Source organism: Carcharhinus amblyrhynchos, chromosome 20, assembly GCF_965287045.1.
Source record: "Carcharhinus amblyrhynchos chromosome 20, sCarAmb.v2.hapA, whole genome shotgun sequence".
Classification (NCBI taxonomy): Eukaryota; Metazoa; Chordata; class Chondrichthyes; order Carcharhiniformes; family Carcharhinidae; genus Carcharhinus; species Carcharhinus amblyrhynchos.
Window position 1 is genome coordinate 20958329 of NC_137343.1, and position 144179 is coordinate 21102507.

Consider the following 144179-nt stretch of genomic DNA (forward strand, 5'->3'; position numbering starts at 1 on the left):
AAGATGCTGTTTCAAGGCATAGGTGAGAGGTTTAGGATAACATTTCCAGAACTAAGGCCTAGCAGCTGAAGGCCTTGTCACAATGGAGGTTGTGGGGCTGGGAGGAGTCAGTAGGAATCATAGGTGCACAAGAGACCAGATTTGGAGTAGCACAAAGATCTTGGGGGTTTATACAACTCCCAAAGAGGGGGTTGGGGAGGAGGTTACAGAGATAGGGAGGGGAGGGGGAGGCCATGAGAAACTTAAACACAGGATTACAAATCGAGACATTGCTGAGTTAGTACATCCATCAGCGAGCTTGGATTTTACCCATGTCGCAATTGAGCCAACTTTGTCCAAGCCAACTGAACATAAAGGATGGCCAGGTGAGCTCAGGTGAAAGGACATTTATTTCTGTCCTGGTGTGGATCCTGAAATTCGATAGTCGATCTTTGACCTGGTCGAACCATTGTTGCTGAATCTGATGCAATTCTTGCTGAGGTCATTTTTATTTCAAGAACTCCCCTCCTCTTACCTGAAGAAATGAGCAGGAAGAAATGATAGTTGGGGGGGAAGGAAATTGTGTGGAATAACTGGAAGAGAAGCAAACTGGCAGGAGGCAGGCGGGCAGTAGCACTGCTCTCCGCCTGGCGCCCTGCACTGTGTGGGGGAGGATGTCGGGTTAGTTTCAAGGTCTGCGCTCTGCATGAGTGATCAGCATCATTTCCATACTGTAATTACCTTCCCCTGATCCTCTCTCTAGATTTTACTGCTATCTTGTAGAGGCGCACTGGGTGTGAGTAATTTAAGGCTGCATTAGATGTCAGAACCCGTGAAACAATCAGCCGCTGAAGAAATATGGGTGCAGATAATAATTGATCAGTCCCATTAGCGACAAGAGGCCTGTTATTTCCTGCTCGGGCCTCTCTGCAATGGGCCTTGTTGATTCTCTTAATGTAGATTTTGTCACTTGAGGGAGCAGCTGCCTCATTGAAGGTATAAGCTGCCAGCACTGCGCATGCAGAACGGCAGTGTATTATAACAAGACAATCTCTTGCCTGTCAGCAATGGCAATGAGAATGAGAGAGCAACCTTGCTGATAATCTGAGCTCGCAATGCTGCTCAAATACTATTACCACCCAATTTCATACATAGAGCCCAATTTACGGTTCATTCTGTGCTAAATTAATTTTGTTGTCAGACCCCACTCACCGCAACACCCCGCCTCCCCCCCACCACACACGCACACTTGCCCCCCAGTACCTTTCCGATCCTGTTAGCTGTTTTTTCTTTAAATTTTCATATCACTGCTCAGAAGGCAGAGGGTTAAAATGAAAAGGAATGGGAGATAGATGATAATGGAAATTAAACTGCAGCCCATAAGTGATTCCGATTTCATTGATTTAGATGTAATGACTATTAAAATGTGTCTAATCCCACACTGCGATGAGTTTCAATTTGGTCTCTGGATCGTGTAGAATAATTGAGAATGAATGCATCCCCCCCCCACCCCCAGTCTGTAGCTGAGCTTTACCCCTCCCCACCCGACTACTGCTGTTTCACAGTTGAACCTATGAAGGAATTGCAGAGAAATCTTGATTGATTGATAGCAGGGGGCTAGGAAGGTATTACAAAGCTGGTACCGAATGCTCCACCTCGACATATCGCCCCAGCTGAGATTGAAGCCTCTGCTTTCCTTTTCTCTCTTCCTGCCGGTGAGCACATCTCATGCTGAGCAATGGCCCTGCAGAGAGAGGCGACAGTGGTTAGCATTGCTGGCTCACAGCTCTGGGGATTCGGGTTCAATTCCCGCCTTGAGGTGACTGTGTGGAGTTTGCACATTCTCCCCGTGTCTACCTGGGTTTCCTCCAGGTGGTCCCTCCAGTTTCCTCCCACAGTTCAAAGATGGGCGAGCTAGGTGCATTGGCCATGCTAAATTGCCCCTTAGTGTCTTGGGTGCATAGGTTAGAGGACACAGTAAGTAGTCTCATCGCCTCTCTCTGCAGGACCGTTGCTCAGCACGAGATGTGCTCACCGGCAGGAAGAGAGAAAAGGAAAGCAGAGACTTCAATCTCAGCTGGGGCGATATGTCGAGGTGGAGCATTCAGTATCAGCTTTGTAATACCTTCCTAGCCCCCTGCTATCAATCAATCAAGATTTCTCTGCAATTCCTTCATAGGTTCAACTGTGAAACAGCAGTAGTCGGGTGGGGAGGGGTAAAGCTCAGCTACAGACTGGGGGTGGGGGGTGGGGGGGTGCATTCATTCTCAATTATTCTACACGATCCAGAGACCAAATTGAAACTCATCGCAGTGTGGGATTAGACACATTTTAATAGTCATTACATCTAAATCAATGAAATCGGAATCACTTATGGGCTGCAGTTAGAGGACACAGTGAGTAGTCTCATCAGGTGAGTAATGAAGGAGCAGCGCTCTGAAAGCTCGTGCTACCAAATAAACCTGTTGGATTTTAACCTGGTGTTGTGAGACCACTTGCTGTGCGTACCCCAGTCCAACACCGGTATTTCCACATCTAGTTTAGAGGAATTAGTGGGATAAGTACATGGGGTAAGTATGTGGAATTACAAGGATAGGGCCTGGGTAGGATTGTTGTTGGTGCAAGTTTCATAGGCCAATAGCCTCCTTGTGCATTCGAATGACCTTCTCATCTGAGTAACCATGTCTTAGGGGGGTTGGGGGGCGATTAAGAATGTACTGTCTGAATTTCCTCTGATGTTCAAGCAGAGAGTAAGCTGACCAGGCAAGCAATGGATATTAAGATCCTTCTCCTTTCCCCTGTCGGTTTATAATTCCAGACACTGGCTAGTACTAATGACCCACAAATGGATCAGCACAGGAAGGCACCAAGTCAATGAAGGAATCATGTTTCTTTGACCAAAATACCCCTGTTACTACCCCATAAATGCTGGATGCAAGAATCACTACTATATCTCTGGTTGTTGAAAGTGACCGATATTTAAAAGGCTGTTACAGAACCTGGCCTATTGAAAAAATAATCTTTTGTTGAGGAGACCTTCAGGCAGCCACACAGTTCAGGCAGTCAGACAGCCTCAACAACAATTAATGCAATAAAACCCTGCGAGGTGCTCCACAGGAGCACTGAGTATGACATCATGGTCCATACTGAGTCAGATGATTAAAATGTCAGCCAGAGTGGTAGGTTTTAAACAGTGTCACAAGAAGAAAATGAGGTAAAGAGGCAAAGACATGTAGGGAGGGAATTCCAGAGTTTGGGATCAAGTCAACTGAAGACATAGCCACCAGTGGCGGAACGATTAAAATTGCGATGCTCAGGAATCCAGAGGGAGGTGGGGGAAATCGCTGGCTAAGTTCAACCGACCAGACTGGAAGCAGTGGAGAGGGACTTCCGAGTTTGAGTGCCACCAGGCTATTTATCCATTTTAGGAAATCCCAACTGTGTCTGATTCTGAATTCACCCTGTACCCACACGCCAACATCCTCTGCAGGAGTGGCTGGGTATGAAAAGCAGGAGCATAAATTTCAGAAAGAGCTGACTGGATTTTCCTCTCCATTGCCTGGGCCACTGAGGGTCAAGTGCAGCATCGCTAACTGCTGCTCCAACTGATAAATAATTCATCGCACAGCACCAGTGGTTCAGGAGATTGTATCAGCTCCCTGATATTCCACTTCCAAATCAACTCGATGCCGTTGTTGTGAAGTTCAGTCTTTGGGGAACAATAAATAGGACATTGTGATAAAGCTGTCGCAATCTCTGTGGCCTCTGATTTTGCAACTCTTTGTTCAAGCAAGGATTTGGGGGAAAGAGCAATGGATTTGGTCTGACTGGATTATTCTTCAAAAGAGCTGGCACAGACCTGATGGGCCAAATGGCCTCTTTCTGTGTAATTCTCTGTGACTCCAAGATGCTAACAGGCATCCTGTGGAGTGTTACAAATGCAACTTATAGTTAACACACTGAATTTGCCATCTTGGCTATGCTAAGGGAAGTCCATACCTTGTGAAAAGTTTGAAAAGTAGCAGGTAGAACAATATCAGACATCCACTGTCTCCTTGCCTGACCGCTGCTCTTCACACTGTCTCTGCCAGTGAAGCTAGCATTCCAATATCTTGTGAGAAACTTTGTTTACCAGGCTCCTCCTGTAATAAGTCTTTGGAGTCCCTTCACCAAAATCCCTTTATTTACAATTCTAACAGCAGTACACAGAGTGCTATCAGTCAGCAGTCTATCTTTGGGAGTGCCAGAGGAACTGACAGTCCTAGTTAAATATGAGAAAAGGACCCCCTGATTGGCCCATCAATTGACTCCTAAATCAGAGAGTTCATATTCCAATAGGCCAACCTCAATGGCCCGATCGAGTCTTTAAACCTCCATTTTCAAAATTATATCTGTTTGTGCAGTGTTGAGCATGGTCACCCATAGAGGTGAGAAACTGTGACAGCTTGGCCTTCCCCAATCGAGGTCTTATGTCGCAAAGGGTAGCATCCCTGCCTCTGAACCAGCAGCTTGGGTTCAAGTCCCACCCCAGGACTTGACAGCCAAGAAAGGGGGGTTCATAACACTGCCAAACAGGTTGAGTGCATCAACCTGCAAATCCTTCTAAGTATAACAGTGGCTGGTGGTAAGAGCAGGAGAGACTCCTGGTCAGCCATGCTTGATGCTGAGTGGTGCCCCCATATTATATGCCCATGGTGAAATGTCAATCTAGTGACCTCTTCTGGGAATTATTAGCTATGGAAACTGGTGAACGTTTACCATGGTACACCACTAGATGTTGGGAAGAGAATTGGGAGTGCCGTACCCAATGGCGGAACTGGATGTATGCATTACTTCCGCTCTCTTGCTTTTTCCTCATTTCCTGCACAATTCTGATTAACATTTGAAGAGCTGGACATGTATGTGTAAGACACATGTGACCATGTGGCTTTTGATTGGTGAAACTCACTATCAGCTGACAATACAGCAGACAGAGGCACAAAGCTGGCTGATGTCTTCAAGCTTTCCACACAACGTAAATATGATTTCATGTGTTTTTCCAAATTAAATTTTACTTGTATTTCACATTTCATTCATTTATTCGCGTGGGTATCATGATTTTTTGAGATGAGATTAGTTGTACTTGTACAGCTCGTTGTTGACACTGAATGGACCGCACAGCGCCCTCAGGCCTACCTCCCAATCAGCACCTCGTAGTGCCTGGATGTAGCAACATTGGCGAGTTTCTATTCCCCTGCACCTAGAATACTAAAATGCCTCCCCTACTACCTTCCACAGGAGTTCACCTCTATCATCCTAACAGCAGTTTACATCCCACTCCACGAGGACATGAACACTATGCTGGACACAATATACACCATTACAAATAGCCTTGAGGTAAAACATCACGAGGCCTTGTTCGTCACAGCCGGGGACTTCAACCAGGCCAAGCTCAAGAGCGTCCTACCAAGTTACCACCAACACATCTCCTGTTCCACCAGAGGCCCAAACATCCTAGACCACTGCTACACAAATCTCAAACATGCCTACCACTCTGTCACTCACCCATGCTTTGGTAAATCAGACCACAAGGCTGTACTCCTGCTCCCAGCTTACAGGCAAAAACTGAAATGGGAGAATCCATCAAAGAAAGTTGTTCAATGTTAGTCTGAGGAATTGGATGTTGTAGTATGGGAGTACTTAAGAATCAGTGGACTAATAAGTATTTAAAAACTCTGTGGCCCGCCTGAACGAGTACACCACGACAATAACTGACTTCATTAGTAAGTATGTAAAAGACTGTGCCAAAGAGCAAATCCACGTGTTTCCCAACTAGCAACCATGGATGAATAGAGGTAGACATAGCTTGCTGGAGTCCAGGTCTGAGGCGTCAGGTGACCCTGACCTATACAAGAAAGCCAGATACGATCCAAGGAGATGCTTCAAAGATTCCAAAAGACAGTACTGGACCAAGCTAGAGGACCAAGCTAGCCACAAGGACCCCCATCGACTATGTCAAGGTCTGCAAGATATAAGAGACTAAAAGATGAAGGCAAATAATATCACCGACTCCAAAACACCCCTTCCTGATGAGCTCAATGCTCCTTTTAAGCAAGAGGTCAGCGAGAGCGTGCCCTCCACTCTGGAAGCCGTGGATGAACCCGTATCCAAGGTTACTATTGCGGATGTCAGAGCAGCCGTCTCGAAGGTCAACCCATGCAAAGTGACTAACCCAGATGGGGTACCCGTACGGGCACTCAGATCTTGCGTAGATCTGGCGGAGGTTTTTGCAGACAGCTTCAACCTCTCTTTACAACAATCTGAAGCTCCTATCAGCTTCAAGAAGATGACCATCATCCCAATACCAAAGAAAAGCCAATGCCTTAATGACCATCATCCTGTGGCTCTGATATCCATCATTATGAAATGCTTTGAAAAGTTAGTCATGGCACGAATCAATTCCAGCATGCCAGATTGCCTGGATCCACTATATTTCACCTAACATTGCAACAGATCCACAGCAGACACCATCTCACTGGCCCTACACTCAACACTTAGATAACGAAGACACCTATATCTATCTCCTATTCATAGATTACCGCTCAGCTTCCAACACCATTATTCCGGTGAAACTCATCTCCAAACTCCATGGGCTGGGGCTCAGCTCCTCCCTCTGTGACTGGATCCTGAACTTCCTAATCCACAAACCATAATTGGTAAGGATAGGCAACAACACCTCTTCCACAATAATCCTCAACACCGGTGCTCCACAAGGCTGTGTCCTCAACCCTGACTATACCCTTATGCACCTACGACTGTGTGGCCAAATTCCCCTCTAGCGCAATTTTCAAGTTTGCTGATGACACCACCATAGTGGGTCAGATCTCTGAGATGGAGTATAGGAAAGAGATAGAGAATCTGGTGAACTGGTGCGATGACAATAATCTCTCCATCAATGTCAACAAAATGAAGGAGGTAGTCATTGATTTCAGGAAGGGTAGTGGAGGACATGCCCCTGTCTACATCAATGGAGACAAAGTAGAAATGGTCAAGCGCTTCAAATTTTTAGGTGTCCAGATCACCAACAACCTTTCCTGGTCCTTCCATGCTGACACTACAGTTAAGAAAGCCCACCAATGCCTCTACTTTCTCAGAAAAATTGGCATGTCCACTACAACTCTCACCAATTTTTATAAATGCCCCATAGAAAACATTCTTTCTGGCTGAACCACAGCTTGGTATGGCTCCTGCTTTTTCCAAACTGCAAGAAACTACAAAGAGTTGTGAACGAAGCCCAGTCCATCATTCAAACCAGCCTCCCACCCGTTGACACTATATACACTTCCGCTGTCTCGGAAAAGCAGCCAGCATAATTAAGGGCCTCTGAAGTTCCTGGAGTTCATGAGCAGGCCGTACTCACTGACAAGGAATTGCTAACAGTGACAAGATTTTGAAAGTTAAGCCTTCTTTGAAAGAAACTGTCAGGAACTAGTGGCCATCTATGTTGAGAAGAAGGATGGGAGAAATTTAAGATGGTGTGTATAACACAGATGACAAGTGAGATTCTTTCCTCCTAACTACCAGGCTACATGGATGCAAACAACCACCACTCATCACATTAGGACCAGCTCTTCTGCAAATAAATCCCATCCATCCCTTCTTCATAGGCTGGTAGACAGAATAGGAAAAACACTGATCTTTGCTTTGCCCCTTAGGTCCACTCTTCAATGCTGCTCTTTCTGGATGGGGCTAATGCAGGAAATGGGTTCTGTTGTACTAAACCCTAGCCCATTTCCGCTGTCTGACTAAACTGAATCATAGAATCCCTACAGTGCAGAAGGAGGCCATTCAGCCCATCGAACCTGCACCGAATACAATCCCACCCAGGCCCTATCGATTTACCGCCATATATTTATACTACTAGCTCCACTTACACTAAGGGACAATTTAACAGGGCCAATCAACCTAACCTGCATGCCTTTGTGGGCAGAAACCAGAGCACCCAGAGGAAACACATGCAGAGACAGAGAGAATGTGCAAATTCCACACAGTCACGAAAAGGCAGAATTGAACCCATTCTCTGGCTCTGTGAGGCAGCAGTGCTAGCCATTGTGCCATCATGAACAAACGTGTGGAGACGTGGTCTCAACCTGTACATAATATAAAAGCAAAGCACTGTGGATGCTGCAATCTGAAACAAAAACAGAAAATGCTGGAAAACCTCAGCAGGCCTAACAGCATCCATGGAGAGAGATAGAGCCAATGTTTCGAGTCTGGGTGACCCTTGATCGAATCCTTAACCTATGCAGTCTGGCTCAAAATTCTCCTCTGAAATTTTGCAGTCGGGAATTCCCATCCATAGTTTTCAGAGGAGTTCAGTCCCCTGAAGCAGCAACAGCACCATGTGGCCTTGTTTTGCTGAAACAGCCATGAGCGTCAGCTGTGACTTAGCCAGTAGGGACTCTCGGTGATTCTGAGTTTGTGGTTGGGTTTTACAGAATGCCGTACTCCACATGCCACCCCTGAGCGACAGGTCATGAGGGATCCCACCCACAGGAACCTGTGGCTGCCTCACTGAAACATGACACAGGAAGCAGACATTTCAGGATGTGTGAGAGAAGTGGAATATTGCTCTCACTACTTCTTTTCTGCATTGCCCTAGATCTAATAGCCTAGCTGAACTAACGATTCCCTCAGTGAAATCTGAGGATGAAATCCTGCCTTAGAAAGCCACTGTACAATCTGATTGGCTGGCAAATCAAAGAACACAACTGAAAGAAAAGACACTCTACTTGAATTGGCAAAGCGTCAGTTCCCTTTGCTAGAGTTTAAAATCTCTCAGAAGGCTTTCTTTTGCTGCCAGGAGATTAATGCCAATTCCAAGAGATGCCCAGCCATTTTGAGAGGGTTGGCAACCCTAATGACCACCAATGCTGGCACAATTAAAATCAGAAATGCTCAGGACTGGAAGAGTGCTGACATCTTGTAAGATTTGTTGGGCTGGAGAAAGTTGCAGAAGTAGGGAGGCATAAGGTTTTGAAGGGATTTGGAATCAAGAATGAGAGTTTTTAGGACTGTACTGGACTGGGAACAATGAATGGCCAATCATCACACGGGTGATAGGTGAACTGGACTTGGTTCATGTTCAGATGTGGGCAGCAGCATTTTGGGTGAGTTCAGGTTTCCGGAGGGTGAGCGATAGGGAGCTCACCAAAAAACCACTGTGAGCCTAAAGGAAACAAAGCCATGGGTGAAGGCAGCATGTGACTGAGCGTAGGCTGGAGTTGGGTGGTGTTACAGAGGTAGGAGGAGGTGACACAAATACACGGTCGGAACTGAAAACAGAAAATGCTGGAAATTCTCAGCAGGTCAGGCAGCAAGTGTGGAGGGAGCAAGAGAGCTAATGTATCAAGCCTGAATGGCTCTTCTTCAAGGATCGGTTAGAAATGTTATCTTTCGGTGCAGCGGCAGGGGGTGGGTTAGGGAGTAAATATGTAGGGTTAGCGCCTGGGTAAGATGCTCTGTTGGAAAGTCAATGTAGACTCAATGGGCCAAATGGCCTCCTTCTACACTGCAGGTATTCTGTGAGGGTCAGACATGACAACAAGGTCACAAATGGTCTAGTTCAACCTCTGACAGTTGCCACATTGACCCAGATCAGTGGCAGTGGACGGGGAACAAAGAAACTGGCTTTCCAAATTACATCCAATTTCTGATGAATAATGGAACAAGAAAGTTGGGCACTGAGAGAACATGGAATCCTGAGCACAGGGCCCTGGGACCCATGGAATGCACTGATGGTATTTATAAATGTCCAATATTTCTGAGCTGACTTTCTCCTCTCAGACCTGCTGGTAATATTGTTTTAAAAACTTAAATACTTAAAGATTCTGCAATGCTGCATTTGTTGGAGACATTAGATCACTGGCGCAATAGCAAAGATTTCATACTCCAATTTATAAAGCCTCATTTGCTCTGCACTCCACTGCCTCACCAGCAGCAATTTAGACATTTAAGATCAAAATGATTTGCAAGCGTGGAAAATCTTTTCATCTTGAGCTGCTCAGTGAGAGGCCCTGATCATCACGCCCTTGTGCGATTGGTTAGAAAGGACAAGTGAACTGCTTTATTTAATATGAATTTTCATTCCACATCTCTACCTCCCACCTCTCCTGGAAATGTTGGAAGAATAGGACTGGAGAGCAAACTCCAAAATGCACAGCGGAAATGGATTTTAAAAAAATACCGTGACAGCAAGTTGCAATCTGTTCCCTCCTTGTACTCTCACTGCCTCTTCATAATGGCAGCAGCATTGCTGACTTACTAACTAAAAGAATGAACTGCTCTCTGTTTACCTTCAAAAATGCCAAGTTGAAAGGTCAAAGTTCATTGCATAAGCCAGTGAGGTCACGACAAGGTCTGGGTTTTGAAAGGCTGTGGACTGAACGCTGCAAGAACTTCCAAAGTGGAGTTTGTTCGATGAGGCCAGCACAGCTTCTTCCCTGCTGCCATCAGACTTCTGAATGAACCTACCATACATTAAGTTGATCTTTCTCTCCAACCTAGCTATAACTGTAACATTACATTCTGTAACCTCTCCTTTCCTTCTCCATGCACGGTATGCTTTGTCTGTATCACATGCAGGTAACAATACTTTTCACTGTATACTAATACATAGAATCTATAGTGCACAAGGAGACCATTCAGCCCATGGAGCCTGCACCAACAGCAATCCCACCCAGGTACTACCCTGTAACCCCACACATATTTACCTTCCTAATCCGTCTGACACTAAAGGGGCAATTTATCATGGCCAATCAACCTAGCCCGCACATCTTTGGACTGTGGGAGGAAACCGGAGCACCCAAAGGAAACCTACACAGACAAGGGGAGAATGTGCAAACATCACAGACAGTGACCCAAGGCTGGAATTGAACCCGGGTCCCTGGTGCTGGGAGGCAGCAGTGCTAATCACTGTGCCACCATGTCGACCCATCTGACAGTAATAAATAAAATCAAATCAGAGAAGGGTGCAGGGAAGAGCAAACAGGAATCTTCTTGAAAACCAGAAATGCTAAGAAGAGGCTGTGGAGAACAGGAAGGGATCAGTAGCAAGAGGTCAGAAGAGTGTTTGCCTATTAGGCTACTTTACTGTGACCGTACACTGTCTTCACCATTTTAAGTGTGGGCCCATCACTCTGTAATGCTATTTATCCATCACTGGTATTCATTGATGCTTCATCTGTATCTAATTGTGGCAAGCATATAACTGGAGAGTGACAAACAGAAGCTACCTGAGATTACCCTTCAAGCCAGAGAGAAATGCTGCAGGGGGCCATCTTTCTCTGGCATCCTTCTGCTGCTTTTATTCATTCCTTCTTTTAACTTTCTAGATCCATAGCTTCATTAAGAGAATAAAAATGAACCTTCCATCTTCTGCAGCAGTAGACACTAAATAAAGCAGAACCGTGAACTAATCGGGTTATGTATTAAACATTAAACACGCTGTCTGCTGTGTACTTAACAGTAAAGGTCTATTAGAAATCTATTAGTGATGGTTAGAAGCACTGGCTGCTCATTACCCTCCTACTGACTACAGCAAACACACATTATTTGGGACTAAGGACAGATTTAATGAGATTTAAACCTTCCTAGTTACAAATACCTGGATTTATTAATATCTAATTTATGAAATAGTTATTTGGCTCAGAAGCCTGCTTTCTGCTCTCAGAGCTCAAGGTTTTGTCTTGTCGTTTGGTTTGACCCAGGTGAAAAATGGGATGATCCATCAGTTCTCGACCTGCTCTCCTATGTGCTCAATAATAAGTACCATTGACACAGAGTTCACAGTAACTCCCATCCTCACGGGGGATGATTCCACTGTATTCCACTCCACCAATCATTGTCCTGGTGTAAGCCCATATGGTAACAGCACAGCAGGATGCACCTTGGCTCAGTTGGTGGCACTGTGACTTCTGGAAGTCATAGGTTCAAGACTCACCTCAGAGACCTGACGACAAAATCAAGTCTCCACCCAGCATGGTACTGTGGGATATAAGGCACTGTCCGAATGCTGTTCTACAGTGAAGATTTTTTTAAATTCAATCATGGGACTTGGGCATAGCTAGCTGGCCAGCATTTATTACCCATCCCTAGTTGCTCTTGAAACTGAATGGTTTACTGGGCCATTTTAGAAGGCAGTTGAGAGCCAACCACATTGCTGTGGCTCTGGAGTCACATGTAGGCCAGACCAGGTAAGGACGGCAGATTTCCTTCCCTAAAGGAAGAGATGGGGTTTTTTCTAACAACGATTTCATGTTCATCAGTGGATTCTCAATTCCAGATTTTGTTTTGTTGAATTCTAATTCCACCACCTGCCATGGTAGGATTTGAACCCAGCTCCCAGAACATCATGTGAGTTTCTGGATTAATAAGCTGAGCAATAATACTACTAGGTCACCACCTCCCCTGCTGTTAAACTGCTGCCCCATCTGCCTTAGAAGGCAGATGTAAAGGATCCGTGACATTATTCTGAAGAAATACAGGTAATTTCTCGTTGGGACCCTGACCAACATTCATCCCTCAAGCACTAAAACAGATGATCAAATCATTACCACATTGCTATTTGCAGAAGCTTGCTGTGATGTTTTCTTCATTGCAACAATATGTATATTTCAGGATGCAGGAGTGAAGTTTCTAGCAATGCTAAGTGTGTGAGAGTAGGTGACACCAATAAATGTGATATCCAATAATGGTCTCCTTACTTGGAGAAGAACGTGGTGATACTGGAGGCAGTTCAGAAGGAGTTCACCCAATTGATTCCAGAGATGAAAGGGCTGTCCTACGAGAAGCAGTTGAATAGCTTGGGCTTGTACTCACTGGAGTTCAGAAGAATGAGGGGGATCTGATCAAGGCGTATAAAGGGGATTGATAAGGTGGACACTGAACAAATGTTCCCACTTGTGGGAGGGTCTAGAACAACAGGTCATAGATATAGTCCGAAACTCTACCACTTTGCCCACCTCAGAATCAGTGCGGGCAAGGGTCCAAAAAAGTCTCACCCAAGCAAGGCCATAAGATCCCGTTCGGAGAGTGAGAAGAGGTAGGTTCAAAACTGAGACAAGGAGAAACTGCTTCTCTCAGAGGGTTCTGCATCTTTGGAACTCACTGCCCCAGAGTGCAGTGGAGACAAGAAGCAATCGCCAGATTCAAAAACAAGACAGGTATCTTTTTGACAAAAAGTGAGATAAAGGATATGGGGAACAGGAAGGAAAGTGGAGTTAAGGCCAGGATAAGATCAGACATGATCATGATAAATGGCGGAGGGCTGAATTGCTGACTCCCGCTCCTAATTCCTATGTTCCTGTGATTCCTGATTGATAGGGATAGTTGGTAAGGGTCTGGTTTTTTAAGCAGGGGCTTGGGGTGCAGTGGGTGGGAAATGGTGTTTAAAGGTGCATTCTCTGACCTTGACCACCTGTGCAAGTTTATTAAACATCTTGCGACACTGCATTCAGGTCCTTGGGGTTACGCTCCTGCCCTTGACCTCCCATAGCCAGCTGCTCTTAGTGCCATTTCCCCATCGGTCTGGGGGACCTCTTGGCTTCCCCTGGATGCAGGACATTTCCCCCCGCTCCCCCCTTTCTCTACACCTCTTCCATCAAGGTGTCCAATGTAGCACTGATAAAATCCTCCCCTCCACCCCCCACGTTAAACAATCTTCTCACTTTCCCAGATCAGATCGAACTCACAAAGTACTCACAGCGGCTGCTTCCAGCCACAAGGCATTTTCCCTTCAGGAGGTGCAGGTTAGCTTTTAGTGGTGCTGGGAAGCTATGATTTTGGATCCCCTGCTGATGAGTGCAGTCAATGAACAATATAATTAGTGGCGGCTGCACGCGGAAATCATGATAATGAACAGGCAGCACAAAGGGCCGTGCTGCATACATTACATCAAAAAGGCGATAGGTAATCACACGTTGTGATCCTGTGCTTGTTTTCAGGCATTATCTAATTTGGGCTCCCTCCTTTCTCTTGCCCTTCTTCTTACAGCATGTAATAAGTATCTTTGCATAATGCTGGCATTATTAGCCATGCAGGCACCACAATCAATCCCAAAGAGATCGATTCCCATTTGAATGTAAGGTCTGCCTGCGAGGCACCGTCATAAAAGTCCTAACGGATCAAGGCAATGGATAATGAATCATTAGCCTGCTGCACTGTCTGACATTTCGTCTAGATATTGTTCCAGCATCCTGCAGGGCTGCAGGGTGGGCTCCCCAGTATTGTCAACATTGGAAAAGGTAACTGTAACTAATAATTTATTTTTTATATTAATTCATGGGATGTGGGCGTCACTGCTTGAGCCAACATTTATTGCCCATCCCTGAAGGCATTTAAGAGTCAACCACGTTGCTGTGGGTCTGGAGTCTCATGTGGGCCAAACCAGGTAAGGACGGCAGATTTCCGTCCCTAAAGGACATTAGTGAACCAGATGGGTTTTTCCAACAATCGACAAAGGTTTCATGTCTGGAACAGGTTGCTCGGGGTGGTGGTGCAGGCAGATACAATAGGGGTGTTTAAGGGGCCTTCAGATAAGCACGTGAATATTGCAAGGAATAGAGGGCATGGACCAAGGGCAGACAAAAGGGATTAGTTTAATATAGCTTCATGTTCAGCGCAACACGTGGGCCAAAGAGTCTGTTCCTGTATTGTGCTGTTCTATGTTCTATTAGACTTCCAGATTAAACTGAATTTGAATTTTACCGTCTGCCATGGTGGGCTTCAAACCCAGGTTTCTAGAGTATTAGCCTGGGACTCTGGGTTATTAGTCCAGTGATAATGATAATTAATGATAATACTATTAATTTCTCTACAGCTGCACCATGGAAAACATGTGATAGGTGCTTGGAAAGTCTGGATTTAGCTTATGACCATTTGATGGACTCATGTACCTTGGGCATTCCCACAGCATCCCAAGAGAGATTAGTAACTCAGAGCCTGGAGAATCATAAAGGTATTCTTGAATTTTTACTGTATTCTCTGTAACAACTATTGGTGTAGTTCTAGGATTCCAATTACTCCTGCCTCACTTACTGTTTTAAGTGAGATGCAAAGTCACATAGAACTACAGGCAAAAAGTAGAGACACAAGCAAACAAATAACAAGAGACACTAAGTGACATGAAGGCAGACAGAGAGACACAGTGGTGTATCGAGACAGACAGAAGAATGTAAACAGAACAAGGAAGCATGACAGACTGGATAGAGGCCGACAGAATGGTTAAAAACCTGAGGCATGTACTGAGGTGGCCAAAAAAGGAGAGGGACTGGGAGATATACAGATCAAAATAGGAAGAGACACACATGCCGCAGATAGCCAGATGATCTAATAGGCAGAAACAATACTCAATTTGCATTGGAGACTTCAGATTGATCCAGCTCTCTGAGCAGAATAGTTGCCCTCGAAAACTTAGAAGGATTAAAACCACTTCCAACTCCTGGATAACTGCAGTACTGTTCACCCCCCCTCCCCCTTAACTGGACCCCCCAACAATCTCCCACAGCCAAATCTCCTGATTCGCCATCTGACTATTCTCCCCGCTATCCTCCCACCCCAATTACCCCTCCTAACAATCCAACTATGGTCCTATCATATATTAAGCTGATCTTTCGCTTCACCCTATCTGCAACTTCAACTACTTTCTGAGCCCTATTCTTTTCTTTTTCCCCTCTGTACTTCATGAAGATAATGTTCCATCCATATAGCACGCAAGAAACAACACTTTTCACTGTATCCCAGTACATGTGACAATAATAAATCAAATCAAATCAACTATCCCCTGACTACATTCCCCGCCCCTGCCTATACCCCATCCCTCTGATCAACATTCCACTACTCTCCCTGTGCATGACCACTCTCCCATCGTATTACTAACCCCCACTCCCTGACTTTCCACCTGACCCCCGCAACAACCCATCCCAACTCCTACCCTACCCACATCCTATTCCCCATCTGACATCTCCACAACCTATCCTACCCACTGATTTTCCATACTTCCTTTCTCCTTGTCTTCATAAAGTGACTGACACCATTGAACTGACCCAGTTTACGGCAGCTTGCATGGTAAAGAGTCTTCCTTTTCTTACATTACTAGTGCCCTGCATTGGAAAGGGGTCCAGTGCCAGTACACTGCACAATGCCCACCAGACCCCAGGTCAAAGAGCAGACAAGAAATATGCAGCTCCCAACTAAGGTAAGGAAAACTGAGCAAAGTGACAATCTGACTGTGATTGCCATTCCTTATAAGCTCAAATCCAATGATGGAGAGAGGTATAAGAATAACGGGGAAGTTTAAATGTCAAACAGTAAATGGTTTTCACACATATTCATGAGGAAGGACACACATAGGAACAGTCAACTTCAGCAGGACACCACATGTGCAGAATTCTAATGGATTGCGCAGCCATTAGATCCTGCCTGATTTTGCATTCTATTGACTTAAACAAATAACAGGAGACAAAATCCATGTTGACCATTTTGGGTCATGGCTCAAACAGGAAATTCTGCCCACCTATAGCAACGTCTGCTGGAGGAGAGGACTTCTTTCAGACAACTGATCTTTTTGTGCTTACTTCCACCAGAATTTGGTGTAGCACAGCTTGAAGGAAAGGCACAGGGCTTGTAGCTGCTGCTGTGAAGTCTCCACAGAAGAGTTTCACTTCTGATGAGATTCCATTTCTGCAGAGACCCTGAATCAAAGAACAGTTCATCCACTAAATGGCCGCTCAGGATGTTTCTGATCAGTGAAATGGACTAATCGTGTTAACCAATCAATAGATATCTTATTTTATTATTGGACCTACTAGTTATTAGAACGAGTATGTCAGGCTTAATATAGTGCAGTCAGAATATCAATGGCTTTGTAACATGGAGCTGGGAATTTGGAATGATAATGATTTTTATTATGATTTTTACTTCGGAGTCCTCACTTATCATAGAAACAGATAAGCGCAGAAGGACACCATTCGGTGTATTGAGTCTGCACCAACAACAATCCCACCCACGCCCTTTCTCTGTAACCCCATGTATTCACCCTGCTAATTCCCCTGACATTAAGAGGCAATTGAACATGGTCAATCAACCTAACCTGCACATCTCCGGGAGGAAACTGGAGTATTGTGAAGAAACCCATACAGACACGAGGAGAATGTGCAAAGTCTACACAGACAGTTACCCAAAGCTGGAATTGAACCCGGGTCCCTGGCACTGTGAGGCAGCAGTGCCAACCATTATGCCATTGTGCCGGCAGTATGACTGATGGAGCAATTTAGTGAAGGTGGCCTCCTAAGGGGCTGCCTCAAAGCTGACCATCCAATGAAAGATGGTACGTGGACTCCAAATGTTGCCCAGTAAGAGGGTTAGCATTTCTAGAGCCTGCTGCTGTGGCGATGTGGGAGTCAAGGAGGTGAAGAATGAAAAACATCAGAGGGGCTATGCACACAGACCCCTCTACTTGATCTTTTGTATTGCGGCAAAGGTGGGGGGAGGGGGTAGTTGGGCAACAACCTTCCTCTGCCTATGGCTGCCTTCTTGGGGCATGGAGCATCCAGGTCTAATGCCCCCCTGAATGGCCTCAGGGAGCTGGACATTAGGTGGGGAATGAGAGCACTGCTGGCAAAGAATTGACCCTAACAGGGTCCTTAAATCTTTAAATTGATTAGCCACACCCATTCGACTCTGCATCAGGTCCCACCTCTGGGAAAGAAGGTGGGCAGCAGGGATTGGGACTCTGAGCTGTCTCGACACAGCTCCTCCTTATTTTCCTGCCACCCAGTTTACCATTCCTTGTCCAATGTCACCCGCTCAGACTGAATGGTAAATTATAACACACAGTCCCTTTGGCCGGAATTCTCCAGTCTCACACACTGCACTACTGCTACCAATGAGAACGAAGGATTTGGCACTCAGCCAAATTGCCATTCACAGCAGCAGGACTGGAGAATCCCAGCCACGGGTGAGGCAGGAGAATCCCAGTCATTGGCGGCAATCCTCTGTTCTCACTTGTGGCTGGGGTTCTCCGGTATCGCTGAAGGTGAATAGAGAGTTTTGATGGAACAACCAAATTTTCCGTTCTCATTCACAACAGATCCCACCATGGACAAGACAGGAGAATTCCACCCATTGTATGACATGGACCATGAGAATAGTGTGATACGATACAGTGTGCAAGTATATTAGAGAGTGAGGGTTGTGGTGTAAATTGGAATAAAGCCATAGTCTGGTAGTCTGAAATGTGTTTGTATTCTTTTGAGCTATTGAGTGTTTTAATTTTGATGCCAATTGTGGCAGTTTCGGAAATGGACGACCACAGCCACAACTCCAGGAGACTTAGATCACATAACAAATTTGTCACTTCTGATGGCAAAAGCTTGCTGCAGATTGCAAACACAGTGGTGTGTTTGAAACTCATTACTAAGTTAGAAATAGGAGATTGTCAACTATTCACATCTCAAAAAGGCTCCAGATCCTGTTGCAGTGATTTTGTAAACACAGTAAGAAGTCTCACAATACCACCGAAAGAGACTTCTGACTGTGTTTACCCCAGTCTAACGCTGGCATCTCCACATCATGACTACCATTGACACTGCAGTGATTTTGGACAGAGCTGACTGTTGTAGTCTCCACCTCAACCATTAGAAAGTAGAACAGCTTCAGTCACCAGCATTTTTCCAGTTACAGAAGCTAAAATCCTGTGCCAGTTGTACAATCAAACTGAAGTCAATGTTGGTTTGAATTAAAAGGTAGCCCTAAGGCTGACACACTTGTCAATTAGTTTAAAGTTTATTTACTATTGTCACAAGTAGGCTTACATTAACACTGCAATGAAGTTACTATGAAAATCCCCTAGTTGCCACACTCCAGTACCTGTTTGGGTACACTGAGGGAGATTTTAGCATGGCCAATGCATCTAACCAGCGCGTCTTTTAGTCGGAGCACCCACAGGAAACCCACACAGACAGAGGGGAGAATGTGCAAACGCCACACAAACAGTGACCCAAGCTGGGAATCAAACCCGGGTCCATGGCGCTGTGAAGCAGATGTACTAACCACTGTGCCACCATGCTGTTCTTAGCCACTGTACTGTCCTGTGTGGAGCTGATTCATTTTAAAGACAACACTCAGTTGCAGCTGGCTGAAGGTTTATGGACTGGAACTGGTCTTGACTATGAAATCCTACACTGGTAGCCAGATCGCGTGACAGACACTTTGACAGTTATGACACATGCATGCTTTGTGTGCAAATCTTTAATTCCTTCATGGGATGCAGGCATCTCTGGCTAGGCCAGCATCTGTTGCCCATCCCTGATTGCCCTTCAGAAGTTTGTGCTGAGCCAGCTTCTTCAACCACTGCATTCCATGTGGTCTATGTACACCCAAAGTGCTGTTAGGGAGGGAATTCCAGGACTTTGACCCAGTGACAATAGAGGAATGGTGATATGTTTCAGGATGGTGTGTGAATTGGAAGGAAACCTGCAGGTAGTAGTGTTCCAATACATTTGCTGTCCGCGTCCTACTTGGTGGTTTAGGTTGCGGGTTTGGAAGGTTCTGTCAAAGGAGCCTAGATGAATTGCTGTAGTGCATTTTGTAGATTGCACACACTGCTGCCGTTGTGCATAGATAGTGGCGAGAGTGAATGTTTAAGGTGATGGATAGTGTGCGAATCAAGCAGCCTGCTTTGTCCCGGATGGTGTTGAGATTTTGAGTGCTGGAGCTGCACTCATCCAGGCAAGCTGGGAGCATTCCATCATACTCCTGACCTGTGCCTTGAGGATGATGGACAGGTTTTGAGGGGTCAGAAGGTAAGTTACTCGCCACAGAATTTCTAGACCTTGACCGGCTCTTGTAGCCATAGTTTTTATACAGCAGGTCCAGTTCAGTTTCTGGTCATTGGTAAACCCTTGGAAGTTAATAATGATAGTGTGAACAAAAGAAAGAATATGTAGTCCTGGCATTTAGTTAAGGACTGCAACTTTACTCTCAAAGTGCTAGGATAAAAAATATAAATTTCTTGAAATGTGAGATTAAGTTTTTTTTAAATTAGAACTTTAAATTAAAATAGTGGCAACAGGGAACTCTACAAAAATTATTTACCAACACAAATTAATCTCTCTTGCCATTGCTTAGTCATAATTTAAATGTGAATCAAAATGCTCTTCCTGTATAATTTTATCTCCATTTCTCTCCCGTTCTTTAATTGTTTCTTCTTCTCCGTATAAAACTGTCAAGCCATTCCTTAATTGCTATCTCTTTCTCTCTCTCTCTGTCTGACCTTTACTTTTCTGCCCAATCTTTCCATAAGTTTCCCCCTTTTCCATTTCCCACCTCATTTGTTGCATCTGCCGACCAACTTTGAGTGTGGAATTTGTAGTATGAGGGATTTGGGGCTATAACGGTTAATGTGGGACTAATGAAACAGTACCAGGTATAAAGGCCAGAATTTTACCACCCCACCCACCATGGAATGAGAGCGGTGAGGGGTGGACAACAGAAATAAATGTCCGTTGATCTTAGGTGGGATTTTACAGTTTCGCTATGAGTGAAGCCATAAAGTCCTGCTTGGAGAATTGCATGGGATGATTAGGGTGCTGGGGTGAGCCTGGTTGATGTTGGCAAGAAGATAGAATCTAGTCAGGGCTGCATCCTGTGTGTATGTATGTAGTTCTGAGTTATCAATAAATAGTTATCATTGTTATGTATGATAGGACATAGACCCTCTAAGGAAGCTGGTCAGGTGACCTGGGGTTTGGGGTGATCTGCTTGGGGACTGCTTGAGAGGGTAGTTGTCAGTGGAGTATGGGGCAAGTAAGATTGCAATAAAGATCAGTGATTCCTGATGCATGCCTGTGGAGTGAATTCTTGAAGATGCTCCTCGGTACTAAAGAGTTTAACAATTGTTCAACATACAGCCTCCCATCCATTGACTCCAACTACATATCCCATTGCCTTGGAAAGGACACCATGCACCACAGACATTCTCTCTTCTACCTTCTTTGGTCAGGAAAAAGATACAAAAGTCTGAGGTAATGTACCACCCAACTCAAGAACAGCTTCTTCATTGTTGCCACCAGACTTCTAAATGGGCCTACCTTGCATTAAGTTGATCTTTCTCTACAGGAGTCTGCATGTTCTCCCTGCGTCTGTATGGGTTTCCTCCAGGTGCTCCAGTTTCCTCCCACAGTCTGTAAAACATGCGGGTTAGGTGCATTGGCCATGCTAAATTCTCCTTCAGTGTAGCGGAACAGGCATCAGAGTGTGATGACTCGAGGGTTTTCACAGTAACTTGTGACTAATAAATAAACTTTGAACTTTAGCTATCACTGTAACACTACAATCAGCACCCTCTCCTTTCCTTCTCTATGAACAGTATGCTTTGATTGTATAGCGTGCAACAAATAATACTTTTCACTGTATACCAATATATGTGACAATAATAAATCAAATTAAAGATCTAGATCCCTTCATCAGACAACTTTCAACCTTATGACACAGTTTGGCTGCTTCGTGGTTACATGTGCTATGGCATGGATAGTTGGCTGAGTTCCAAGGCCACATGAGCAGGGCCAACCCCTTGCCCAAGTTGTTAACCTGTTCCCCACAGCCCTGCGATTCACAATAAAGCTGTAACGACTTTAATCAGGCAATTGAGGTGGGCCTATTAGAATATGTACACCCTGATTGGTCCATCAAATTGGCCTTAATCAGGGAGCCTCTTGCTTTGTACTTAACCATGAGTGTCAGTTCCTCTGGCACTCCAAGTGTAGACTGTGAACTGAAGGCACTCTGTATGCTGGTGTCAGACTTGTAAATAAAAGGATTTTGGTGAAGGGGCTTCCGCCCCCGAGGACTTATTACAAAAGCAAAGGATAAATTGGAGTTTAGAAGGATGAGGAGGCATCTTATAGAGACGTATAAGATAATGAAAGGGATGGATAGGGTAGAGGTAGAGAGATTCTTCCCGCTCAGAAAGGACAGCACGACCAGAGGGCAAAGCCTCAAGATAAGGGGGTGGGGGGGGCAGTTTAGAAGAGTTGAGGAGGAACTTCTTCATTCAAAGGGTGGTGAATCTCTGGAATTCTCTGCCCGTTGAAGTGGTGGAGGCTACCTCGCTAAATATATTTAAGTCACGGGTAGATAGGTTTTTGACAGGCAAGGGAATTAAGGATTATGGGGAGAAAGCTGGAAAGTGGAACTGAGCCACTTCAGATCAGCCATGATCTTATTGAATGGCGGGGCAGGCTCGAAGGGCTAGACTTCTATTCCTGCTCCTATTTCTTATATTCTTATGTTCTTAAAAGAAACCACTTAAAAACAAGCAGGAAAATCCCTTGAAAACAGGGCACTTGGCCCTCCTGCTGCATCTGGGGCCAAGCCTCAGGCCAGTCACCACTTGTCCTCTATGGAGCTAAAACATGGGTCAGTTCCCTCTACACCCTCATGAGTTGAGATTGAAAAGTGGGCTGGAAATGCTGATGTCCAAGTGTAAAGCACACAGGGGGCTACTACAAATATCAAGAATTTTCACTTACTCAGTTGTCTAGTGACCTTGGATATTGGTCTGTATTCAGTATTTTTTCAGTTGGAAGCTGTTTTTAAATTGTCAGTTTTTTGGAACTGTATTAGCATTTTACGAAACCATTCTCCAGCTTTTCTGAGTTTCATAGCTTGTGTGAAAATGAAAACATTGGTTTATTATTGCACTGAAGCATACAGATGTGAAGTAATTGTAAAGCTCCCCCTCTCCAAATGGGTACAAAGTCAATGGAAGCAGTTCAAGGCCCCAGCCATATCTGGCCTCATTTAAATGTCACCAACCATGGTGGCACTGTGGTTGGCGCTGCTGCTTCACAACACCTAGGAGCTGGGTTCAATTCTGGCCCTAGATGACCATCAGTGCGGAGACTGCACATTCTCCCTGTGTTTGCATGGGTTTTCTCCAGGTGCTCCAGTCTCCTCCCATAGTCCAAAGATCTGCAGGTGGATTGGCCATGATAAATTGCCCCTTAGCGTCCAGGGATGTGTAGGTTAGATGGATTAGCCATGATAAATGTATGGAGTTACAGGGATAGGGAGGGGCAGAGGGCCTGGGTAAGTTGCTTTATCATAGAGTCAGTGTAGACTCAATGGGCTAAATGGCCTCCTTTTGCACAGTAGGGATTCTATGATTTGTGGTACCAAATGGGTGCCATATGCAGCTTGCCTGTGTAAGGAAAGGAGAGGGAATCATTAACGGCTTCCTCCCTGAGTCAAACTGATCAGGGGAGTGGGGTGGGAGAGATTACAAGGGAAGCCCTTGAATGATAGCAGGCCCAAGTGTGGGACTTGAACACTGAAAGTTTCCTGTGACATTTTGATGAGTTGCCCCCTTTCAAGGATTGTCAGTTTAGCCAAAGTACGAATGCATTTCAGGTTTCTCACATTTTCCCCTAGATTTCCCATTCCAGGTCCCACTGCTGGCACAGGACCCTGAGTTGGAACATTTTGTTACATTAAAGGGGCTATTCAAATGCAAGATGTTACTATTGATTTGCGTATTTAATCACGCGTCTTTCAAGTGGGCACACCGGACGACTAAAGGTCCACATGCCAATGTGGTATCCTGTGCATTTCCGGTAGATTAAGATGAGAAATTTGAGAGTCTAACACCATGCCTAATTGAAAATCGGGCAGGGAAAAACAAGTTGAATTCTTACCACGTTGGATAAGAGTTTAAAACAGAATCAGAATCAACAAACAAGCCAACATTTTTGCATTGAACAAAGCTCCAGCGTTCTGAAGTCCTGTGTTTCCGTGGCTTGCTATAGAAGGTTAACAGGGAGCAGCAAGATGATTTAACGAACATCAGAGGAAAATATCTCGAGGAGAAACACAGACCCCCTGTACACGTGCTTTTCTTTGATGTGTTCAGATGGAAGTTCAGGATCCCTCAGCAGCTGCCCTGGGTAGAGTGCCAACAAGAGCTGGGCGCTTTGTGGGCAGCCAGTGTGGTGCAGCCTGAAAGAACAGACTCCGCAATTATCATATTGGAGCATTAGTGCCAGCATGCCGTCTGGGCAGGGACACCGAGGACCGGTGGGGACAGTGCCCAGAGATGCCAGCAGTCTGGATCATCTCATTGATCTGAATCCACATTGTGCACAGTCTCACATGGCATCAAACGGTGTGACAGTGCCAAGCGAAGCTTTCTTTCAGGGGAGGAGACTATGCTGATCTTCTAGTAGGGGGAGAGCTGGGGGGAGGCGGTGTGTGATAGGGATAGGAGGCAAAGGGTTAGATCTGTCAATCCGCGTGTGTTCATTTAAGACACAGGATTTGAATTCCACTGCCAGCGAAATCTGAAATAGAGCAGACAGAGCTGGCAATCTCCGCTTAACAAAACACATGTGGAGAGGATGGCTGAATTGCACTCTTGTTAATACTGGCATGGATTCTGGCAGCATGGCGGGAAGGCTACTTGGACATGGAGATATTTTTCTTCAGCTCCTCTCTGTTTGTTTAGATGCAGCCTCCAGTAGTGGCGGGGCTGTGAAATTGTCTTGTGTCTGAACCGCACTGTCCTTGGTTCCCAGGTATCTGTGCGTCGCCTCGCTCAGCAAGTCTCTGGAATGAAGCCTTCCCGTGATTGACACATCGTATTGTTTCAGCCTCTGCTCTCTGCCGCGCATAATTTTTCAAACTCCTAGAAACCATGGAAACTCTTCCAGACCCAATAAAGCCCCTGTATCCGATTATGCCTCTGTTTACAGCACAGTCTGAGAAAATGCAAACTCCTGACCTCAGTGTGTTGAAATGTCCTTGGGAAGGCTTTTTTGACAAAGGGAAATAATTGAATTTATTTTGCTTTCTCTCAATGATATCAAATTTCAAAGCCATCTTGTCAGCTGTAATATTGATGCTTTCCCAACATTATACATATACCAGTTAAAGGGTTTTTTTTAAAATCAGAAAGATACAACAAATGTCCAAACGTGGGAAATGTGTTTAAGTCTGTGGTGGTTATAGCAAGGCCCATAAAGCTTGTGAGGCCTACCTCCTGCACCTGAGACACTCAATTGACTACATATACATCTCTGGGCCTTCATTAACAAGCACCTTACTCGTGGGATGTTGGATCTTGTCGCTGTTCCCTCTCCTCTGTTTGGTATCCCATGTGGAAGCAGAAATATGTCTGTTGTAAGTTTTTATGTTGTCTCAGGAAATGGTCTAGAGGCTTGTATGGTTGCACAATAACTGTTTATTAATAACACACAGCTATAAGCATATATACAAGATACAACCCTGCCAAGGTGCTATCATCACACCAGCTGCTACCGGACTCACTACTATATCCTAACACTCGCATCATAATGTGAGCAGTACAGTTTCCTCAGTTCCACATTAACCCCTATAGTCTCAATGATGTGGAGTTAGACTGGGGTAGGCAGGTTGCTGGATCAGGCATTCACCTGATGAAGGAGCAGCTCTCTGAAAGCCTGTGCTACCAAATAAACCTATTGGACTTTAATCTGGTGCTGTGAGACTACTTAATATGCTTACAGTCTCAAACAATGCCTTCTTTCACGTCTTTATCCAAATGTATTTTACATGCTACCCCTTCTTCCCCAAGTCTCTGGAGGGCAGCATGGTGGCACAATAGTTAGCACTGCTGTCTCAAAACCCAGGGACTCATATGAATATGGAGATAGGGTGGGATTGTTGTTGGTGCAAGCTCAATGGGCTGAATGACCTCCTTCTGCACTGTAGCATTCTAGGATTATCTTTGAGCTCAAAGTGCCATTTAGATTCTAATTCCTCACTTTGGTTCTTTATGTGCACTCGTGCCTCCTGATGTTTGTCTTGGTGAGATGGTGGTTGCCTCTCTTGCTTTAGGATTGACCTTGTGTTATGTGTGTGAGTTTGAAGCTCCAGTTTTCATTGCTGTAGTTTTTCCTGATTCTGTGCTAGCAATTGTTTGGTCCTGAAATCAGGCTCAACTCCTCCTCTGTATTTTCTGTTTGAGTTTGTTGTCGCTCATCTGGAGGTTTGGCTTTTCCGACCAGTCAAGCCATCTGCAAAGGAACTGGAATATTGGCTTCTTCAGAGAGTGAGGACATTTCTGAACTGAAGTCCCCGTCAAGATTATCAACGCTGGTGCACATCTTGGGAGTGCTCGGTGCAGTGTGGTTGATTGCATTGGTCGTTTTGACATCTTCCACCATTTTGAGATGGTTAGGGACAACACATGCATCACTGCTCAGAAGTATGGATGACGTACAGAATATCAATTATTTTCTTGTTACCATACTGGAGCAGCTCTTGAATCGTGCTTCTAATTGGCAGCTGGATTCCTCCAGGGCCATGCAGTGGTGTGTCCCTCATCCATAACCAGAGATCTTTTAGCCAAGGTTCCTGAATCGACAGGACCACCACATTGGCTTCTCTACCCAACTTGAAATTCACGTGGTGGCCAGTTACAGATATATTAGTGATCTGGGATCCTTACACTCTCCCAAGGAGCTTTGTTGGACTTTCTTTTGACGTGGTTCATCTATCTCATGGATTCATTTGAGATTCGCCACTCTCAAGATTTGGAACTTACACATCTTTCCAAAGCGTCCCAGGCAGTTGCAGTGGAAGCACTGCACGCAAGTGAGTGCTGGACACAACCTGTAAGGCCTTTTAGTGGACAGTGCTGACATGGTCTGCATCAGCCTATGTTTTGCTTGGATAATGCTTTCCATATCCTAGTGTCTCCTTGTCCATTTGTTGTGAGCTGGATTGTTGGGGTTGCTCTACATCATGATTTAACTTTGCTGAGCAAAATGGATGATTTTTTATCTGATGGATTTCTAATTGACTGATGATTTGGATTTGTTTTTAGTTCTTATGTAAATCCAAGTACATTCAAAAGAGTATCATTGGCCATGCCTACTACCGTTCAGTCTCTTATTTGTTCCAATCTGAGGTCACCATAATCATAGCGTCCAGCCAATCTATATAACTAATTTATGAAAGAGCCCATGGGTTCCCTGTGCTTTTGGACTCTTGTAAATATTGTTCTTTCCAAAATGTAATTGCTTCTTAGATTTAAAGAAGTGTTAAAGGACTTCATAACCTCTTCAAAGTTATCGGAAGAGTCATTTATTTCTTGTCTGCCAATTTTGTCATCATCACTTGGGCCTGCTGAATATAATAGTGTATTCACTTGTTCAGCCTTTGTCTTCTTATTCAAGTCTGATGCTTTCAGATATCTGAACAGTTGTCTTCTCTGTTACGCCAAACCTTGCACCAGATCTGGCCCTTTCATCTGCTTTAATTAGTCCAGCTTAATTGGTCTGGCAGTGTTGATTTACCATCCACGGCTATTTTCAGCACAGGGGAATACAGCTTTATTTTTCCAAAATACCTCCGCAGTAACCTTTTCCTTCTCTTCCTGCACTTGTTGAGATTTTTTAGGCTACCATCATAGTCACAGAGTCATTACACTTGAGCAATATTTCATACAATTTTTTAACCAAATTGTTTTGGCCAGTGTGTTGCTTTCCTAAGCTTGAAGAATCAAATTGAAGCCAATTCTTTTGCTCTTACTTCTTTACATTTTTTTTCCCTGTTTGTGCATGGTCTTGTTATGTTGCAGACACTGGATCAGGCCTTTTGCATTTGTCTAGCTGTGCTCATTAAAACAATTGATCTGCTAGCATTGCCTGATTAATATGTTAATTCTAAAAGCTAATTTCAGCCTTTTACTTTGGAGTTTGCTCACACTCCTGCAATCTGGTTAGGTCTTCTAACTCTGCTTTTGATCAGGTCCCATAACGGCACTTACATACTCTGGTGGAATCCTCTTATACTGTACTGTGGATCTTTCTGCTGCTCTTCCGTCTCCACACCTATAATGAAGCTTCTTAAGAAATCTCCATCTGTATATACAAGGTCTTCAAGTTAAGTGCACTTCCCTTAGCTCAGTTTGCCGTTTCTTTACTTTGTCACTCTTAGGGATTTTGGTGTCTGTCACCTGCTGCCACCATATTGTAAGATTGAATGTAGTTTCATGAAGAGGCCTAGAGGCTCGTATGATTGAACAATAACTGTTTATTAATAACAGGTAATTATATACCTATTTACAGGATACAGTCTTGATTTGGCGTGATCTTCGTGTTGACTTCTATGAGACTCACGAATCCCGGATGACACTTTACACCATAATGTAGATATGGGGCTGTTTTCTCAGTCCCACATTAACACTTACAGTCCCAAACCCTCATACTACAATATCAAGATCCTTAAAGCCAGTAAAATAGATTGATAAGAACAATAGTTCCTATTGTCCTATTAATTCTGGAGATATGTTTTTCCTCTGGGGAAATGACTATCCCCGCTTCACACCTGCCCACAATAGGATGAGTGAAATTAGGAAATACAAGAATTAGCCACAGATTAACACCATGATGGACCACAGATCTTTAAAATCAGTTAATAAAATCACCAGTTTAAAAATTAATAAAAGGAAATTCTATATTGGTGTAATTTCTAAGCTCTGAATAAAATCTTTCTTAAAAGGCTCACTGAGTAGTCCGATAGCTTTTACTCAGCATTAGTGTTGGGCAAGTGGAACATACCTTCTTTGGGGTATCCCCTGTGCTTATCGAAAGCATAATCTCCCAAGTCATAGCCCCCATCCTCTTTTGCATTCCCCTCTGGCCTTTCAAACTGGGCCCAACTCCCTTATCCCTCCTCACTAGGACCTACCGTTCAGATCTTGTTGCGACCCCAGATTTAAATTAAGTCCAGATCCGAGAACCTCTTTTCCTTCAGGAAACTCCTGCAGTACCAGCAGGAGTGGCCACTGTTTGAACCTGGTACTGCTGGGACTATAGTTTGGCGAGCAACTCTCTAAGAAGGCTCTTGCTCTCGAGGTGGGGAAAGACGTATCAACCTTAGGCAATTAACCCCAGGTGTGTCATATGAGGAATGGTTGAGGAGTCTGGGCCTATACTTGATTGAGTTTAGAAGAATGAGGGGGGATCTAATTCAAACTTACCGCATACTGAAAGGCCTAAATAGTGTGGACATGGAGAAGATGTTTCCACTAGTGGGAGAGACAAGAACCAGAGGGCACAACCTTGGAGTAAAGGAATGCTCTTTTTGAAACTGAGAGGAGGAGGAATTTTTTCAGCCAGAGGGTGGCGAATCTGTGGGACTTATTGTCATAGAGGGCTGTGGAGGCCAGGTCATTGAGTATCTTTAAGGCAGAGATAGGTAGGTCCTTGATCAATAAGGGGATCGAGGGTTATGGGGAGAAGGCAGGTGAAGAGGATGAGAATCATATCAGCCATAATTGAATGGTAGAGAAGATTAGATGGGCTGAATGGTCTAATTCTGCTCCTTTACCTTATGGTGATATAGACATGGGTCAGCTGACATTTTGAACAAAGAACAAAGAACAACACAGCACGGGAAACAGGCCCTTCGGCCCAACGAGCCCGCGCCGCCGTCCCATTGTCTCAGTGACCTATTCATGATTTTAGTCTACGCCTAATGTGCGAGGATCAGGGAGGTCCAATATAGGGACAGTTTGTTACCCAATCAATCAGTGGGTGGTGTCCTGATTGCTTATGTATTTGGATTGATTGGGGGGTGAGGGGTGGTGGTGGGGTAAGGAATATGGTGCCCCATCAAATCTAGCTCATGTCTGTCTCCAATCACATGGCCCTGGAGAGTTCCCCTTTGCAATGCTGATGAAGCCATACCAGCACAGGTCCACTTAGAATCAATTAACTGTGAAAGAATTTTCTGACATTTGCTAAAATTGAGCAAATAGTATGAATGGCGGGTCTTCTCAATAAAAATTTCATTTTTGTGTTGGAAGTGGAACATCACAGGTGCAGAGGTGCTGCAGGATGTTGTGATCTCAGACAACTCCCCATTATCACTGTCGGCAGCCACAGCTTGTTGTCATCTTCTGGATCTTTCAGGGATGATAGTGAAATACAGAAACATTAATCAAAGCAGAATACCTAACAGGAGAGTATCTGAGGTCACGAGTGTGAGGGGAGCTAATTTCCCAAGTACCCCAAAGTGCATGTTAGGTAGATTGCCTCTTAGTATCCAAAGGTGTGCAGTTTAGGTAGATTCACCATTGCAAATTGCCCGAGTGCCCAAAGACATGTCGGTCGGGGGATTAGCCATGATAAATGCATGGGGTCATGGGGAGAGGACAGAGGGGAGGGCCTGGATGGGATGCTCTTTCAGATAGTCAGTGCAGACTTGATGAGCTGGTTGGCCTCTTCCTTTACTGTCGGGACTCTATGGTTCTGCAGATAGAGTGGGGAGCCTCCGGATTGCACCCCTACTTCTCATTGTGCCGCAATCATTTACTGGTGGCAGCTTTGAAGCAATGGCAGTTCACACTTGCTCAAGTCACCTTTGCAACTCCAGCATTTAGCCTGCAGAGCTGTCATGAGTAGAACATTAACACATTTGTGCGCAGGATCTCTGTATGAGTGAACAGTCTGGCTGCTGGTACTTCGAAACAACATGAATTCCTAATGCAGCTTATTTGTTGCAAACCCTCAATTAGTTTCCCCTTTAAGTCTATCCTGTGCCGTCTTTTCCATTTTGCACGAAGCCCGATTATATTTGCATACTTTTCCTCTCCGTGTCTATCAACCCAGCTTGTTGCTTGCAGCAGGATCCATTGGATATTAATCATTCCACCTCCAGGAGAGGTGGAGAGGAGTTTATAGCCTGCGACAGTGCAGTTTGGGCAATTAAACAGAAGCACAAATCACTTTTTCAAATTGCTACGTGTGGGAGCTGGTGGCAAACACACAAAGTGTCTGTGGCTGTTGGAAATTAAACATAAACAGATTATAAAAAGGAGTTACCCGTTGGGAAAGATAGAGTATTTACACGAGAAGATCTGCCTAACTGGACCACTAATTGGTGTTCATTATCTCACATTGATTTAATTACGTGCTGCGCATCAATATAAATTGCCTGCCGCCCACAACAGGGATCAGGAGTGAGGCTTGTGTCTGGCGATATGGGAGAAACAAGTGTCTCACACCTTTTATTTTGAACATGAGGGTCATCGATCGATGTGGTGCTTCCTGTGATGACAGGGCGATGCACTCAGTCATGTGCCTGCCGGGCATCCCCTCCTGCTTTCCTCTGTTGAAGCTGTAAACTGCCAATTAACTGGAGTGTAATTAGTGAGAGTAACATCATAATGTGGAATTACTGAGGCTGTGTGAGGGCCAGGCACAGGCACCTCGCACGCACTTTAACATATCTCCATCAGATTCTCACTGTCTTTGTGTCTGTCAGTCTGCTCACTCGCATGTTTATGCATTCATCTGTGTATGTCTGTGAGTATCTTAGTTTCTGTTATAGCCTTGGTGTGTGCCTGTTTTTCCTTCTATGTGTTCTTGCTGTGTTTATGTCTGTTTCCTTGTGTGCCTCTATGTGTATACCAATGTCTGTGCTTATGTATTCAAATTGGATAGGCTGTATTAATCTTAATGAACGCTGGAACATCATTTCAATGTTTGCAATACATGTGCCTCATTTTAATTGTCAAACTCCCTGTAAGAGATCATCTCACAGACCCCAGTGGAGGTTAGTTACTCAGTGGGGATGATTCTTGGCATTTAGTCCCTCACTAATCCTTCTCTTCACCAATACTGCCTAAAGGACTTACAACATCAACTAAAGTTCTATTGATAGCTGTATGTTGGAAAAAGAAAATACTGCCTTTGAAAAAAATATTGTCAGTAATCTGCCTGGTAGCAGGCACCTGACACCCTGTCAAAGTGCTATTGGCTGCTGGTAACAATGTTTGCATTTTCCTCCCAGAGTTAAACAGGGCAGCAATATTTCAACATTGGTGACTCAACAGTGGTGATTAACCAATTACTTGGATCAGAGGGGGTCAATCCAATTAATTTTTACTAGGCAATAATAATCCTAGTACAGCGCACTGCATTTTATTTGGATTCTTTCAGTCACTTTCAGTCCAAGTTCCAACTTAACACTGTCAGTGCAATAAGAATTGATTTTTATTATCGCCTGGAATCATGTTAATGAAAATAGCTAGCCATGCTGCACTGATGCGCGGGGGAAAAAAATCAACATTAATATGGAGGATTAGCAAATGTATATTTAAGCGCTGCTTTATATGCTATAACTCAGCCTGCAATGCATCAGGCAATGGCAAGTAAGTTTGAATGTGCAAATCTGCAAAATACCCATGTATCTGGACAATCTAACTGCAACAAAGGCCCCATTGTTCACACAAGCATTGTGATATTTTTTAGGGTGTTAAAATCCCCCATGGAGAGCTTTTAATAAGGTATGAATTTTCCAGCAACTGACAGAAAGCATTGCATGGAAAGATTTCACGTTTTAAGTTTTTTTTAAACTTTAACAAAGACACAAACACTACATAATAAGAAACCAGGATGCCAAAAATCACTGAAAAAGGTTCTTCCCCTCGAATTACTTACACAAGCAAAATACTTTACAACCCACTGATATCACACACTTAGCCTTAAAGAATAAGCCCCATACTCAAGCAGGCTTCCTACTCCCAGCCACACCAGGGTGTGTCTTCCAGTATCCTTTTAAACATCTCTTCACTCAGTTCTCTGAATTTTCTTCAGTTGACTTTTAGCAAAGGTCCACTCCAGTGCCTCTTTGGCTCTTAAACCTCCAAAAGTCCCATCTATTCCACTTTTATCTTTCTGAACAGAAAATATAATCCTTACAAGTATCCGGCTCTCACATTTATAGCTGTTCCAGCTTCTTAACCCAGCAGTATCTCTCTCTCTTGCTCCAGCGTCTCTAAGTCTGAGAGTTTGTATCCTGAGAGACCAGCTATCTGCTTTTCTCTCAATGCTTCAGAATCTAGTGTGTGATTTTCTATTGGTCCTGGCCTCAGCCTCTTTTCCCATGGTAACCAGATCTCATGGGCCTGTCTCCTGGAAAAGTTCAGGTTGATCACCATCCTCCTCTTCAGGACACTTTATTTTACCTTAACTTAACAAATATTTTAAAACATGACCATCTGATTAAATCTCAAACTGGTAGCAAGAGCCCAGAGAAAGAGGGTAAAATCAATTGGCGGCCAAGGAAACTGGTCAAGCAGGGTGAGGAGTGTTATAGCAAGAGTTCCATTGCATATGCAAACTGAAGTCACTTATGGGGGAGAGGGAAAGAAAATGTTGGCAAAAAGGAGAGAGAAGGTGGAGAAGTGAGAAGAGTGAACAATGCAAATTGGGGAAAATAGAGAACATGAATGGGATTTCGCTGGGGCGAGACTGGAAACTTCTGTCCGATGTCAACGGAGATTTCCATTGTCGGACCCGCGACTGTTCTGATTCCGTGGTGATTGAGGTGGTAGAGTTCTGGCCCATGTCATATGAAAATAAATGATCCTAAAGCATGTGGTATTTCCATGACAGCGATTAACCCCGGCGCTATTTGAGAAAGTTTGCCCCTGGAAAGTTAGTGATTTAGCACCGGAAATTTATCCCCAAATCATGGGAACCCTATGGCTAAAATTAGACCTTTTATGATGTAACGTGTCGAATTAGATGTAAATAACTTTAGAAAATATCTCAACGTCACATCGGCCAATGACTTGTAAATCTCTGAAGGTAAATGGGCAAATTTCTGTCCAAGAGTTGAAACTAGAGTTGGTATTACCCGTTCCAGTTTGTGATGGGTGTTATGCTGGGCAGGAACAGGAAATACCACGAGAAGGTCAAAAATAGTTTTCACGATGTAAAACTATTTGCAATTGCATACTGCAGCCTTCAATGATAGGCCACATTTCCCACCATGGCATGTTGGGAACATCATTTCAATATATATGCATTTGATTCTAAGGGCTCCTCACCGGAATCATCTCCCCATGCTGGATTATCGGGGCATGACATTTTTGACAATGGTTTGTAAGCAACATGCACATGCCAACCTGCACTTGACCTGCCCGTGACTTTGAGTTCTGTTTGTTGATCTTATTGCATTACACAGTACTAATGGTAATCAGTGACAGGCCTTATGTGACAGCACAACATCGCTTTGGGGGGTGGGGGGATGGGCGGGAGGGGGGTCACAGGTAAGTCATATGAACAAGGAGCAGGAGTAGGCCATCTGGCCCCTCGAGCCTGCTCCACCATTCAATAAAATTTTGGCTGATCTTTTTGTGGACTCAGCTCCACTTACCCGCCCGCTCACCATAATCCTTAATTCTTTTACTGTTCAAAAATTTATTTATCCTAGCCTTAAAAGCATTCAATGAGGTAGCCTCAACTGCTTCACTGGGCAGGGAATTCCACAGATTCACAACCCTTTGGGTGAAGAAGTTCCTCCTCAACTCAGTCCTAAATCTGCTCCTCCTTATTTTGAGGCCATGCCCCTTAGTTCTAGTTTCACCTGTCAGTGGAAACAACGTCACTGCTTCTTTCTTATCTATTCCCTTCATAATCTTGTATGTTTTTGTAAGATCTCCCGTCATCCTTCTGAATTCCAATGAGTATAACCCCAGTCTACTCAGTTGCTCCTGATAAGCCAATCCTCTCAACTCTGGAATCAACCTAGCAAATTTTCTCTGCAACACCTCCAGTACCAGTATATCCTTTCTCAAGTAAGGAGACCAAAATTGTACATAGTACTCTAGGTGTGGCCTCACCAGCACTTTATACAGCTGCAACATATGCTTCCTGGTTTTAAACTTCATCCCTCTCGCAATGAAGGACAAAATTCCATTTGTCTTCTTAATTACCTGCTGAACTGGCAAACCAACTTTTTGTGATTCCTGCACAAGGATGCCCAGATTCCTCTGCACAGCAGCATGCTGCAATAAACTTCCACCTCTCAGACTGGCAGTGGCTCTTAATGGATTGCAAGGTTTGGACTGTACTGGAAAGAGTGGGGAACTGGCCTCAGATATGGGAAAGTGCTGCAAGGCGATAGTTGTAGTGGGGGTACGAGTGGTGAAGGTTGCATTCAGACACATGATTGGGACGAGGGCACCAGTATGGGGAGAGACTTATGTTATAGAATGTTATAAGCTACTTGGGGACAGAATGGGAAAAAGAGGACATAGTGATGGGCCTTGACAGCAGCACGCAGGCATTCCAGTAAGGTGTCCTTTAAAAAAGGCCTTATCTTTTAGAAACGTAAGTTGTTGGCGGGGTGGGCCAGGGAGACATTGCCGTATGCTCCCCTTATTATTTTTCACCAAGGGGTTCACAACACAGTGGAGGAAGCTGATTCCGGGGTCAGTGGCTTTCACCCCATTTTACCCAGCTGCTGCCAGATAATGAGATAACTCTATCCATTAACTCTAACCTGACATTTTGTAACTCAAGACAGATCCTTATTACTTTTGCCCCCTTCTTTATCTTAATTTGACTTGGATGCTGGCCAGAGAAGGCAATGAGGAAAACAGTGGTCATGATCATTGAAGTTGACAGGGCTGATTGTGGAAGCAGTTAATAAGGCATACAGGATCCTGGGCTTTACACATAGAGGTACAGGATATAAAAGCAAGGACGTATGGTGAACACCGGCTTGACCTGAACTGGAGTTTGTGTTCGGTTCTGGGCTCCACATTTTAGGAAGTCATCAGAAATGATGCGGAAAACATTCACAAGTATGGTTCCAGAGATGAGAAACTTCAGTTGTGAGGATAGATTAAAGATGGTTGTTCTCCTTGAAGAAGAGAAGGCTGAGGAGAGCTTTGGTAGAGAAGAAACCATTCCCATTGGTTGAAGGCTCAAGAATGGGAAGACGCTGATTTAAGATAAAAAGCCAAAGGAACAAAGGTCTCTAAAGTGCTGCAGATTTTTAAGAACCCATTTTCTGCACCTGATTGTGAGAGCCTGCAGCCCAACATATGATACTGGCCAAGCCCAAATTCTCCCAGGCTCAACTCAACTTCAGCCTTTAGCCTGCAGTGTGTGGTTAAGGTCTGGAAAACACTGCTTGAGGCTGTGATGCATGCAGATTCAGCTGTGGCTTTTAAAAGGGATAATAATAATTGGGATTCTTGACACCATTTTCATAGAATCCCCAGAGTGCAGAAGGAGGCTATTCAGCCCATCAAGTCTGCACCGACTCTTTAAGAGAACTTACCACCCAAGCCCTATCCTGGTAATCTCATGTAATTACCCCACTAATCCCCCTAATTTACACATTCTTTGGCACTAAGGGGCAATTTAGCATGGCCAATTGCATGTAACCTGCGCATTTTTGGACTGTGGGAGGAAACCAGAGCACCTGGGAGGAAACCCAAGCAGACACAAGGAGAAAGTCATCCAAAGCCAGAATTGTCCTTGGGCCCCTGGCACCATGAGGCTGCAGGGCTAACCATTGTGCCTAACATACTGCCTAATATAACTTTCTGGCCAATTCCTTTCTCACATCGAACATAAACTTTCCTGGAATCAACTTCCAGTCATTAAGATAACATTTTGCAACAATACTTCAGACCATTTGCTGGCTCCTTCAGATTGTGTTTAAAATTGCGACGTGAATTTTATATCTACCCATGATTTGTGGCAGATACAGGTTGTGATGTGTGCAGAGAGTGAATCTGCAATGGTGTGCGAAAGGTATCAGTGGGGAAATTACAGATAAAATCATAAAATTGCAGGTACCTGTTTCAGAATCAGTAAAGGTAAAGTCACTATAGTCTCAGATAACCATAGGCTGTGACTGGTGGAGATTTAACCTGAGGATCACCGCATCTCAGGTGAGGGACAATGTTGAGAAGGCATGGATAATGAGTAAACTCCTGCCCACTACAAAAAAATCAAACGGCTCAAAAATGGATGTCTACTCACCTTCCTGACTATTCTTACATGGTTTATGCCCAGATCTGTGATATCATGTCTAAAACTCAGTCCTAATCAGTGCTTTCGAAGTAATAGTGTCATGCACATTCTAAGTACTTGAAGAAACATATACCCATGTTATGATTCATATGTGAGAAGGGCCAGCTAGTGAGTTTTGGGAGGGTCCAGAGTCAAAGGATGCTTCACCCATTGATACAGAATAGAGAGGACCTTAGTCACATCCACAGTGAGTGTTCACTCAATGCCATTTGAATGTAATGCCATCTGCAAATAAAAAATCTGACGTGAAGGCTTTTCCGAAGAGACAAATTCTTACAAGATCTATGGGGAATTACTGAATGATCTCCCTCTGGGGCTTGTTCAGTACGAGTTCCCCTGGTAACAGGCAGTGGCCTGTGCATCTGGAACTCATTACCTCAGCCCTGTATAAGGCAGGCCCAGGACTGGGCCTACTGAACTGCAGGTTTGCTCAGCGGGTAACTATAGAGATGGGTATAAGCGTGTGTTGGGACTCAGATCAGATACTACAAACAGCGTCTAACAACGTATCCAGAAGTGAGTCAAGTTGCACTTCCAACATGATAACCTGCAGAGATTCTCAGATTCATGTGTATATCGTTTCTTATTCAGTTTATGCAATATTTCATTCTGTATTCAGCTTCTAATCGTTCATGCTTTTTTTTTAGTGTGTGTAATGATTAATCATTTATTTGGTAGATAAAATTTAATAGTTTATTCCGTGTGCGTCAACTCAGGATTCTTTACTGCATGAACCTCATCCTGGCCTAATTTAGAACACTCTTTTCTTAACCTTGATAATGAGTGCTGGAGGATTTGCAGCTTGAAGGATCTGATCCTGTCTGCATTTTAATCATTGTGTACAGCTCTGGAATCCACATTACGGGAAGGGTGTGATGGCACTGGAAAAGGTACAAGAGGAGATTTACCAGGAGGTTGCCCAGGCTGGAGATTTTAAGTTATGAAGAGAGATTGGATAGACTAGCATTGGAGCAGAGGAAACTGAAGAAGGACATGAATAAAGTGTGAGGGGCATAGATAGACAGGAAGGAGAGATCAATGAATAGAGTATAGGTTTAACTAAGGGGTAGGAGCTCTAAAGGAAATGTGAAGGAAAACTTTTTCACCCAAAAGGTGTTGGGAGTCTGGAACTTGTTACCTGAAAGGGTGGTAGAGGCAATAACATTGACAAAGTATTTAGATGTTCACTTGTGATGACCAGACATACAGAGCTGTGGGCTGAAAAATGGGATTAGAAAAGTTAGATGATTTGGCCTTGATTGGTGCAAACAAGATGGGCTGAAGGGTCTTTTTCTCTGCAGGATATCTTGAAGACTCTAATCTTTCTCAAAGGGTCACCTGATGAAGGAGCAGCGCTCTGAAATCTCGTGATTCCAAATAAATCTGTTGGACTTTAACCTGGTTTTGTGATACTTCATATCATTCTCATCATAGACACACCATCTTCATTCAGTACCCACTGTCCATTCCTCCATGTTAATGGTCTGATGTCTACATGAGCTGAAGGACTCATGTCGAATTCACCTATTTAGTTATTCAACATAACTGATGAAGGCCTTAAATTAGTCCTGTTTTGGGTGACACGGTGGCACAGTGGTTAGCACTGCGGCCTCACAGCACCAAGAACCCAAATTCAATTCTGGTCTCGGGTGACTGTGTGCGTAGAGTTTGTAAGTTCTCCCCGTGTCTGTGTGGGTGTTCCTCCGGATGTTCTGATTTCTTTCCATATTCCAAAGATGTGCGGATTAGGTGGATTGGCCATGCCAAAATTGTCCCTTGGTTTCAGGGGGACTATTTAGGGTAAATACCTGGGGTTACGGGGATGGGGCTTGGGTGGGATTGTTGTCAATGCAGGCTCAAATGGGCCAAATAGCCTCCTTCTGTACTGTAGGGATTCTCTGATAATATTTGTATAGACAGGGGAAATTAACAGAAATTAGAATGAGAAGTTGAAAACAAAACTTTAAAAATTTGCGCAAAAATTGAAAGGAACCGTCAGCATCTGAAAAGAAATAAGACAGGTACAAATCAGTTTTTTACCCATACCTATCCCCCTCCATAGGCATCCACATTTCAAGATATTTTAAAATGTAGACATCAGCAGTTGAAACACCCAGCATTCATCTGACTATGAATCTGTGATGCTGTGTGTAACATGTTTTGTTGGCTGTTCTGCTCTCACAGTGACATTTGAGGAAATAAAATTCTGTTTCAGAAAATGTCTGGGCAATCTGCAGCCCCAGCAGAAATTCAATACTTCAAAGGTTGAAGTATCATAGAAACTATTTAGCTACAAAGCTAAATTTCCCCTCGGGCTGGTGTCCTACATTGGAGTAGCAGAGGCAATTACAACTTTTTTTGTGCTCGCTGCTCAGTTCAGATCAATAATTTTCTAACAACATCTTGAATCAAGATGTGGCCGAGAGTGAGTAAGTAGGTGCAACGTGCAACACACAGCCTTTCCCCCCTCTAGCCCTCTCTTTCTTTGCTTTTGCCTTCACGAATTAAATGCTCACCTTTTCTGCGGAAATAAAGATTATATTCATGAAATGAAGTGGCTCATTCACGTGTTTGCATTTCACTAACGGTGAAGCAGTGGAATTATTGCTGGGACTGGTTTTCTTTCGTAATGACCCCCCTTTTGATTTTCAGACAATGGCTTCAAGATTGAGAGATGTGCTTTGACCTTTTTCTTTTTGAAAAGCAAAATTGCTGAGTTGTAGAATCCAAGCTTGCGCTCCTGCTTCCCAGGCTGCCATTGAAATTGGGAAAGAATGTTCTGTTGGAGAACAAGTTGGGCAGGAAAGGGCTGTATCCAATTCAAGGACTGATAAAGTAAAGTACATTGAAAGATAAATAAGCAGCCAATGTGAGGATTGAAAGTCCCACAAGCCCCATGTCATGAAACTCAGTCAAATTGGTGGCACAGTGGTTAGCACAGGAGCCTCATAGCACCAGGAACCAGGGTTTGATTCCTGGCTTGGGCCATTGTCTGTGTGAAGTCTGCATGTTCTCCCTGTGTCTACATGGGTTTCCTCCAGGTGTTCTGGTTTCCTCCCCCAGCCCAAAGATGTGCAAGTTAGGTGGATTGACTATGCTAAATTGTCCCTTAGCGTCAGGGTACTAGCTAGGGTAAATTCATGGTGTTATGGAAATAGGGCCTGTGTGGGATTGTGGTCAGTGCAGACTTAATGGGCTGAATGGCCTCTTCTGCACTGTAGGATTCTATGATTCAATTGTCTGGCAGCCAGTTTGACTGTTTGACCCAGAGATGCCACTGAGAAGGAAATGGCAATAATGTCACATTTGGGATGGAATGCTGTATGATAGTGAAATCTGGTTGGGTAGTGGGTGTTTACTGTGTACCTAGCTTGCACTCTATTGAAGGTTCCTTGATGGGAGGGATATATACTCTGCATCTGATCTGCTGTACCTCACTTAGATATGCTTGATGAAGCTTTACATGGTGTATCTGATGTAAATGTGTCATATAGAAAAAGATTTTCCCTTTATTTCAGTGGGCGCACCTAACTGAGAATACTGAGAGAATCATAGAGACCCTACAGTGCAGAGGAGGCCTATTGGCCCATCATCATGCCTGCACTGACAACAATCCCACCCCATGCCCTAACCCCACGCATTTATCCCGCTAACCTACACACCCTGGGACACCAAGGGGCAATTTAGCATGGCCAATCCACCTAACATGCACATCTTTGGACTGTAGGAGGAAACTGAAGCACCTGGAGGAAACCCACGCAGACACAGGGAGAACGTGCAAACTCCACACAAACAGTGACCCAAGCTGGGAATCAAATCCGGATCCCTGGAGCTGTGAGACAGCAATGCTAACCATTGTGTCCTGGAGCTGTGAGACAGCAATGCTAACCATTGTGCCACCGTGCCACCCCAATATTGACATTCAGCCAGTTAGGAGTCAAACATGGACACTTCTAATCCATAGTCAGACGCCTTATCCATTGTACCACTGGCCCATTTTATAAGCAACGTTGAGATATCTAATCCTGGAATTATATTTATTGCTAGGATTGAATAAAGAAAAGTCAAATTGCTGGGATCATCTCACTACAGGAAGGATGGGATAGAGGGCGTCCAGAGGAGGTAGACCAGGATGTTGCCTGGGGTGAAGCATTTGAGCTTTAAGGAAAGACGAGATCAACTTAGATTTTTTTTAGAGCAGAGAAGGCTGAGGGGGGACACGTTTGAGGTACGTAAGGCATATGACCAGGGTGGGTTGGAAGCAGCTGTTCCCCTTGGTTGAGGGATCAATCATGAAGGGGGCAGAGTTTTCAGGTAAAGGGCAGGAGATTCAGGGGGGATTTGAGAAAAAGTATTTTCACTCAGAGCGTTGTGGGAATCTAGAACGTACTGCCTGGGAAGATAGTGGAGGCTGGAAACGTCACAACCTTTAAAAAAAATATTTGGATGAGCACTTGAAATATCTTAATATTCAAGGGTATGGGACAAGTTGCAAGAAATTGGGAGTAGTGCACTTTGGTGGTAGATATTGTCGATGCAGATTTGATGGGCCGAAGACCCTTTTCTGCACAATTTGACTCTATTAATGGAGATGACAGGGATTTCAATGGCCAGTTGGAGAGCTGGGGGGACCCTCACATTGCTTCTTTTAAGGAAGGCTCACCATCCTGAAGTGCTACTCAGGCATCTAAATGGACAGCAGTGGGTTCTCCTCAGGATCAAGGACTCTTGGATGGAAGCCTGATGCCAGCCAATCAGGGGTCTAGAGTGCAGCAGCAACACTGGGATGGTCATGGCTGCTGCTGCTGCCGGTACAAGATCAAATCAAGTCCTAAGATCACCACCGCATCACAGGCCATGGGCGAGTAATGGATAGCTGGGTAGGGAGGGGTTTCATGCCTGTGGGTCCTGGAGAAGAGTGGGGTGGCAGCAGGGGCAGAGGGGTGGCTCTCAACAAGTCCATCCCCTTCCCAATGCCAGGTCCCTCAATTAGGCATCGAGTGCCTTTGCATGAGAGACGCTCACCTGGGAGCTCGCAGGCAACCTTGCATAGCTCTCTGCATGGCAGGCCCCCTTGCCCATCGTTGGGTTAATAGCAGGAATGGGCTGAGGCCCTTACAGGGGCACTCCCATTACAGACTTACTCTGGATGGAAGTGGGAAAGCAGGGTACACCCACCACCTCCAAAATGACTAAATGCTCCCCACTTCCACCACCAAACTTGCCAGTGGGGGAAGGCATTAAATTCCACTCAAAGTGTGATATTAACCAGCATTAATGGACGTCACCTTTTTATTTATTCATTTTATGGAATCACTGGCTGGGCCCAGCATTTATTGTTCATCCCTAATTGCCCTCCATTTAACCACACTGGAGTCAACTAATTTGAAGTCAACTACACTGCTGTGGGTCTAGAGTCACATGTAGGCCAGACTGGGTAAGGATGGCAGATTTCCTTCTCTAAAAGATATTAGTGAACCAGATGGGGGGTTTTTTACAACAATTAACGATGGTTTCATAATCATCATGAGAGTTTTAATTCCAGATTTTTACTGAATTCAAATTTCACCATCTGCCGTGCTGGGATTCGAACACAGAGCGTTACCCTGGGTCTCTGGATTCCAGCCTAATGACAACACCAGTACATCACTGCCTCCCCATAAATGAGTGTGTAAAAGTAGCAAGGAGGAAAAGATATGCGACGTTGTGTTTTATGTCTTACAGATGTGATTCACTCATGTCCTTTGGGGAAGGAAATCTGCTGTCCTTACCTGGTCTGGCCTACATGTGACTCCAGAGCCACAGTGGTCGACTTTTGACCGCATTCTAAAATGGTCTAGCAAGCCACTCAGTTCTAGGGCATCTAGGGATGGACAATAAATGCTGGCTAGCCAGTGATGTCCATGTCCACGAATGAATAAAAAAAACATAATAAGTAGTCTCAGAACACCAGGTTAAAGTCCAACAGGTTTATTTGGTAGCATGAGGTTTCAGAGCGCTGCTCCTTCATTGGGTGCTCCAGAGCAGTGCTCTGAAAGCTCGTGCTACCAAATAAAACTGTTGGACTTTAACCTGGTGTTCTGAGGCTACTGGCTGTGCCCACCTGAGTCCAACACCAGCAATTCCACACCACGGTTTAAAAAAAACACTCCTGTCTAAACAAGAGCTTTATTTACAATGTTTTGCAAATGTCTGCAGCCAGCAGTCTCCCCTCTCAGTTTTGCTTGTCTTTCTGAGCAACCACACCCATAAGTTTGACTGACAGCACACAAAGCAGAGAGGAGTCAATAGACACAAATAATCAAAGAATGAATAATTGAACAATTGACTGCTGTGTGCAAAAAGCAAAAAGACAGAGGTTTACAATTGATATTCAGGCACAAACCTGACTGTCACGGATATTACCAAACACTGACATTTTTTAACATGACGGTATAAGTCAGCTGCGGAAAGGGTCAACTCGAAAACGAAGATTCCCAACGCTGTCTAAATAATCACGTTTCTCAACTTAAAGCAGTTTTTTTTGAGGCGGACGACTGAATCAGAAGTAATTTGGATGTTCCCATCAGCCTCCTCCCTTGCCCCTGGCCTGCTTCGTGCCAGCCAGGTCCAATCTCCCTCCGCCTGCTCGTTGTAGTCAGTTTATGCAGCGCAGGAATTTGTTCCATTTGCCGGCCTGTCACTCTGCATGGTTAACGAGCAGCAGGAGAAGACAAGCCTCTCCATTTGAGGGATGGAGTGGGGGGAGGCTGTTGACATTCAAAACCCTTTTGCTTTGAGAGCCTTGTAAAGCTGTTACTCTCAGAGAAGACTTTCTGCTTTGGAGTCCTCTGATAGCCTACAGACTTTACCATCCCCACACACAGTATGAGGTGGAATCTGGATAATTCTCTGCCATTCAGCAACTTCATGGAAATGTCTACAAGCATCTACTATGTACAGATAGCTCCATTGACGATCATTCCAGGATTTGGGCACAAAAATCAAGGCCGATGTTCTAGCGCAGTACTAAAGAGCTGCCTTCCAGTTGAGACATTAAACCGAGATCCAGTCTGCCCACACAAAGTGGGCGTAAAAGATCCCATGGCACTATTTTAGAAGAGCCAGGAAAATTTATTTCTGGTGTCTTAGCTATTAGTCATCTTTCAACCTAGCCACCAAAACAGATTATCAGGTCACTATTCAATGTGTGGGAGCTTGCTGTGTTCCAATTGGTTCCTGTGTTTCATTCATTGTATAATAACTTCAGGACTCAGCTGTAAAGGAAAAGTTCTTTATTGCATAAGATAAAGTAAAGCAAAACCACAAGCCTGTGGTGAACACAACAGGTCCTAATTGGGACAATCGATAATGGACCCACTCAGGGGCTTGCTTTATCGAGGGCTCAGTGTTTGAGTTCCACCTGGTAAGGTAATTACCAATCACCATGGAGCTCATATTCTACAAGTCCTACAAGCAGGTCAATCAGTGATTCTGTTGATCCTCCAGAAAGAGCTCTTCAGCTGGAGGCAACAAAATAAAACAAAACTTATTCCAACTTATAAATCAAAGAAAAAAGCTTAAGAAAGAAACTTCATTACTCCAACACTCGCGACCTCATCCTGGGCCATTCCAAGCTACCCACAATTCCCAACCAATTCTTATTTATACTGAGTCAGCTGGTCACCTGACCACCACATCATTTTGTCATTGGTTGCATAGTTTATTGGGTCAGCTGACCCTTGCAGCTTGTTACTATTGGTCACACTACAACAGATCCAATGTTATCATTAGTTACATTCTAACAATTCCCCACACAATTCCTGAGGGTCATCACACCTTGCTACTGGCATCTAGTAATCCCTGCTGGAAGGAGCATATAAATAGTTAACAGGCAAGGACAGAATTAGACTGGGATGTGATGCCGACCATAGGCGAATATCCTTGCTACTACATTGGCTGCAAAGTGCTTACATCTGTTGGTTGCAAAATGTATTATAACTTTCTCAAATTCATATAGTTCCACCATTGGTGGCAGTTCTCCAATTCCTTGGGCATTTCAGAATGAATGCAGCAGGATATTCGCCTGTGGTCGGCATCACACCCCAGGCTAATTCTGTCCTTGCCTGATAACTATTTACATGCTCCTTCCAACAGAGATAGCTAGATGGTGATCATGGCTGTATTTATCCACTTGCGCAAATGGAAAGCATTTGCCCGTTTATCTTTGTGTAACATGATAGCATTTCTCATTAAATCTTTGAATTTGGAATGTGATTTTGAAATTACTCAGTGGTTTCAAACCAATTACAATTACTAAAAGAATAAAATGAAGTATAGTCATTGTTGTAATGTAAGAAACACAACAGCCAATTGGCACACAGCAAGCTCCCATAACCAGCAATATGATAACCACCAATTAATTAGCTTTTTATGAATGCATAATGAAGGATAAACTTGGTCCAGATACCTGGGACAACTGCCCTGCTCTTCTACAAGACAACACCATGGGATCTCTTACAGCCATGCAAGCAGGCAGAAAGATGGCACCTCCACCAGTGCAGTATTCCCTCTGTACTGCACTGGAGTGTCAGCATTTGAGCTCAAGACATGGAGTGGAATTTGAACAGGGAACATTATCATTCAACTGCAAGAGTACCACTGCTTGAGCCACGTCTGACATTTGTTTGGAAGATGTAGCTGGTGATGTGAGACAGATAAAGAGAGGGACTAAGTTTTCTACTTGTGCTGACATAGATGGCCATGGCATTAATAAGGAAAAAAGTATGTAGCTGTCGTATCAACTCAGATGAGGGCTGTGCCATCTGCTGGCCATTGATATTACTCCTTGTGTTGTTCTTGCAGGCAGCAAGAAATATCCAATCATTTCATCAATAGTTTGACAGATACTGATACAAGCCCAGTAACAGACATAAAGACAGTCCATTGAGATCTTCAACACAATAGTTTACGATATTTACAGTAAAGAAACGGGTCATTCTGCCAACAGGTCCATGGCAGTATTGATAAGGTAAAATAAAAGCACATCCAATTCCACTGGTCAATGCATGGGGAGCACAGTGGATATCAATTTAAGATCATCGTCAAAAGGATAAAGGGAGATACTAGGAGGTATTATCCTTACGCATAAGGCTATGATTAACTGCTGAAGCCTTGGACTTTTGTACTCAGCATCTTCAGGTCTCTCCATCCTACCCTTCTCCCAGAGAGAGGGCTTTTCATACTGATTCCTCTCTCTTCAGTGCAGTATTGGAGAGCAGACAGGACAACCTCAGTATCGTGATGTGTTCCATAGTGGACTTCAACCACGACAGCCTCTGACTTCAGATCTCATGAGATGGTCCATTTCAGTAACCATCTCCTTTAGTAACAAAAGATGATGAAAATTGTGCTCCGTGGTTACATTTAGATAATCGATCCTGAGGTAGCGCATAGGTTTCCATGGGTGCTTGATGCCAGAAGCAATCAGGCTTCCTTGCAGTCTACCAATTCTTTCTCTCCTTCTGCAACTATGCACTAAATACAAACAAATACTGGCTCTGTTTTGTCTGATTTAAGTAGCATTGGGATGAACCCAGAACTCACCACACCTTACAGTGCAGAAGCAGGCCATTCAGCCCATAGAACCTGCTCAAACAACAATCCAACCCAGGTCCTACCCCATTACCCCACACATTTACTCTGCCAGTCCCCCTGATACTAAGGGGCAATTTAGCATGGCCAATCAACCTAACCCACACATTTTTGGACTGTGGGAGGAAACCTGAAGACCTGAAGGAACAGCACCAACAGAAAGCACCTGGAGGATGGCGCTCAGTTCTGTACCACTGCAGCTCAGAAAGGACTAATTCGCCAGAATGATATCAGGGCGAAAAGGATTGAATTAGGAGAACAAGTTGCTTCAGGCTTGTAATTTTTTGATCATTGAAGATTAAGGGATGATCTAATTGAGGTGTTTAAGATAATTAATGGCTTTGATAGGGTAGCTTGAGAGAAACTATTTCCTCTAGTACCAGATATTGAACAAGAGGGCAGCCCCTTAAATTCGAGCTAATGATGATACCAGAAAGCATTTGTTCACATAACGAGGAGTGGAAATGAGCAACTCTCTCTACCTGACAAGGTTAGGTCAATTAAACTGTCAAAACCAAGATTGATAGACTCCTACAGAAGCAAAAAGAAGACAGTGGATGCTGGAAATCAGAAATAAAAACAGCAAGTGCTAGAAATACTCAGTACATCAAGCAGCATCTATTGGAAACAAGATTTAAGATTTTAGGTCAACGGCCTCATGTCAGAATTGATAGATGTGTGTCGGGAACATTATTAAAGGATATGAAACCAAGCTGGGTATCATACAGATTAGCCATGATCTAATTGAACAGACATGAGGGGCCGAATGGCCTACTCTTGTTCTTAAACGTTATCTTCATTCTCACTGTTTACGAAACACACCATCCTACAGCCCCCAGTGGTTGTAGGAAACATAAACAGTTGCAATACTGCTCGCACCACAGCATTCAATACGTTATTTCAACTCCACTTTGAAACAAGAGGAGCTGGTAGAGATCAGCAGAGGGCAGTGCCGATGGAAGCAATTGGGCTACAAATAGGTTTAACAAGCAGCGGAAGCTACTGCTTCTGACTCAATTTGCCTCGTCCTCTGCTGGATTTAGTTTGAAACACAAATGGCCACTGGACTGACATTTCAGCACTTAACCCCTGACCAACAAGAGAAGTTCATGCCGCCCATCTGAAGCACTCAAACTCTTAGATTGGCAGTACAATGAGTCCTTCCTATTACCCTCCTATGCAGCTATTCCTAAACGCACGACTTTATCTCCTGCACTCGCCTAAACCTAAAGGTTATTTCTGTAACAACAATCACTTTCCATCCTTTGAAAAGGCACACAGAACTAAAGACAGGGGAAAAAAAAAGGCCTGTTTTCTGAATTGTTGCCGAATGCTATTTTATTGAATTAGATGCAAACGATTGGATTTAATACAGATAAGATGGATTTCATCCATTAGAAGTGAACATTGTTGGATTGTATACAGATGAACTCAGTTGGATTGATTAGAATTAGACTTATGCTTTGGGTAAACACAGCAGAATTGAATTGATTATGGATGAATGATTCTAGTGTATTTATTATAGGTTAACCACATACACTTGCTTATAGATAAATCTCATATTAATTAAAGATGAGCATTGCATTGATTGCCAACACAGTTTGATATATTGATTATAGCATTGTTGGATTGATTATGGAAGACATTTGTATGGGTTACAAGGTTATTCACTGAGATATTAATTAAGGATGAAAGTGTTAGCACCGGTTAGGGTTACAGATGAAATCTGATTGTACATGAACGGTGCTGTATGAATGACAGACTCACATTATTATAAATTGATTATAAGTTAACACTTCTGTGCTGCTAAAGTGTTGATTGTAAACGAAAACTGTCGTTTTGATTCTAGATATGAACTTTTGCACTAATTGCAGCAAAATGCAACTGTATTGATCTTAAATGAAGATTGTGGTATCATTTATAAACAGTGTTGGATTGATTATAAATGGACTGTGTGGTATTGATTTAGACTCTTCTGTAATCAATACTGTGACATGATCAGTACAATTGAGTTTCTCTGTTGCTGCTGCAGTTGGAGTATAATATGTGACCACCATATTATTGATTATAGACAAAGTGTGTCATATTGATTGGAGATGGCTTCTCTTGATATGTGTTCTTTTGTATTCTTCATAGATGAGCTTTTCTCTATTGTTTAAAAGTGAACATGGTTCTAAGCAATCTCTTTATTCATCATATATCAACACTGATTATAGATGGCCGCTATTGCACTGTAATTGAAAATGCTTGCAGTGGTTAAATACTAACTATTGCTTTGTTCATTATGAAATGGTGTTAAATTGATTATAGATGAACATACTTTCCATTGCAGTGATCGGAATTGTGTAAGTTGTACAAGAACTTTTATTATGGGACAATACTGTCAATTTATTGCCATTGAGGTCTGTTATGTAGATTATAAATGACCACGGTAGCATTGATTAAAAGTACACATTGTTACATCAAATATAGGTGATGTGATTAGAATGGAACACTATTACATTTGCTACAGATAAATATTTTTTTTCTAATGATAAATGCACTTACAGTGCTGCATTTGTCCTCAATAAACCATTATGTTGAATCTACGGTTTCATTATTGAGTGATTAACACTGTTGTAGTTTTTTTTGTCTTTACTGTTCAGTGTTTTGTTGATTTATAAATGAAGGATTTTATATAGACAAATACCTCTGTTAATTATAGGTCAGCTCTGTTGTATTCATCATGCACTGATTGATTGAAGGTGAGCTCTGCTCTGTGAAACTGGCTTTCTGTATTTTCCCCTACCGCAGAATCAGCTGTTGGTAATTTTGTGAGGAAGTCAGGGTGGCAAAATCTATTCTTTTAGCACTCCAGAACAGAGTCCACACAGAAGATTGTTATCTGCATGATGTATACACTCCAGTAGATTCCAAAAGGCTAGGAAGTGTCTCCAGCTTTAGGTCAGATTGAATCAATTGTATCCAACATAATCCTACTTTGCAGTCTCACCGTTTAACCACTGCTAGCCTGGTTCAGTGATGCTGAGGGAAAAGCATAGAGCAAGGAAATGGAACAAGGTGACAGCTCTTTATAGAATCATACTTCAGAGTAATATCAAATACAGGGTAAGGAATAAAGGCAAAACACTACTGAAATTGGAATCTGAAACAAAAACAGAAAATGCTGAAAAATCTCAGCAGGTCTGACAGCATAAGTAGAGAAAAAAATAGAGCCAATGTTTCGAGCCTGGATGACCCTTCATCAGCCCTGATAGGGTAGAGGATGGTGGTCAATATAGGAAAATGAGAAAATGTCAGCTGTAGGTTAATTCTCAGCAGACAGCAGTAAACATGGGGAACTCGCTACCCGAAAGTGCGGTAGATGCTAAGGCAGTGAGTAAATTTAAGGAGGAGTTAGACAGATTTTTGGGTAATGGGTTGAAAGGTTATGGGGAGAAGACAGGAAAATGGGGATGAAGAGCATATCAGCCATGATTGAGCAGACTTGATGGGGCGAATGGCCTAATTCTGCTCCTGTATCTTATGAATTTAAGCGGTTCGGGTCACTTTCGGGGAAATGGTCTCAGATCAAACAGAGACATTTCCAGGCCCTGAGTCTGAAAGAGATGGGCACCATCCACTCACCCATCCACTGCTGTAAGATGTGTGCCGGTCACAAGATGAAGGATGGGGTCTGATCATGAAGCTCGCCACAGGTTAATATCTTGCTGACAATCTTTATCCAGACTTCCGCATAAAGCATGGCTACTTGGCTGAGATGAATGATGAGTGTGAATAGAAATTTAGCACCTTAAGAAAGGGGAAAATTGGAAAAGAAATGCTGAATTTGGAAGTTCAGTTTTGAAAAGAAACAGCAGCTTAAATTTCTTTACCTTGAAGAGAGCAAATGACACTCAGAAAATTGCTTGCGTGGGTGTTGACAGAAGTGCATTCTGTGAGCACGGAGCTGTGCGTGTAAGTAATTCAGCTCTTGGGCAGAGTGAAGGGGAAGACTAGGCCAGAAGCCTAACCTAAATTATTCTCAACACTTGCAAATAATCTGGTCACTGGAAATGTACAGAAGTATTCGAGCAGAGTCTTCACACTGACAGTGGTATGCGGTTAAAGACCTGACGCCTTTCTAATTGCTCACTAAAATAGTCGCTGTCTCATTTTGGTGATAATGCGTACGTTATCACCAAAAATGACAAGAATAATGAATGAGTAATTCTGGTGTAATGCAACAATTAGACCTCGAAGCGGCTGTGTATTATGTTAATTCAGAGCACTCACTCCTGTTATTAAGTGCTTGATAATTATTTAATTACCTTTCTGCCAGGATAATTTACTCCGTTTATTTTACATTAGACGGAGGGCATGAAGGCTCAGGTTTGGGGTCCACTTGAGCAGCCCCTCCTGCTGAGGATTGTGACCAGCTGCCTCGGGGCTGTGTTGAATTGGCATCCTGTCACTACAACGTGCTCCTACTGACAAGGGATCTGACTAATGGCAGGTTTGTTGTTCTACATTGTATTTTGCCGCCGCTGTTATGTACAGACAGTTCTGTTTTCTAACAGTACAGCAACACGATTAAGGGCAGGGCTGAATACGCTATTTGGAAAAGGACAGTCACACAAAAACAAAGGCTTGGTGCTGCTCTGTCTCTCCAGTTGCTGTGACTTCAAGTCCAGGGGCACACTCACGGAACTGAAACAGCAACAAACTGGTCCACTGATCTGAGGGATGTCTTTCATAAAAGTCCATTTACTTTGGTTTGGGCCGGGAAGTAGGCAAGAAGAGACACCACTTGGCACTGCTTGCTAAACCATCACTGAATCCCATTAGCTGGTGTGATTCAGTTTTTTTTAATGCATGTATATCAATGTATAATTAAGAATGCATGCAGTTCTTCATTGCCAGTGAGAGCATTGCAATGGCCTACCTAATACATAGACTTACAGTGTAAAAGAATGACGAAATTGAGGCCCTTGTCCATAATTCCTGCAACATTTATTTCATGGCCTTGTTACTTTTGATGTGCAGATGCCGGCATTGGACTGGGGTGGGTGCAGGAAGAAGTCTCACAACACCAGCTTAAAGTCCAGCTGGTTTATTTGGAATCACGAGCTTTCGGAGTGCTGCTCCTTCATCATTGCGGCGTCTGCTGTAGAGCTGGTGTACAAGGCGGTTGAGGAGTGTGAGAGAGGTGCGCCAGCAGAGTCTCTCAGCACAGTCTGGATTGTAGGTCAATTTTAGTGGGTTTTTGATCTATATAGTCCTTTTGGGATCTTGTCTGCTTTCTTGAATCTTTGTAGAAACTTGATGTCTGTGACAATATGCATAATCTTCTTGGAGATCCACTCTGAGCCAGCAGTTTATTGTGTTGATGGTAGCCATGATGTGGACATGCTGGCATTGGACCGGGGTGGGCACAGTCAGAAGTTTCACAACACCAGGAGCACTCACCTGATGAAGGAGCAGCACTCCGAAAACTCGTGATTCCAAATAAACCTGCTGGACTTTAACCTGGTGTTCTGAGAATTCTTATTGTTACTTTTGGTGATGGAATATTTAAGACAATTATCATGGCTAAATAGTGATATGTCATTTTGATCAGGAAGCTTATTTCTTGCTGTTGTGCTTTAGACTAGGCAAAGTGACCATGGTCCCAGAAGACCATAGGCTGCTCTTGCCTTTGACTGGTGGTGACTTAACCTGAGGATCACCAAACCTCAGGTGAGGGACAAGCTTGAGAAGGCTGGATCTTCATGGATAACCTCAGCCGGTGCGGGAATTGAACCTGCGCTGTTGGTGTCACTCTGCATCACAAAGCAGCCATCCAGCCAATTAAGTTAAAGCGGCCCTTTTGGTGCTTGGAGTAAGAAAGATTAATTTACCTGAAAACAGTTTCGGCCAGTTGATCACTTGATCCATATTTCTATAGTCACCCAGAATGACTTAAAACAAAAAGCCACAGTTGCAGAATGGAGAACGGATAGCGACCATTCTCACCTACATACTATTTGACTGGTTGCTCAACAGTTCCCATTGTTAGGTTTCACGTTCTGTGACAGGAAGTTTAGGAATCCATATGTTGAGTTTTGGCTAAATCCACAAACAATAGGAGGTATGAATTCCACAAATGGTTTTGTCTTGGTTCATCATTAAAAGGAGGCACCCCACTCATGGTCATTCAATTAGGAACTTTCTTAAATGATATCCTCTTGTGCACATAATGTGTGTATTAACGTATCTGTCATTTCCCAGCCTATGTAGAAGTTGAAAAAAGTCACTTGACCTTTGACAGCAATCATGGTGGATTTTCAAAGTCCATTTTTAAAAAGAAACAGCTGTTCCATTTCTGCATCTGATAGACAAGGGAATTAAGGGTTATGGGGAGAAAGCGGGAAAGTGGAATTGATCCACTTCAGATCAGCCATGATCTTATTGAATGACGGGGCAGGTTCAAAGGGCTAGATGGCCTACTCTGCTCCTATTTCTTATGTTCTTATGTTTCTTATGTTCTTACTTAACATGGGAGAAGTGTCATTTATTTATTCCAACTTTTTTTTAGATATATTAATTTGTTCACACAACAATTTCCTTTTTTTAAAAGATTACATTGTGAGAACCGGATACAGCATACCTCGCAATGCTTGCACAATGGCACAGTGGTTAGCACTCCTGCTTCACAGCGCCAGGTGCCAGATTTGATTCCCAGCTTGGGTCACTGTGTGTGGAGGTTTCCTCTGGGTGCTTCCGTTTCCACTCACAGTCCAAAGATGTGTGGGGTAGGTGGATTGGCCATGCTAAAATGCCCCTTTCGTGTCAGTGGCACTAACTAGGGTAAATGCATGGGGTTGTGGGGATAGGGCTTGGGTGGGATTGTAGTCAGTGCAAACGTGATGGGCCGAATGGCCTCCTTCTGCACCTTCTATGATTTTATAATAAAAAGTTGGAGGCATGAAGAGATTCCCTGGTGTTACGCTGAAATGCTGCAATGCAGACAGGGGACGCAAAGGCTTGTTGACATCGGATGTGATTTTTTGGTTTGCGGGGGGGAATGTGGCTGACAAAATGAATGGTTAAGTGAAAAGATAAATAAGCCAGATCTGTGTAACTGGTACCAGCCATAAGCTGAGAGGAAAAAATACACACTTTGACCTTCTCCACCTACCTAGCTATTTCCTTATGATGGAGCAGAGTCAGCCTTGTCTTTCCCAACCTTCGCCCGCCACCCGAGTGAGAAAGAATTCAAAGTCCGCATTCAATAGTTGAACCTGAACAGATCGCTGTGAAGGTAATCCTAGCTGTTTGACATCGTCAGACCTGTTCAATAGCCAATGCGCACAGCGCTGTGAAAAGGCACAGAAAACAGGTAAGGAACACACTTACAAAAAAACAGCAACTCCCTAATGCAGTCTGCATCCTCATTCTGACCCTGCTCCGTGATTTCACTCGAGGCAAAGTAACAAAGCTGGATGAAACAACCACATATTTTAGTTCTCTCACCTTGTCAAGCTTTCATAGACTACAAAATGTCTTTCTTGCCTGTTAGCAGGTTTGGACTGTAGGTGAAACAATATTCACAGGCTGTCAACTCCATCCATGCAGCTCTTATTGATTTTTCGATACGTTGATTTGTTTGATTCCTGAGTCATCCAAATAAACCTTCAACGTATAATTTCCTTAAGTATAATGATGGAATGCCCTGAACAGCGCACAGTACTTGGATGTGTTCTAAATGATTTGGATATAAATTCAGCATTATTTTCAAATTCCCATATTTAACACCCCAGCACCTAAAACTAATTTCTCCAACTCCATCCCCAATTTTAAACATTTATGTAACTACTCAACTAAATTGCTTTGTTCTTTTGCTCTGTTAAGGATTGCACCATATAGGGTGTGCTTCCCCTCACCTTTTGACACCACTCTTCCCCAAATAGACTCATACACATCTCATACTGAGCACACCTGCCATTCATCCACCTACTTCCCTAGCTTATCTCTGCCCTCTTGAAATCACCAGCATTCTTTCTCAATTTTCCACATCTCTCATTTTGTATCACCAGAAAACTTTGATATTATTGCTCACAGCTTTTGTCCAAATTAGTTCCATAAATGGGAACTAAAATGATTCCCAGTACAGCTGCGCCACTACCTACAGGCTGCCAATCTGAAAAATAGCTTTTAATATAATCTGCTTTTGGTTTTCAGGACGAGTGGCACTTTATTAAACACATTCAGAAAATTCATATGTACCATATGCACTTTATTAATTTTTTTATTTATTAATTTTTTAAAAATTCATTTAATTTGGGCAAGCGCAGGGAGACTTTTACAAACTTATTCTGACTGCCTGTTTCCCAATTCAATCCCATCATTTGTTTAAACATTTCTGGATCATAGTGTCCAGTATGTGACAATGTTCAAACAGTATAGTAGACAGGAAGTGCATGCTTACTCCCAGCTAGTAAAGGATAAAGCCTCAAAAATATTGGTGTGTAGTGCCCATGCTGGAAAGGTGTACCACATATTTTGCTCATAATAGTCTATCCTCTGTCTGAGGTCCTCACTTGAAGGTCAGCTTGCCCTGAAGCAGGAAAACCTGTGCCACTTTTCTTAACAGATCCCCATTAGGCTACACAACCAAGGTAAGGTGCTAAAATGTACTTAAATGCGGAACCAAGAGGAACAGGAGTGTCCCACCTGACGTCACGTTCGAAGAATTCAGGTTGTGTTACTGAAGAGAAATCGACAATATTGTGTGAGAAATGGTTGGAGGGGCTGAGAACCAGAGGACATTTGAAGTGACCGACTAAAGAAGCAACTAAAAACATTTCTATGCAGTGAGTGGTCAGGATCTGGAATGCATCATCTGAGAGTGTGGTGCAGGCAGTTTCTCCAAAGGTGGTGGATTATTATCTGAAGAGAGAACATTTGCAGAGCTCAGGGATAAGTTGAGGGAAATAGGTTAGTTGACCTGTTCTTGCAGAGAACCAGCATGTAAACAATGGCCTCCCTGCTGTGTTATAACCAAACTATGATTCTACATGTTCCATGATGCACTCAGTAAGACAAACACATCTTAGTTGCAAGCAGCTGTTATTGACCAAGTTTGTTTCCATCTCCTGATTTGATTTGATTTGATTTATTATTGGCACACGTATTAACATAGAGTGAAAAGTATTGTTTCTTGTGCTATGCAGACAATACATACCATTCATACAGAAGGAAGTAAGAGAGTGCAGAATGTAATATTACAGTCATAGCTAGGGTGTAGAGAAAGATTAACTTAATGCAAGGTAAGTCCACTCAAAAGTCTGACAGCAGCAGGGAAGAAGCTGTTCTTGAGTCAGTTGGTACATGACCTCAGACTTCTGTATCTTTTTCCCCAACGGAAGAAGGTGGAAGAGAGAACGTCCAGGGTGCGTGGCATCCTTAATTATGCTGGCTGCTTTGCTGAGGCAGCAGGAAATGGAGACAGAGTCAATGGATGGGAGGCTGGTTTGCCTATGGATTGGGCTACATTCACAACCTTTTATAGTTCCTTGCAGTCTCGGGCAGAGCAGGAGCAATACCCAGCTGTGATACAACCAGAAAGAATGCTTTTTATGGTGCATCTGTAAAAGTTGCTGAGAGTTGTAGCGAACATTCTAATTTCCTTAGTCTTCTGAGAAAGTAGAGGTGTTGGTGGGCTTTCTTAACTATACTGTCAGCATAGGGAGACCAGGACAGGTTGTTGGTAATCTGGACATCTAAAAACTTGAAGCTCTCAACCCTTTCTACTTTCTCCCCGTTGATATAGATAGGGGCATGTTATCCTTTACTCTTCCTGAAGTTGATGACAATTTCCTTCATTTTGTTGACATTGAGGGAGAGAGGGGATCTTCTTGATTTGATTTATTATTGTCACATGTATTTGCATATAGTGAAAAGTATCGTTTCTTGTGCATTATACAGACAAAGCACTCTGTCCATAGAAAACGAAACGAGACAGTGCAGAATGTAATCTTACATCATAGCTAGGGTGTAGGCCCATATAAAAGTCTGATAGCAGCAGGGAAGAAGCTACTCTTGAGTTGGTTGGTACGTGACCTCAGAATTTTGTATCTTTTTCCCGACGGAAGAAGGTGGAATAGAGAATGTCCAGGATGCGTGTGGTCCTTGATAATGCTGGGGAAGTGTGGACGGAGTCAATGGATGGGGAGATGGTTTGCATGATGGTTTGGGCTGCATTCATGACCTTTTGTAGTTCCTTGCAGTCTTGGGCAGAGCAGGAGCCATACCAAGCTGCGATACAACCAGAAAGAATGCTTTCTATGGTGCATTTGTAAAAGTTAGTGAGAATGGTAGCTAACATATCAAATTTCCCCAGGTTGGAAGGCCGCAGAGAGGGCTCCACATTCTGTGGCCTGGGCTTTTGCAGAACTATGGAGTCTGTGACATACCCAAAATGTCAGATAGACCCAAATTTGGAAGTGCCACTCTATATCTGGCAGAAACCATTTTTTGCTGGGGTGTGTATGGGGTGGGTGGGGGGAAAAGAATCAGAGGTGGGAAGTGGCTTCCACATGTGGAAAACCCAAACTCGGTTGAAATTAGTGTTGGGTTCAAACAGCCCATTTTGGTGAAATGAGGGCCATATCCTGCAGTGTGAAGTTGATGAACTTTCAGATTAGATGTAAATGCTATTGGAGGGAGAATGGTGTCTGTAAAACTATGGAACTATTGAAATATTTAAATTTCCTACCCTTCAAAAATTAAAGAAAATCTGCTCACCTTTGTCAGTGAGAGTAAAAGAAATCTGTTTCAAAAACAATTTTTTGACGTAACCTTAAGTGCTTTCATTGAGATTGACTGTTTTTAACAGCATATCACTGTCACAGTGGGGACTGTGGACCAGATTTTACCATCAAATTGCACCCATTTTCAGGCAGGAAAACTTGGTAAAGTCGGGTAAAGTGAGGTGAGTAGCGTGATCTGCAACCATCTCCATGCCCGTTTCCCCTTTACCGGGTGCCTAAAATGGCCACAATTGGGACTGTGCCCGAAATGGACACAAACGTAATTTAAATGCATGCCATCATTTTAATGCATGCTGGACACCCAAACATACTGGCATTTTCCCCTTTATCACTATTTTTACCCATCCAGATTCAGCGCGAAACTGATATGGTCCACAAAGGTCCGGTTCAGGTGCTCCAACTTCTGAGATGGTAAGTTCAGGGCTTCCTATGGCACTCTGACTCCGTCAGCTGGCTCTCTGGTACAGGGGGAGGAGGGAGGTGGGCCAGATGGCTCTCTGTTGAGGAGGAAGGGAGGCACATCAGATCGCTCTCTGGTGGGGGAGAGGAAGGAGGCCGGTCAAATAGTTCTATGGTCGAGGAAGGCAGGAGGCGGGTCAGATAGCTCTCTGGTTGGGGGCACGAGGGAGGTGGGTCAGATAGTTCTCTGGTGAGGGGGAGGGAGGCAGGTTAGATGGCTCTCTGGTGGGAAAGGAAGGGGGGTCCATTTCCACTCTGCGTGCAATCAGTGGGTGGGGGAGCGGGGGCAGGGGCTGCAACTAGTCTGGATTGCAGGGGTTAGGGGGAATAAGTGGGACAGTTATATTGTGAGGGTGGGACAATGCCTGTGGGGGCCAGGGAGGAGGCATTATCCAGTCTGGGAGTGATGTGGTAGAAGAGCGTTTTTCTATTTTTTTTACAGTGCCTGCACAGTTGGAAGCTCTGATCAGAGTTGCAATGTTTTGGGCGTGATAAGTCCCTTCCACAGGCTATTGCAGCGCGATTCAAAATCACCTTTTTTTTTTAAAGCAGAGTGTGTATGGGGGTTCTGGAGAACAGGTCTAAAAATTGGATCTGAAACACTCCCAGATTCCGCACTTAGAATCAATATGGTAAAATCAGACCCTGTGAGTTCACAGTTTGATTGACAGCTCGAAGAGGTAATTAAAGAATTTTGATGTGTGGCTATGAACACAACGTTTGTTTTCATTGTGGATTAAGTACTTGATGGGAATTAAAAGTGTTGAGTGTGTTTTCAGAAATGAGTTTTTTTGCATATAGTGAAGTCTGCAACAGGTATTTCAAAGTTCATTTACTTTCATTTCAGCATTGCTCCTGAGGACTGTTGGTGGATATTAGATAAGTTGGCATTGGAGCTATCAGGAATCATGAGGCTGGGTTGAGGGCATGATTTGCATGGAAAAAATGAGAGCTATTGGGTGGTTGCGGGACATACATTGGAATGAATTATCAGTGAGTTAGCATAGAGGCTGAAGAGGTGAAACATCTGAGCGAGGCTGCATGTGTTGGCATGAAGAGTTTGAGAGGTGTGGGTGAGGCATGGGTTGGCATGAGTTGGCATGTAGGTGTATGGTGAGTGGGTAGGAACCAGAGAGAGGTGGTGAGGGCTAAGGAGCCTAGGTTTAATGAAATAACTAGGATGAAGTCCCAGAAGTTGGGGCTTTTAACCTGTTTACATTGAAACTCGGCTGCACCTGTGATCTGCATCTGGGAGCAGCAGGCCTGACTCCATCCCCCTGGAGTTCCCACCATTTGAGGCACTTCTCCCTGAGGTTTGCACAGTGAACCAGGGCATCTTACAACTTGGGTTACCAAGCCCCAGGCCTATGTTTTACCAGATCCTGTGTGTTTCCAGCCAAATGAAATTAGGGGAAAGTTACCTTTGTCTCATCCCGTGAAGCTAGCTCAAAGTGAAACGGGAATGATGAAAAAACTGTAGTTGGCAAATCCATTGGGTGGAAGTTTCCCATCCCACCCATGACTGGAATCCAAGCTGGCAGAACATGGACCATGCAATGGCCCATTGACCGTGGGTGGCACTTTCCGGTCTTGGGACAAGTGATGCTCGGGTGAGACCAAAAATTCCCAAAGTCAGTGGAGATTTCCGTTGTCAGATCCTTGCTCACGCAAATTCCATAGCGGGGGAGGTGGTAGAATACCGGCCATTATCTTCACACTGCACTGTCTACTTGGGGAAATATTTATTGCCACAGCATTTGAATGGCAAATGCCGATGACACCATGTGGAGGTGGTTGGGATGAACGGGTCTGGGGAAGTGTTTCCCAGCTTTAACACACGTAACTGATCTTGTCATCTGTGTCAATGATTCTACTTTACCCATGTGTGAGCTTGCTTCAGGGAATTTCACTGAACATCAATGTACAGCAGAGTATTGTAGTCATGATTTTCAGCATAGCTTGTGGGTATCAGTATGCACTCACAAAGCTATCCCGATTTCATTTGGTAATGCATCACCCTGGCACTATTAGGATCCTTGACTCCACCTGTCAGTATCCTGTATTACTACATAGGCCCTGAATTTACAGCAGAGTCATTCTTGATATTTAACCAGCGTATCTGAAACTGTATTGTCTGCTGTTGTTTAGGTGGAATCATAACCCACATGCATTAAATGAATCAATGCTAGTATCCCACAGTGTAATTTGAACAGCTATGTTTATACTACTATTAATCCAGTTTTCTTTTCGTTGTCATGATCAGTAACTCATTCCATCCAACACAGATTATTGTGGAATCCTTCTCCACTTGTGATAATCCAGCTCCCTCACGCTCTTGGAATCAGTAGCTCTGCCCAGCTGTCAGCATTTGCAGTCACCCCTGGTGTGAATACAATGCCTTACCCTCTATATCTAACCCAGTTTAGACTCATAAGGGCAGCAAAAAAAATGCCAAAATGCATACTTCACCTTAAACAGTTACAACATCTACTCCGAAAAAGGGACATTTTGGGAGACGATGACCCAGTGGTATTATCACTAGACTATTAATCCAGAAACTCAGTTAACGTTCTGGAGGCCAGGATTTGAATCCCACCACAGCAGATGGTGGAATTTGAATTCAATAAAATGACCATGAAGCCATTGTTAATTTTTGGAAAAACTCATCTGGTTCACTAATGTCCTTTAGGGAAGGAAATCTGCTGTCCTTACCCAGTCTGGCCTACATATGACTCCAGATCCACAGCAACGTGATTGTTCCTCAACTGCCATCCAAGGGCAACTAGGGTTGGGCAATAATTGCTGGTCAGCCAGTGACACCCATGCCTCACAAATTAATTTTTTAAAAATCCCACTCTGAGTGCAAGAAATTAAAGCCTCGATACCTGACTTTGACTTGTATTACAATGATGGTGCAATGCTATGGATATCTTCATTTAATAAATATTTAATAATCCCACCGCGCATCTTGTTGCTCCAAAAAGATTAATTTCCTCAAGTATATATCCTTAACCAAACCTCTAAAGGTCAGAAGCGACTCTGAGGAAAATCAGAATAGCAAACTCAGAGTTCGGAGAGATGACACACTTAGGCACAACATTAAAAGAAATCTCCTGCAAAATTCCATAAATCAGGGCAGCTTGCTGTTTCCTAAGTATTAGTCTGAATGATCAGTTATTAAAGAAATAATTTTGAAGAAAGCAATTAAATACAAAATACTGTGTGATATTTGTAGTTAACATAAAATTTCAGTCGATTTGTATGGGACAAAAATCAAATAAATAATTTAGCAGGCAGAAATAAAAGATGCTGTAATTGATATTTATTTAAAAAAAGACTGGAATCTGCCTTATTATATTACCATTTTGACCCTTTCTTAAAACCATGAAAAAGGACCATTTATTGTTCCCACTAATTGTCCCGATATGTCTGTGCTTGGTCGATTGTTCAGAGCGATTGAGGAAGAGGCGTTTGTGCCTTGCCAAGTGAATGAAACGAGCCTAATTAGAAAAAAAACTAAAAGGTATCATATTAAATAACTGGAACGGTGCTATTAATATTTATATAAGAGGGTCAGCACCGAGCTGGTATGAAACTCTCCTTCAGTTAATATTCTGCCTAATGCTGTCTGGGAGTATTCTTTACTAACTGGGTAAAATCGGAAGAATAAAGGCTGGCAATCACTATTTCTCGAATCAAGTGGTTGAACAGTCAGTAATGAGGCAGACAAGTAGACCTTCCCCATCCTTAGCGGATACGGAGGGCAGGGATTGCATGGATTCTTTCATTCCATTATGCATGTTGTCTAAAGGCCTGTCCTGTAGGAAGCTGTAATGTGGGCGGATTCTCATTATTTCTCCAGGTTCTGCATTGCCAAGGCTAGGGCTGAAGCTGTAATGTAAGTTTCTGTTGCCTAATTGACAAATTCTCATTTCCAATTCAGTTTGCACACCCCCCCCCCCCCCAACCCCCACTCCTCCTCTCTTAACATCCTCTGATAAAATTCAAACATCTTTTTTTCTCTTCGGTATAATTTTTTCATTTCCAAAGACTCTGCTCACATCTGAGCAGCCTGAGGAAGACTGATAGGGGATAACAGTGCGTGAAAATCAAATAGGAAGTAGGGGAGTGATCAGCAACAATGTGGGATTCTCACTGCCCAAAACCTCTGCACCCAACAACTTCAAGGGCAAGTGTCAAAAGATAAAGAAATATCAAGGTTCATTTTACCATATGGAGACTTGTTGGTGGTATAATTGTTGCAAAAATTCACATTTTACAGCGCATGATTTTTTAGGAGACTTAATGAGACCATGCTAATACCAGGCACAAAAAAAATTTAAATACAATATTTATTAAGATAATGTCTCTCGTGGTTGCTGTGCTGCCTGGTCTGTATCTCTTTCCCCATCATCCACACACACTGCCTGACTCGCTTTAGTAACAGCAAAATGCCTGACTGGTAGCATTTAAGGGGGGGGGGAGGGAGGGGAATCTACTGATGATCATGAAACCATTGTCGATTGAAGGAAAAACCCATCTCATTCACTAAAGTCCTTTAGGGAAGGAAATGTGCTGTCCTTACCTGGTCTGTGTTACATGTGACTCCAGAGCCACAGCTTTGCGGTTGATTCTCAACTATCCTTGGAAATGGCTGAAGGAGCCATTCAGTTTCAAGGGCAACAAGGGATGGACAACAAATGCTGGCCAGCCAGCGACACCCAGGGCCCATGAATGAATACAAAACAAAAGGCACAGCTGTTAATTCTGTTGGACCGTCAAACATGCCCTTGCAAGTCTACTCCCACCAGGAGATCAGTCTATGTGCTTGCAAGGGGTGACCCACATTATTATGCACACTATTACATTTCCCCCTTGAGGAATAATTAAGAGGAGACGGCACAGTGGCACAATGGGCAGCACCGCTGCCTCACAGCACCAGAGACCCTCGTTCAATTCCAGCCACATTCATGTCTGTGTGAGGTTTGCACATTTTCCCTGTGTCTGCGTGGGTTTCCTCCAAGTGCCCCAGTTTCCTCACACAGGCCAAAGTTGTGCAGGTCAGGTTATTGGCCATGCTAAATTGCTACTTAGTGTCAGGGGGACTAACTAGGGTAAATACGTGGGGCTATAGGGATAGGGGTCAGGAGGTCAGTGCAGATTTGATGGGCCAAATGGCCTCCTTCTGCACCGTAGGGATTCCATGGATGACAGAATTCCCTGTGCAATGGCATCCCATGTGGGCATCATATCAACTGCATGCCCATATCAACAGAACAGCTCAGTGAATGTTCACATGATGTCCAACCACATGGATTTCATTATTTCCATCAAGAATGGTCATTGAGGAAGCAGCCCTCATGTATTCATGACACATATGACGCCTAAATTCTTTGAAGGAGAAGAAACTGAGAAAGGAAACAACTGTTAATTGGGCACAGAGTTGATTTTGGTGCTAGTGCTGATCCTACAAAAAAAACGTTGTAACTGCTGAGAATTACTTCAGCCTAAAATTTACTGTTCCTCAACTGCCACTTTGATCCGATGGAAAAACCTGTCATTCAGCTTTGGCCCATTGAGCGGACAAAGGGATGGGGTGCCAGCTTCACTCCTCAGGGCTACAGAAATTCCCAGCTTTGGTTTCTGACCCAGAAGAAATATTCGCCAAAGTGTAGATCATGTTTATCTTTGCCCTGATCCCAGCGAACATCTTCCAAGGGGGATGGGATTGATAGCATTGACTCAGTCAACAATCTCCAGACTTACAGCTCATACCTGTGCCCTAACTGAAGAGTGACCTCAACCATTCCCCCCAGACAGAGCCAAGCTCCATTCATTAACTGACTGGAGCAATGGCAGCAGCTGAATGATTGCTCTAATAGTATTGACCTGCCTGCCCACATTGCAGACTCTGAAATACCTGTTGTGTTCTTCCAGAATTTTCTGCTTCTCTCTCCAGTTTCAATTTCTGACATTTTCAGCATTTCTCTTTCCAATTTCAGCAAGCAGTGTCAGCTGTCAACATCATAACTACCCTTTTCAGTGCTGACTTGCAACCATTTAAGAGCTATTTCCTGATCAGAATTGGTACTTCTTGGTCAAGCATACTCTCAGGGGTATACATCTCACATGCCAGTAGGCTTTTGGAAACAGCAAGGAGAATGTCGGTCATGGGGTTCACCAGAACTGACCCTCAGCTCTTCATCTGAACCACGGTAAGAAGTCTCACAACACCAGGTTAAAGTCCAACAGGTTTATTTTGTAGCATGAGCTTTCGGAGGACTGCCCCTTTACCAGGTAACTCACCTGATAAGAGAGCAGCACTCTGAAAGCTCGTGCTGCCAAATAAACCTGTTGGACTTTAACCTGATATTGTGAGACTTCTTACTGTGCCTACCCCAATCCCAATGTCCACATCATTTGAACCACAGGCCAGCTTAACTGATCTTTGCCATTCATATCAGGCTGGTCCAATTAAACCTGCTATTAGAAACAATTACCAAGAAACAGAATCCTTTAGGAACACAGGAATAGGAGTAGGCCATTCACCCATCGAGCCTATTCTGTCATTTAATGAGATCATATCTGATCTGTGGCCTAATTCCATATACTTACCTTTGGCCCATATCCCTTATTACAATGCTCAACAAATCTTTCTCTGATTTAAAGGTAGCAACTGATCTAGCCATTTGTGGAAGAGAGTTCCAAGCCTTTACCACCCTTTGAGTGTAGAAGTGCTTCCTAAACATCTCTCCTGATTGGTCTGGTCCTAATTTTTAGACTATGGTCCCTCATCGTAGAATCTCTAGTCAGTGGAAATAGTTTGGCCGGCATTCTCCCGGCAGTGTAGCGGGAGACATCTGCGGGGGTCCTTTTGCGAGGTTCACAACCAGCGTCTGTCTGGTCGTGAGTCTCCTGGGCATTTTTTTTTAGCACAATCAGTTCTGTGCTTATTTCTGCCGCGGAGCCGATTATCATTTGGAAATTACAATTTTCTTATGATTCGTTTCCTCCCACAGTCCAAAGATGTGCTGGTTAGGCGCATTGGCCATGCTAAATTCTCCCTCAGTGTACCCGAACGGGTGCCAGAGAGTGGCAACTAGGAGATTTTCACAGTAACTTTATTGCAGTGTTAATATAAGCATACTTGTGACTAATAAAAATCTTCACTTTTACATTTACTTTCAGTTCCCTGTTCAAAAATTAATCCATGCAATCTTCCCCTAGGCAGGAAGAGCTTTGGGCTGGGATTAGATTTTAAACTCTGCATGCACATCCTCTGAAGTTATGGTCACCGTTGAATAAGCTCGAGGGGAAATCTGTATTTAACGTCTCTTGGTACTTTCATCAAGTCAGTTGGGTTTTAGAAGGCTTCTGGAAACCCGCATTGTTTGAGAGTTTGTGAACTAGAGTAAGCCTATTAAGGAATCGGCAACATCATAAAAGTTAGTGACAAATGCTTTGACAACTGCAAATGTCTTTATATTATATGGAAGACATAATGAAGACATAGTGATTAATCAGAGGGCAAGTCCTACAAAGGTAAATTGACCATTACATTGCTTAAGTGTTGAGAAGCCTCCCCCAATTGGAAAAAGTGATATGATGCATTTAAAACTGTAAAAAAATATTATTGGGAAATCTCCTATCATGATATAGACAGTGGTTTAAATATCCAGAGTTTTTTTTATTTAGAACAAAATTGCCCCACTGCTGAATCATTAGAAAAAAAGTCAAGCTATCTGTTGCACTCTTTTGACTGACAAGGTATTTGCATTTGAAATACGAGAAAACCTATTATTTCAGTTTCATTGAGGCCTATTATCTGGAGTTCCAAGGATTTGTTTTGGCAGCTGAGCACTTTATGAATCCTTGGCTGAGTTCCAAAGGTATTGAACACATTTCAGCCCAGCAGAAGGTTGTGTACAAAGTGTATTGACAGTTTTAAAAGGTTATTAAAAGATTATCTGTCTTTGATGTGGTTAATGAATAAATTGTTTTTGAACTGGCTGACCACTTTATGGGATTCATCTTCTTTTCAATGGGAATGAAATTTTGTTTACTGTGCAATTTAAGTGTTAGTGTGTTCAATTGACACTTCAATCAGATTGTTAGAAGTTTAATACATCAAGTCAATTGCAAATAATTCTCATTGCTACTACATGGCTCCCAATGACTGTACTTAGTGGACCCTGGTGAGTGGCTATGGCAGATACATGGGTGGGTTGAGGGGACAATGGAGAAGGAAGAAGGGATGTGGAGGGGAATGGAGTGGGCATGGGAAATATGGAACTGGAAAAGTTGCTAGAAGGCTGATGTGGAAAGCTGGACAAATATCCTAGCAAATGAGGCTAGCCTTCCACCCAGCACGCTCCAGCACTCACACTGATGCTACAATAGGAGACGGAAGCCTGAACTCTGCCTGCCCATGTTTCCAGGAGACAAATATGTAGCAGGTAGGGGCAAAGGTGACAGTCTCATACTTAGAGTGTTGGGATATGACCTGACTTATGTCTTTTAAATCCAATATGAAAATCCAGCCCATGTCTATGGATGATACTGTCAATGGACAAGATGTAGATGAGGGAGAAGAGGAGGCCAACAGTAGATCTCTTGAGGACTCTGGAGGACAAGTGATTTTGGCTAGGGTAAGAAATTCTACTTCGATGATTCGATGGGAGAAAGTCAAAGTAAGCATGGAGTTGAAAAAATGGCACTAACGAATTCCTCGGGCATTCTGTTAAAACTAAAGATTGTGCAGCCTGGGAATTGGACTGGGGAGATTACACAATGTTTTTCCACTATTTGTTAACTATTCCTCTTAGTGCTGAACAGTGTATTCCTTGCATTCTTTATTCTTCATGGCTGAATAAGATTGTGGACTTACTGACAATTGGTGTTGGAACTTGTGGATTCAGCTGTTAGCCAGGAGAACTGGACTGAAACAATTTATTCTGTTTCCAGAGGAAATGTAGAAGACGACAGAAAGAGGAGGTTTTCATTAAATCGGTTGGGGCTGAATCCAGGTTTAAATGGTGAAAAGGAGGTTATTGAATTCACCATCCCACAAAAGAAATCCCATTTTAACGTTTTTCCCCAAGAATTCAATACTCCTTCACCAATTACACCTCACAATCAAGATTTAATTCGATACCGTTTGAGATGAGTTATTGTTGCTCAGGGTAAGGGATCACAGCGTGCAGAAGGGCAGAACAAATGCCACACTTACGTGTTGAGGTCTGGAGAGATTTCAATTCTGTCTGACATATTCCTGACTTTTACCTCACCAGCAACACTGGAAACCAGGATTGTTTGTTATACCTTCTGGCCTCCAGCTTTGCTGTGGCAAGTGTTGTATGTTTGATATCTTAGGATGGCACATTGGCACTGTGAATTGGCATGGTTCCTTCACAGCACCAGGGACCCGGGTTCAATTCCAGCCTTGGGTGACTGTCTGTGTGGAGTTTGCACATTCTCTCCCCATGTCTGCCTGGTTTTCCTCCAGGTGCTCCGGTTTCCTCCCACAATCCAAAGGTGTGCAGGTTAGATGGATTGAACAAGTAAATTGCCCCTTAGTGTAGATTGGGTGAATTAGTCAGGCAAACGCACAGAGTCATGAAGATAGGGAAGAAGGGGTGGGCCTGAGTAAGTTGTCTTTTGGAAAGTTGGCTCAGCCTCGATGGGCCGAATGGCTTCCTTTTGCACTTTAAGGATTCTATGATTCTATGATCGTGGAGCTATGCAGAGATGACACACCAGTTTATATGTGCGCAACCTAACATCGTTCACAGTGCTTTAAAATGTCTGCTCAGTGCTACAGCTTCAGCTTCCAGGATCCTCTACAGTTTGGTTACTTTCCTCTGTGTGAGTGTGAATGTGTGTTGGTGCCACAGACTTTCTACATCCCAACCACACTTCTATTCCGCTCATTTGAAGATTGTCTGCTCCTCCAGTGTTATTGCAGATACTGCAGCATCCCATTTACAGAGTCTGGACAATCCTGAGGCAACCTTGTGGAAGTGACTGGAGGAAATTCAGTGTTTTCATGAAGATATTTGAACCAAGGAAGGGAGCTAGCAAGGAGGGCAATACAAGAGCACTGGTAACCTAGTGATGGAGGGACATAGGGGTGTGAGATGTAGAGGCCAACAGAGAGATGACACATGGGAAAGGAGAAGATCTTGGAGGATGCTTCTGATCAAATAAAAGGAACCAGGGAGGAAGCATCCCCACCTGTACCATCAGAGGCTCAAGCAGGCTTACCTGTCAGGCTGTCTGTCACAGAGCTCTCCTAACAGCCAGCAAATTGTGACCTAGACCACAGCTAGTTAAATCATGGCAAGATCAGAGTGGGTGGCAGGGGCTGGAAAAGGCCTCCCTGCCTGCAAACCCAAGTGCAGGATACCATAAGATTCTACCCAGGATCTTGGTTTAGTGTTTCATCTGAAAGACACTGGCAGGGCGAAGATCAAAGGAGTGCAGAGGGTTAAAAATCTAGATTTGGATGAATTAGAACAGCCAACTCATAATTGTGTCATAGAATCCCTACAGTGCAGAAGGAAACCATTCAGCCCATTGAGTCTGCACCGACAACGATGCAACCCAGGCCCTATCTCTGAAACACCATATATATACCCTGCTAATCCGCCATACATTTATGGACAATTTATCATGGTCAATCCACCTACTCACGCATCTTTGGACTGTGGGAGGAAGCCAGAGCACTCGCAGGAAACCCACACAGGCATGGAGAGAAAGTGAAAACTCCACATGGACAGTGTGACCCAAGTCAGGAATTGAACCCAGGTCCCCGGCACCGTGAGGCAGCAGTGCTAACCACTGTGCCACCCATTGCAGTATGTCCTGGAATGCTGCAATGTTTTTCTTGCCACACTCAAATCAAAGGATTTATAAAGTTAAGTGAGTAAATTATTTACCATCGGTTTTGTACTTGACATTGTAAATTCATCAAGTTCAAATTGATCATGTGGGTCATCATTCTCAAACACTTCTTCCTGTTTCATGCTCCACCTTTGCTTTTCCACTGGAAAGGTAGAACCTCTGACAGTTCAGCACTCTCTCAGTCATGTAATGAGGGATGAAGGGGGCATCAGGGTGGCACAGTGGCTAACCAGGGACCCAGGTTCGGTTCCCAGCTTGGGTCACTGCCTGTGTGGAGTCAGCACATTTTCCCCATGTCGGCAGGAGCTTCCTCTGTGTGCTCCTGTTTCCTCCCAAAGATGTGCAGGCTAGGCGGATTGGCCATGAGGAATTGCCCCTTAGTGTCAAGGGGACTGGCTAGGGTAAATACATGGAGTTATGGGGAATGGACAATCCCATGGGATTGTGGCCGATGCAGACACAATGGGTCAAGTGGCCTCCCTTCTGCACTGTAGGATTCTATTGACCTCGATCAGTTCTCAGGTCTCTGCAGTGAGGTGATCTTCTAATTCACATTTAAAGTGCTAACTTTGATTCAAGAGAGGTGAGAGAAGCAATATAAAATGGGGATCTGGGATAAATAACTTATAAAATAAGGGATGCCAACGTTACAGGAGTTGCCAATTGCTGTGAGTGTGCACGTGTGCATGTGTAAGTTAATCCACACTGAAGCTAGTGACATTTCTCTTCCTCCTGCTAGTGCTGGGAAAAGCTTGGCCGATCTCACCGCTGTTTCCACAGGTGTTCTCTGTTTACAGCCACTCCATTTATTTTTTTCCCATGTTGTCCCCCCTGTTTTTCAAAGAGTAACAGGTGGCCCTGATAAAGCAGGACAATGGGGCACAACAGGAAACTATTAGCAGCTACAAGGGGGTTTTGACAAGCAAATTGTTGGCCAAGCCCTGAATGACAAGAAGGATTACTGCTGGGAGACACTTTATCTCTGGGATTCAGTGCCACCCACTGGCATCAGGCCAGTCAACTAAAAAAGGACTAAAAAAAGAACTGGCACATCATTTCTGGGAATGTAGAGAGAGAGAGAGAGATTTGTCAGTGTGTGTGTGTGTGAGAGTGTGTGAATTATTTGCCTTTCTGCTTCAGGAATGATGTTTGTTATGGATGGATTGAGGCAAAATACTGGGATGTTCCAGATGAATGTATTTCCTTCCCCCAAACTATCTGGGAGTCCTGGTGCTGCATTGTACTGGAAATGGATCACCCATTTGACAGACTTGGGTGTGAGCCTAGCTCAGACAAGTGGTGAAAGTCTCCTCTCTGTGATGGTAATCGTGAGTCCGGACTGCAGTGAGCTTTGGTAATGTTATCTATTTCACTCAGTAGCACAGTGGTTAGCATTGCTGCCTCACAGCGCCAGGGATCCAAGGTTTGATTCCCAGCTTGGGTCACAATCTGTGTGGAGTTTGTATGTTCTCCCCATGTCTGTGTGAGTCTCTTCTCGGTGCTCCGGTTTTCTCCCATAGTCCAAAAGATGTGTTGGTTTGGTACATTGGCCATGCTAAATTCTCCCTCAGCGAACCCAAATGGGAGCCTGAGTGTGGCAACTTGGGGATTTTCATAGTCACTTCATTGTAGTGTTAATGTAAACCTACTTGTGACACTAATAAATAAACTTTATAAGAAAGCTGTAGATAATGCAATATGGTAATGTTACACTGAGGTTAAAGAGCAATGTGTTTTATGGACACACACACACACACACACCTTCCTGCTGCCAATGAAGAGTCTCACCCATTGACCAAGCACACTGCAGCTCATGGGCAGCACAGTGATACAGTGGTTAGCACTGCTGCCTCACAGCGTGAGGTTCAACTCCTAACTCGGGTCACTGTTTGTGTGAAGTTCGCACATTCTTCCTGTGTCTACTTGGGTTTCCTCTGGGTGCTCTGGTTTCCTCCCACATTCTGAAAGACATGCTGGTTAGGTGCATTGGCCATGATAAATTCTCCCTCAGTGTATCCGAACAGGCACCGGAGTGTGGTGACGAGGGGATTTTCACAGTAACTTCATTGCAGTGTGAATGTAAGCTTACTTGTGACACTAATGAATAAACTTGAAACTTAAAACACTGATCACGACATAGTGGTCACTCATTACAGTGACATCCCGCCTTCAATTGCCAAAAATGTAAAGCTAATGGATAAGCCAATGCTATCATTCAAAATTGACCCAAGGGCATTATATCCCAGTAATAATGTTTCACTATATAATTAAATCTAGCCACTATTCTATACGCTGCACATGAGAAAGCAAGGTCAATTATAATCTTCAAAAGGGAGATGGCGGTATAGCAGCAATGTCATTGAATTTATCCAGAGGCTCATGCTCGAGAGACATGGGTTCAAATCCTACCATGCCAGCTGATGGAATTTAAATTTAATTAATAAATCTGGAAAACGTAGTGGACCGAAACTTGCGAGCACATTTTGTCCACATGAGACTATCACGCACATTTGCACCTACAGAGGAAGTGTGCAACTAGAGAAATAAAATGAAGTCATTGGTTTGTAGTTATACATTCTGGGTGACTCTGTCTGTTTGAACATCACATTGACAATGAGGATGATGGAAAATATGAAACATTCCTTTCAGATACCGATATTTTTGGTTTTGTCTACTTTCTGCAAAGAATACAACCCTTTGAGTTGGGGACTCAGAAAAACACTCAAGCAGTGTTAACTGCACATAAGCCTGGATCCAACAGGAACATGTGTAGAGTGCATGCACGCATACACACACACATCCAAATAACCATCCTGATCAAAAGAAAATTAATCTCTATCATTGCAGAAAAGTTTCAACACTATTGCTAATGGGTATGACATTATGCCCAATATACCAGCTTTTGATGTGCATTTGGTGTCATCATCTATATTCCCATGGCAGAAGTGATAGCAATGTTTGAAAGGTGCAATGGCAGGATTTGCAATCACAGGCACAGTGTGTTTTCTTGTTCTTTCTGCTTGCGAAGAACTGGGCCCTCTGTATTAATATATGTAACATCAAGTACACACATCGAACCCAACTGACATCAAATGTTGAACACTGTTTTGAGTTTTGCAGGCACAGGTTAGGTGGGTACCATCTGTAACTTGCTTGTCATGAACAGTGGAAGGGACATACTGTTTGATATGATCCATCAATTTTTGGGACCTACTGCTACATACCTAGCATCACACTGGTACTAAAATGTATATACCACATTACTCCTTTCTGTCATAGGCAGACCACATTTTGGCTTAACAGCAGCATCCTGTTAGTGGAGACTGTCACTTGTATTGCTACTGCATAATAGCAACGTGAAACAGCTAGCTTTACGTCTCCAAGTTTTGAAATATCTTGCCCTTCCAGGGCAATCTGAGATGGACTAGGCATTTTTCAGGGCCAAAAGTGACGGCCTCAGGCTCAATTTTACGTTTCCACACAATACAGCACTAAGTGATCTGATCAGGGTAGTCATTTTTCCACAGGATGTCTTTGATTCATCCTATTTTAACATCAGTTTATGGTTATTTGTTATAGTATCACTTACATTGACACAGCATTGGAGTTACTGTGAGAACCCCCAGTCGCCACACTTCGGCATCTCAGGTGCACTGAAGGACAATTTATCATTGCCAACGCACCTAACCAGCATGTCTTTTGGACTGTGGGAGGAAACTGGAGCACCCGGAGGAAACCCACACAGGCACAAGAGAATGTGCAGACTCAATTGAGATTCATTGCACACACGCAATGTCCACCCCTTCTGCACTTGCACAATAAGTAAGGGATAAGGAAAGAGGATCCAAGGAATCACCATAATAAAATAGGAGTTTAAGGTATGTCCAGAGTCCAGACTCAGACATGGAATCTTCCATCTAAGGAGAGGTTAATTGAATGTAGGGTGATCCATAATTCCAGGGTGAGGTTTCCATGATGGGGGAAGGAATGAAGGATAAAATCTTACTTAAAAATGGCAGAGCATTGTTTCCGATGAGAAAACCAAGTGTTTCCCTTCAGAGAAACCGATTGGTTTTCTCTCCAGATTTTATGACATTGGGAAAGGTTTAAATGTCAACAAAGATTGACAAAGAAGTTGATAAAGGAGGGTAGGAGAAGCTATGAGGCTGGGCTAGCACTTAATATAAAAAAGGATAGCAAGAGTTTTTATAAATATATAAAAAGGAAGAGGCTGGCTAGGGTGAACGTTGGTCCTTTAGAGGATGAGAAAGGGGACCTAGTGGTAGGGGATGGGGATCTGGCTAAGGTCTTGAATAACTTTTTTGTTTCTGTCTTCACGGAGGAGGACGTGAATAATTTGCCGGGTGTTAGCGATGGAAAGGTGGTAGGAATGGAGGGTCTTAATGACATTACTGTTACTAGAGAGGTGGTGCTCGACAGACTGGAGGGGCTGATTGTGGACAAGTCCCCAGGACTGGATGGAATGCATCCGAGGGTTCTGAAAGAAATGGCGGAGGTGATAGTGGATGCCTTGGTGGTTATTTTCCAGACGTCGCTGGATTCCGGGGAAGTGCCGGAAGATTGGAAAACGGCTAATGTTACGCCGTTGTTTAAGAAGGGTGCCAGGCAAAAGGCGGGGAATTATAGGCCGGTTAGTTTAACGTCTGTGGTAGGTAAAATGTTAGAATCCGTCATTAAGGAGGAAATTGCGAGGCATCTTGAAGGGAATTGCTTGATAGGGCGGACGCAACACGGTTTCATTAAAGGGAAGTCGTGTCTGACAAATTTACTGGAGTTCTATGAGGATGTGTCTAGGGCAGTGGATAGAGGAGAGCCGGTGGATGTGGTCTTTCTTGATTTTCAGAAGGCGTTTGACAAGGTACCTCACAAGAGGTTATTGCAGAAGGTCAGGGGACATGGAGTTGGGGGTAGGGTGTTAGCGTGGATAGAGGATTGGTTGTCAAATAGGAGGCAGAGAGTGGGGGTCAATGGGTGCTATTCGGATTGGCGGTTGGTGACTAGTGGGGTGCCCCAGGGGTCGGTGCTGGGGCCTCAGCTATTTACCATTTATATAGATGATCTGGAGGAGGGAACCGAGTGCAGGGTGTCGAAATTTGCTGATGACACCAAGATTGGGGGAAAGGCAAATTGTGCGGAGGGTGTGGAGAGTCTGCAGAAGGATCTAGATAGGCTGGGCGAATGGGCCAGGAAATGGCAAATGGAATTTAATGTTGGCAAGTGTGAGGTGGTCCACTTTGGTAGGAAGAATGGTAGGAAGCACTATTACTTACGTGGCGAAAAACTGCAGCAGGCGACGGTGCAGAGGGACCTCGGGGTCCTTGTGCGTGAGTCGCAAAAACCCAGCTTGCAGGTGCAGCAGGTGGTCAGGAAGGCGAATGGGATGCTGGCCTTCATAGCAAGGGGGATTGAATATAAAAGTAGGGAGGTCTTGCTGCAGCTGTATAGGGCATTGGTGAGGCCGCAGCTGGAGTACTGTGTGCAGTTTTGGGCGCCGCACCTGCGCAAGGATATTTTGGCCCTGGAGGGAGTGCAGAGGAGGTTTACTAGGCTGATACCGGAGTTGAGGGGATTGAGCTATGAGGAGAGGCTGAATAAACTAGGCTTGTACTCGTTAGAGTTTAGAAGAATGAGGGGAGATCTCATTGAGACGTATAAGATGATGAATGGGATGGATAGGATAGAGGTGGAGAGACTCTTCCCGCTCAAAAAAGACAGTAGGACTAGGGGGCACAGCCTCAAGATAAAGGGGAAGCGGTTTAGAACGGAGTTGAGGAGGAACTTCTTCACTCAAAGGGCGGTGAATCTCTGGAATTCTCTGCCCGTTGAAGTGGTGGAGGCTGCCTCGCTAAATATTTTTAAGAAGCGGGTTGATGGGTTCTTGATAAGAGAGGGGATTAAGGGTTATGGGGAGAGGGCGGGAAAGTGGAACTGAGCCACAACAGATCAGCCATGATCTTATTGAATGGCGGGGCAGGCTCGAAGGGCTAGATGGCCTACTCCTGCTCCTATTTCTTATGTTCTTATGTTCTTATGTCAAAAATAAATCAAGGAGGCATGTTTCAGGACATCACACGATGGGATGAAGCTCAACGCTCTGGCAAAACCCTGCTGCTCAGAGATCGGGTGCCATCTTTAAAATGGTGGCTCAATCAGAAACTGAGTAAAACTCCTGCCCCCGCCAAGTCAACCATGGGGGTCTCAGGGGTTCCCATCCTCACCCCCAATGGGAGTTGGCACTTTTCTAACCGCCCCCCCCAATCATTGGCCCCTTCACCTCCCCGATCATTGGTCCCCTCCTCCCCTCTCCAATGATCCCCCCTTCTAGCTCCAACAGGTGGTTTTGTGGTGCAGTGGGTAGTCTCCCTGCTCCGAGTCAGCAGCTCTGGGTTTGAGACCTGCCCCAGGACAAGATAGCCAAGGAAGGTGCATTCAAAATGCAGCCAAATAGGTTGAGTGTGTTAACCTGTGAATCCTTACAAAGACACCCCAGTGGCCATTGGTAAAAGAGGGTGAGACTCCTGGTCAGCTACGCTTAATGTGAAGTGGTGCCTCTCGAGCTGTAAACCTCTGGCAAAAGACGAATGACCTATTCCAGAAATTACTAGCTATGGAAACAGAAAAAAGCCTTCCTTAGTGCACCCGCTAGCTGTGTGAAGAGAATTGGAATTGGAAGCTCCCACAAACAGCAATGAGACAATGACCAGAATACCTGTCTATGTGATGTTGATTGGGTGAAAACTCCCTTGTGTTTCTTTGAAATCATGCCATAAGATCTTTTGCATCCACCTCAGAGGACAGATGGAAACTTGGTTCAGCTGAAACACAGCACCTCCGACACTGCAGCACTCCCTCCATACTGCACTGGATAGTCAGTCTGGATTTTTGTGTTGACGATGTATGGAATTTCACTCAAGAACCTTTTGGATCAGAGGCAAGAGAGCTAGCTACCAACAGAACCAATGGCTAACACTCTGATCAATTTAGAAGTAGCTAAAGGAAATAAAAATGGTGGAGAAAAATATCTATGGAGAAGGTGGAAAATAGGTTGTGGTAAAATGGTGAAGAAACTGTGATACTGGGTCGCACCACATCATTGCCAATGTTAGAAAGCAGAGAGTCAATGTCCAGATTTTGCTGTTGTAGGATGGGAGGCAATGGCCTGGTGGTATTATCGCTAGACTATTAGTCCAGAAACTCAGCTAATGTTCCAGCTTTGAATCCCGCCAGATGGTGGAATTTGAATTCAATAAAGTATCTGGAATTAAGAATCTACCATCGTCGATTGAAAAACATGTCTGGTTCACTAATGTCCTTTAGGGAAGGGAATCTTATGTTCTTACTTATTCTGGCCAAATACGACTCCAGAGCCACAACAATATGATTGACTCTCAACTGCCCTCAGGCAACTAGGGATGGGCAATAAATGCCAACCAGCCAATGATGCCCATGCCCCACGAATGAATTTTTTTAAACAAGTATTTGCTGTTAGTTAGATACTTTTGTGTACAGGATTTAAAATGTTGGCGTGGAAAGTGTGAGCTGATAACATCACAGCAAGACAGACAGGGGGCTGTTTTCTTCCCCCTCTACAGAAGACAAACAGAAGTCAGGACGGTTTCCTGGTCACCTAATCGGCTACCCACTGCTTAGGATGGGTGGCCCTGCTCGTACCCAAATCTGTCTCTGCAGCAAATGACTGGGGTTGGGAAACTGGCACTTTGAGCAGTGCCTGTGTTTTCTGGCCAATCTGTTTCCATTCCTGCCCCGGCAAAGCCCAGAGGCTCTTTCTGAGCAATGTGGAGCCTGAGTGAACAGGAAGCGCAACCATGCAGCTTCCTAACCAATCAGATTGAAGGGTTGAGAAATAGTTTAAAGACTGAGCTGAAAGTATCAAATTTATCGATTAAATCCAAAGTCAAGTCAGATACAGAAATGACAGAGAGGGAAAAAAGAATTGCATTGAGACAGAGATTTTAAAAAATGGTGGAAAAGGAAAGGCATAAACTTAATTTAGCATGCTTAAAATCTCCAAAAACAATTAATACCTTGAAAAATTAGTCTCGATGTTGTAACAGTTCCTTTTCATTGGGAGTAACACTTATAGTATCATTGAATCCTACAGTGCAGAAGGAGGCCATTTGGCCCATTGAGCCTACACCAACAACAATCTCATCCAGGCTGTATCCCTGTAACCTCATGTATTTAGACTGCTAATCCCCCTGACAGTAAGGTCAATTTAGCATGGCCAATCAACACAATCCGTATCTTTGGACTGTGGGGGGAAACTGAAGCACTTGGAGGAAACCCAGACAGACACTGGGAGAATATGCAGACTCTCCACAGACAGTGACCCAAGCTGGGAATCGAACCTGGGTCCCTGGCACTGTGAGATAGCAGTGCTAAACACTATGCCATCGTGTGCCCATAAGTCAGTTAAACAGATACTTACAACTGAAATGACAGGGTTTAAACTTTTTTGTGGCAAGTTTAGTTCATATCTACAAATACAGAAACCTCACGTCATTCAATTAATTCAATAATGCAGAAGGCAGCAAGAAGTCATGTTTGCAAAGCTAATAGTGGAATAGTGAGCCCAGAGAGCAACATATGGATATTTGCTGTTACCTATTCTTAGCCCCCTCGCCTGAGTTTGCTGGACGTTTTATGCATAAATAACAAGCAGTGCCATTATTTATTTTGACAGCAAATTCTGGCCTATTTAGTAACTGGTAAGTATAATGGCAATTTTAACTCATTATAAGTAATATAATTGGGCTTCGCGTTCCATATTAAAGAAATAACTTACATTCATATTACACCTTTCATCACATCAGGATTTCCCAAAGTGCTTCATAGTCAATTAATTACCTTTGAACTGTAGACACTGTTGCAGGAACAGTGGCACTAATCGTGATAAAGTCATCACAAAGGAAGTAAGTGTAACAACAGGGAAAACCCACAGTCCAAGAATGTACTGCACAGATACAATGGAAAATTATGCACAGTAATCTGTGAATAAGCACTCACTGAGAGGGGTGTTATACTCTGTAACGTACACTGAGCAAAGGCCAATTTGCTCTGTGTATTCACAATTGATTTAAGAAATTTAATTTGGAAAAGAGGTTTGATTTTGCTACTGTTTCAACTAAGTCAGGAAGAATAAACTGTTCCCCTTTATTCAGCTCCCTTGGTTGGCCACAATAATTCTCCCCCCACACCCCCTATCCCCGCCCCTGGTAAATGCCGGGGTCAATTTTGTCTTTAATAAGGAATCTATAAATCAGATTTTCTTGAGCCAAGGCATGAATAGGTTTATTACTTACTAAACCCAAGAATAAATAACAAAGATGCAACACGCACAGATACTGGAAAATTATGGAGCTGCTGGCAGCTCAACCGTTATTACATTGAATGATGATGGAGTAGACTCAAGTGGCCAAATGTCTAAAACCTATTCTGCTCCCAAGAATTCAAGAATAGCCAAGTATTTTTTGTTATATTATCTTTTCCCACTCCTTTTCACTTAAGATGCTGACTCTGGCAGAAGGTTGATTCCATGGTGCTCATGGGACTTTGGCCCACGACCACTGAATATTTCTAAGCATGGATATTGACAGTCGACAGGCTATTTGACCTGGGATGTAATGCAGTTGTAACTCAACTCAACATTGGTCCAGTTAGACTTTCCAGCAGTGGTTGCCCTGTGAAGAAAGGACAGTCAGGATATGGAACCTGTTGTGTGTGGTAAAATGAAATAATTGCACCAATCACTCATAAGAGATTGTGCAACCATGTTGTGGGTTAAGTTATTAAATTGAGGCAGTTATGAACAAATATGCATGGACAGGAAGCTTGAGAACATTGGAGCAGTGGAGCTGTGTGTCTGTGTGCTGCTCTAAGCCAAAGTGAAACTAAGGCTGGATCACATAACACACTTCCCTTAAAGTAGTGTCATGCTGCTATCCCTTAATGGTTCATTACAACTGAACCCATGCCCATCCAATCCAGCAATAAAAGGCATAACAATTTCATGGTGAATTGCCGCAAACATACAACAGATCATGAAAAGCATCCTTTCGCATATTATCACTCCATAGGCTTTCTCTGTACATGTTTATAAAGTTTATTTATTAGTGTCACAAGTAGGTTTACATTAACATTTCAATGAAGTGACTGTGAAAATCCCCTACCCTCCACACTCTGGCGCCTATTTGGGTATACTGAGGGAGAATTTAGCATGGCCATGGCCAATGCATCTGACCAGCACGTCTTTCAGAACTGTGGGACGAAACCAGAGCACATAGAAGAAACTCGCATAGGTATGGGGAGAACGTACAGACTCCACACAGACAGTGATCCCCAGCTGGGAATTGAACCTGGGTCCCTGGCTCTGTGAGGCAGCAGTGCTAACCACTGTGCCCACCATGTATTGCATTTCAGAGAAGATTAAACTTGCAGCACATCAGCTGCATTCTCACCATGAAATGTTACATTTCGAGAACCCCAGTTATCATCACGCTATAAAGCGACCATTTCCCAGCAATCCTTCATGGTTAACTAGTGCTGATGGGAATTTGTTTAAAACTAAATAATTTCAAGGCTTTGTTACTGGAGTAATTGACGTGCCTTAACAATAATTCTGAAGGAGAACAGCGCTTCTCTTTAGTTCACTCCCATGGGTTTTAAATCAGGTGGGAGGGGGAGGGTGGTTTGTTGCTCTTTTTGCTGTGAAATGGGATTTAGACAGGTGACAAGCTCTCTTTCTCTCTGCATGCTCTCTCCTTTGCATGTTTCTCCATTCCATCACAGCATTCTCTCTCCAAATGTCAGATGAAATCCGTTTCAGCTCACACCTCGGTTAATGAGTCACAAACACTCACTCTACCAAACCAACATTATTACCATTTATAATCCTGATTGGTAATTTGCATACGAAAATTAGTCCTGTGACATGCGTGAATTTTTCTTTTCCTCGGCTAATTACGAGCTGGAATGCCACACTATTTACATAGCTAATTACTGTTCCTTCTGTTCTCTTTTTTTTCCTCTCTCCTCCTGTCTTCCAGTTTACTATTCCAGTTTTTGACCAGCTGAACAGTGCAGGCCAAAGCCTCCTGCATCTACAATCATTTTCCCAATTCTGAAGTAAAGTCAAGATTAAAATAGGAAGCCGCTTATCTGTAATTAGCTGCAATATCTGTGCAAAACATGAATGTATGTGCATTGCGATCCCAATTTATGCATCATAGCACAATACAGTCTAAGAGGGCTATCTCAGGTACTAATCTGTAATAGAATGGGCTAGCCTAAGCTCGGCCTGGTCAAAAGCGAATCTGTAATTAGGACTAATCATTTGAGTATTGGCTCAAGCAGGAACATGTCCATCCTAAGGGGTGCTTCGACCAGTTCTGACTGAATCAGGAAGAACCCTCATTCCTGATCTCATGCCAATACTGGTGGTATCATAGAACCATAAGAGTCCCTCCAGTTCATCCCAACAGGCCATTGAAGGTGCGCTGGCAACAATCCCCCACAAGCCCTATCTCCTGACACTAAGGGGCAATTTAGCACAGTCAACCTAATCCGCACATCTTTGGAATGTGAGAGGAAACCGGAGCATCCAAAAGGAAACCCACACAGGCACAAGGAGAACATGAAATCTCCACACAAGCAGTTACCCAAGGCTGGAACTGAAACAGGGTTCAATTGAATCCTGGCACTGTGAGGCAGCAGTGCTAACTACAGTTCCATTTAAAATTTTGCTTGGATACCTGGCTTCATTGCAACACTATTTGGTGGTGTCCTCACACCTTTGCTACATTGGAGTTATCCCCAGTTTCTAGACCAATATTCACCTCCAAAACAATGTCACAAAAACGGATTATCTGGTATCTCATTGCTGTTTGTGGGAGCTTGTTATGAGCAAATTGGCTGCCACGTTTCTTATATTATAACAATGACTATACTTCAAAGACGACAAGTACATCACTGGGTCCGAAGTGTTTTAAAACATCCAGTGTTGTATAAATATGAATTTTTCCCTCTAACTCTAATCCCTTCATTTTCCTTGATCAGATCTCAGTGTGTACTTTATTCTGATGTACCTAAAAGCTTCCGAAACCCTGTAACCTTAATAAGAATTGCTGGTGGACTTCTGCCTCCTCCTGAACATGCTTTTGCTGTGGGGCAAAGTATTACACATAAAGATAGGAAACTCAGATGCACTTCCTTTCAGTGACAATTTGCACTTAGGCTTCTCAAGTATTACTAAAGTTTTAAAAAGTTCAAGTTCACTTATTAGTGTCACAAGTAGGCATACATTAAAACTGCAATGAAGTTACTGTGAAAATCCCTGAGTTGCTATAATCCAGTGCCTGTTTAGGTTCACTGAGTGAGAATTTAGCATGGCCAATGCACTCATCAGCACATCTTTCAGACTGTGGGGGGAAACCCACACAGACATGGGGAGAACAAAGAACAGTACAGCACAGGAACAGGCCCGTTAGCCCACCAAGCCTGCGCCAATCATGTTCTCCTATCTAAACCAATTGCCTGTATCCCTCTATTCCCCGCCTGTTCACATGCCTATCCAGATACATATTAAATGTCACTAATGTGTCTGCCTCAACCATCTCACTTGGCAGTGCACTCCAGGCCCCCACCACCCTCTGTGTAAAAAAATTTCCCCCACACATCTCTACTGAATCCTGCCCCCTTACCTTGAACTTGTGCTCCCTTGTAAAAGCCATTTCTGCCCTGGGAAAAAGCTTCCAATTCTTCACCTTATCTATGCCCCTCATAATTTGATAAACTTCTATCAGGTCACCCCTCAGCCTCCACCTTTCCAGGAAGAACAATCCCAGTTTATTCAATCCCTCCTCATAGCTAATACCCTCCATACCAAGCAACATCCGGGTAAACCTTTTCTGTACTCCCTCCAAAGCCTCCATTTCCTTCTGGTAGTGTGGTGACCAGAACTGGACACAGTATTCTAAATGTGGCCTAACCAACATTTTATATAACTGTAATATAATTTGCCAACTTTTATACTCAATGTGCCGTCTGATGAAGGCAAGCATGCCATATACTTTCTACACCACCTTTTCCACCTATGCTGCCATTTTTAAGATCTGTGGACCCGTACTCCCAGTTCTCTGTGTGTCTATGCTCCTGATGGTTCTGCCTCTTATATTATAGCTCCCACCTGAATTGGATCTACCAAGATGCATCACTTCGCATTTGTCTGGATTAAATTCCATCTGCTATTTCTCCACCCAATTTTCCAGTCTATCTATATCCTGCTGCATTTTCTGATAATCTTCATTATTATCCACAACTCCAGCAATCTTAATATCATCTGCAAACTTGTTAATCAGACCAACTATGTTTTCTTCCAAGTCACTTATATATATTACAAACAACAGAGGTCCCAGCACTGATCCTTGTGGAACACTACTAGATATACAGACCTCCATTCAGAAAACACCCTTCCACTGCTATCCTCTGTATTCTATGTCCAAGTCAGTTCTGAATCCACTTAGCTAGTTTAACCTTGATGCTGTGTGATTTAACCTTTTGCATCAGCCTGCCATGAGGGACCTGGTCAAATGTTTTATTAAAGTTCATGTAGGCAACATTCACAGCCCTTCCTTTGTCAATCATTTCTGTCATTTCCTCAAAAAAGTCAATCAAATTATTGAGACGTGAGTTCCCTCATACAAAACATAAGAGCATAAGAAATAGGAGCAGGAGTAGGCCATCTGGCCCTTCGAGCCTGCCCCGCCATTCAATAAGATCATGGCTGATCTGTCGTGGCTCAGTTCCACTTTCCGGCCCTCTCCCCATAACCCTTAATCCCCTCTCTTATCAAAAACCCATCAACCCGCTTCTTGAAAATATTTAGCGAGGCAGCCTCCACCACTTCAACGGGTAGAGAATTCCAGAGATTCACCACCCTTTGAGTGAAGAAGTTCCTCCTCAACTCCGTTCTAAAACACCCCCCCTTTATCTTGAGGCTGTGCCCCCTAGTCCTACTGTCTTTTTTGAGCGGGAAGAGTCTCTCCACCTCTATCCTATCCATCCCATTCATCATCTTATACGTCTCAATGAGATCTCCCCTCATTCTTCTAAACTCCAACGAGTACAAGCCTAGTTTATTCAGCCTCTCCTCATAGCTCAACCCCCTCAACTCCGGTATCAGCCTAGTAAACCTCCTCTGCACTCCCTCCAAGGCCAAAATATCTTTGCACAGGTGTGGCGCCCATGCTGTTTGCCACTAATAAGACCATTCAATTCCAAATGTGTATAGATCCTATCCCTAAGAATCTTCTCCAACAATTTCACTATCACTGACATCAAGCTCACTGGTCTATAATTACCTGGGTTATCCTCACTACCCTTCTTAAATAACAGGACAGGATTGGCTATGCTCCAATCTTGTGGCAAATGAGGAAACAAAGATTTCTATGAGAGGCCCAGCAATTTTCTCTCGTCTTTTTGATTTGATTTGATTTGATTTATTATTGTCATAAGTATTCGCATACAGTGAAAAGTATTGTTTCTTGTGCGCTATACAGACAAAACATACCATTCATAGAGAAGGGAACAAGAGAGTGCAAAATGTAGTATTACAGTGAAAGCTAGGGTGTAGAGAAAGATCAACTTAATGCAAGGTAAGTCCATTCAAAATTCTGACAGCAGAAGGGAAAAAACTGCTCGAGTATTCTTCTCAGTAATCTGGGATAAATGCCATCTGGCTCTTGGGATTTGTGTACCTTAATGCTTTTTAATACACCTACACTTCCTCCCTCATAATGATGACTTGTCCTAGAGGGCTTATATACCCCTCTGAGACACCATCAATGTGGCACTCTCCTTTGTGAATACAAATGCAAAGTATTCATTAAGGATCTCACCCACTTCCTTTGGTTCTACACATAATTTCCCTGCTTTGTCCTTGAGTGGACCAACTCTTTCTCTAGCTACCTCTTGTTCCTAATATATGTATAAAATGATTTGGGATTCTCCTTAATCCTGCCTGCCAAGACCATTTCATGATCCCTTTTTGCCCTCCTAATTCCCTGTTTGAGTTCTTTTTTACTTGCCTTGTATTCTTCAAGACCTTCATCTGTTTTTAGTTGCCTAGACCTGATGTATGCATCCTTTATCTTTTTGACTAGACTCACAATTTCCCTGGTCATCCACAATTCCCGAATCCTGCCTTTCCTGTCCTTCCTTTCCATTGGCATATGGCTGTCCTGCATTTCGATCAACTGCTCCTTAGAAAGACTCCCACATGCCAGATGTGGATTTACCTTCTAACAGCCTCTCCCAAACAACAGCCTCCAAATTGTGCCTAATCCGGCTGTAGTTTGCCTTCCCCCAATTTAGCAACTTAACCCTAGGACAACACTTTCCTTTTATATGAGTATCCGAAAACGTATGGAACTGTGGTCACTGTTCGTCATATGTTTGTCTGCTGCAATGTGAAGACTCCACACAGACAATTACTCAAGCCGGGAATTGAACCTGGGTCCCTGGTGATGAGGCAGCAGTGCTAACCACTGTGCTGTCTATGGACAGTGTGAAAATGTGCACTTGTGAGAATTATTTTTAAAAGTGAATTAGTATTTACTTCAAAAAAATACATTGGGGCCTTCCTGATTTGAAAGTTGCTGCAAGTTCACTCATCAATAGAATCCCTATAGTGCAGAAAGAGGCCATTCAACCCATCAAATCTACATCGACTCTCCAAAAGAGCATTCCAGCCAGGTACTCCCTCCACTCTATCCCCATAACCCCTTACGTTTCCTACAACCAATCTACCTAACCTGAACTTGAATTAGAGATGGTCACATTCCGTTGTTAAAAATTCAACCTCTAGTCAAAATTCAAAGTTCAAACTATTTCCCTCATTTCCATTAATGAGAATGATTTTGATTCTTGGGGTTCTAAATGATGAGGAAACAATCTCAGAACTGAACTTCTTCTCATTGATGAAAAGAAAGAACTTGCATTTGTGTAATATTTTCCACAACTTCAGATGTCGCAAATGTTCAATTTTTAAATAGCCAAGTGATGAAAGATAGAACTGGAGTCTAATCTTTAAACACTTAACATATTGTTTACAGAGACTCACTGTAAACATGCACCTCCTAACCCAATAACCCAGCATTTCCATCTGCTCCTAAATACTCTTTTGGTTGAAACAAATTAACCAGAAGAAAAACTAATAAACAAGTCAAATTAAAGAGATAGCCATTAAAAGGGTCACTGTAACAAAAGAACTAGTAAATGTATCAAACAAAACAAAATATACATTGTGAGGCTGAAAATGCACTTCCACCTCCGTAAAGCCCATTGGAAAACCTCAAGTATACCAGTGGACAATGTGTGCTCACTTGCCAGGGACTCCTATGCATGAAGTGCAGCAGACTGCTGGGCAGGAGGACCCCCTAACTTATTAATAACCACCTTAGCCAGGTCTACTCCTACATATAGGACAAAGAATACAGCTCCTCTACCCCCCAGTTCCCCCAATGCCTCCCTTCCCCAATAAGTGCATACCCACTCGAACACAATCAAACACATAACTGATATACAATTAGCACCAAAGTACTTTACTCTGTTTTAGTGATGTCAGTCGAGGGATAAGTTTTGTCCAAGACACTGGGAAGAATGTAGGTTTGATGTGTCAGCTGAAAGATGGCACATCTGACAGTAAAACGCTCCCTCGGTACTGCAATTGAGTGTCAGCATAAGAAGTCCCTGGAATGAGACTGGGACACAAAGGCATGACTGCTACCACAGAGCCACACCTAACACCTAAATGTTAAATGGGTGGAGGGTATGGAATGGTGCGGGGCTTGCTTCACACCTTTTTAAGACAGAGCGATAATTTATTTTGTGCAGTGAGTTGTGAACTGGAATGCATCGCCTATTTTCATAGGATATGACATTGCTGGTGGAGCCACCATTCATTGCCCATCCCTAATTGTCCTTGAGAAGGTGATGGTGAGCTACCTTCTTGAGCTGATCAACATCTCAAACTTTGGTCTCAGCTGGGAGAAATGTAAGAGCTAAACACCGAGTTCTGAGCTAGGGAAGCATTGCCTTTGTTGCATACAATAGGCTTCTCCCTACTCACTCTAACCTGCTTTTAAAGTCCCTTTCTTGTTTCTCTTTCTGGCGAGCTCAGTTTTTTCCCTTTCCTCCTTTTGGAATTTTCTTTCCATCTTCTCCTGTCTTTCTCTCTCTTTCCTCTCTCCAATCCTGTATCCCCCATCTTCATTTTTCTCTTGTCTCAATCTTTCTCTCTCTTTGAATTCTACATCTATTCTCCATGTGCTGTTGTTATACCCTGTTAGGGAGCATGTTCCAGGATTGTGACCCAGCCTGAGAAATAAAACAAATTCAACTGAAACTTCAAATTGCATAACTACTTGAATGGAAAACATGTACATGCCTACAGAGAAAGAGCAGGGGTGTGGGGCTAATTGAATTGTTCTAACAAAGAGCTAGCACATTTACCATGGGCAGAATGGTCATCTCGGGTGTATCATTCCATGTTTCTATGATTCTATGCAATTCATATTTGACTTGGATAGTCAGCACAGAATTATATGATATAAGCGTAAAATTCGCAAGTGTGGAACAAAATTTGAGATTAGAGGACACTTCACATGGACCGGTAGAAAAAATTCTAAATATTGATTGAAATTGTTAACAAAAAGAAGTGTCACTGATTTAATCCCACTTCTGATCACTGTCTCAGGCTGAATCAATGTAAAGATGCTCATTTACCACCTTAGGGAAAACATAACTCCTTTAGTTACAGGTTTAAACTGTATTTAAGCTGTAATCAGCTCCTGAGATGACTCTGAGTACAGAAGCCCACACTTACTAGGATGATTTCCCCCCCCCCCCCACCCTACTCTCTGATTGGTTCCCCAGATCATGCCACCCTTACTCTACAAATTGGTGCTTAAAGGGGCAATCATCACAATCAAACTACGCATAACCTCGGCGTCCTGCCCAACCCCATATAGTTTTTATTACAGATTCCCCTTACTTCCACCTCCTGCCTCAGCCAAGTTATTGTTGAAGCCCTCTTCTATATCCCACTATTCCAATACTCACTTGGCTGGTCTCCTATCTTGCACCTGCGAGAAACAATGGACCCATTTCCTCTGCTGTTGATATCCTATGCTGTTCATCAATTACAGTAGAAAGTCTGACAACACCAGGTTTTAGTCCAACTGTTGTCAGACTTTTTACTGCGTTTACCCCAGTCCAACGCCGGCACATCCACATCATGACTACGTTCATCAATTATCCTGTCCTTGATAACCTTCGTTTGGCTTCCAGTCTCTCAATACCCCCAAGTTAAAATAATCATTCTAGTATTTTGATTTCTCCATATTCCTGTAGCTGTTACCTCCTCCAATCTGTATTGCACTCAGAATTCTATGTCCCTCCAATTCTAGTCTCTTGTGCATTGCTGACCATCACTTTAGCTGTCCAGACCCTCATATTGGAATTTCCCCCCTAAATCTTTCAACCTCTCTACCTCCCTTTCCTTCTTTAAAATTTGTTTTTTTGATTTGATTCAATTTATTATTTTTACATGTATTAGTATACAGTGAAACATATTGTTTCTGGTGTGCTATACAGTCACGACATACCATCCATGGAGAAGGAAAGGAGAGGATGCAGAATATAATGTTACAGTCATAGCTCGGATGTAGAGAAAGATCAATTGAATACAAGGTCGGACCGTTAGTTAGAGTTTTAGAAGCATAGAATTAGAGGGTATGCTGGACACAGCTTGCAAGAAGTCGCCATGCTCCAGCTTCTTTTAAAACCCACCTATTTGATCAAGATTTGTTTGCTTCTACTTAGGAGTCTTCCTGTATTTTGGAATGTGTTTCTATGATGAAGATGTTATACTAAATGCAAGTAGTGGTCAACAATAGTTAACACAGGATTTTAAATAGGAAAGGTATTTAACAGCTTTGTTTAATGCTCCTTTGGGGGAATGGAATGAAGACAAAAAAAAAATCTTTACCCTGGAGATTAAATTATTGGGCCAGAGAGCACTACAAGGTAAATTGCACACAACCTATGGCTGGAGAAGGGTCAATAGGTCAAAAGGCCTTTTTATGCTCCACACTTTTGTGTGTTCAGCATTTTGATGAAAGATTCACATAAATTAAGGCTTTCATCTAGAGCTCCGATCTATCATGTAGTGCACCCAACCGCATCAGTAATTGCCCATCCTGGGCTGATATATGAAGTTGAAATGTTGCATTATATTAAAGATATACAGTAACGACTGAAGATATGGGAGGGCTCCAGTAAGCTGAGCGAGACCAGATCAGCAGACCTGACCTCTTTGAGATCATGCATCCAAATGCCCCCTCCCCTGCCTTTGATTATTTCCAACTGATGCGTCACCTGATTCTACTCAAATCCTAATTACACTGAGACAGCGTCCCTTAAGAACTGTCGGATAAAACTCACCGGGTTCTCACACAGCACGGCCTGAATGCCCTTTCCTTATTCGGTGCATAAACCACCTGAAGCCATCCATCACAATTGCAGCTCGTAATTCTCTGCCTGGTAACTGTTATCCTTGTTAATTTTGCAAAATCACATTGGAATAGGAAGTCTTTCCCAAAGGAGTGAGTGTACTTGGGAAATTGTGTCAGATTCCTCGAGATTCTTTGCCCATTAAGTTTAATGGATGAAAAAACTGGAATTTGCTTGTAATTTCCTGATATGCATTGTTTAGTACTTAAGTCCTTAGCAGTTAACACAGGGGTATTTCATTGGCTGGAAAGTGCTATCGGACATCCCCAGGCTGTGTTTGGTGCTATATAAATGAATGTCTTCTTTTCCCTTTTTCTAGTGAATGGGAATTCACCTGAGGTGCTTACGTTGGTCGTTCTATCATCATAGAATTCCCACAGTATAGAAGGAGGCCATTCAGCCCATCAAGTCTGTACGGACCACAATCCCACCCAGGTCCTATTCCCATAGCCACACACTTACCCTGCCAATACCCTTGACACTAAGGGTCAATATAGCACAGCCAATCAACCTAAGCTGCTTATCTTTGGACTATGGGAGGAAACCAGACCACCCAGAGGAGACCCACGCAGACATGGGGAGAATGTGCAAACTCCACACAGACAATGTCCTGAGGCTGGAATTGAACCTGGGTCTCTAGCGTTGCGAGGCAGCAGTGCTAACCACTGTGCCACCGTGCCGCCCATGACAATTCTATTTCAACTGTTGAACCATTTGATTAGATTCCAATCTCTGACTTACTTGCAGGCTGTGTTATTTTTTAGGAACAGAGCTGGGGTGGGGGGGGGGGGGTGGCAGTATTAATTTTAATAGTCCTGATTTATCCTCTCACTACCCATTCATCAACAGAATGGTGTTTTTGATTTCCCCCTTTCTCCTTTGGAGTTCTCCAATCCTCGAGGAATAACTCACACAGCAAACTAGATAAAATCAAATAAAGAGTTGGTTTATTTCACATACACTCAAAATTAGGGAAAGGGGTTTTGCAATGTCTGTCTCTTTTGCACTCGTACAATAAGAGAGAGAAGGGAAAGAGAGAGACAGGGCCTAATCACAATAACAAAATTATTGTTTAACATGATTCCAGAATCAAGAGCCTAATGGAATGTTTCTTCAGAGATACATTCGTTGACTCAAGGAGAGGCGTGGCGTTGTGGTATTGTCACTGGACTAGTAATCTAAAATTCCAGGGTAATGCTCTTGGGAGCCAGGTTCAAATTCCACCATGGCGGATGGCGAAATTTGAATTCAATAAAAATCTGGAGTTAAAGTCTAATGGTGACTGTGAAACCATTGTCAAATGTCATAAAAACCCATTTAGCTCACTAATGTGTTTAGGGAAGGGAATCTGCCACCCTTATCAGATCTTGCCAATATGCAACTACAGATTCACCACAATGTTCTCAGGGATGGGCAATAAATACTGTCCCAGCCTACTGACATCCATATCCCACTGCTGCCTCACAGCGTAAGGGACCCAGGTTCAATTCTGGCCTCAGGTCATTGTCTGTGTCACACTGTTGGAGTTTGCACTTTCTCTCTGTGTCTGCTTGGGTGTCATCTGGGTTCTCTGGTTTCCTCCCACAGTCCAAGTATCTGCAGGTTAAGTTGATCGGTCATGATAAATTGACCCTAGTGTCAGGGAGAATAGCTGGGTAAATGTGTGTGGTTATGGGAATAGGTGCTGGATGGAATTGTGGTCAGTACAGACTTGATGGGCCAAGTGATCTCTTCCTGTACTGTGGGGATTCTATGATTCTATGAATATAAGAAAGCTGTGCAGGGTGATTCATCTTTCCAGGAGTGGGGACTTCTTTGAGGGGAGAAGGCCCATTGAATTGAATTAGTCTCTAAGGTACCAGTTGTTTTCACAGTGTAGATGAGGGCCAAGCAATTGTGCCTGGACAGAGCTGGCACTTGTTCATTGGTAAGATGGTAGATAGCAACATGGAATTACTGTTCTCTTCATAGGTCCAAAAGTGACTGATGATACGATACAATAGCTTACTAATTTAGACAGTTCTAGTCTTGGTTATGTGACAATGTGGCTTTTGGACTCACCAATGAGTCCTCTTGTTGAAACTTATTGTGTTTAGGAGCTGGTAATGTTGGGCCATTGACAGCATCTTGGATATTAGGAGTTACAAACAGCTGCTTTTGTCCTTGGTGATGGCGGCACAGTAGCACAGTGGTTAGCACTGCTGCTTCATAGCTCCAGGGTCCTGGGTTTGATTCTCGGCTCGGGTCACTGTCTGTGTGGAGTTTGCACGTTCTCCCCGTGTCTGCGTGGGTTTCCTCCGGGTGCTCCGGTTTCCTCCCACAGTCCAAAGATGTGCAGGTATGTTGATTGGTCATGCAAAGAAATTGCCCCTTAGTGTCCAGGGTAGCGGAGGTTAGAGGGATTAGTGGGTATAGTATGTAGGGATATGGGCGTAGGGCCTGGGTGGGATTGTGTTCGGTGCAGACTCGATGGGCCTCTTTCTGCACTGTAGGGTTCTATGATTCTGTGATACAATAGGAAGGATTTTATGGCCTCCCAAAGCCATTAAAACCTGTCCAAGTTCAACGGACCGTCCCATGCTCTGCCCCTCGCCCACTCCGATTGCCGTGGTGAACAGGACGGTAAAATTCCAGTAAATGTGTCTGATGGCCAAAGTTCCTCTTCAGAAGTGCAAAGAAGCCTTGTGCACCTTCAAGAAGTGGCAGAGCACTTGTTTTAAAGATAACAAGACTCAACTGGTTTGTCTGAAGGTTAGGAGTTCCAATGGCATGAGGCTTGGATGGTCATGATAAAACCTTGACCATTTTAAAAAATAAAACTAAGAATTTAACAGAGACGGCCATTTGACAAAGAAGTGTATTCATATTTTCCTTCCTGTTTCACATTGAGCCACTTGATTAGATTCCAATCTCTGATTTCTGGTGCTGTGCTGTTCCATGTATGCTGGAGGAGGAGGGGATGGTGGTATTAAGTTGTTATTCGGTCAAAGAGGGATGTGTGAATGGAATTCACTCGCACCTTATCTGCACTGTTTTGAAGGTTACTAGAACAAACAAGGCCCACTGGAGATCAATTAGCAGGGAATTTGAGAGAAAGTCTCTCATCAGCCAGTGCAGCTGCCTAGCCTAGACTCCCAGTTTTAAATATGGTCAGGAATAAGTAGGTCTGTATGTGGCAATCTAGTGTTGCAAAAGCACACTACATTTCAATCACTATGTGGAAATGTTGTTGCTGTTGCAAAAAGTTGGAGTTCACAAAGACTGGTGTCTCTCATTCTGGTTTTTGAATCCTGTGGCTTTTACATCTGTTATACAGAGGCATTTTCGTTCATTAATTTGAGCACAGTGAATAGACACTTACCCAGGCAGAGTAGACAACAAGAAAGAAAGGAAGCTTGCATTTATGTAGCAAAATGTCAAAAAGAGCTTTCCAGACAAAGACGTACTTTGGAAATATGCTCACTATTGCATTATAGGAAACACAGCAGACAATCTGTGCGCAGATTGAAGACTCTGGGTCTGCACTCGTTGGAGTTTAGAAGGATGAGGGAGGATGTTGCGAGGCCTGAATAGGGTGGATGTGGAGAGGATTTTTCCATTAGTGGGAACAACTAGAACCAGCTGACTAAAGGGACGATCCGTTACAACAGAGATGAGGAGGAATTTCCTCAGCTAGAGAGTGGTGAATCTGTGGAACTCTTTTCCTCAGAAGACTGTGGAGGCCAGGTCTTTGAGTGTCTTGAAGACAGAGATAAATAGGTTCTTGATTAATAAGGGGATCAGGGTTATGGGGAAAAGGCAGGAGAATGGGGATGAGAAAAATATCAGCCATGATTGAATGGCAGAGCAGACTCAATGGGCTGGGTGGCCTAATTTTGTTCCTGTGTTTTATGGTCTTATTACAGCAAGCTCCCACAAGCAGCAGGGTAATAACAACCAGACGATCTGTTTGTTCAGCAATGTTGGTTGAGGGAAAAGTGGTGGGCAGGACACAGGGGAGAACTGCCTTGCTCCTCTTCTATGGCATCTTGTGTTTCCACTTGAGAGAGGACAAAGGGCCTCAGTTTAAATGTCTCAATTTAAACATGGCACCCCGAACTGCACAGCACTTTCTTCATACTGAGGCATCAGCCTAGATTACACATCGGCAGAATTTGCTGGTCCCGTTGCAGTAAACAGAGATTTGGTACCAAATTCTTCCTCCTTGCTTGCAGCGGTGGCGGGACATGAACGGCCAAAAAAAGTCTGGCTCTAATCTAGGCTGAAGTGGATCTAGGTGGATATCAGATCCTCTAGGGGCTTGACAGGATAGGTGCTGAGGTCTTGGCTCCCCTCATGTTGAAATCTAGAAACAGGAGGTGAAGTTTCTGAGTAAGGAAGCTTCCATTTAAGATAGCGATGGGGATTCTCTCAGAGGGTCATTGCTGTTTGCAATTATCAGCAACAGTATCACTCAATATATTCAAGATTGAGTTAAACAGATTTTTAATGGACGAGGGAGTCAAATGTTGTGGGGCTGGACAAGCAGACAAATGGAATTAAGGCCACAATCAGATCAGTTAAAGATTTATTGAATAGCAGGACAGGCTTGAGGGGCTGAATGGCCTACTCTTGCTCACTTGTCATAAGTTCTTATGTTTGAAACCACAAGCAACAGTCTCACCAGCACGAGTGCCAACACAGTCAACACTGCATTCATAGAATCCTACAGTACAGAAGGAGGCCATTCGGCCCATTGAGTTTGCACCAGCCACAATCCCACCCAGGCCCTATCCCCATAACCCCATGCCTTTACCTTAGCTAGTCCCCCTGACAATAGGGGACGATTTAGCTTGGGCAATCCATTTAACCCATACATTTCTGGACTGTGGAAGGAAACCTGAACGCTTGGAGGAAAGCCATGCAGGACAGAGGAGAATGTGCAAGCTTCACATAGACAGTGGCCCGCGCTGTGAATCGAGTCCAGGTCCCTTGCGCTGTGAGGCAGCAGTGCTAACCACTGTGCTGCCCTCATGGGTGCAGGAGCACATCACAACCTGAGAGACATTCAAGGAGATTTCCCTTGTTTTGTCACCTCAGGAAAGGTGAGAGACCATAGCTGACAGCTGTAGAAGATTCCCTACTTATGGCTGCCCGATGATTCTGCCATAATCTTTTGCAGATTTGTCAGCTGGACAGCTTCATAAAACCAGATGAAGCATCTATCTGCAGCAACAGCAGGCATTTTTACCTGCAACAAAAACAGAAAACGCTGGATAGACTCAGCAGGGTTGACAGCATCTGCGGAGAGAGAATAGAGTAAATGTTTCGAGTCAGGACTGAAGATAAAGATTTATACCATGAGGTGGGGGGAGGCTGTAATTATAAGAATGACATGGACAAAGAGAATGTAAATGGTGATGATAAAGGCTGAGAATGGTGCTAATAGCACCCATTAAGGGATTGGAATGTGTGAATGGCAGAACAAAGGTGCAGATAGTCAAATTTCAAGATGAGAAAATGTAATAGATGGGGGGAGGGCAGGTTGGAAGAGAAGATGAACAGCGAGATTTCAGAATGGAAAAATAAGAATATAAAGCAATAAAAATGGATAAGTAAGATGACTTCAGCATCTGCAGTATTTACCAGCAATGTGTCTGCATTGCCACCAATATCTGTAATCTACCTCTATCTATTATCCAGCCCAATTGTGTACACACGGGCACTGCAGGGCATGTTTGCAAGCTGGTTGGGCGATACCATCTGGAGCATGGGGTGGCACAGTACCGCAAATGCCAGGGACTTGGGTTCGATCCTGGCCTCAGGTCACTGTGTGTCTGGAGTTTGCACGCTCTCCCTGCGTCTGCGTGAGTTTTCTCCTGAGTGCTCCGGTCTCCTCCCACAGTCCAAAGGTGTGTGGGCTCGGTTGATTGGCCATGTTAAATTGACCCTAGCGTGAGGAGGATTAGCAGGGTAAATATGTGGGGTTATGTGAATAGAGCCTGGATGGGATTGTGGTCGGTGTAGATTCAATGGGCCACACGGCCTCCTTCTGCACTGTAGGGATTCTGTGATTCTTGTCACGGCCAGTCGCCCAGAATCAAAAATGACATTGGAGGAAGCAGAAAATTTGGCTGTGCTACATATAGCCAGATCTCATTTCCTACAGGGGGCTTTTTTTTCAGCCCAGTCTGCAATAGTCTTACTGAAACAGAGCCATAGTTTAATGTAAATCTTGCAATACATAGAATGAATTCAAGTGTGATGTGCCAGCTGTTTAGAGCAGGACTGCATTGATCCCTTTCCAAAAGTAAAGTCCCAAGAGACGGTGGAGCTCGAAAAGGGTCCGGTTGAAAAAAAAATTCCAGTCTTACAGTTTGCTTAATTGGGCGCTGGCTTGGTGTTAATTTTTTGTTGGCATTCTTATGAAAAAAAATCTGAATTTGTTTCTTGTATTAATTTGGAGTGTTTTTATTCTTCCTCCTTACTGGAGTTGACGCTAGAATTTTAAGTAGTCGTGAAGGTTGTTGAGGATTGCTTTTTAATTTTGTGAATCATCAATTAACATTTGAAGCATTTCCACTAGTCAAACTGCCAGAACTGAAGAAACAAGGGTCACAAAGAAGGTAACCATGTTTACAATGTAAACTTTCACATGAACATAATGAGTGACAAGACATCTAAGTAAGAGCCCCTTGGCAATCAGCTAATTAAGTTAAAATGCATGACAGTGTTGATTTTGAAGCACCACCAAGATACTATTTTATGGTTGAAGTGTTGCAAGATGAAAGAAAACATTCTGGAGAGATAACTGGGGGGAGGGGGGGGGGTTGTGGACTGTCCCCCCTCCGAGTATAATATTGTAGCAACATTTCTGCAGCCCCAGAGTTGGCACATTGACCTGACACTGATCGTGGGAGCTGCCCCGCATCCCTCCCCCCCGCATGGGCTTTTTGGTCATCGTTGAGTTAGTTCATGATTGGTACCATCTGGAACATGGCCACTTGAAGGAAATCTGCAGCAGGCAGCTTTCAGATAAAATCTAGAATCAGGCGGGGCTGTCCTTCTACTGCATCCACCCCCCAACCCCTCACTACACCCTATGTGCTGTATCTAACTTTTTGTCAAGTCTCTCAAGAGGGACAAGAGGGGTGATCATTCCAGGCTGTGGAGGCACTGAGGTCATAGTCTCTCTGTATATGGTCAATATCACCATCTTCTGCTTAGATCCACTGTTAGTGCGTATAATGGTGACCATTTCCAACCAGTTTGAATTAGCCATGGGAGTCAAAGTAAATCACAAGTATGAGACCAACCAATCTTTGCCCAATCTGCTGCCAGATCAAACTACCTGAAGATCCTGGGAAATGTTTCAGGGGAGTCCAGGTGCACTCCCGAAACCGGAAGGACCATACTGCCATGGTGAAACAGAAACTGGGTATGTGAGTTTGATGCTCCCTTTCCATTGTCCGAGAGATCTTGATCATAAGATGCTCCCAGTATTGCTCTATTTAGCGCAGGTCTGGCCCGTACCCAGTTCCTGCACTGTGGTAATCGCCTGAGCTATCTGCTTTAATGATGTGGGTATGCCGGCGTTGGACTGGCGTAAACACAGTAAAAAGTCTGACAACACCAGGTTTTAGTCCAACCTATGTCATCGATGCCAACCTATGTGACATGGATACCATCATCACACGTGAGAATACCATCCACCAGGTACATGGTAAATACTCTTGCAACTCGGCCAACACTGTCTACCTGATACGTTGCAAGAAAGGATGTCCCGAAGCATGGTACATTGGGGAGACCATGCAGACGCTACGACAACGGATGAATGAACATCGCTCGACAGTCACCAGGCAAGACTGTTCCCTTCCTGTTGGCGAACACTTCAGTGGTCACGGGCATTCAGCCTCTGACCTTCGGGTAAGCATTCTCCAAGGCGGCCTTCACGACACACGACAGCGCAGAGTCGCTGAGCAGAGACTGATAGCCAAGTTCCGCACACATGAGGACGGTCTCAACAGGGATCTTGGGTTCATGTCGCACTATCTGTAACCCCCATGACTTGCCTGGGTTTGCAAAACCTCACTTACTGTACTGTCTGGAGACAATACACATCTCTTTAAACTGTGATCAGTGCTCCTTCCACTCACATTATCAGCCACTTCAGGTCTTGAACAGCAGGTTAGGTGTAAGGATTCGCATTTTAATCAGTAATCTCTAAACTGTCTGTGCTTTATATGCTCTGTTTGAGGCCAGAACTCTCCATTCACCTGACGAAGGGGGTAACCCCGAAAGCTAGTGAGTATATTATCAAATAAATAGGTTGGACTAAAACCTGGTGTTGTCAGACTTTTTACTCTATCTGCTTTACCCACAGGGACACCACGTACAATTCTTAGAGTCAAAGGGAAGGGAACATATCCAGCATTGCCCTGATCTGCCTTTATGTGTGGCTGCATCAAGCTCTATATCGACCCCTCAACATGTAAACATCAAGGGCGGGATTTTACAGCCTCACTCATCCCGAAAAACCTAAAATCCTGTCCAAGGCCAACGGCCATTTCCATGCTCCAGCCCTCGCCAGCCACGATTCCCAGAGTGGACAGGGCGATAAAATTCCAGCCCAAATGTCACTAGGTGCTGAGGTTCTATTTGTCTCGAGTATTGCAAAGACTAGATCTGCCCAAGTTACTGCAGAACATTCTGACTAGTTAAACTAGCTAACAGGCTGTTTCTCATGAAAAAATCTGAGTGGAATAGTGCCTTTGACCACCAGTCCATCAGCGAATGCTCCTCGAGGCCCTGCAGGAAAAGGAGATGTGGATGTTGTTGCATGTTCCACTGAGCAGACTGCCAAAGTAATTTGGCAAAATGCCTCTTTGCCAGAACCTCAAACAAGCATCAAGATGCAACTAGGCTGGTGGTTCGAAGGGATATCCCATTCAGCTCCATCCTGCACCCCTTCCCCCTGGTGTCCACATACTGCCTTCTAAGTGGCTGCAGTAGGGAAGCGATCATTGTCCACATCCTGCAAAATGTCAATGTGAAGCAGCTCCGGGGAGAAATGGAGAGATTTTTGTCCACATTTATCCTGAGTGGTTCGGTGACACAGGAGTCTGTGCTCTGTGGGCTGTTTCCAGGGACGCACACCAGAATAAACATCAACTGCTGCCAGGGGACCATTAACACAGTGAAAGCAGCCCCATGGTCTGTCCGAAGCTTGCTCATCTTCTGCTGCGAAGAGCTGTGAATGAAGGAGTGTCTCACAATACCAGGTTAAAGTCTAACAGGTTTATTTCGTAGCAAACGCTACCAAATAAACCTGTTGGACTCTGACCTGGTATTGTGAGACTTCTTACTGTGTTTACCTCAGTCCAACGCCAGCATCTCCAGATACTGGAGGAGTGTTACAGACTGACACATTCCAAGATCAAGGAATATTCATAGAATCCTACAGTGCAGAGGAGGCCATTCAGCCCATTGAGTCTGCGCCGACCACAATCCCACCTAGAACCTATCCCCAAAACCTCATTCATTTACCTGAGCTAGTCCCCCTGACACTAAAGGGCAACTTAGCATGGCCAATCCACGTAACCCGCACATCTTGGGCTGTGGGAGGGAACCAAAGCACCCAAAGGATGTCCATGCAGATAATGGGAGAATGTGCAAACTCCACACAATGGCCCAAGCTGGGAATTGAACCTGGGTCCCTGGCGCTGTGAGACAGCAGTGTTAACAACTATGCCACCCAACTACTTGCTGTGTAATGCACTGAAATCTGGGGCAGCGGTCCATAAGGCACCATGGGAGAAGGGCCAGTGTTGAGGCCATTCCACTACAGTATACATGGAGGGGCCAGAATTCAGGATGTATGCACTGGAGAATGTTTGACCTGGTGGGTGTGAGCTTACGTGCCATGCTGCAGCAAGCTCGGAGAATTTGGTGTCTAGCTAAATATCCATTCACTGCAGGGAGGTGGGAAAATCCTGCTGGCTTGAATGGTGGTAACATTCTGACTGAAATGGTAAGCGTAGCTGATCATTGTTGCTCAGTGTATTGCGCTTTATACTTTGTAAAACTTAAACTATTACTTACTTTCAAATTTTATTAATAAAGCACACTTCTGGGGAAAAATAATTCTGCAGCATATGGGATGCATCACAAGAGGCAGTGCAAGTCAACCTGCAGCCTCACCCTTTTGGCTTTGACTCCTCTGCATAAGGATTATCTGCTGTACCAACTGAAGTATCAAATATAGAATTGATGCACACGTTACCCTGCCAGCATCCTCTTTCCTTTCCCACTGAACAGTAAAAGCAGCATGATATATATATGCCCACTATTGCCACATTAGAGAAGTCAGGGTGACAGCTTAGTTGAATAGGTTGGTTGGCCATGCTAAACTTTCCCTTAGTGTCAGGGGCACTAGCAGAGTAAATATGTGGGATTATGAAGATAGGGTAGGGATGTTGTTAGTGTAGGCTTGATGGGCTGAATGGCCTCTTCCTGTACTGTAGGGATTCTATGATTCTACAAGTCTCATCTTGCACTCCATCCAACATGTCAATAAGTGCCTGCGGATCCTATAGGCTTGTTGTGTCACAATAATTTTATCACAGCCACTGTAAACATAATTGTGACAAAGATGCCAGTTGTAACACCGGATGTGTGCCAGCTGGGGGGTAGGTGAGGAACCTGGTGCAAGGTGAGTAGTGAAGAAACCCACAGCCCAATTGATGTGGTGCCGCACTATTGGATGAGATGTTAAACTGCGATCTGCCCTGTCAGGTGGATGGGAAAGTGTCCACCACATCATTTTTGAAGAAGAGTATGGGATTTTCTCCAAATGTCCTGGCCAATGTTTATCCCTCATCTAACATGACTATAACTAATCTACCGGTCGTTATCACATCGCTGTTTGTGGGAGGTTGCTGTGCACAAATTGGCTGCCACACTTCCTACATTACAGCAATGGTTACATTTCAAATGTTGCAAAAAACACTCTATCCATTTAAATCCTTGCTTTTTTGCTTTCTTAATCTCTCTGTCAGTTCCTAAATTTGTTCCAAGTGTTTCAGGTACTGAACTGAGTACTGACTCTGACCAATACCTCCTGTCAAGAATTGATACATTGCTGCCCTCTATGGATGGCACCCCAGAGTGTCAAACAGTTCAACCCCTCTTGCACCAATTCACACAACACCAGCTCTGTTCGAAGCTATTGCTAGGTTGCTGCATTGTTCCATCCCTTGCCCCAGACTCCATCTTCTGCTGTCGTACTTATATCCATGCTGATGGTTTTTCCAGCTCTTATTCACCTCCATGCATATGTCGAAAAGGGCGACATATACTTTAAACATATTTAGTGCCGTTACACTGGCTGTAATTTTGTAAGAAGTCTCACAACAGCAGGTTAAAGTCCAACAGGTTTATTTGGTAGCACAAGCCACTAGCTTTCAAAGTGCTGACCCTTCATCAGGAACAGGTTTATTTGGTAGCACAAGCCACTAGCTTTCGGAGCGCTACCTCTTCATCACCCCTTCCTGATGAAGGGACAGCGCTCCGAAAGCTAGTGGCTTGTGCTACCAAATAAACCTGTTGGACTTTAACTTAGTGTTGTGAGATTTCTTACTGTGTTTACTCTAGTCCAATGCCGGCATCTCCACATCATGTAATTTTGCCCTCACTGCTCTATATTTTGCCATGCACATTTTGAGTGGTTGCACACATTTTAGCTGCCTTCCTTTTAAGAATTCTGATTCATGTAGTCTCTTGCCCCCAGCCATACCTTAGAGAGCTCCCAATGCCAGGTTCAATATGATCTGGGAGTTTATTACAAAAGATGATTAGAACCAACTCCAGAAATTCCCAGGGTTGGCCCAAGGGAAGTTGCTGAGCATTTGAAGGGTATTCATGCAATGGTTATATTACTTGGCCTAAACTAATAATCTGAGAACATAAATTCAAAGCTCACCCAGGTAAGTGGATGTGGAAGGTGCTGTCAAAAGAGCCTTGGTGAATTGCTGCAGTGCACCTTGTAGATGTACACATGGCTGCCACTGTGTGTTGGCAGTGGAGGGGGGTGAATGTTAAAGTGCTGAATGGGGTGCCAGTCAAGTTGACTGCTTTAAGCTGGATGCTGGATGCTGTCAAACCTTTTGAGTGTTATTGGAGCTGCATTCATTCAGGCAAATGGAGAATCTTCCAGCTAAGTCATTTTAGATGGTGGACAGGCTTTAGAGAGTCATGAGGTGAGATATTGCAGAATTCTCAACCTTTGATCTGCTCTTGTAGCCACGGTATTGATACGGTTGGTCCAGTTTAGCTTCTGCTTGATGGTAACCCTCTGATGTTGATATTGGGTCATGCCCTTGGATATCAAGAAGATGTGGGTAGATTCTCTCTTGATGGAAATGGCCATTGCTTGACCCTTGTGCAGTCCAAATGTTATTTGTCACTTGTTAACCAAACCTGGATTTTGTCCCTGTCTTGCTGCATATGGATACAGACTGCTCAGTACTTGCACCTCTGAAAAAATTGCCATTGACAAAGCAGCTGAAGATAGTTGGGCCTGCAATATCACTAAGGTTCTCCTGCAGCAATATTCTGGGACTGAGTTAGTTGACCTCCAACAACCAGAACCATCTTCTTTTCTGCTAGGTATGTCTCTAGTCATTGGAGAGTTTTCCCCCGGTCCAATTGACATCAATTCCGCTAGGGTTCCTTGATGCCACACTCAATCAAATGTCTTGACACTCTCTTTTCAGCACCAGAGAGCAACTGTTTTGCCCATGTTTGGATGAACGCTGTAATAAGGTCTGGAGCTGAGTGGACAGGTGCAGCCTGGAGTTAAGCCAGTCAATCCAGGAAAAAGTACACACGGGGACTGCTAAATGTGGAGGGTGGAAGGTGGAGGGTAGAAGGTGGAGGGTAGAAGGCGGGGGGTGGGGTGAGGGGGGGGTGTGGGGAGGTGGGGGTGTGGGTATGCTGTTTAAAAGGCCCACCTCAGACTTGCACTCCAGTTACAAAATAACAGACAGATCTTCCAGCCCTCGCTCTATCACACACACTCATGGCCCGCACATTCCCCATGCTACCTCATGCCCCACTTATCCTGCCTCATGCCCCACCCAGCCCCAATCACTCCTCATGCCTCCATGTCAATTAAGGTTCCCACCCACCTCCTATGTACTCTCAGACAAAGTATATCCCCATATAAGGATGGTAGATCCTCATGTCCCTAAAGCCAAGCTCACTTCCAAGTCCATTCACTGACTTTAAAAAAAATAATTTATGGAATGTGGGCATTGCTGGTGAGGCCAGCATTTATTTTCCATTCACTATACGCTGAAGAAGTAATACATTCCAGATGACAATAGTGTGTGTAAAAATACTTTTAAAACAATCATTCATCAATAACGTAACATTTTCTTTGAAAAAAAAAACTCCTCTACTACAGCTCAATAAAAATATCAATCATCTTGATTTTTTTAAATGTCAGTAGCAGAAACTGCAAGCACTCAAAACCCCATTATCTTAGGTAAACAAACATTGTGAAAATGACAGCTTGGATCAAAGAGCCGATTAGTTCAAGCAGCTCTATCCTTGATTAGTGTCTTATTATTTTGTGTGTGTGTGTGTGTGTGTGTGTGTGTGTGTGTGTGTGTGTGAGAGAGAGAGAGAGAGTGAGTGAGCGGAGTGAGTGAGCAGGCTGTGCACAAAATGCCTGCCATTTTCATTTTGGCATAACAGCGGCCATTGCACTGAAGCAACTAATTATAAGCAAGTGTTTCTCAGAGGCACAATATAAGGTGCAAAGTCAAAAGATGAACAACATCATACTATCTCCACCCAAATTACTTAACTCCTTCCTCAGGATGGAGTTTCTCTGAGAACATTCTTTGGGATAAGTCGTGCTGATTCCGTTCAGGAAGGAAGGAGTTTGACTGAGTGAACTGTGCATCAGTTGAGTGCTTAGTTATACTTGAGTGGTGGACGTGGTGCTTATATGTAAATGGCAGCAGACTGTATAAGGTGTTTCTGGCTGGAGGTGCATGATATATGGCATGTGTGACTGTACATAAGTGTGTGAAAAGCAGCACCATATCTTTCAGGTAATCTGAGTTGTAACACTGGGGACCTGTCCGAAACAGAGGAGTTTTACTGAAGCCTTTCAAAAGGTTCTCTGAAAGGCAGTGGCTTTTTTTTTGGAGCCACCCTTCAAAGAGGGCAATGTTTTTTTCTCTTTCTGGAGCCTTTCGGGAAGCAGCGTGGGGAAGGTAAATGATTACAAGGTTTCGATTTAGTCTCCGGCTGCTAGTTGGCTGTATTTTTATTTTGCCTCAACACTCCCAACATATAAACTTTTGCCAATCTTGGGCACCGCAGCTATATTCAACACTAGTGAAGGTCCTCTGCCAAAAAATAGTTACAAAAGGGGCTTAATTGCCATTCTACATGTTCCATGACACAATTAATCTCTTTCATTGAATCATAGAATCACACAGCGTAGAAAAGGCCCTTTGGTCCAATGAGTCTATACCGACACAGAGAAACACCTGAACTCCCACCTAATCCCATTTACTAGTACTTGGCACATAGCCCTGATGTGCCAAGTGCTCACCCAAATACTTTTTAAAGGACATGAGGCAATCCACTTCTACCAGCTTCCCAGGCAGTGTATTCCAGATCACCACCACCCTCTGGGTAAAAACGTTTTCTCCTCACATCCTCCCCAAGCCTCCTGTCCCTCAGTTGGAACATATGTCCCTTCGTGACTGACACTTCAACTAAAGGAAACAGCTGCTTCTTACCCGCTCTGATTATGCCCCTCATAATCTTGTACACCTCAATCAGGTTGCCCCTTAGTCTTTACCCCAGTGGGCACTCCTGCATCTAATTTAGTTTTATTCATCTTTCATATCGTTATTTTCATATTGATTCAAATTGTAATAAACACAGGACAAATATTCACCTGCCACACTCTGTATTACAAGTTTATGCGGAAAATACTCATTAGTTTTCAAACATCTGTGCATATAAAATATTGATTGAGATGCTGTTGTCTAAACACTACTTTCAAATACATTTGTGCTTCATATGGTCTGTCGCTACCTTGAACATGGTTGGAAAAGGCAGCAGGGAAATAAGAAATGGATCAGCGATATTGTTTATCACTTGTGTACACTCTGAACTTTGTACAGGCAATGGTGATGCTGTAGTTCTTGTCTGGCTGACTACTGCAACTTTGTGATAATTTCCTCTTCAGCATGCACAGAGCAGATACACTTAGTTTATCCAAAGAGGATTATCGGATTGGTTTCTGTGAGAAAAGTTGACTGAACTGCTTTCTGTTTGACCTGCAGTGACACCCGGGACTGAGCCAGCCCTTGATTTACTGTGACTGTCTGGATATGACTTTCAAAGCAAGTGAGCCTCTACAAGACATTCAGTGATGTATCCTTGCAGTCTCTGAGGGAAAGGAGCCCAACACTCAAACCAAATAAAAAACAATAAAGCACTGACTTTTGTCTTTTGTCTGACATGTGTTGAAGCATGTTTTCCTCACTTGAAAACCACTAATGGTATTTTTTTCCTCTGTAACTTGGAGCATATTCAAGATAAAGGGTTGTTCAAATGAGCTTTTCCTGTTGAACATCCAGTTAAATGGAGCTGAAAGGGAAATATTGTTAGAATTAAGGGCGGTACAGTGGTTAGCACTGCTGCTTCACAGCGCCAGGAATCCTGGTTCGATTCCGGCCTCAGGTAACTGTCTGTGTAGAATTTGCATGTTCTCCCTGCATCTGTGTGAGTTTCCTCCATGTGCGTCTGTTTCCTCCCACAATCCAGAGATGTGTGGGTTAGGTGAATTAGCCATGTTCAATTGCCCCAGGAGGATTAGTAAGGTAAATACACGGGGCTAGGGCCTGGAAATGTTTTTGGTGTAGACTTGATGGGCTGAATGGCCTCCTTTGGCACAGTAGGGACTCTATGAGAATATACCCTGGCATACACAGTTGCTCAGTAAGAAGTCTCACAACACCAGGTTGAAGCCCAACAGGTTTATTTGCTAGCAAATAATGAGCATCTGTACATCTCTTTAACCCATGCTTAATGCTCTCTCCACTCATTGTCTGTACCTTTAAGACTTGATTAGCTGTAAAGACTCGCATTCCAACCATTATTCTGTACATTGAGTTTGTGTCTTTATATGCCCTATTTGTGAGCAGATCTCCCACTTACCTGACAAAGAAGCAGCACTCTGAAAGCTAGTGGCGTTTGCTACCAAATAAACCTGTTGGCCTTTAACCTGGTGTTGTGAGACTTCTTACTGTGTTTACCCCAGTCAAACGCCGGCATCTCCACATCATATACAGTTGCTGACAGATAATGTGAGTGTGTGGCAAAAATGGAGAATGGTCAAGTTGATATTAAACTTACCTGGTTGCTACACTCATTGCGTTACCCCCATCACCTGCAAATTAAAAATAAAATTCTAACACACCCTAAACACATTTTGCAATATATATTTGGGCATCATGCCTTCATTATGGCAAAGTATAAGGCCATGCCAAACTCAACGATGCCATGCATCTCTCCAAACATAGGTCACAGCCATACTGTTGTGATGATGCTGTGGCACTTTTTTTAAAAAGTGCTTTTAAAAATATGAAATTTATGGTGGCTTCTGAAAACCACCAGACAGTTTTGTGTATTATAGAACATTGTCTTATTACCAGCGAGAACTCTCTCTCTGATACTGACTCAGTGTTTGTGAGGCCAGGAGAAAAATGATACCCCACCAATAACTTAATTGTAAAGAAAAATGCAAGTTTGTTTCTCGAGCACAAAAGATGACTGAAGCCGCAAGTAGATGAAGAATGCAACTACTTAATGGGATTGCGACGATATCTGATTTGAACTATGATTCAACACTTCATGCATAGTCAACTGATACACAACCATATTTGCATCCCACTGGCAGATATCTACAGTAGTTCAAATTGACTTTTCAAAGAAACATCATCAAGGATGCTTCTGTCCGTGATATATTAGTAGGGGTAACCACCACACAGTCCTTGTGGAGATGAAGTTCGGCCTTCATATTAAGGATCCGTTCCATCATATTGTGTGACACTACCACCATGCTCAATGTATAAGCTTGTGAACAGTTCTAGCAACTTAAAACTGAACCTCTATGAGGTACTGTGGGCCCACCAGAACTGTACTCAACCACCTGATGGCCCAGCATATCTCACACTGTACCATTACTACCAAGCTGGGAGATCACCATGCATGAGGACATGTCAAGACCAGCACGAGGCACACTGAAAAATTAGGTGTCAATCTGGTGAAGCTACAACACAGGACTACTTCCATGCCAAACAGTGGAAGCAGCATGATATAGACAGAGTTAAGCAACCCCCAAAACAATGGATACAGTCTAAACTCTGCAGTCCTGTCACATTTGTTCATGGGTGGTGGTGGAGAGTTAAACAACCAGTAGGACGAGAAGCAGGCTCCACAAATATCCCTTTTCTCAATGATCTGGAAGCCCAGCACATCAGAAAGAAAAAGAAAATTAAAACATTTGCAACCATCTTCAGCCATAACTGATCCATCCCAACCTCTTCCAAAATCCCCATTATCAGAGATGTCAGTTTGCTGCCAATTCGATTCACTCCACGTCATTTTAAGAAGCGAGTGGAGGAACTGGATACTGTATAGGCCATGAGCCCTGGCAACATTCCAGCAATAGTACTGAAGACTTGTGCTCCAGAACTAACCGCACTCCTAGCTGTGCTTTTCCAGCTGCAAAACTGACATCTACCCGGTAATGTGGAAAGTATGTCAAATCCCACAGAAAACAGGACAAATGCAACCTGACCCAATTTACTCTCAATAACAAGTAAAGTGATTGAAGTGATCATTGACAGCAGAACGTACTCAGCAATAACTTGCTCACTGACACTCAGTTTGGATTCTACCCAGGGCCAGGCAAATCATTGGAGCCTTGGTCCAAACATGGAAAAAAAGAGATGAGCTCCAGAGGTGAGAGTTACTGCCCTTGACATCAAGGTCACATTTAACTGATCGTGGCATCAAGGACTCAGAACAAAACTGAAGTAAATGGGAATTGGGAAAGGAATCTCCACTGCCTGGGGACATACCTCGCACAAAGTAAGAGAGTTGTGGTTGTTGGAGGCCAATCATTTCAGTTCTGGGACATCGCCGCTGGAGTTCCTCAGGATAGTGTCCTGGGCCCTAACATCTTCAGTTGCTTAATTAATGGCCTTCCTTCCATCATAAGATCAGAAGTGGGGAAGTTCCCTGGATATTGCACAATGTTCAGCACCTTTCATGACTCCTCAAGTACTGAAGCAGTCTTTGACCATATGCAGCAAGACCTGGAGAATATAGATGGTTGGGCTGATAAGTGGCAAGTAACATTTGTGCCACACAAGTGCCAGTAAATGACCATCTCCAACAAGGAAGAACCTGCTCACCTCCCCTTGACATTCAAAGGCATTACCATCGCTGACCCCCATCTTATCAACATCCTGGGTGCTACCATAGACCAGAAACTGAACTGGACAGGCAGTATAAACATTGTAGATATAAAAGCAGGCCAAAGGCTGGGAATTTTGCAGAGAGTGACTCATCTCCTGACTCCTCAAAGCCTGTCCACCATCTATAAGGTGCAAGTCAGAGGTGTGATGGAATACTTTCCACTTGCCTGTGTTGGCAATGACGTAATAGATTGGTCCAGTGCAGATCAGGTATTGAATCTTCACAGTAAGAATGATGATACACTCCATTGCTTTTTGAAGAGGTCGTACATTTTCTATTGAAGATAAACCACTGAGGCATGTGAATGGAGTATATATACAGTTCAGACTGAGATGCAGGGTCAAGGTTTCTCTGTTCGAGGGAACCCTACATAATAACTTAAACCAGTATCCAGCATGGCAGAACAATATTCCCTTGCAAGTATTTTAAGTCACTCCAGGGTATCCATTATTCGATATATAAATCATTCAAAGTTGTCAATTAGATTCCAGCCTGTAACTCACCCCCTGGTCTCCATTTTTGCATAATAAAGGACCCAGGATTCTTATTTGGAATGGTAACCATCAATTTATTTCTTAACATGCATTATTCCTTGCACAAACTATTTGAAACCTTCAACTAGTCACATAAAATGTACATATATACTGCATGTGCATATATGTTTTAGATCCTATCGAAATCCCTTGATTCAATCTACTTTTAATTCAGTGTTGATGACTATGTAGTATTCTATTGAATTGTTCCATTGTTATGAAGACCTGGAATCAATATTTTTCATCGATAAAGAGAATATATAGGCACAGGTTATTGTTTCTTCGGATGTGACTGTTCCTTAGCAGCTAGAGAAGCTTCCTGCAGGGGTTGGTTACAGTATTATGAGAGGAGTGTACATGATGTGCGAGGCTGTCATATCAGGACTGATGGTGTGAGTACTGTGAAGTTTAATTACCACAACGCGACTGTTGGATAATTAGCGTGCTGGTAATGGAGCACACCCACATCCACATTAGCGTTAGATGAAAGCTTTTAGGTTTGCTAGCTGTAAACGAGCGACCCCTGACCTCTCCTCACTGATCGTCTGATGGCTTAAAAGTGATCAGCTAATTAGCTGTTGCTTCTTTGTGTGAAAGTGTTTTTGAGTGTGTGTGCAGAAGGACAAGTAACACTCATCCAATCAACAACAAACTCATGGGAGACTTGTGTGTGTAAAAATAAGCAAGAAAGTTTTATTATTGAGATTGGGGATTATTAACGCTAGTTTAGCTAAAAAAAAATGTTATTTTGCAAAGGAGCAAATTTGGTGATCTCCATTGCATACAACTGAAGACTTACTTTTACTGCGTTCTTCATACATTGGCCACAAATTCTAAAGTGGAAGCATGGGCTTTAACTTCCAAATGGATTTCTTTTCTTCATTTATTCTTTCACGGGGTCATGGGGTCAGCATTTGCTTCCCATCTTGTGTTTGCCCTTGAACCCATGACCACTTCCAGCTATAAGGACAAGGGCAGCAGATAAATGGGAACACTACCACCTGCAAGTTCCCCTCCAAGTCATTCACTATTCAGACTTGGAAATATATCATGATGTGGAGATGCCGGCATTGGACTGGGGTAAACACAGTAAGAAGTCGCACAACACCAAATTGAAGTCCAACAGGTTTATTTGTTAGCAAATGCCAATAGCTTTCGGGCCTCTGACCCTTCGTCACTCACCTGACGAAGGGTCAGAGGCCCGAAAGCTATTGGCATTTGCTACCAAATAAACCTGTTGGGCTTTAACCTGGTGTTGAGAGACTTCTTACTATTGGAAATATATCGCCATTCCTTCACAGTCACTGGGTCAAAACCCTGGAATTCTCTCCCTAACGGCATTGTGCGCCAACCCACGTAGATTGCAGCGGTTCAAGAAGGCAGTTCACCACCACTTTCTCAAGGGTAACTAGAGATGAGCAATAAATACTGGCCAGCCAGCGATGTCCATGTCCCAGAGGGCAGTCAAGAGTCAATCTCATTGCTGCAGATTTGGAGTCCATTTAGGCCAGACCAGGCAGACTTCCACCACTAAAGGACACTAGTGAATAACTTTGATTGTCAATCAACCATTCCAGATCTTTATATTTCATTAATTGAATTTTTAAAATTTTGACAGCCACCCATGATGGGATTTGAACCTGTGTCACCAGAACCTGGGTCTTTGGATTTACTGGTTCATTGACATTGTTAGTATGCCGCCATCTCTCCCTCATCTGAATGGAGTCACCAAACTTTCGGTCAGAGAATTTCTGGGAGATCCTAACTGCGATTCTGCCATTGTGGCTCACCACTTTTCTGGTGGGTCGGGTTGGGACATGCGCGTGACGGCCATTTTGTGGACTCCCCGACGTTTTTTTTGACCCACGCACATCTCCCAGCTGGAGAAAGATGGCGCTGCCTGTGTGTCCTGAGCTGGAATATTGACCAGTAATAATGCTCACTCTCTCTGTCCCTCCCTGGGATCCTACTTTCCTTCAATATTTTTGTCTCACTATTTGCCCATTCCTGTAGAAAAACTGAGTGGTAAAGTGAGAAAAATTATTGCAACCCATGATTCAGCTTTGTGTGTGGTTCCCTCATTATGTTGGTATAGAACTTGTTATTTTTCTTTTCTTCTCTTATATACTATTTTTCTTTCTTTTTCAGTACTCCTGAATTCTCATAGATAACATTTTCCCTCGTCAATATATGCGCTGTCGTACGTTGTGAAAGCTGCCTTGGAGAATGATTACCTGAAGATCAGAGGCCGAATGCCTGTGACTGCTGAAGTGTTCGCCAAAAGGAAGGGAACAGTCTTGCCTGGTGATCGTCGAGTGCTGTTCATTCATCCATTGTTGTAGCGTCTGCATGGTCTCCCCAATGTACCATGCTTTGGGACATCCTTTCCTGCAGCTTATTAGGTAGACAACGTTGGCCGAGTTGCAAGAGTATGTGCCGTGTACCTGGTGGTTGGTGTTCTCACGTGAGATGATGGCATCCATGTCGATGATCCAGCATGTCTTGCAGAGGTTGCTGTGGCACGGTTGTGTGGTGTCCGGTGTCTATAGAAAAGGATATCCTGAAGCATGGTACGCTGGGAGGTCCATGCAGACACTACGACAACAGATGAATGAATACCATTCAACAATCACCAGGCAACACTGTTCCCTTCGTGTTGGCGAACACTTCAGCGGTCATGGGCATTCGGCCTCTGATCTTTGGGTAAACATTCTCCAGGGCGGCCTTCACGACACACAACAGTGCAGAGTCGCTGAGCAGAAACTGATAGCCAAGTTCCGCACACATGAGGACGACCTCAACTGGGATCTTGGGTTTATGTCACACTATCTGTAACCCCCATGACTTGTCTGAACTTGCAACATCTCACTCACTGTCTTGTCTGGAGACAATACACATTTCTGTAATCTATGCTTAATGCTATCTCCACTCACATTGTCTGCACCTTTAAGACTTGAATAGCAAATTAGTTGTAAAGATTCACATTCTAATCAGTATTCTGTAAACTGTGTGTGCCTTTATATGCCCTGTTTCTGATCAGAACTCTCCATTCAGTTGACGAAGGAACAGCATTCTGAATGCTTCTGGCATTTACTATCAAATAAACCTGTTGGACTTTAACCTGGTGTTGTGAGTATTTTAAATTCACCAACCAAGGGAAGCATCCTATCTACATCTACCCTGTGACACTCTGAGAATTTTGTAAGTTTTAACGAGATCACCTCCCTTTCTTTGAAACTTTAGAGAATACCGGGCCAATTTCCTCAATCTCATAGAATCCCTATAATGCAGAAGGAGGGCATTCGGCCCATCGAGTTTGCACTGACTCTCCAAAAGAACATCTTACCCAGGCCCACCACTTGCCCTATCCCTGTAACCCCATACATTTACCATGGCTAACCTCCCTAACTGGACTGTGGGAGGAAATCCACACAGACATGGGAAGAACGTGTAAACTCCACATGGACAGTCATTCAAAGCTGGAATCAAACCTGGGTCCCAGTGCTAACCATTGTGGTACCGTGCTACTCCTCTCCACAAAAGGAAATCCTGCCATTCTTGGGATTAATCTAGTGAATCTTTGTTACACTCCCTCAATGGCAAATACATCCTTACTCAGATTAGGAGGACAAAACTTTACACAATGTTCCAGCCACGGTCTCACCCCAGCTCAAAACAATTACAGCAAGACATCTTTACTCCTGTACTGTACTCAAATCCCCTTGCAATGAAGGCCAACATACTATTTATCTTTCTAATTGTTTGTTGTACCTGCATGCTAGCCTTTATGAACAAAGATACCCAGGTCTCTTTGGACATCAACACTTCACAACCTCTCACCATTTGAAAAATGCTGTCTTTCTATTTTTTCTACCAAACTGGATAACATCGCACTGATTCATGTTATATTCCATCTGCCATGTCTTTGCCCATTCACTTATCCTGATCAAATCCCCTTGAAGCCTCTTTGCATTCTCCCCAGAAGTCACAGTCCCACCTGTTTTTGTGTCATCAGCAAACTTAGAAATTTTGAATTTGGTCCCACCATCCAAATCATCTAAATAGATTATGAGTCTCTGCAGCCCCAGCACTGATCCTTGCAGATCCCAATTGACTTCCCACACTAAGTACATCTTACCAACCTCCTTTATGCACACCAGTCACTTCCCCTGAAACGACTCATTTTCTCCCTTTATTTCATGAACATTTCAATGCATTTCAGCTACTTAATCCCTTCTCCAACAAAACCTCTTCTCATTCACAGCTCCCAGCTTCTCTACAACTGTTTTCTTCTTCATACATTGACACCACACAGAAAGGGCTACCCAGCTCATCTTTGAAAGAGTTATCCATGGACTCCCAAAACCCTGTGCCGTTCCTCTCTTTGATGTTTCATTCATCTGCATCACTCAATCCAACTTTCTCTTCATACACTGTGCAACTATCACATAGCCAACTCCACATATTAATAGCAGATGAACTGGCCACTAAACAGGTATAAACTTCTTGCAATATTTCTTATTGTATGGTTGAATTAAAAAAATATATTTTCTAGAAAGTATGGTTAGTACTTTTGTGGTTGGCCCTTTGTGTCCAAGTTGATTTCATCAATATGTGACTTCATCATTTCCTGTGGGTCTTTTACTCACTATATAATACATTTAAATATCCTCTGCAGAGCAAGTTCTTCTCGTTGGCATCATATTTATATCCTGTAGCAAATTCCTCATCACACTCAGCATGAGCTCCAAAACTACATAAAGTTATATGGAGCACACAGCACAGAAAGAAGTTATTCAACCCAACTAGTCTACACCAGTGTTTATGGTCCATACAAGCCTCCTTACACCCACTCCAGCTCACCCTATCCACATACCTTCTATTTCTTTTTCCCCTCACATGCTTAATGGGGCTGATCATGGTGCTGTTATCATTGGGCCATTCTTTCTTGGATGCTGTGTATGTTGTTGTTGAAACAAGCTTTGTTTGGATGATAACATGAGGTTAGTTCATTAACATTTTAATCATTGCACTCATGGACCACAGTATGTCATGGCTGAGAGTCTGGAAGGACTGGGGTCAGGATTGCAGAAGCAGCAGCTGTTGCTTGTTCTAAAAGCTGTTTTGCCAAATGAAATGGGGTGGTGGTGGTGGGGGGGGAATGGAATTGTAGTAACACTTTGTAGAGAGTGGTACAGGGGAAACACTGGTGGGATCCCAGTCTGAACATGCCTGAAACACATTACGGTGTGTAAAAATACTGTACATGGTGCTAATAGCTCTCTTTTGTATGAGGTGAGTGAAGTTTGGTGCTAAAACATCTTATAATCCAGCATGTCCAGTTTTAAGTCTGAGTTCAACAGAGGCAATGTTTTATTTGGCTAGACTAGTGGGTACATTCTGCTCTTATTTTTCTTACTTTGATTCTTTCATGCTGGTGACTAAAATTATAGCCTCCTTTAACATTCAAGCATTTTTGAGATTTGTTCGAACAGATTTATCTGCATGCTCTTCATCAAGGATATCGTTTGTCACTGATTTCATTTGAACATCGGAGGCTAAGGGACGACATGATAGAACTTTACAAATTGATGAGAGACACAGATAGAACGGAGTCCTTTTCCAAGGGTGGAAATGTCAATTACTGGAGACATAGGTTTAAGGTAAAAAGGGGAAAACGTTTAAAAGGAGATGTCAGAGGCAATTTTTTTTTTACATAGAGTGGGTGTTAAGTGCCTGGAATGCACTGTCAGAGGAGTGGTATTACAGATACAATAGCAACATTTGAGAGGCATCTCGACAGATACATGAATCATAGAATCCCTACAGTGCAGAAAGAGGCCATTTGGCCCATCATGTCTGCACCAATAACAATCCCTCCCAGGCACTATTCCAGTAAATTCATGCATTTACTCTAACACTAAGGCGCAATTTTAGCATGGTCAATTAACCTAACCTGCACATCTTTGGATTGTGGGAGGAAACCGGAGTACCCAGAGAAAACCCATGCAGACACAAGGAGAATGTGCAAACTCTACACAGACAGTGACCCGAGACCAGAATTGAACCCGGGTCCCTGGCGCTGTGAAGCAGCAGTGCTAACCACTGTGCCACCATGCTACCCAGGCAGGGAATAAGGGGATATGAAGCACTTAAAGGCAAAAGATCTTCCTTAATTTAGAAAGGCATTATTTGTTGGTGCAGGCTTGTTGGGCCAGGGGGTCTATTCCTGTGCTGTACTGTTCTTTGTTCTTTTGGTTCATGTTGCCGAACTTCTATGGCAGTGCCATTTTTCAGGGCAAAGTTGTGTCACATGCACCAGTTATAATCTTATAATTTAAAAAAAATTGAATTCACTGGGTATGGGTATCAGTAGCTTGGCCAGCATTGATTGCCCATCACTAATAGCCCTTGAGAAAGTGAGAGTGAGCCACGTACTTGAGCCGCTGAAGTCCACGTAGTGTATGTATACTCACAGTGCTGTTAGGAAGGGAGTTCACTCCTTCTCGACTTTGTGGCAGCTTGATACAACCAAGTAGTGTGATAAAATAAAAGCAACATACTGCAGAGTTTGGAAATCTGAAGTAAAAACAGAAAGTGCTGGGAAAACCTTAGGTCTGGCAGCATCTGAGGAGAGAGAAACAGTTAATGTTTCAAATCCAATAATACTCTGAAATAAAATGTAGATTGCATGTGAAAATGGACATACAAGCAAGGGATAGTGGACTGCTCGTATGCAATGCAAAAAAAAGGGGAAAATAATATTGGATTTAGCTTAATTGTATGAATAATTAGAAAGCACAAATCCATTCTCTTTTGAGATCCATAAAAGCCCTCTAAATACAGTAAATTGGACTTCCAGCATTGACTACTGCTCAAGCATACTCAATCATAATGGTACACAGTGGTATAACATTCAAAACCTCAATTTTTTTTCATTCCTAAAGGGCTGAATAGAGATCAACATGTTTTCTATTGAACACTGGCATTTTACTTACCGCTGAAATGTCCTCATTAGACTCTCAGCAGGGTTTAAAGTAGAATGAGTCTGCCTTCTTCCACACATGTTCAACTTGTTAACAACATTATTTCAGTCCATTTTATGCACAAGATGTCTCGTCCCTTGCCACAACTTGGTATAATTCAGTGCAATAGGCCACTGCTTTCTATTAAGGTGAACTTTTTCATTTGTCCAAAATGTCTGGTGGTCATGCTGCAGCCATGTCTCCGTAACGACAATTAAGTCATATCTGTTTCCTTCTATTTGTGTCATCAGTTCCTTGCCCTTGTTGTGAAATCTATGTGCATTCAGATAGGCGGCGGAATTCTTCTGTCCTGCTCACCTATCGGTTGGTACTGGACCAAGCAAAGCTCCGTTGACCTCAGATGGGATTTTCTGATCTTGTGGCGAACTCAGTCAGAAAAACCTGCCCATTTGTGTCTTTAATTCTCTGTTCTGTTCAATTATTTTCATGTCATCCAGCCTTATCCACTGACACACTCTGGTGCTATTTTGCTTTCTTGCCCTCTTTTCTCTTTAATTTATCACATTTTCCCTCCCATGATCATAGCATGAGGATAAGGGATAAACCATTTTCGGACTGAGGTGAGGAAAAAGTTCTTCACCCAGAGAGTGGTGAATCTGTGGAATTCACTGCCACAGAAAGTCGTTGAGGCCAAAATATTGTGTGACCAAGAAGAAATTAAATATAACTCTTGGGGCTAAAGGGATCTAGGGATATGACAGCGAGGCGAGGTGGTGGAGTGCGAAAAGGAGATTAGGATATCGATAGTGATAATCAGCCATGATCAAAATGAATGGCAGAGCAGGCTCGAAGGGCTAAACGGCCTACTTCTGCTTCTAATTTCTATGCTTCTACGAGCCCTTGCCCACTGTATAGTTTAAAAAACATTTTTCAACACCATCAGCCTCCCCACCAGCCTCCCAACCATATCTCCCAACTCTTCCTTTCTCCTGCTCCCTGATGTTCTCATCAAAGTTTCCCCTGATCTGATTTAATATTATTGTCACAGGTATTAATATAAAGTGAAAAGTATTGCTTCTTTTGTGCTATACAGACAACGCATACTGTTCATAGTGAAAGTTAGGTGATGGTGCAGAATGTAGTGTTACAGTCATAGCTAGAGTGTAGAGAAAGATCAGCTTAATATAAGATGTACAATATTCTGTTGGCACCAGTGAAGAAGCTGTTCTTGAGCCAGCTGATAGGTGACCTCAGACTTTTGTATCTTTTCCCCGACAGAAAATGGTGAAGAGAGAATGTCCAGGGTGTGAGGGGTCCTTAATTATGCTGGCTGCTTTTCCAAGGCAGTGGGAAGTGTAGACAGAGTCGATTGTCCTTCGGTTTCCAAACCATCATTAACACTCTCTCCTCCAAAAAAAGCTCACCTTGTCCCTGAGTTCTCTCTTGCTCACAAACCATCTCCATGTCCCGTAAATGTATTGTCATTTCCCAGCACCTTGTCTATCTTGCCTATGGACCAAAGAAAAACAAATTTTTTTTTATAAACTGAAGGCAGGCATAAACTAAATTTCAAAATATTATATCATCCTGTGGCAGATATGTGAAATGATTGAACAACATAGAAAGCTGATTCTGTCATTAAGAATCTGCATTCTAATTAAAAGGCTTTCTGTGATACAGTCTAATTACAGTTGAGCTGTGCTGCATGCACTCCCGGCTGTGACCTCCCCCTGGCCTTTTTACATGAAACTGGATGCAATGAACCAATTGAAGTTCTGGAGAGCTTTTTACTTGCTTCATAGCACACCACCAGATAATTATGGATGAAGCAGCTTAGTTGAGAATGATCCTACACCCATCGACTCCAGCATCCAACTGTTTCCTAAAATAGCTTTTTTGCTTCCACAATATTCCATGTGTTGGTGAAGGATACCCTGACAGTCCCAAAATTGCCATTTATTAGTTTGACCGCATGTCCCCTTCTTCAAACTTCCCCAGTTTACAATCATATGAAACATCCTTTTTCCCAGACGCTGAGCAATGTCACATACCTCTCCAAGATTGTCATTCAGGTGATTCCTTGAAAAGAGCTAGGTTATCTTGTTTTGCCTCATATATCAGACCCCTACCACCAAGGATCAGTTTTGTGATGTCTCAGTGCTGCTTCTGGTGCTGTAATAAGGCAAAATACTGTGGGTTCTGGAATCTGAAACAAAAACAGAAAATGCTGGAAAATCTCAGCAGGTTTGACAGCACCTGTGGACAGAGAATAGAGCCAGTGTTTCGAGTCTGGATGACCCCTCCCCCAACAGTCAGAGCTCCTTGTCTTCAGCTCTGACAAATGTCTTTCTTATCCCTTGATCAGAATGTGATGCTGCATGAACCTTAATCATTATTCTCTCTGACTTATATTCTGCCTTGGTTAGATGTGTTTAGTGCCAAATCTACTGAGATTCTTAAGTTTCTTTAAGACTCATTCTTGGCCAGTACAACAACATTCATGATGGATGCATTGTTCTTTTTCTCTCATGTTTGGCACTTTAATTTGACTGGATTAAACGTTGTCTAACAATATCCTGCCCAATTATAACCACATACAACTCATACTGTAGTTTCTGATCTGCTTTCTTTTCCACTGTGCTTCCTAGAATCATCCAGGATTTTATAGTCCCTTCCACCTGCGGGGGTATTATGGTCTCAACAAAAGTTTAATGGGCCCGACTTATCCACCGGGGGGTGTGGGGGATGGGGACGAGGGTGGGTGTAAGGGGAGCTGGAGGTGGGTGGGGAAATGCTATGTCATGGCTGTAAAATCTTGCCGATAGAATAATCCACAAAAGGAGGACATTTGGCCCATCATGTCTGTGGCAGCTCTTTGAGAGAGTTACCCAGTAAGTCCATCTTGACTGCTTTTTCCGTGTAGCTCATAACTGTTTCCACTTCATATATGAGTTACACCGCTTACATTACCATTTTGGGAAATGCATTCCAGATCATAACAACTTGGAATCTCCTAATTGATCGCGTGCTACAACACAGGGTTTTGTGATCAATCCTAATTAAGACATCCTAATCCATTAGTATCTGGTGATACAAAGGACCTTAGAAAGCTCTCAAACTTCAATTAGTTCATTGTACCCAGTTTTACTTAATAGGTCAGTTTTCTACTGGACCCCTGAATCCAGCTTCACAGAAATAGAAATTAGCAACATTACAGGCCTTGACAATAAGCCCTGAGCTACATGTTAAGGTTCTTGCTGCTCGTAAGTGGTACACAGTGACCATGACATTGAATTTTGCCCAAACCCAGAAAGAAGCGGTGACCAGATACCTCAAACTGCAGCTGTACTTCAGGGATTGACTCAAAATAAAGGAATAATAAACTGATCTTTTTCTTTTCTAATAATTTATCTTTTTACATTGTACTTGAAAAGCGCTGAACACCTTGTTCTCTGTGCACATGAAATAACTCCTCAGAAGGCCGGTGTCCCTTCATCCAAATTCCCTTTACTTACAAACTTATCTCTAATCCTAAGAGTGCTTCAGTTACAAAGTCAGAATCCAGAGTGCCAATAGTCTGATACTTCTCAGGTGAAACTCGCTGACTGGGTAGGAAATCATTACTTCAATCAGGGAGCTCATACTCCAAGAGGCCAGCTTCATGGGCCTCACTGAGGGCATTGTAGCACAGATCAGAGAAAGCAAGTTAGAATTTGACATGCCTGTAATGGCTGAGCTATTCATTGACAAAAGTCACTCAGCCACCTGGGGAACTGTGTCTACTTATATGTTGATACATTTGTTAATTTAAATACATATTTTCACCAGTCTGCTTCATCTTATGAATTCATTTCTATCCTTATATGCTTAATGCATTTAAGAGAAGATGCATAAACACACAAGAGGAAATGGGATATAAAGTTGTGCTGTTAGATAAGAGATTGGAGGAGGCTCATGTGAAGCATAAACACCAACTTGGAATAATTGGTCTGTATGGTCTGTTTATGCACTGTACATTCTATGCTTTCCAGGTTTACCCTATGTTGCTTTGTTGTAAACTTTACTCCATCCAAGGATATGAAAACAAATCTGTATTTTTAGTGGATATGACTGAAGCCTCTTTGAGTCTAATTCATGGAATCCCACATTCTTTCATCTACCTCTAGCCACAGAGGGAGCAGCAGCCCCAACGCTAACTCGCAGAACAGGGTGAGTGTAAATAAATGAGGCCAGCACACTCTTGTGACAGATTTAATTGGCGAGGAGCAAAGCTTTCTGCCATTAATCTCTATCAGCTCTCTTCAGCCAAAGGCAAGTGGCTCAATTGGGAGGCAGTAATCCCAGCCCTTTTCATATCAACCCTTTAAGATCTGCCCCATGGCCTCATTTCATTATATATCAGCATCAATCACTAAACATCTTTGAAATTCCCCTGGAAATAAAGAATTGTCCTTTTTCAACATTCATTCTTTTCAAATTAATTTGATTTGTCTCTGATAAAAGTGATTGCTGTCAAGCACAATGAAAGACTGGAAGGTTTTTTTTACACCATAGTGGGTGTGGAAGAGGCAAGGGAAAGGGAATAATTAACTCTGGGTTCAGTACCTCTTCTAAAGGAATCAAGTTAAGATGGAGAATAAAGGGTTAATGGCACATTCTTTGATTTGTTTGATTCATAGAACATAGAACATAGAACATAGAACACTACAGCACAAACAGGCCCTTCGGCCCAAGAGTAGCACCAATCACATCAACACCTACCAATCTATAGACCTATCTATAACCCCCAATCCCATTAAATCCCTTATACTCATCCAGAAGTCTTTTAAAAGACCCCAGCGAGTTCGCCTCCACCACCACTGACGGCAGCCGATTCCACTCACTCACCACCCTCTGAGTGAAAAACTTACCCCTAACATCACTTCTGTACTTGCCTCCCCGCACCTTCAATCTGTGTCCTCTCGTAGCGACCATTTCAACCCGGGGAAATAGTCTCTGAGAATCCACCCTATCTATTCCACTCAACATTTTATAAACTTCTATCAGGTCGCCTCTCAACCTTCGTCTCTCCAGGGAAAAGAGTCCCAGCTCCCTCAACCTAACTTCATAAGGCATGCCTCCCAGTCCAGGCAACATCCTTGTAAATCTCCTCTGTACCCTTTCAATAGCTTCTACGTCCTTCCTATAGTGAGGCGACTAGAACTGCGCACAGTACTCCAAATGAGGTCTGACAAGGGTCTTATAAAGTTGCAGCATTACCTCCCGATTCCTAAACTCAATCCCTCGATTAATGAAGGCCAGTACACCATATGCCTTCTTGACCACATCCTCCACCTGCGAGGCCGATTTAAGAGTCCTGTGGACCCGGACCCCAAGATTCAGATGGCAAAAAGATGAGAATTTGGTGGATGCATGAGAAGGAGGGTCACAATTGAGGAAAATGGCTTTTTCCAATTGGTAACAAGCAATTTTGCTGGATCGCTACCCATTTTCAAGTTAGTCCAATTTTTCAATGCATTTTTCAATGGATGCAGAATGCTTCCACCAACTTGACCTCTTTCATTTCAATGGTACCAACTTCATTGTTATCATCAACTACTTTACCAGGTACCCTGTTATCACCTGACAAAGGGGCAAACCCCGAAAGCTACTGGCGTTTACTACCAAATAAACCTGTTGGACTTTAACCTGATGTTGTGAGACTACTTACTGTATTCAACCATTACTCAGTATGTCAAGCATAACTATTTTCAGTTTATTTGGTATGCCGAGAGAGATCATTATGGATAGTAATCCACAATTTATTAGTCAGCCATTTCCGGGTACGTGCAAGAGGCGGAATATTAATCACACTACTTATCCTCATTACTACTTCTCCTTGATCTAACAGCCTAGCTGAACAAATGATTTGCTTGGTGAATCCAGGATACTCAAAAGTAGACAGACTGAGCTAAATCTACACATTGGAAGGTATTGCTTTTGGATGCAACATTTCAAGTGCAACTATTCCATCACCGGCAGAGCTTATGTATGGCAGGACAGTATGTACCAATTTACCTAAACTTACTGTTGTAGGGTGTTGGATATCATTTGTTAGGTCTTAGTGAAATCTTCAGGTCTTATCTAGGTTAACTGTTTGTATTTATTAACTAAAACTATGTGCATATATGTAGTAAAGGGTACAAACCAGGAGCTGTCTCCATGCTACCTTGAGCACACAGATCTGCCCAACACTAAACTGACCCCAAGGTTCCTCCGATGCTCCGGTTTCCTCTCACAGTTCAAAGATGTGCGAGTTAGGTGGATTGGTCACACTAAGTTGCCCTTTAGTGTTAGGGGGACTAGCTAGGGCAAATGTATGGAGTCATAGGGATAGGGCCTGAGTGGGATTGTGGTCAGTGCAGATTTGATGGGCCGAATGGCCTCCTTCGGCACTGTAGGAATTCTATGAAATTTTAATTCTATGAAAAACATGCAGGATAAAAATGCAGGTACAGCATTACAGTTGAGAGAACAAGTTTACATCCAGCAACCTGCAGAAGGTATATCGCAATCAGCCGAGTTGACAAGTATTTGTTCAGAACCAAAGTCCTATGAAGTCATTGCACACAAAGAAGCAACCGTGTGGCATAACTGAAGACAAATCAGATCCATTCCAGCTCTTCAGCCATGAACTGTCCTACTGCATCTGCAACAACCTTGAAGAATCACAATCTCACGGATCATCATGAGCATTAAAGAAACCTTCAGATAAGATTCCCATTATAAGTTCTGAGTGTACCAACCAGTTCCTCTTTAGAAACTCTTAGATCCATTAATTACATGCACTTGTGTAGTAACTAACATGAACATGTATTTTAAATAGTTATACTTCTTTGGAAGGAAATTATCTTTAAAAAGAAATGGGGTTGTTGTTACGTGCCTTTTAAACAATATCGGCATGGTATCTCTAGAAGAGCAATGTGGCCCCTAATCTTGTATCGCTACTGTGTAGGAGGCCGGCCCTGTTCTTTCCACAAATTTTCCTGCCACCCATGTCAATTCTGCTGAAAAATTTCCGGCCAAAACTAAATCAGCATGCTGTCCTCACCATTACATCTGTTCTATGCTGTTGGTAAGGTTTAAGTAGCTCTGACTTATCATATCACCAGCCTTGCATCACTGTCATCTTAACTTATGATGGCACTGGGTCTCTTGCAGTTCACGTTTTTGTGTGTTTAGCTGAGACTGGCAAAGTCTCTTTCAGGTGCAGCGCCAGCACTATTTCTTGTGATGCCAGTGATGAAGGTACTGCCTGCGGCCAAGGCAAACGGCTGAGTATATCTACGTTTAATATTTGTGTCCCTGGGTGGGGCTGAAATGAATTGGTGTATACTGCTAGCAATGGAGTCCACGGCTGTACCCCTTCAGAGGCCATTGGTGGCATTGGTTTATCCTCACAAAATAAACCCAACAACTGTTCCTGATCTGATACCATGGTGATATGTCTTCCAGATGGTGACATGTCTTCCAACACAGATGAAACTTCTTCACTGTACAATGTACTGCCAAACTTTCTTTGCAGATTGACAAATATTTTTTCCTGCATTTGATAGTGCTCTCGACACAAAGGCCTCTCTACCCCATCAGGCATCCTGAGGACAAAACTGCTCCCACTCCATATGGGGATGCATCGGGGTAACTACCAGTGGTTTGCTTGGATCAAAGTGTACCAGCAATGCCAATGACTGCAGGGCCTGCTTTACTTCAGTAAGGGCTTCTTTTTGTTCCTTTCCCCATCTTCCAACACTGATGCTTCTTCAAGAGCTGAATTGGGGCTAAAATTGTACACACAGTTTGTAAGAATCTATCATAAAAATTCACCATTCCTTGGATTGATTTCAACTTTGATACATTTTTTGTGGTTGTGGGATTTCCTTAATGGCTTTAGCTATACCCTCCAAAGGATATAAACCTTGTGTGTTTACCCTAAAACCCAAATAAATAACTTCACCCAGTTGGAAAGTGCATTTCTCTCATTTCAAATGAACACTCACTTCCTTAACTCTTCTCAACACTTGCTCCGAGTGTGATCTGTGTTCCTCAGGTGAGGCTCCTGTAATTAGAACATTGGTTTATTGAGATAAACCAATACATTAGAAATGCCCTGAATTAAACTTTATATCGTACGTTGGAAAATGGCACGGGCTGATGACACATCAAAGGGTAAGCACGTATGCTGGTATAAACCTTTGATAGTAACCAATCTTTGTGAAACTTCATCCAGCACCAGTTGCTAGTAGGCCCAACTGAGATCTAACTTGGCATACTTTTGGTCCCTTGGCTAATTTGGCATGAAAACTCTCAATTTCAGGAATCGTGCATCTGTCTGAGCTTCTCGATTTACAGTTAGTTTATAATCCCCACAAATTCTTATTGTATGATCCATCTTGAGGATCAGGACTATGTGTGCAGCCCAGTCAGAGAATTGTACAGGCTTTTAAGTAGCTAACTCTTCCAATCTCCCAAGCTTGACATCAATCTTATAATGAAGAGCATAAGGCACTGTGCAAGCCCAAAAACATTTTTGCGTTGCATTGGGATTCAGATAAATTTTGACTTCAGTTCTCCTTATTCGTCCCAGCTCTTTTTGAAACGCCTTGGAATAAATACACAGCAATTCCTGAAAATCTCTGTCCTGTAGGTTTAATAGTTCTAACCAATTTAATATTATCTATTTCAGCCAATCACGGCCAATTAGGCAAGACTTGTGACCTTCCTTACCAGGACAGGTGAGTGAAGGTCATAAATTGAACTGTTTGGTTCTTGTAGGACATTGTAACTGTTATCCGCCCTATGGCCTTCAATGTTTCTCCCATATAGGCAGACAATATGCGCTTGACTCACTCAATCTCAATCATTGGAGGCCTTTTTGAAAGTAACAAAATGCCTGTTCCCCAGTGACTGTGGCCATGGCTCCTGTGTCACTTCCATTTTAAGGGCTGTGCCATTTACCATCAAGGGTTCCTCTATAGGGGGCACCATATTGAATTGCACCTGATTTAGGGTATACAACCTGGGTCCCTGGTTGGCTCCTCATTCAGTTTTTCAAAGGAGTTAAACGAATGGTGTTTTTTTTTTGCACATTCTGTTCTGACTGCTTCACTCTGCACCATGCTTGTAAATGATCCTTCCTATTACATCTGTAACATAGAGAATTTCTGCACCGGTAAGCTTCTTGGGACTGTTCTCCCCCACATCGGAAACAAACTTCTGCCATCATTGCTGTATCCCCCTTCTCAAGCTTTGCTGCGCCCACACTTCAAATATTCTTCACAACAGCATTTTCCCAAATGGTTCATTTCATTGAGCATGCCTTGTAGCTCACATATGCACATTCAGTCACCTGGACCATCTCCATAGCTTTTATTAAAGGACTTTGGCCTCAGCCAGAAGCTTCTGCATGATGAGGCTGTTTATCTCCCTGTATCTGTTTATCCCTCCCTCTGCGACTGGATCCGGAACTTACTAACCCACAGACAACAATCAGTAAGGATAGGCAATAACACATCCTCCAGGGGGCCAAAATCCCTTCCAACTCGATTTTCAAGTTTACTGATGACACCACCATAGTAGGTCAGATCTCAAACAATGAGACAAAGTATGGGAATGAAATAGAGAATCTGGTGAACTAGGGCAGCGACAATGATCTCTCCCTCAATGTCAACAAGATGAAAGAGATCATCATCGACTTCAGGAAGCATAGTGGAGAACATGCCCCTGTCTACATTAATGGGAATGAAGTAGAAATGTTCAGGAGCTTCACATTTTTCATTGTCCAGATCACCAACAACCTGTCCTGGTCCCCCCATGTTGACACTATAGTTAAGAAAGCTCACCAATGCCTTTACTTTCTCAGAAGGCTAAAGAAATTTGGCATGTCTACTACAACTCTCACCAACTTTTATCGATGCACCCATAAAATGCATTCTTTCTGTGTGTATCATAGCTTGGTATGGCTCCTGCTCTGCCCAATACTGCAAGAAACTACAAAAGGTCATGAATGTAGCCCAATCCAGCACGCAAACCAGCCTTCCAGCCATTGACTCTGTCTACACTTCTCGCTGCCTCAGCAAAGCAGCCAGCATAACTAAGGACCTCATGTACCCCGGACATTCTCTCTTCCACCTTCTTCTGTTGGGAAAAAGATACAAAAGTCTGAGATCACATACCAACTGATTCAAGAGCAGCTTCTTCTCTGCTGCCATCAGACTTTTGAATGGGCCTACCTCGTGTTAAGTTGATCTTTCTCTACATCCTAGCTATGACCGTAACACTACATTCTGCACTCTGTTTCCTTCTCTATGAACTATATGCTTTGTCTGTATAATGCACAAGAAACAATACTTTTCACTGTATCCAATCCATGTGACAATAATAAATCAAATCAAATCAAAATGCCACAGACCAATTGGTCTCTTAACATTTCTCTGCAGTTGGATCAAATCTGTAGTTCTCTGCTAATTCTCTCAATCTGCCCATGAAGCCTGAGCCTATCTCCTCAGGCTCATAGACAGCTGAATGAAATTTATACCTCAAAATAATGAGGAAGAATAAAAATAAACCGGGTGCTCCCGTTTCCTCCCACAGTCCAAAGATGTGCTGGTTAGGTGCATTGGCCATGCCAAATTCTCCCTCAATGTACCCAAATAGGCGCAGAGCTGCGGCGACTGGGGGATTTTCATGGTAACTTCATTGCAGTGTTAATGTAAGCCTCATTGTGACTATTAAGTAAACTTGAAACTTAATAAATAAACTTTTAAAAACTGCAAGCAACTGGGAGGGTAAACCAGTCCTTTGAAGATTCATGTGACCTGGGTAACAAAGTAGCGTGGGCCATACATTGGTGTTGTCATGACCAAGGTGAGGAGAGATCGAAGGGCTCCCCTTGCCTTTTCCCTTGCTCATGTAAGGTTTTTCCATTTAAAATCAGGATATCCTTGCCGATTTTAGTGTGTGCTGAATTGTTTATTGCCATGACCATGTCCAGAGGGGTGAATAATTTCCTCTTTCTCATTCCTGGGGTTGGCAAATAGTTGTGATTTTCAATTCACTATGTACTTGACTGGAGATAAAGCTGCGTGAAGAAATGAATTGAACAGATCTCTTGAGTTAACACCTCAGGAGTTGATTTATTGTTAAAACTCGTTCAGGTAATAGTATAAACCTTGCTAGAATATCCAAAATCCTGTGACATATGTGCACACTCGCACGCAAAACAGAAGAAGTTACAGGGTGAGGGAGATGGAATTGGGAAGAGTTTACATCTATAAAAAGAGAAAAGAAACATACAATCCAACATTCCTTTTGTGGTCTTGAAATTCCAGTAGTATTAAGGCCAATATAAGCTATTTGATTTTCTGCAGTCTCTTTTGAACTATAATCTGTTTCCAAAGTATATGCAATGAGGCTTGAGGTTACTTCCAATTGAAATCTTTGTGATATATTCCAAAATTCCCTTTGACTAGCACACTGCAATTTAACCCTATTCTTGTCTAGGATTTCTTTAACCTTCCCCCATGAGCCAGCAGCCAGTGTCTTGGAGAATGCTGATCTCCTTTCCTGGCTCTTTCTGACAGGTAGAGGTAATCTTGAACACAAACCTCTTGGTAGTGACCCCGACAAGTTTGCACATAGGCTGACCATTTTTATGGCTGCGAATATTGGTTTGGTAATAGGGCTCGCTGTCAGTTTCTCCGTATACCAACAACTTTCTTTCAAATGGCTTTGTTAACCATATTGGAAAGACGCAGGGTGCTTTTCCAGCACACGCCGTACCATGTTTCTCCTTTTTAAAAGTTGTGGACTGTTCTGCCCTTTATCTTGCATTCCCATTGGATGGGAGGCTGGTTACCAAGTCCTGGTTTGCCTTGATTCAGGGGTTAAGTCATAGTCATTTGCCATGAGGTCTGCTTGTCTGGCCCTTTCCCTTTCCTGTTCCTCTACATGAGTTTTGATAGAGAGAGGGAATGAATTTTCAAAATCTTTGAAGAGCATTATTTCTGAAAAGATTTTGCACGTGGCTTTGATTTTCATGCCCGTATACATTGGTCAAAAATGTAACTAAATGAAGCTTAAATCATTCAAATTCAGTGTGCATCTCGTTAGTCCATTTTCTCAGGGTACAGACTGAGATGGTCGGTCTCCAGCACCACGTCACATGCAATTAAATTAGCATTTTTTGCCACCTCATAATTGGCTGAACCCTTATTAGGCAAGGAGGAGTAAACTTTGTGAGCTTTCCCTATTAATTTGCTTTGCAACAGCAGGGTCCAACTCTCCGCTAGCCACTTTACCTGCGGAGCCACACTTTCAACAGAAATGAAGAAGACTTCTACCAGTCCTGATCAAAATTAGGGATTAAATCAGCAGACTGGAATAATTCAACACTCAACCCTGAGCTGGAGGTGGTTTCAGTGGGTAAAGTGGACATTTCCCTATGTACTTTGAGTAGCCTCAATCCCAATTCTTGCATCTCTCTTTGGAACACTCTGTCTTGCTCCCTATCACCTTTCTGTTTTTTCCTTCCTTGTCTCTGCTTCTCTTCCTTCCCCCTCTCTCTTTTCCTATTTTGGAATTCGAACTCTAGTCATTTCTGGTTTGAGCTTTAATTTTACTAATGTTCGTTTGTCTGATTCAATTTCCTCAGGTTCAAAATCCAAATACCTTGCCACATGCTTTAGAATTTCTGTTCCTCTGGCTTTTGGGTGGAAGTCTGACTCTTAACTGTTTAGCTACGTGCTAACTCTGAGGGATAGAACCCTTAAGTTACCTCACTCTGGTCCAGGAAGATGTAGGCTTTGAAAGTGGACATTTTTGTCAGTATGGTATTAGTATGCAAAGCACAACAGAAGTGTTGTGCATTGTTTTCATTGAAATAAAACGTCTAGAAGTTAATTTAATTCTCACTTCCAATTCCATTTGTTGTCTGAGAGTTCACATCATGGATGTAAGCCCCAAATTATCTGTTACGGCCAAGTCTGGAATTGTGAATAAATTACTCTTTCCCACTCCTGAGGTTGACAGTAACAGAATTTGAATCTTTAAGAAGTTGTGATTATTCAATTCTGCATGTACTTGAGTTATATAAAGAAATAAGCTGCTAGATCTCTTGAGATAATAAGTTAGGAATTGGTTTTATTGTTAAAGTTCATTCAGGTAAATGTATACCACTTACTAAAAAGGGGTAAAAACATGTCCCAAATCTTGCAACATATGTGCACACTTGCATGACAAAACTAGCAGTTATATGGTGGAGGAGTTATAATTGATATGAGTTAATGTTTGCAAGAAAGAAAATATATATTTTGGTGTTTCTTTGCTGGTCTTGAAATTCCAGTGGAGTTGCAGCCAATGTAGAATGAAAGAATTCCTACAGTGCAGCAGGAGGCCATTTGGCCCATCGAGTCTATACCAACAACAATCCCACCCAGCCCCTATTCCCCTCACATTTACCCTCCTAGTCCCCTTAATCTACACATCTTGGAACACTATGTAGCGTGACCAATCAATCTAACCCGCACATCTTCGGACTGTGGGAGGAAACCAGAGCAGCAGAAGGAAACCCACGCAGACACACAGAGAATGTGACAGTGACCTGAGGCTGGAATTGAACCTGGGTCCCTGGCGTTGTGAAGCAGCAGGGCTAACCACTGTGCTGCTGTAAGCTGATTGTTGTTCTGAAGACAGTCCACTTTAATTCTTTCCAAATGAAACTTTATCAGTCTGATGTATTCCAAAATGATGTGGAGATGCTGGCGTTGGATTGGAGTAAACACAGTAAGAAATCTCACAATAACAGGTTAACGTGCAATTTATTTATTTATTTGTAGCAAATGCCACTAGCTTTCAAAACTGGCTGTTCCTTTTGTCAGGTGGGGTTCCAAAGGGTATCAGACTTGGAGTCCCAAACCTTGAAGTGTCAAAGCGGGAGAGAGGTTATACTCTGCAGTCTTCTTCGTATTATTGGTGTGTTCTTCAGACTCCTCTTTTGCTGTAACAAGCAGACAAGGTTATAAACATTACTTTTCACAAGCAGGGTTCCAATCATGTTATAGCTATTGGTACACAATGAATGGTGATCCACATTAAAAAGGGAACTTTGATCTCCATTGTCAAAGCTATCAAAATGTCATCATAACAGATAGGGGAGTCCATAGAATGCTTTTTGCATAATGAATTTTGTTAGTCCTTCTTCGTTCCTGGCAGTTTTTGGAGTCAGGAAGTCTGGTAGCCTATTGTTCTTATGTTTTGCAGATAGTTCAGACAATCACAGGTGTGGAGTCCATCAGACGTATCCCCTGGTAATTCACTTCCAGAAGCTACTAGAAACGTGGTCAATTTATAGGTCAGCTGACTTCTGCAGCTATTTTTAACAGTGTCTTTGTAACAATCTCTTTCTCTTTTAAAACACAATCCTAATCATTATACCAGCCCATGAAATTAATGATTAATAATTCACATTGTAAATGACACATAATGTCCATGACTTTATAAAGAACTGGTCAGGCAGATTTCCTTGAGTTTAACAAAGTACAGGTTTGGCTTTATTACACTCACACTGATCAGGGTAAAATAATCAAATATACTTCTCCTTCTTCAATGGGACGTGGGCATTACTGGCAAGGCCAGTATTTGTGGCCCATCCAGTGTGAGTGTCTGGAACAAGCTTCCAGAGGTAGTAGGAGAGGCAGGTATAATTTTGTCTTTTAAAAAGTGTTTAGACAGTTATATGTGTAAGATGGCTATAGAGGGATGTGGGCCAAATGCGGGCAGTTAGGACTAGCTTCAGGGTTTAAAACAAAGGGCAGCTTGGACAAGTTGGGCTGAAGGGCCTGCTTCCATGTTGTGAACTTCAAAGATTCTATCCCTTTTTGCCCTTGAACGAAATGGTTCAATGTGCTATTTCAGAGGGCTGTGACATATGAACCACATTGCTCTATGTCCAGAATTACACGTTGGCCAGGTAAAGTTGGCCAATTTCCTTCTCTAAAAGGACCAGAAGTAATTTTATGACAATTGATGATATTCTCATGGTTCCTATTATTGAGATAACTTCATATCCCAGATTGTCACTATTGAATTCAAATTCCACCAGCAGTCTTGGTGGGATTTTAACCATGTCCCCAAAGCATTAGAATGGTTATGCGGTTTAATAATCCAGTGACTTTGCCATTGCACCACAATTTCCCTCGACCTTCGCACCAACTTTCACGTGTGCACACACTTGGAGGGCCCACATGCACACAAATAGAGATTACAGAATGAGGAAAGATCGTTTGACCAAATTAGGCTAAGTAAAAGGCATATATGGTTTGTGACTTGGTGACTCTGCAGGTCAGGCACTCCTTCAGTGCTCCTGATGCTTGATTTAAAGTTACAGCCATCAATTTAGTAGAGTTAGTGGTGTTGAGTAGAACTGATGTTTTAAAAGGTCTCTGTTGATAGCAGTTATGCCTCTGGTTGGTTTTGATCAGCAAGCAGCTCTAAGCTCTCCAGGAAGCTTGGAAAAAGTGAAAGGCTCTACAGCTTTTGCTAGCTTGTCCTCAGTTCATCAGCATCTTAACATCAGCTCTCTTCATAATATGTCTTTTAACACAAAAGGGTAATCATGTGACTTGTTCACTCCGCTCTCAGAGAGAGCAAATAAAACTGCTGTTTGCATATTCCAGAAGGTTGTTTGATGACCTCCTGTTTGCAAAGTTACCTTCGCCATTGACTCCTGGCCCCATTTAATATTCTGTCTCCAACAGTTGAATATCAGGTATTTTTCTTAATGGCACAGCGGGTGGGATCCTTTGTAACTATTAAGGGACATCTAGTGACTGTTAAGGGGTGTCTTGACAAATACACAAATAAATTTTTATTTAATATTTTTATTTAATTCTTTTTAAATTTTATTTTAGTAGTGTCACAATTTGAATTACATTAACATTGCAATGAAGTTACTGTGAAAATCCTGTGTGAAGTCACTGTGAGTAGGATGTGAATGGAGGGATATGGTCCCTAGAAAGGTAGGGGGTTTTAGTTCAGATGGACAGCATGGTTGGTGCAGGCTTGAAGGGCAGATGGGCCTGTTCCTGTGCTGTAATTTCTTTTGTTCTTTGTCCTTTTACTTTTTTCTGGGATATATTGCTTCTGATGTGGAGATACCAGCATTGGACTGGGGTAAACACAGTAAGAAGTCTCCAGGTTAAAGTCCAACAAGTTTATTTGTAGCAAACGCCACTAGCTTTCGGAACTGGCTGTTCCTTCGTCGGGTGGGTGGGAGTTCTGATCACAAACAGGGCACAAAGACACAAACTCAATTTACACGAATAGTGATTGGAATGTGAGTCTTTACAGCTAATCAAGTCTTAAAGGGTACAGACAATATGAGTGGAGAGAGCATTAAGCACAGGTTAAAAAGATGTGTATTGTTTCCAGACAGGAAAGTTAGTGAGATTTTGCAAGCCCAGGCAAATTGTGGGTGTGACATGAACCCAAGGTCCTGGTTGAGGCTGTCCTCACTTGTGCAGAATTTGGTTATCAGAGGCTACGACATCGTCTCCGGAGCCTTCAACATGTCATTGATGAAGACGAACAACTTCCCAAGGCCATCCCCACAACCCCACTTCTTGCCTTCAAACAACTGCACAACCTCAAACAGACCATCATCTGCAGCAAACTACCCAGCCTTCAGGAGAATAGTGACCACGGCACCAGACAATCCTGCCACAGCAACCTCTGCAAGAAGTGCCGGATCATTGACACGGCTGCCATCATGGTGAGAACACCATCCACCATGTGCACGGTACATACTCTTGCAACTCGGCCAACGTTGTTTACCTGATCCGCTGCAGGAAAGGATGTCCTGAGGCATGGCACATTGGGGGGGCCATGTGGACGCTACGATAGCAGATGAGTGAACACTGCTCAACCATCACCAGACAAGACTGTTCTCTTCCTGTTGGCAAACACTTCAGCGGTCACGGACATTCAGCCTCTGATCTTTGGGTAAGCGTTATCCAAGGCGGCCTTCATGACACATGACAGTGCAGAGTCGCTAAGCAGAGACTGATAGAACTCTCACCCATCTGATGAAGGGCAGCCAGTTCTGAAAGCTAGTGGGTTTGCTACAAATAAACCTATTGGACTTAAACCTGGTGTTGTGAGGCTTCTTAATATAATGCCTCTGGTGCAGTCTTCCCAGACCTGATGTCTCCATCCCACTGAAGTGGAAAATGGAACGCATAGTGCTGTAAATTAGGGAAGCCATTTTATGACTGTAGATTCCAGTCTTCCTTTCAAGTCTGTGCTTTTAAAAAGCCTGGTCTTAAAAGTTCAAGTCCAAGTTTTCAGCCAGTGGATGAAATGTCACCATTTCAAATAAGCTCATCTTTGTAACAGGGTTAGAAATGCTTGTTGGCTGAGTTAAAATTAAACCTCTCTCTGAAGCTGGCTGCTCGCCTCCTCCTTTTGAAAGATTTTTCCTCATCTGATTTTTAAATGCTTTCGTCCATATGTAGGGTGGCACATTGGCGCAGTGGTTAGCACTGCTGCCTCACAGTGTCAGGGACCCAGGTTCGATTCTAGCCTCAGGTCATTGTCTGTGTGGAATTTGTACATTCTCTCTGTGCCTTCCTCCAGGTGCTCCGGTATCCCCTCTCAGTCCAAAGATGTTGCAGGTTAGGTTGATTGGCAATGCTATATTGACCCCAGTGTCAGAGGATTAGCAAAGTAATTATGTGGGGTTATGGGAGTAGGACTTGGGTGGACTTGTGGTCGGTGCAGACTTGATGGGCTGAATGGCCTCCTCCAGCACTGTAGGGATTCTATAATATGATGAGAATGAGGTTTTGTTATTAAAGCCATTTTGGTAACATATTTATATCCATTAAATAGCCTGGACTGCTTACAGCTTTATACCTTGTAATGTTTGGTAGACTCATTGCTCCATGTGCCTTTTGGGACTCAAGCCCCTTGTGCTGTGGGTGCAGTGCAGAGCTGGGCTCCCAGTGCTGTAGACCTATCATTTTTAATACATGGAGATATGAATGAACCAGCAGTTCAACATATGGACAATTACAGCCAAACACTTTTCATCCTATTAGTCTGTGGCACAGTGTTCTGCAACATTCCCCAGGGTGGCCACAGAGTAAGGCTTGTGATTGGATTATGGTCCTCAGCAAATATTAATATGTAACCCTGTCATACATTTCCAGCCTCATTTCAGATGAAATTCCTTTTAACTGGAGTTAGTGTACATTTATGCATTCTTTCAATTTCACATTGAATGTTCTGATTTAATACTTTAGTTTCTGTTTGACTCTCCCTCACCCTTCTTCTGTACTGTACAGCTGACAGTTCTTTCCAATGCAATGCTGCCATTCTTTGTTCCACTGCGAAGCTCAGAGATGGACTTGAGACTGAGAAAGAAGGATAGAATCCCAAAGTACAGAAGGAGGCCATTCAGCCCCATCAAGTCTGTACTGACCACAATTCCACTCAGGCCCTATTCCCAAATCCCCACACATTCAACACGCTAATCCCCTGACACTTGGATCAATTTAGCATGGCCAGTCAACCTAGCATGCATATCTTTGGACTGTGAGAGGAAACCCATACAGACATGGGGAGAACGTGCAAACTCCACACAGACAGTGACCCGAGGCCGGAATTGAACCTGGGTCCCTGGCATTATGAGGCAGCGGTGCTAACCACTGTGGCACTGTGCCACCCGAGACTACCCAGGCATTGGCACTCAGGAGTATCAATTTCCTTCTGCTCTTCACATTGAAACATAGTTACTAGAAGCAGCAGTAGGCCATTTGGCCCTTCGAGCCTGCTGCACCATTCATTATGATCGTGGCTGTTTCAATATTCTAAACCATCACACCCCCCTCCCATATCTTTTGATCCCTTGAGCCCCAAGAGCTATATCTAATTTCTTCTTGAAATCAGACAATGTTTTGGCCTCAACTACTTTTCCATGGTAGTGAATTCCACACATTTGCCACCCTTTGGGTGAAGATATTTCTTCTTGTCTCAGTTCTAAAAGGTTTATTTCTTATCCTCAAACTGTGATCCCTAGTTCTGGACTCCCCCACCATCAGGAACAATTTTTCTGAATCTACCCTATCTAAGCCTGTTCGAAGTTTACAAGTTCCTACGAGATCCCCTCTCACTCTTCTGAATTTAATGAATATAATCATAACCAATATAATCTTTCCTCGTATGACAGAGTCAGGAATCAGCCTGTTAAACCTTAGTTGCACTCTCTCTATAACCAGGACATCCTTTCTCAGAAACAGACACCAAAACTGCACACAATACTCCAAGTGTGGCCTCACCATTGTCCTATATAATTGCAGCAAAACATCTCTATCTCGATACTCAAATCCTCACTGTATGAAGGGCAACATACAATTTGCCTTTTTTACTGCCTGCTGTACTTGCTCACTTACTTTCAGTGATTTACCCATGGGGTTAAGTGCCAATGAGCAATTTCCCACTGTTACTTCCTTTCAATATTTCCCTGAGTTTAGTGTGTCTGAAATGTGTTAGTTTATCCATAAAACAGATTCCACACTCACAGAAAGGTGACTCTGGTCAAAACATTTCATTATAGAAAGACGCAGGGTGGCAGAAAACCACCAGCAGCCCTACCCTCCCTTAGCCTGTTCAGTGAATAATAATACGTTCATTTCAAGTCAGTTGTTTTCTGCCCAACAGTCCCATGTTAACAATTTGTATTACTGGGCAGAATTTTCCAGATTTAGCTGTGGCAGGGTCTGGAAAATGTGGCAAGCCCATTCAGGAGTCCATTCCCTCCAGCAGGAGTGGAAAATCTCATTAACAGGAGGAGCCTGCTGTTTAACGTGTGTGTGTGTGTGTGTGTGTGTGTGTGTGTGTGTGTGTGTGTGTGTGTGTGTGTGTGTGTGTGTGTGTGTGTGTGTGTGTGTGTGTGTGTGGACTTTGCTTCGTCTCCAAATATCCCTCCTATATAAATACAACTCTTCGTACAATAGCACATTTTACACGGCCATTGTCCAATTTGACCTTTGACCAATTAGCCTCATATAAATAGGAGTTAAATGGGAATACCTGGCAGAAGGTGCCTACAGCTAGTCTCCACAGAATGCTTGACTTCAGGTGTTGTAAATGAAATTCTTGCTTTCAGATTTTGCATGTGAAATGTTTTTCTCCAGGTGTTGTACATGAACTGCTCATCTCCAGATGTTGGACATGGAATGTACACCTCCAGATGTTATACTCAGAATGCTTGCTTCCAGATGTTGATCGTGATTTTTTTCCCACTTCCAATTGGTTTCCTATACATTGCAGAAGCCTTGCTAGAGGAGCACTACTCTCATGAAGACCATAACATGTGTGTCCTGTACACCCTTCTTTCATTACCTTCTTCTATTCCAAGTTGAACCACTCCATGGAAAGCAGCTCCACACTTTTTTACATTTAACTGGAGACCCTCACAGGGCAGATTCTTTCGGCAAAATTGTGCACTACAAAATTCAAACCCATTTATAAAGAACAGGTCTGCAATTCTACTGAAAGATGTGAAAGAAATCTTCCCTTTGTGCACATTTGTGGGTCATCCAAGATTGGGATCACTTATATGAAAGATTACCATTGACAACAGGAGATCTGTACATCTGGATACCATTAAGAAACCTCCTCCAGTTGCATTGTATCTATTCTAGTAAATGGTAGTTAAGCCAATGCCACACGATTATCAATAGAGAAATAGGGAATTAACAAAAGATTTCCCTTTTTTCCTCCCATTTTCTTGCCTCTCCTACCAAAGATGCTGATTAGGATTTCATCAGTACTGATCTTCCTCTCCTAGGTTGCCTTTCTTCATGTGAGAGTTGCAATGATATCGGCATTCTTTCTGACCGAGAACTTGGCGCTTCATATGGAGAGAGAACAGAGCCAGCAGGAGCCGTCAGACCTACTGAGATTTCCCAGCATTTCCTGTTTTTGCTTTAGGTTCCAGCACCCGGAGTATTGTGCTTTCACCTTGGAGCTTCACCTCGTCCTCACTTGCCATGCACGCGTATTCACTTTCCAACAGGCTCGTTTCATGGCATTCAAGAGCAAACTTTATCCTAACACTTCCCTACCTCCAGAATAGAGGCATTGAGACCAGTTTTGAGAATCGCAGCACTCCAGTGAGATGAACCAAGTCGCTGTCGATGGAGGGCTGAACTTGGGATCCTTCTGGGCCTCACCTTTGGCAAATGAGCCACTGCAGGAGTCCAGCCATGAAGTGGTTAAAGTGAAAGTTGGAGCCGAGGTTATGTATCGTTGCTGAGCACATGGAATATCTGTTTACTTATTGGAGACAGTATTCTCGCTGACCGCAGAGCGTGGGCTGCATTTAGACTTGCACCCTCGGCTTGTCTGCTCACAATCCACAGTTACTATAAAAACAGCTCAAGGTTGTAGCTTGCAGTGAAATCACCCTCTTGCAATGTCTGCCCCATGCGACTCAGGAAATGAATAAGGCAGAGGCTGAAGGAGCCCTCTGTGGAGGCTGCCAGCTCTTCGCTCTTAACACCCAACTCCTCAGCTGCAGGCCTACTCAAGCGTGGCTTGTTCTTCACGCCTCATTTGCTGAGTATAGCTTTATATTGTCTAATAGAGACAAGCAGGTTTGCCAGTATGTGACCAGGGACATGGAAAGCACAGTAACGTTAAAAGAAAAAACAGTCTGTCTCCCAGAGAAACATGGCAGAAAGCGAAAGTTATCTTGTGTACTGTGTGTCGTTACTTGACTTTAATATCCTTAATATGTTTTGCTAAGAGATTATATTTAGCAAATCCCCCTTCCTCATGGCTTACAGATGGTGATTTGATGAGCTTCAGTCCCTCGATGCTGTACATTACTTCTACTTGTCACTCCATTCTGAGCTTTAACCAGTTAGAACTAAATGAAACACCGACCTTCAATTTGATTATAGGCCACATGTGTAGTTACCAGTTACGTCGTGTTTACTGGGGAGTTGGGCCACTTTCACAACTTGTAGTGGCCATTTTGGTACCCTGTGAGTTAGGGGAGCCAATTGACTGTTTCCAACCATGCACATCACTGGTGCTTGGGCATCATTCTGTACAGGAGCCTGGCAGAGATGGGCAAGGCCTAATGGCATTCCGTGAAGAGCTCCTACCAAACTTCAGGAGTCACACAGAGATTGATCTCAAACCGTACCGGGTGCGGAAAGGGAAAGGAAATCTTGCATAGCACGCTTGCAGATAACAGATTGTCATGTATGTTTTCCCAGCTGGGTTAAACAGGGATAAATGAAACAAATTCAACCTGAAATTTGAACATAGATTTCTGCTCACTTCATGCATTAAAATTTAAATTTCATTTATTGGTATCACAAGTAGGCTTTCGTTAACATAGAAACTTGGAAGATAGGAGCAGGAGGCGGCCATTTGGTCCTTCGAGCCTGCTCCGCCATTCATTACCATCATGGCTGATCATCCAACTCAGTAGCCTAATCATATAGAAACATAGATTAATGCTGCAATTAAATTATTGTGAAAATCCCCCAGTTGCCCCACTCGGGCACCTGTCTGGGTACACTGAGGGAAAATTTAGCATAGTCAATGTACCTAACCAGCAGGTCTTTCAGACTGTGGAGGAAATCGGTGCACGGGGAGGAAACCCATGCAGACATGGGGGGAATGTGCAAACTGCACACAGACAGTGACCCAAGCCAGAAATCGAACTCAGCTCCCACTTGTTGCAAGGCAGCAGTGCGAACCACTGTACCACCCCCAAAATTCATACTTCCAGGAAGGGAAGGGGAAATGAAACCAGGAGGCGCCCACCTGAAACATGGAGGGGTTCTTTCATTACATTATAGTGGAGTTGAGAAGCTGCATGAGGAGATGCTGATGAGAAATGTCAGTCTGGAATAACTAGGGAGTATAAGTCTATTTGAAGGAATGAGTTGAAACATATATTCAGCAGTTTTCATAACATCAACGAGGTCACAACAAATGATAGCTGGAGAGGTCCATTCAGTCCTTCAGCCTATTCTATCATCAAATAAAATCATGGCTGATCTGACTGTGGTCTTAACTCCAGTTGTTGCATGTCCACCATAACCCTTGACTCCTTTGTCCAACAAAAATCTGTCTCACTCCTCTTTAAATATATTCAATGACCAGCCTCAACTGTGCTGCAATATGCCTTGAAGGGATATATCAAAACATCACTAAAATGGAAATATATCCTATGATCCAGTCTAAGTTGAAAATCCCTTGTGAAGAAACTCAGAAGAGGTTGTCATCAAATCCGTTCCCCAAAACACAGCTACTTAAAGAGAAGAACAGGGAGAAAAAGAGACCGCTTCTTAACTTGCCGCTAAAACTGCTCGAAAACCATTCTCCAAAATGAAACTGGAAGCCCGATTACCTGACTGCCACCGCTTAGCTCCACCCCTCCAATGACATCGCTGAAGAAGTAAGCTCCATGATTTCATAAAAAACCTTTCCTAAAGATACACTTACATGACAATTATAATATGATTGTCAATCAAAATGACAAATATGATGATCAGCAGATGTAAGATAATTAGCAGCAAAATTATCAACATAGTGACAGCCTCAGATCATGCAACATGGCTTAAGAAGACACTGAACATTTTGGCTAGACTAGCGAAGTCACAGTGTTGGAGAGTGTTGAAGAAATGCTATGGAGACACAGTGCCGAGCTGATAAGCAGGCGAGTCCTTCGGGGTAAGATTGCAGCACACATCCCGTCAGGACAGAGTGACGGGAAGTCCAACACCCTGGTTATCTCAGCGGGAAAAGACAAGAGACCAAGGTATAGCTTGGATCAATAGCAAGCATGGGAGAGTCAAATAAAAACTAAAGCAAAGAAACCATCTTACAAATCAGGCCACAGAAGGCTGTGATTAATAAAGATGGCTTCAAGAGCTGCTGTACAATAAAGTGAATAAAAATCAAAGTTGCCAATACTCCATGGTGCATTCCTGCCACAAGTTGCTTTTGTGGGCAAAGCTTCAGAAAAGTGCATGGAAGAGGCTACAGCAACACTCATCCTAGGTGGTACAGAAGGAGGAAAATCAAAGGAATATTGTCAGTGCATCCACAAGTTTGAAATGTGATGCAACTGACCTATTTTCTGAATTCAAAATGATTAAACAGCATATGGAGTTATTGTTTCTTAATTCATGAGTATCTGAACCTGAAAGGTCAGCCATAAAAGTTTGCCTGGCAATTGGGACTGAAGGACTACACAAGCTGAACACGTCAGGATTAACAGAAGTTATGGACTACATTGAAGGCTGGTTAAGAGTCAGGTTAAACCTTTGTATTCATCAACTAGCAGTCATGTCACCTTGACAATAATCTCAAGAATCTATAGATCACTTGGTCAGTAGATGCAGAGAAAAGAGGACGTTGTGTAATTTTTCAAATGCAGAGCTAGCAAACAGAATTGTTGATTTGGTAATCGCATACGCTCATATGGAAGCGCTCCAGGAAGCTCTGGATAAAAGCAAATTACTGTGGATGCTGGAATCTGAAACCAAAAGAGAAAATGCTGGAAAATCTCAGCAGGTCTGGCCACATCTATAAGGAGAGAAAACAGCTGACGTTTCCAGTCCAGGTGACCCTTTGTCAAAGCTTACATTTCTTAGAATATAGAAGGCAAGCAGTATGTTGGCCTTCATAGCAAGAGAATTTAAATATAAGGATAGAGATGTTTTACTGCAATTGTACAGGGCGTTACTGAGGCTACACCTGGACTTCTGTGTATAGTTTTGATGTCCTTATCTAAGGAAGGATATCCTTGCTATAGAGGGGGTGCAACAAAGGTTTACCAGGCTGATTCCTGGGATGGCAGCTGTGCATTATGAGCAGAGATTAAGTTGATTAGGATTGTATTCACTAGAATTTAGAAGAGTGAGAGAGGATCTGATAGAAACTTGTAAAATTCTAACAGGATTGGACAGGGTAGGTACAGAAAGAATATTTCCGATGGTGAGAGAGTCCAGAATTAAGGGTTATAGTTTGAGGATAAGGAATAAACCTATCAGGACTGAAATGAAGAGAAATTTCTTCACCCAGAGAGTGATGAATCTGTGGAATTCACTACCACAGTAAATAGGTGAGGCCAAAACATTGTGTGATTTTAGAAAGAAATTAGATATTGCTAAAGAAATATGAGGGGAAGGTAAGATCAAGATATTAAATTTGATGATGAGCCATGATCAAAGTGAATGGTGGAGCAAGCTCAAATAGCCTACTCCTGCTTCTATTTTCTTTATTTTTATGTTTACCCCATTAGGACAATACTGTTCTCAATGGCCTTGCAGCAAACCTGGACAATATGCAGGCTTGGGCTGATAATAGGTCAGTTATAGTAAGTGGCAAGTAACATTCGCACCACAAAAGTGCTGGGCAATGACTATTTTTAATAAGAGAGTATCTAACCATTGCTGCTTGAAATTCAATGACATTACCAACACTGAATTCACCATCAACATCCTGGAGTGGTTACCATTGACCAGAAACCGAACTGAACCAGCCATATAAATACTGTAGCCACAAGAGTAGGTCAGAGAATTCTGTGAAATGTAACTCACTTCCTGACTCTCCAAAATCCAAGTGAGGTGTGTGATGGAATATTCTCCACCTGCCTGGATGGGTGAAGCTACAACAACATTCGAGAAGATCAACACCATCCAGAGAAAAGCCTGTACTGCATGAGTAATCTTGTTCTTGTAAGAGGGAATTTGCTATAACAATGCCATTACTGTAGCTACTTTATCCTTTTCATTCTTGTGAAAGTCCCATGCTGGAGGTCTTAACTCCTTACTTAGGTTTTGTAAGAAGAGACAATAATGAGCAGAGTAAGTGGGACAAAGATAGATTAACTGTAAGTCTCTTTAGTTTGGTTGCTGGATCTGAACTTGATATTCTAACCTATAACCACACTTTTCCTCCCAAGTTGCCTCATCAATGTGTTGAGCAGAAAATGACAAGGGGCAGGATTTTTTGGCCTCAGTCATCCCAAGGCTGGAAATTCCTGCTCAAGGTCAACAAACATTTGCATGGTTCAACCCGCCCGCTACGATTCCTGTGGCAAGCGGGATGGGAAAATTCTGCCCAGGGAGTTCATCATAACTTGATTTTACACTCCAAAATGGTACGACTCTCGGACTGGCCACAAAGTGATTGCTATTGTTGTTCAGACCGTTCCAACCAACTTACTTCCCATTAGAAATGCAAATCTTGCTGAAGACAAGCCAAGCCATCTTTTCACTTTAAAAGAGATCCACTCTAGATACATAACAATTTCATTAAGATTTGGCATTGGATCATTATTTAAAATCAAATAATCGTTATGCCCCTAATATGCATGTATATTGGTAGTACCGAGGACCTTCCTAACAGATGGAAATTCTAATGTTGCAAGGATTAATTATTGTAATTGTGTGCATGGCAGCTTTATTCCACCTCTCATTACCCCCTCTGCCTCTTCACAATTAAGTCTGATTTATGATTCACATTATTTTTATGTGGAATGACTGTGTTTTACCATCTGAAAAAAATCTAATAAAGGGGAAGACTATTGAAATTCAATCATAGCACACAGTCATTTCTTGCAGCCTATTTCATTCTTGTAAGGGGAATTTGAGTGTGGTAAATTTAGTCTTTTCGGATGTTACCTATTGAGGACTATTTAATTTCTGCTGATGATGCGTTCAAATACAGCTTTAAAACTGTATGAGAATGAGAACAAGCTAGCTCAGCACAGAAATGACTAATTCAGGTGGAGGTAGACCCAAGAGTATCGGAGGCCAAAAGTGACATTTTATTTCGTTTTGCAAACTCGGGCACTATAGGGGTCAGATTCACGGTTCCCTTGCACCTCGCTGGCAAATGGTTTTTAAAGCGAAGATGCTTCAGTGGACTTTTCTAACCTGAGCTTTCTTTGACCACCCTCCCAGCTGAGAGTGCGAGATCAATTGTCATAAGGTCGGTCGTCATCAGTAACGCAAAAAAGAGGCTGACACTTCCAAAGCAGCCCGCTCTGCATTGCATCTGACTTCTTGGAAGAGAAAAACTGGGCGCCGTATAAAATGCACGTTCAGTTCACAATCAGCTGTTTTGAGTCTCTGCTGTTTCTTTTTTGGACTTTCCTCTGTGGGACATGTACCCCACAGTGGATTCTGACTGTTACTCACAGGGTCAACATACCAGAAAATATTAACACCAACCCTATCCCCATCCTACCACTGCCATTCAGAACCAGAACTCCTTAGGTGCAAGGATGACTTTCCCTATAGATATAGCATTGTGCACCATTATCATAAAGACCCAGGTAAGATGGATCAATGGTGAATCTGGCACCATTTAACATGGATACAGCCCATCTTCATCCCATAGAATATACAAGGTTCTGTAAGAAACTTATTGGGAGACATTTATAAGAGGCATAACAGACATGCTGTGACTTGCTGCAGAAATGTTTCAAGCTATTGAACAGTATTCCTGTTAGTTCAATGAGTAACATCCACAGGTAGAACACATGCTGTAACCACAATGAATGCAACTCTCTCAGCACCAGATACTGATTAAGTGAAGGAAAAGAAGGAGGACTTTTGCATTTATACAGCACCACTCGTGACTTCAGGACACCCCAAAGTGCTTGACAGCTGATGAAGTGTTTTGAAGTGTCAAATCCCAACTAAAATCCCAACTAACAGTCAATGATTTACACGGGCGTTGTTTTTGGTTCCACAAGCATCAGCGTAATTATTGAAAATTGACAATGGCAAGGTAATCTGGTCTTGGGTGTTAGAAATAAATTTTGGCCAGATGAGTGAGAATTGCCCTTCTCTTCTGTGCACAGTGGTGTGGGGTCTCTTGCCTGGAATACCTCACACCATCCAATGTTACCACCCCCCCCTCCACCGCCCCCCTCCCCACCTCCTTGACAGCCTCTACCCATGTGAGTGCTGCCATTTTGTATTACCCTCCACTGCTCATTTTGGTGATTGTCTAGGTGATAACGTAATGCAATGTCAATATTGTCATCCAATTCTTGTGCCAAACTGAAGGTAAGCACAGCCCACTGCTACTGAAGTCACAAAGGGTGCTACATAAATGCAAATCTTCACCTATTTAGCAATTGACTGCTGGCAGGATTGGCTAATAATAGTTGTGGATAATGCTTAGATATCATCCAGTGAACTATTGGGAAGAGACAGGGTTAAGTTGCTTTTCAGGAGCACAGCACAGATTTGGGATTTTCCTTGACAGCTGTTTGGTTTGTTATCACATTCCCAGAGTTTGCTGTGGCTCGGGATTGATTGACAAGCCCTGAGTCAGCCACGCATCTGCTCTGCAAGTCTCAACCAGCTTGAACTGGTTTAGGCTGGCAGTGTTCTTAAATACGGAACCAGTATGGGAGTGCTTGACTTTAAAATGGAATTTTCAGGGACTGAATTCAACAATGCAGTTTTTGTTAGAAAAGGCTTTGCCTCTGTGAGGTTTTTTTTTCACTTAAATTGTAAAAGCATATAGGTTTCCAGTTTGTAATAATTGCACTGATGCTTGTAGGACTGAAAACAATGTCTGTATAAATCATTGACTGTTGGTTGAGATTTTCAATGTTACTGATTTCTAGAGGTTTTGTTCCGCTGGAGCAGACCAGAGCAATGCTCTAGCATCTCCTATTCACAGCTGGATGGTAAACTCTCCTTTGCTGATTGGCCATCCATTATCTGTGGAAGGTAGCTTGAGAAGAGTCTGGTCTAACAACACACTACTTGGATCAGCAAGGACATGCCTCTGTACTCATCCAGCAGTCAGGATGCTTCAGTAATAAAAGAACTAACTTCACAAAATAAATCAAAGTAAGGTTCTGATAAAGAAACTTCATTACACCACCACTTGAACCACACCCCAGGCTACAAATGTTCCCCACAACCCCCATCTGCTCTCTTATTATACTGGGTCAGCTGATCAGCTGACCACCACACCATTTTGCCATTGGCTACATGATCTATCTGGTCAGCTGACCCTCACAGCATATTACCATTGGTTACATAAGAACATTCTGCCCCCAGGTTTCCTTATACAGGATTCCCCAAACCTTTCCAGCCATGGAACCCTTTTGACCTTTCTAGAGTACTGAGAAAATTATTATTGTGATGAATTCACGCAATAGGTACAAACTTACAAAAACTTAATTCCTAGAGGTCTTTTCAATTTCTTATATGTATACATTTATGATAATTACAAAGTTCTCTTATTGTAAAATGTATTTAAAACTTATCTATTCAAAATCTTTCATGGGAAGAGTGCATCTGGAAATCTGGAGTCTCATATCAGGCACATTCACACACACACACACACAGAGGTCATCAGGCTGGCAAAGTGGGGCTTGAAAAAGGCTGCAATTCCTCGATTGGGACAATCTCCCGTAAAAATAACAGGAAGACCCCATGCACATAGAGATTCACCCCTCCATCCCCCATACATGGGTGGCCCATGGACATCCCTCATGGGTATGGGGACTCCCCCATAGAGGTCCCCAGAAGGCTCCCCCCTGCACTGCCTGGTGGCTGTACCAGTGGGCACTGCCAGGATGCCATGGGGCAATGCCAGGAGGCAGTGCTGGGTAAGTGCCAGGGAAGTACCAGGGCAGTGCCACAGTACCAGGAGGCAGTGCCAGGATGCCAGGGTAGTGTCAAAGCAATGGGACCTATTCTGGGG

The 144179-nt window shown here is 43.3% G+C and overlaps 1 long non-coding RNA gene across 1 annotated transcript; it reads left to right on the plus strand.

Moving 5' to 3' along the window:
- The first annotated feature begins 14202 nt into the window (after nucleotides 1-14202).
- Nucleotides 14203-103765, plus strand: LOC145356199 (uncharacterized). The gene is made up of 5 exons (XR_013889075.1): nucleotides 14203-14261; nucleotides 14837-14974; nucleotides 16115-16213; nucleotides 50886-51030; nucleotides 103651-103765. It is a non-coding gene; the product is annotated as an uncharacterized LOC145356199 (long non-coding RNA).
- Nucleotides 103766-144179: the final 40414 nt, after the last annotated feature.